The sequence below is a fragment of the Artemia franciscana genome, unplaced genomic scaffold, assembly GCF_032884065.1.
Source record: "Artemia franciscana unplaced genomic scaffold, ASM3288406v1 Scaffold_1353, whole genome shotgun sequence".
In the NCBI taxonomy this organism is placed as follows: domain Eukaryota; kingdom Metazoa; phylum Arthropoda; class Branchiopoda; order Anostraca; family Artemiidae; genus Artemia; species Artemia franciscana.
Window position 1 is genome coordinate 1 of NW_027062800.1, and position 105,579 is coordinate 105,579.

At 35.7% G+C, this 105,579-nt stretch overlaps 2 protein-coding genes across 13 annotated transcripts; both read right to left on the reverse strand.

Annotated features, from left to right (window-relative positions):
- Positions 1-2,774: 2,774 nt before the first annotated feature.
- On the reverse strand, positions 2,775-69,433 carry LOC136042483 (monocarboxylate transporter 14-like). 12 transcript variants are annotated; one of them, XM_065727450.1, is made up of 6 exons: positions 31,997-32,050; positions 24,012-24,213; positions 16,814-16,957; positions 13,363-13,568; positions 9,715-9,982; positions 2,775-2,907 (listed from the first exon to the last, which is right to left on the reverse strand). In XM_065727450.1, the coding sequence occupies exons 1-5, from the start codon at positions 32,033-32,035 to the stop codon at positions 9,980-9,982; spliced, it is 594 nt and encodes a 197-aa protein (XP_065583522.1). In that variant the 5' UTR covers positions 32,036-32,050; the 3' UTR covers positions 2,775-2,907; positions 9,715-9,979. The 12 variants fall into 12 exon arrangements, with proteins under 12 accessions (XP_065583522.1, XP_065583523.1, XP_065583524.1 ...); XM_065727451.1 differs by lacking the exons at positions 2,775-2,907; positions 31,997-32,050 and adding exons at positions 5,497-5,561; positions 48,152-48,275; XM_065727452.1 differs by lacking the exons at positions 2,775-2,907; positions 31,997-32,050 and adding exons at positions 5,497-5,561; positions 39,137-39,272.
- Positions 69,434-75,585: 6,152 nt separating this feature from the next.
- LOC136042481 (ankyrin repeat domain-containing protein 50-like) lies at positions 75,586-77,232 on the reverse strand. The gene has a single exon (XM_065727440.1). The coding sequence runs from the start codon at positions 77,230-77,232 to the stop codon at positions 75,586-75,588; it is 1,647 nt and encodes a 548-aa protein (XP_065583512.1).
- Positions 77,233-105,579: the final 28,347 nt, after the last annotated feature.

Below are 105,579 nucleotides of genomic sequence, written 5' to 3' on the forward strand. Positions count from 1 at the left end.
GTAGACTTGGACACAAAGCAAAAGGAATTTCAACTATAATTGATCAGGCTACAGATATTCGAATTCAAAGGGTAACTTCACTCCGGTATCTTGGTATAACTATTGATGAAAATCTATCTTATAAAGAACATTGTAATAGATCACGCGTTAAAATCGCCCAAGGAGTTGGTGTAATGAGGAGGCTTCAGCATTTTTTCCCCTATGAAGTTCTACGACTCATTTATTTTGCCTTGGTGCATTCCCATCTTACGTATTGTCCCCTAATTTATTTAGCAACTTTCAAATATCATATAAAACCGCTACAGACTCTTCAAAACCGGGCTCTTCGAATTTTGCAAAGATATTTACCGTCACCTTCTTCCTATCCAAATAAATCTAAAACTGAAACTATATATTTATTAACTAATATTTTGCCTGTTTCAGAATTATTCACTCTTCATTCTTTTTTATTCAAGGTAAAATATAACCGCTCAGAACTGCCTCCGTACTTTCGTACGAGAAATTTTTTCCATGAGGAACCTGACCATGTTTATGAAACCCGTAATAAATGGAGAATGCAGCACCTGAAATTAACCACTGAGAGATCACGGTTCTCGCCATATTTTTCGATCATGGGTTCATGGCATTTTTATCTACCATATATTGACTGCAGTAAATCTCTCCCACATATTAAAAAGCAACTTCATTCTATCCTTATAAATAAATTCAAGAATTAGTAATAAAAAAAATCTTAAAGTGAATAGTTGTTTGTTTGATATTGATAAGGTGGGCTCATTTTATTTTTTTTATTATTTTTTTTTTTTCAAATAAGTTGCCAGTCATCGGTCACCCTCGCTTGCACACTGTTTTGTTTTGTTTTTCGGATTTATATTTGCCGAGTGTCAGTTGTTTTGTGGGTGGGTTCCCGTCTAGTGGCGAGTCGTGGATTTATTGATATTTATTTTATGCATTTGTTTTTGTTTCTTTTTTCTGTCAAATAGGTGTGCTATATTGTTATACCGGGTCTTTGTCAATCGACCTTGTGTCTCCAGCTTGACCCTTTTTTTTATATATTGTGTGTGTTGTACAGAAGTTTAAATAAAATCTTGAATCTTGAAATCTTGACAGCGTAGAGTCCGTAGTAATGTCCTGATTAGTTTAAAAGAACAAGGTGCAAAGCTAGGACAAAGGTACAAAGACAAATTATTTTATCGTATATAATTTTACCCACAATGTTATACGTGATAGACCTGTTGAAACCATAGAATAAGATAAGAATCAGAGAAAGGCCGAAACCTAGAGTTCAAACATATGGAGAGAGTTCAATTCACTAGTGAATATTTAATTTCAAAATTAAATTTCTTTTATTTTACTATAATTAAATTACTGTATCTTAGCTTAATTCTTAATTAATTTTCGGCTGAATTGTCAAGCCGACAAATTTCTAATCAATCTGACATTAACATAATAATAAAAGAAATTCTTCAGTTTAACCTTTAAAATAAAGAATTTGAACCAAATTTGTCCGTAAAATTTCGCATTCCTTGTCTTTGTTATTGGTAGGTTATTTTGTCACGTGGAATTTCTTACGATGATTTTTATTCATCAATCCTTCAATTTTAATATTTAGTCCTAAAATGAAAATTCTGCTTTTGTCGATAGCAAGATTTAGCTTTATTCTTCTACCAAATTACATTTTTGAAATTAGTATTTTTAGAAAGAACACCATTTCGAGAATTGGTCGAAAATAGCTATACAAATTTCCTAATTTTTAAGTAAGTTTAGAACATTAAAAAAAAGTATAAGAAATATGATTATTCTGGCGTTTTAATAGAATAGACCTGAAACTGATGGATTCATTTATACAAGTATCTTGACCTTTTGAAGCAAATTACTGCTGTAGATATGTAACAAAATTGTAGAGGGAGCACAAGTTTTAAGATGTGAGTTTTTCTGTTATTTTGTTTTTTATTGTGTTTCCTATTCCCCAATTTTTATTTTGTTTAATTTCGATTAGTTTGTTTTGTTTTTTTTTCTTTTTTTTTTGATAAAGGCTTCCGTTGGAAGAAGCGCCAAAATATTTGCAGTCTTAATCCTACTAATTAAAAAGCAGAAATTTATTATTCTCTTTCCTTCTTATTTTAATTGCTACTATTATTTCATTTATTTTTATTATCTTATTTATCTTTTATTTTGCTATTTATTTTTATTTTACTAATTAGTTTATTATTCTTGTCTTATTGGTTAATTAGCAAAACCAGAATATTTATTCTCGAATTAACAAAACGTTCATTAACAAAACTATTCTCGAATTAACAAAACGAATTAAGAAAACAAAATATTTATTAACGAATTAACATAATAATTAACAAAACTAGAATTAGCAAGGATTGGTCAGTGTATCATGTACTATTGTCACTTTTCCAAACTGCCTGTTTCATAAACTTAACCATTTCAGCAAATTAGAGGCTTATTTATGAATGACATCCTTTTTTAAATAAAGGTAGGACCCCTGACCAAAGCCGTATCCAGGGGGGGGGAAGTTTATCAGATTTGAACACCACCATCCCCCTCACCCGAAATTTATGTGTGACTCGTGAAAAAGTAACAAAAATACATATAAAATTTTTAATACATTCTGAATAGTGTTTTTTCGTAAATCCCTCCCCCCTCTGCAAAAATTCCTAGATACACTCTTGCTCCAAACAATAAAATTCAGAAAACTATAGCTTACGTTCTTCCTCAATTGCCTCTTCTTCGATAACCTCAGTGAATCTCCTTGTTGAGCGAGGAATTGACATCATGCTTTGACGGAATTGGGATAAATTTTGTGACTGATTAAATTCAGGGATATTTTTGATTGAACCAGAATAAAATATATCTTTTCGGGTCAAAGGACGCGTAAAACTCCTTAAAGACGCAGATGATCTAGAAAAAAAAGAATCAAACAAAATATTTTTAGAGATATTTTTGATAGAGGATAAACTACAATCGAACCTAAGGCTCAATACAAGTTCCTCAACATATGTAGCAGACATATGTGTATGCATAAACCATCTTTGTATAGTCTTCCACTTTGCGAATCTGAAGAAGGATAATGACAGTTCTAGCAATGCAAAAAAAACGAAAAAAGAAGGAAAAATGCCTATGTTGAGCTATGCGTTATACTACTACTGCTACTACTAACAACTTACTACGGAACCAATCCACCTAAGGCCATCACAGCTACTCACGCTCCTCCTCCATCCAAAACTTTTCAAGGCCCCCCTCTTTAACCCTTCCAGGAAGTTACTATTTTCCTTAAATCTTTTCTTACATCCTCCCACAGCTTAGATACCAATACGTTATGAAAACTGGATTTATTTTTGAGACACAGTGCGCGGTAGCAATGCTAGCGGCTGAAGACAGCAAACTGGCACGTATTCAACAAAACTATTCACCCCGATTGCAAAATTAATGCAACAAAACAAAATTACGTTTTCGCCTATGGTGTTGTAGTACGATCTACGCGTCGGAGCGCGGGCTTGGAGGAGGCGCCAAGTTCAGAGCTCTGTACCAAAAGCTTCTCATGGGCAAGATACGAGTTTTCATGACTGTATATTGGCATCTAAGCTGTGCATCCTCCCACCTATTTCGGGAGCGACAAACTTTTCGTTCAGCCATAGACGGTTGCCCGATAAGGATGACCTTGGGCAATCTATCATCCTTCGTCCGCAAAAAGTGTCCTATCCGTCTCACCCTTTCTCTCATTATAGCCCTAAAAAGTGGCTATGATGTTTTTCCAATATAGCCTATGAGTTATGAATTTTCAAATTTAAAATAAATTGAGTTACGAAAGCAGTATGTGTCGAGTATATATCGAAATAGTGATGAGATACTTGAGTTTGTGGAGCCCTCATCTGATTCGTCTGTAAGACTCTATCCTTAGAAAAACGGAAGCAATTTTGCGTAGCTGAACGTTATTATTGAACGTTGCTGAACGCGGGCCTAGGTCTACAAAAAACCAAAAAGCGCATTGAAATGTTTTATATGGATCTTAGTTTAGTTTTTACGACCTGGACAAAAATCTAGGAGGGGGGGGGGCGTGACCCCCCGGATACAGCCTTAGCAACTGGTAACCAATTTCAGGTTGGTAAAATACAGGCCTTGTTTGATAGGTAAAGTTTCAAGGAAGACCAGAAAATTTTGGGTTCATAACCATACCAAACCTAATTCACATAATGACGTTATTTGGTTATTTACGGTCCCCAAAATTAATCGTCTTCTGTTAGACCTTAGCTTAAAGCTCTGATCAAACCAAAAGGAATTTCCTTCAGAAAACCCGAAGAGAAACACAAGAGACTTTTAAGACACGAATGTTTCGTGTTAGATAATTTTTAGGCTAATCTTGCAACATCAATGAAAAAAAAACTACAATAAAATGCAATATCTAGACAAAATAAAATGGTTTTGACCTTAAATAAGGTAGTTCTTGTTGTTTTGCTTAGAATCAACAACATATCCCTGTGCTTAACAACATAAGAACCTTTCTTCATTAAGGAAAAGAAATCCAAAGAATATTGGCCCGCCTCAAAGGATTTAAAAAAAAAAATCCTTTTTGCGCCAGAACTATCCTTAAATTGGCCATTGGCCTGACCAGCGTCATACCCTAGTTCTTTATTGTACAGCTTTGATACCATGGATATAGGATCTCAGGGATTTCCTGGAAGGGAAATGGGCAAAGTTAAAAAAAAACTTTTTTTCGAAGTGTCCTTTTTTATAATTTCACTCGTTCTGTCACTTTGATATATTTTTGTTTTTCAAGGAAAAGAAGCGAAATGGCGCATGCGCAATTATTTTACTTATTTTTACTTATCTTTACTAATTTTTTACTTATATAAGTAAAAAAAAAACCTTAAATACCAGTAACTGAGGTGAAAGTGAGGTTAGTAAGAAAATCCCCATAACAAGAGACTGAAATGTACACGGTCATAAGGCCTTCGGGAATTGTCTAGGAGGAGGTGGTAAGTTTTTTGAGAAAGAACGTTTGTCTTACTGAAGTCCTTCCTTTTTTTTACAATTTTACTAACTTTTGCCATATTTAAATAGTTTTTTTGCGCCTGAACTGCGATTAAAAGGGCCACTGGCATGGCTAGCGACATGTCCTAGTTCTTTATGGTAATTTTTTTTTTAAGAAAAAAAAAAGAAAATACTGATTTTTTTTACCAACCAATAGAATGTAGACAATATTCATAGATGTTTATTCTATTTAAGAATCCTTAAGTTTTGTTGTATATCAGCTGTGTCAAAAAAAAAGAAGAAAGAAATAAAATAAAATAAAATTCGAATCATTTCGATCTCCTATGCTGGATGATTTTTTCTTATTGTCTCTCCAATGTAGTTCATTTCAATAGAAATATATTTCGTCTACTAGCTGTTAGTTTCCCTTTCTTCATAACAAATTCTCTAAATTTTCTCTCTTAATAAAACTTTAACTCTCCTAATTAGCAAAATACTCTTAATAAAATAGAGACTTACGCAATACTGGGTGTTGCTCTTGCAGTGAACATAAAACTGTATTCACTGTGATTATCGCCAATGCTCTGAAAACAAAACGTATAAATAAACAATTAAATAAATTTCATAAATTAATTAAAGTTAATTAGTTGATTATATTAAAGAAATAAATAAAAATAATTGACAAGGTAATATGCTCACAATACAAACACCTTTTTGCAACACAAAGACACCCGACGTCACAACAACAGCGTAGACTGCTCCTCCACCCCACTCTTTTCGGAGCTTCATTTTTGCTACCGTGAAATTCCCGCATCCATAAATCTTTGATTGTAAAACGGATGTTAAAAACATAATTGGATTTTAATGCATGAAAGATTCTATATGAAAAAACAGCTTATGCTATAAGTGGACTGTGCAACAATCTAACAGTTTATAAAAACTTTAAAGCTCATTTACTCGTTCCAATTTCGACATGCTGGTCACAAAATAAACTCTAGCTGTCGATGATCACCCGAAGTTGCTCGGGATCGCTCAGGTCATATCTGGCCAACACTCGTGTATGATGAGGTCAGCCAAAAGCATTGGCCAGGTCTAAGGCTTAGCGTTGCTATGGAAGCGAAGGGATGAGTGCTGATGAGAAATTTCAGAGGAAAAATACTTTTAATTTCAATGTTCAAGAAACACTAGATAGTTAGAAAAAAATGGAAGTCCAAATTTTCAGGGCCAATAGCAAACCAGAAATCCTCGGTGGTGATGACAGGAGAATTTAAGCAAAATTTCAAAAATAAAGAGTCTTAAAAGTTCAAACTTCCGAGTACCAGTTCATGAGCTAAAAACCCTGAGTGCCAACAGATTACGGTCGACAGTACAAGCAGATCCCCCCCCCCAAAAAAAAAACCGTGTACAGAGATGCACCAGCGGTTGCATCCAGTCAAGGTTTAACTGCTGCTTTTAAGACAGACCAGAGGGTGACATGACAGCCTGATAAGTAGCTATGCAATTTTTTAACTGTTATTCTGGAAGGTCAAATTTTCCTCAATAGAGCGATCCTGGGATCAAAGGCTAAAAGGTGGACAGTGCTTGTGGCACGCAATAGTCGCGCGCAGACGGCGTGGCTTCGCTGCTTAGGCAGAGATTTTGTTGAGTTTTCGTCTTAAGATATACTTTGATGCTCAAAGGTCAGCATTACATCCACAGTGAGAAGATTCAAAAAAAAAATAGTTTTCCATTCAGCGCAAATCTTTCTAACAGTAACAACCAGTTTGGGACTTCCACGAAAACCCAAAATCAAAATAATGTCTTCATTTTTAGTCACGTCTTATTCATATACTGCACAATCAATCAATCCTTATAAATATATTATACAATACGATTCGGTCCATTGTTTTGTTTTTTTTTTAGTTATCAACATTGAGAATTTTTGTCCTCGGCCATAGGGAAACCTGACCACATTTAGAAACCTCATGAAGAGGAAACTATACTAGACCTAGACAAAAGCGTGCATTCAGATTACCTATTCACATCATAACACATGATTATCAATATGGATATTAATTGTGAGTTCTTATGATATTTCTAATATTTATATTAAGATCAAAACTATATATAAAGTTTCAAGTGTTGAAATCAGAAAAGAAGTTGAGCTGATAAACAAAAAATTTTGATTTTGAATTACAATCACCTTGGTGAACTGTGATTAAAAACTTCAGTGATGGCTAATTGGATTAATAACAAGACAGATAGTCTGAGTGAGAGGCAAAGCTGGCATAAGCCCTTTTTCAGAATTGTATAAAAACGATGTCATTTCACTTGTTGATAGATAGTCTATAATCCATCCAAGAGCAGAGCTGAAGTAGAACTAACGTCCACCCTATGGCAGAACCACAATACTCTCAGGGCAACTGAGATTTTCAGTTGCCCTGAGAGTAGAACCTGTGGATTCCACCTTAAATTTTACCTGTATGTCCTTGTGGACCTGGTTGGTCATACATTTTTTGAACAGTTTTTAGATCTCCAATCGCCTTCAAATGTCTAAAAGAACTAATAAACCAGTTTAATTACTGTTAACATAAGCCTATCTACCTTAATTCTGCCCTAGGATGGATGATAGACATGATCATCAAGAAGTAAAAAGAATCATTTTTATACAAGCTTTAGAATAATTTTCAAAAAAGCATTTTTATGCCAGCTTTACTTCTAACAGAAACTTTATGTCTTGGCTTTACTCTAATTAGCCATGGGTCTCAAAGTTTTCATTACTTTAATCTGGTTGATAATTTCAAATTTATATCTACTTATTTTTACTTGCTAGGAAATTATTTACCAGGTCTTTTATAACCTGGATAAAGTGAAAAATATAAAGATTATAAGGTAAAATACGTAAAGCAAAAAAATATATAAAGTAAAGAAATATAAAGTAGAGTAAAAACATATGCAAAAAATATATAAAGTATAACCTGGATAAAGTAAAACTTAAAACTAAACATGAAAGCACATAGTGATCACGATAGACAGTGCAGTCCTTGGTTAGTTACAAAATATGACATGACTATTCACTATCTTCACAAATTTTAGCTTTCTGGGGAACAGGAAATGAAATTTTTTTCACTTTCTAACAAATTTAGAGACAGTATTTTCTTTTTAATTATTTTATGTTGGTATTTTACTCTTTTTGGTAAATCCTCTAAGACAGAAAAGTATATATTTTTACATTTCATCTTGTCAATTGTCGTACGTTCAATGAAGCTAAATAGTCCCAAGAGGCTAAGGCAAAAAGAAACAAAATACTAATTTACAACATTTAGCAACCCTGGACGATTCATGGATCTGCGAAAAAACCCTTAATCCTCTTGTTCGGTAATGGATTGCCAATTAGATTTCTTTCGTTCTTGGAATTTTTTTTCTTCGCATATTATGCTAGAGCTATTCTAGAGAGGAATTAGACCTCTTCTAGAGGTACAAGTCAAAAGGAGTTGTAGTTTCTAGTATTAGATTCTAGAGTTAAACACACTATCAAAACAGCGGAGAGTATTGCTTCTATATGGCTTTTTTCATACAAACATTGCTTTGGGCAAAATTCGAAATAGGTTTCCAAGAAACTTAATAAAGGATTTCAAATTAAAATTAATTGCTAACCGACCCTGATTGTACAATGTAGAAATAGTCGAATCATCGTTTAATCGTCGAATCATTTACCCATTGCTTAACGGATATTCTAAAATCTTGATACTCGTTTTCGCTTACCTGTTGACAAGTCCTTTAGAAGCTGCCAGAACTATCTTCTTGGAGCTTTTTTCAATTATGCAATAATAATTGAATAATTATGTTTTTATATATTCAATTATAAAAATATATATTTTTTTCAATTATTTTTTGAGGATTTTTTTTTCAATTGTCAATTATAGATGATAACGATAATTATTTTCAAATGTCGTTCTTCCTACGAGAATTTAGTGAATAAAGGGTGCCCGTTCAGATAATAACGGGTGTCCTTTAAGATAATAACGTGTACCAGTTAAGATACCCGTTACTTAATGGGTATTTGAACATACAAATAGAGCTCAATTTTCTTAAGCAGTGAATCATTCCTTTAATGGAATCTAGTGAATACCGGGTACCTGTTGATAAAAATAACGGGTATTTGAACGGATATATAAAAATACAGATATATTTCATTTATCGACATTGTTTAAACTATGATTATTATACTTTATTTTAAAAGATAGTCATTGCCTAACCTGCTTCCGTGTTAGATTATAGAGACGGAAATTAAGTCAGTTTCTCTCAACGTCCGGGTATCCATTTCCTAAAAAACCAAGGTCTTTACTGACATTTGAAAGTCACGTCCTTTGGAGTTTAAGTGAATTTTAATGACAAGTTTCCATCTGTGTAATTAGTTCAAGTTTTGTCCTAGTCATGTGATCATTTATCCTCCAAACTCTGTTATGTGTAAAAAGAAAAATTATACATCGTACAAACTTTATGAAAGTTAGAGACGCTAGAAATCCTCAGTCAGTCGAGCCTCATATTGTCTGCTAACGCTACCACAAGCTGTGAAAGAAGACACGCATATTATTAGGGAAGTAAAAGAATATACTAAAGAAATAAATGAGAAAAGGAGAACTTGTACTACTATGGGGCATACTGAATAACAGGTACCGTTTAGAAAAATAACGGGTACCCGTTGGATAGCGGGTATTTAAAAACGTAGATACCTTTATAGTTAATTTCGCTTACCTGTTGACGAGTCCTTGAAAAACTGGCACGAGAGATGGACCTTGCTGGAGCAAGGAATTTATTCTCAATAATGGGCATTGAATCGTTCTGTCTAATGGAATCCCTTTGGATAGCAACAACTGGCTGGGTCATATTTCTGGGTAGTCCATTGGGCGGCTGAGTGCCATTTGTGGTGACTCTATTTTCGCTGTTTTTCTTCACAATTTCAATTCCATTCCCAATTGGATCTTTCTTCAATGAATCAGGTTCATTAACAACTTTTGTTTCACTAAAATAATATTTTAGTAAATAAATAATAAATCAAATACAATGAAAGGAAAAAAAATATATATACAGTTAAATTACAGGAATATAAATGCTTTTCAAACACTATAATAATATAGATGAAAAAAAAGTGCGGGGTTTTCTCCCAACCATTGAACTCTTCTCTTTGCCGGGAAAGCATTAAGTTTTTCTAAATATTTGAACTTTTCTGCTTCATTAGTCTGCTTTAATTATGAATATCTGCTTTTTCGATTCTATCTTTAATTGTATTTTAAGTATAATGTTCTTCAATTAATTGTCTTTATTAGGAAGCCAGTAGGTAGCAAAAACTGGTCATGATGACATCAGTACTTATCGTAATTTCCGCAGAGTTTCTTTTATGCTGATTTTTATTAGTTTTTTTTATGAGGCACCAAATGCCCCCATCCCTCCCCCCTAAAAAAAACAACCGAGATTAGTTTAGATACATCGCCAAAAAGAACAACTCGCCCTATATTAAAATCTATGAAATAATTATAGGTGTCACATGACCCCTTACAAGTCAGAAACTTTTCTTTTAGTCTTAAATTGATGTATATCAAAGAATTTTTTGTAGCGCCCTTTCACTCACTATATTCGTTGCACTCGGCAGCTCTGGTCGTCAGCACACATGAATGGCACTCGCTTCGCTTCGGTGATGCTTGGGTCTTAGGACCTTGAATGAGGTCATTCCAAGTCCATTTTTTTTATAGAATTTCTATTGTTTAAAATTTTTCTCAAGCTTCCAGTATATCTTGAAAAATTTAATGTGAGGCTTGAATTGCTTAGTTATTTACAGAGAGCATAAATAAATACTTTCCTTAGCGACTCTCTGCTTACAATAAGCAGAATTCTTGCACGTCATTAGCAGCCCTTACATCCTTTTTATCAGTTTCCTTTTCTCAGCTTTGAAATTTTTAAGTCCCAAAACCAATTTTCTGTTAAAAGTGTAAGTCTCTGCTAGAAGCTGACAATAATGAGTAAAACAGAGTCCCATAATTTTGGTTCATATTCACTACTAAAGAAAATCCAATATTTTTAAGTTCTCCAACAAACGGCGAAAGAATAAAATATCCAAAGTGGACCTGGAGCTCAAAAATAATCAAATCCTTCAGGAGATGTGAATTATTTTGAAAATTTTCATTGTTTTGAAATTCCTACTACCTATTGGAGAACTCAAGAGTAAACAGCAACGATTAGTGGCATCAATGCACGATAATTTACAAAGGAGATGGGGCAAATGTAATTCTCTAAAATCAATAGGGGGGGGGAACCTATCATTTTTTCGACAAGAAAATGCCCAAAAATGAATTTTTAGTGTAATTATCCCCCCCCCAAACAATGTGATTCCAAGATTCAAGGGGGGGGGGGGCAAAAGAGCAAACGGTGACAATCAGAGGTGTCAATTCGAAAAGCTTAGAGGGGAGCCAAAGGTATTTTTTTCAGAATCTAGGTGGAGCTTATGTGTCATTTTTTCAATATCTCCAAAAAAATACTCAAAAAAGGCATTTCAATGAAAATACCAAACAAAAAGGTATTTTTCTAAATCAAAGTGGTCAAAAAATCTAGGCAGAACATATCCTACCCCCCCCCCCCAAACCTCTTAACACCCAAAACACTACCCCTACCCCATTTTGTCTGAACAGCTCAAAATGTTTTCTAAATAAGTGTTTGGCAATTCGGTGGATAAAGCTTGCACATGTATAACAACGGTATATTATAATATTTACTCGCCAAAAACTCTTTGCGCGCTATAAGCCATACTTGTCAGTCGAGAGGTTACAAATTTCTCCAGGATGACTGAGATTTCTCATCGTTGCAAGGGATCAAGCTTCGTTAATCGAACAAGGCAAAATATAAAGGTGCATAATTTACTATAAGGCATTTCAAACTCTACCCGTTCTTCACAAATACTAACGTCATTGTTTGAAATGTCAAAAATCGTAATTAAAACAATGAGACTAAAAAAAAACGCGAAGAAGTAAAAAATTATAATTATGTTACCCTGAAAGACCAAAATTTGGCGAATGTTGACATTCACCGGTGAAAGTCCGAAATAAGGATATTTAACAAATATTTCGGACGTACACCAAGCGACTAGGACCAGTCAGCTTTGTCAATCTTATGCAAGGTTTGATGGTGACAGGTTTGTTAATGCTCACTGTTTGATGGTGAAATGTTCCGTTATGCGTCAAGGTTTGATGGTGATAGGTTAGGTCATACTCAAGGTTTGATGGTGAAAGGTTAGCTTATGCTCAAGATTTGATCGTGACAGGTTTGTTTATGCTCAAGGTTTGATGGTGAAATGTTCCATTATGCGTCAAGGTTTGATGGTGATAGGTTAGGTCATACTCAAGGTTTGATGGTGAAAGGTTAGGTTATACTCAACGTTTGATGGTGACAGGTTAGGTTATGCTCAAGGTTTGGTTGTGACAGGTTAGGTTACACTCAAGGTTAGATGGTGAAATGTTAGGTTATGCTCAAGGTTTGATGGTGACAGGTTAGGCTCAAGGTTTGATGGTGAAAGGTTTGGTTTAGTTTCAAGTTTTGATGGTAACAGGCTATGTAATACTCAAGGTTTGATGGTGACAGGTTAGTTTAAGCTCAAGGTTTGATGGTGACAGGTTAGGTCACGAAATATTATAAATGTCGGAATTGCTCGACATTCACCATTAGTGCATGGTGAATGTCAACAGACACCAAGTCACCTGGTGTATGTCCGGAATATTTGTTAAATGTCCTTATTTCGGACTCTTAACCAGCGAATATTGACGTTCATCATATTTTGGCCTTTCACCATAATAAGTACATATTTACTGATTTTCTGGATTATCATTCACAATACTATGTCGAGATTGAATTAGTTTATTTCATTCCTTATCCATTTCAGATTAGGAAAACAAATGTTCATGCTTCGCGACAGTAATTTAATTACATTGTTAACAAACAATTTAGTTTAACTTTTTTAGTAAATTTTTAAAGAGGATGTCATAAACCTGGCAGTTGCGCCATCCTCTTCATCATCATTTGGCTTTTGTACTTCGAGAACAACATCTTTTAGCTGCGATTGAGAGGTAACAGTCAAATAATTAGTTTCTTCTATAATCGGTTGCAACGCATAGCTACTTCCTCTATCTCCAACCTAAAATCTATCTCCAAACATTCAACTTAATGCTAAAAAAATACCTATGGCCGCGAATTCACAAAATAGCTTTCTTTACAAAGCAAGAGAACCATGTCAGGCCATTCGAAAACCGACTGGCAATTTCAAGGCAAAGCTGTCGCACGAGTGGTCGTCTTTATTACGGCAGTAGTCTCGATATAGTGTTTTAAGTATTTGTTCAGTACTATTACTTCCATACTTACACAACAATTGAGTACAAGGCCACCGATAATCAAATGAGCTCCACGCCAGCCATAAGAATCTTGGAGCCAAGCGGCGAAAGGGGCACACAAAAAAGTTCCAAAGCCTGAGCCACATACGGCAATGCCAGTGGCCATGGCACGTTTTTTCTCAAAATAAAAATTGACTAGCATCAGGGAAGGCAAGTAAATCAAGCCAAGTCCAATTCCTGAAAACAGAAAATATACTTAAAAACAGATCCAAAAAATAATGAGTCTAGCTTATTACGACGGGCGTAGAGTGAACGATCAAAATATAAGGAAGCATTTTTTTTTATATTTGCGTCCCATGTCCATAAGAAAACGTCTTTTTTGTTGATTTAAATTAATTTGTTTCCAAAATATAAAATCTGTATATACAAATTTTGAAATCATTCATCTTCAAAAAAAAATCAATATATTTTTATCTCTTCTCTGAAAAAAATCTATAGTTTGAGAAAATATTATTGAACTAGTTAAAATTAGTCTACAAGTATATCTATTTTTTAAATATATCAAATTCAAACTGAAAAATTTGAAATCATACGGTTCTTTTTTTATAGCCTGTTACCTTATCTTTATCTTTTTATCCCTACAATAGAAACATAAATCTATCAAGGTGATTACACGGTAATTGTAGCAAAATTAGAAGAGAACGTTTAAGGCAATAGTTTTAGAATAAATCGTTGCCATCACTGAGGACCGGATACAAAAACATGTTGCCCCCTTTCCCCAAGCACAAAATTCTAAGTTTCCTTAACCCCTTCAAAAACCTTTATAGTATATTTCAACTTGATCCCACAGCCATGAGACAAGAACAGGATATCCTGTAAGGAAATTTAAAATCGTCTTCTTTATGAAACCAGGTTATATGCAACTTGCAAAATAAGAAACTTTGGCGTGGCTTCAGACATACAACAAATAATAATAAAAAATAATATATAATGAAAATTCCCCTATGAGTATCGGAAACATACTGAAGCTTCTGTTGTATATTCGGTTGGCATACGTTAACTGCTGTTTAGGATTGTGGTAATTGACTGCTTGGGAGTTAACAACATTTCCAATTATGTATGCTAAGGTTTTTTTCCTGGGGGGTCCTTTGGGCTGCTCTTAGGGGAGGGGTGACCTCCCCTTCTACCAGAGCGTAGATTTGGAGATATTTTCCCTCTCTCTTTCTCAATCAATTTATGGACATACGAAGGAAGAAAATATTTTTTCCTTATTATTAGAAAATCCCAACTAGGAGGAATAGTAAAAATGAAAAATAAAACGCCACAAAGTTGATAATTAAAGTTTAAAATCTTACCCACCAGAATTAAGAATAAAATCTGGATAGCCCTTAGAAAATTTAGCAGTTTGAATTCACCTCATGTTCTTTTGAATGCAAAGATTTAAAAACAAAATGGTAGAATTCTAAGAATTAGAAAAAAGGAAAACACAAAGAATAAGAAAAGAAATAACGAAATATATGATATACAAAAGGAGGCTAAAACGATGCGATACCTTAAAGAATTACCCTCTCTCGTCCATCGCAACATTTTTTTGGGTCTGTGCCAACTGATTAGAAATGATAGGGTGATATGCCACAACTTGTAGAGTTTGGATAAGAGATCCGAATAAACGACAGAAAACTAAAAGCCGACGCCTGCATTCCAGAAAAACTCTTGACTCCAATCAAACAAAATTTATTTACTTCCATCAGTTTTGTGCCAGTGATAGTGAGATCTAATAAACCAAACATCATTCTCTAAGTTTCTAATCATGTAATTTTCTTAATGATGTGAACTTTCATCATTATGTAAGTTTTGAAATATCCCTGTTAGGTCAGGCGTTCGCCAATGGGAAGATTTATCCCCATATTTATTCAAGACGTGCATTAATCATATGTTGACTAATATCGAATCTACCTGTTTTCTGGGCTACACTGATATATACTATGTTGCTTGCCCAGACAATCTCTTGTTGATTAGTAGAACGCATAGGATTAGGTCTGAATGTTGATAAATGTGGTTACCTAGCATTTAATGTAAAATCGCCATCTACAGTTTTAGCACTGCCATGTGGATCTTCTTCAATCCAATGTGCTAATGTATTAATGGGCTTGGGATCCATATTTGCAGTAGGCCTTCTTGGCTCTCTGAAAAGGCTCTTGTCGACATGAAACAAAGCATTCAAATAGGCCATGGGAAAATCGTCTCTAATCGTGGTCGTTACTCACGTCGAGCGCTTGCACGTCCTTATAGTACTTTTTGTGATCACTCCGTTTTATGTCTGGTATGTACCCTCTGCCCGAGAAAAAGCAATTAAAATCAATTCAAGTGATGCATTTTCGGTATCTGAAATACCTACTTTATTTGCATCGATTTCACACCTCTGTTAGTAAATACGGTGCTACGGATATTTCTGTGTCCATCGAAAGATTAAATACTGTTTTAGCTGATAATGCTTTTTATTTCGCAGGGTTGTTCCCACCCGCTAATCCAAATGTTTTGCCGCTAATGGTTGTCATATTTGTGCAGATTGAAGTTTTTTGTTTCTTTTTCCTAGTACCCTGCTTGTGTTTCTTTGTTTCGTAGCTGGTTGGAAATTATTACAAAGTTCGAATTTTGGTTTCTCAATTGACAGGAGTAGAATTTTCTTCTCCAAATTAAGGAAAGCTCAGTTCCTAAAAATATTCTACCAGACCTGTTTGGAAAAAGTGAAAAATCCACTCAAAGGAAGTATCTTTAGATTAACAGTTTTGGGAGTTTCCTGTTGCGCACCCCACCTTAACTGAAAACCTTGCCAGAAAACCTGACATACTATTTATGCTGTATGTAAATTGAATAGACAACACTTTTTTTAACAATGAGTAAGAGATTATAAGTTTTCTTTACTTTAAACTAGCCTGTCGTTAGCATTTCGAACTGTTGTGACATTCAATATCCCTTATCAACCTTTACCAAAACTGTTTTGGGAATTCCCTGTGGTGCTCAGAAAATTTGCTAAAGGGCCGTTTGTCTAACAGACAGTCATTCGACGCTGAAACTCGCAAAATAATTTTTAAGATATCAAATGGTCATAATTTACTTTTACTTAGTTCATCCTTCTTACCATCAAAAATAAGACAAATAATTCTGTTTTTCTTTTTCACCCTTTGGAAATATTAAGAATAGTTTTTTTCCGTCCTATAAATGAAAGCTTTTTTAATTTTAAATTCACCATTTCTTTGAACATGCTAGAAATTGGCTAACAGCTAACTTAGCTCCCATTGTACCGTAGGTTAAAAAAAAGTATTCTGTAATTTTTTATTGCCACCTTCTAAAATTTAATAATTTAATAAAAAAATAATAATTTTATAATACTAAAATCATTCCTATACACGAAAGGTTTGATTTTAGATTAAATGCAATTCTTTTCAAACATGCTAGAAGTTATCAAACACCTTACTTACCTCCCATAACACCATAGGTTAAAAAGAGTACATAGATGTTTGTTGCCTGGGACGCCAAAACAAATGATAAACATCCAATAATAGCTCCAATTATCAAAGTCAGCCTACAACCAATAACGTCCGACAGTGCACCAACGAACGGACCTTAAAAGAAAACAAAAAGAAAACCTTAATTTTACATCATTGAGCATTTAACTATTGTAAACTAAATGAAGTAAAATTTGTAATTGTGAAGTTTATTAATAGCAATAAACATGAATAAATAATACGAGCATAATAATAATAATGACAATAAATAATAATAATATTATTAAATATAATATAATACAACTAACTAATAGTAATAAACACAATAATAAAAACAAAATTAATAATATAAATACTGAAAACACAATTTATACTAGAAGGTAAGTAGAAATAGGACTAATCTCAGGAATTTCACCAGCTTGTAGAATTTCAACAGAATCCTGCTTTCTCATTATTCTTGTCTAATTGGATTCATCAATAAGACTTCCTCTTCAAAAAATCCCATCCTCAAATCTACCGATTCTTCACGTTCCTCAACAAAATACAAAATCTTTCCCTTCTTTTATATTCTTTTCCCCAATATTTTATTTTTGAGCGTATACATCAATTTAAGGGGGAAAAAACACAAAAATGTGATGCCTAAGATGGATTTTTGTTCAAAAGTCCTAAGCAATAACTAATTAACAACAAGAAATAATAAACAACAAGAAAAACACGAAAACTAGTAAAACTGGAAAAAGAAACATAAATAAAAGTAAAAGTATTTATGACAATAGCAATGCAGAAAAGAAGAAGAAAAGGTGCGTTTATCGAAGCTGACAAAAAAACAATAAAAGTCAGAATTCAATAACGGTTAAAGAGACCCTTGGCCTCAACAATATAGCCTACTAACCAGGTTTCGTGAGATTTTACTAAATAGTTTAAAGCCGTTGACAGCTTAAATTTTAAGCCTAAAGAAAGAAGAAAAAAGTGATAGACAAAAATAAACAAGGGCCACAACATGAAGAACAAAAAGGAGACCCACAGGTGAAAGAAATCAATATCGATCATCATAAATCAACGCAAATCTTTAACCAAAGTTATTGTAAACGTAAATGCAATCATCATATAACCACTACTACCACTAACAACTCACTGCAGCACCAAGCCTCCTGAGACGAACACAGCTACTCATGCTTCTTCTCCATCCCGATCTATTCAAAGCCTCTCATGCAATTATCATACAATCACTACTACTACTAACAACTCACTGCAGCACCAAGCCTCCTGAGACGAACACAGCTACTCATGCTTCTTCTCCATCCCGATCTATTCAAAGCCTCCCTTGCAATTATCATGCAATCACTACTACTATTAACAACTCACTGCAGCACCAAGCCTCCTGAGACGAACACAGCTACTCAAGCGTCTTCTCCATCCCGATCTATTCAAAGCCTCTCATGCAATTATCATACAATCACTACTACTACTAACAACTCACTGCAGCACCAAGCCTCCTGAGACGAACACAGCTACTCAAGCGTCTTCTCCATCCCAATCTATTCAAAGCCTCTCATGCAATCATCATATAATCACTACTACTATTAACAACTCACTGCAGCACCAAGCCTCCTAAGACGAACAGAGCTACTCATGCTTCTTCTCCATCCCGATCTATTCAAAGCCTCCCTTGCAATTATCATGCAATCACTACTACTATTAACAACTCACTGCAGCACCAAGCCTCCTGAGACGAACACAGCTACTCAAGCGTCTTCTCCATCCCGATCTATTCAAAGCCTCTCATGCAATCATCATACAATCACTACTACTATTAACAACTCACTGCAGCACCAAGCCTCCTGAGACGAACACAGCTACTCAAGCGTCTTCTCCATCCCGATCTATTCAAAGCCTCCCTTGCAATTATCATGCAATCACTACTACTATTAACAACTCACTGCAGCACCAAGCCTCCTGAGACGAACACAGCTACTCAAGCGTCTTCTCCATCCCGATCTATTCAAAGCCTCCCTTGCAATTATCATGCAATCACTACTACTATTAACAACTCACTGCAGCACCAAGCCTCCTGAGACGAACACAGCTACTCAAGCGTCTTCTCCATCCCGATCTATTCAAAGCCTCCCTTGCAATTATCATGCAATCACTACTACTATTAACAACTCACTGCAGCACCAAGCCTCCTGAGACGAACACAGCTACTCAAGCGTCTTCTCCATCCCGATCTATTCAAAGCCTCTCATGCAATTATCATACAATCACTACTACTACTAACAACTCACTGCAGCACCAAGCCTCCTGAGACGAACACAGCTACTCAAGCGTCTTCTCCATCCCAATCTATTCAAAGCCTCTCATGCAATCATCATATAATCACTACTACTATTAACAACTCACTGCAGCACCAAGCCTCCTAAGACGAACAGAGCTACTCATGCTTCTTCTCCATCCCGATCTATTCAAAGCCTCCCTTGCAATTATCATGCAATCACTACTACTATTAACAACTCACTGCAGCACCAAGCCTCTGAGACGAACACAGCTACTCAAGCGTCTTCCCCATCCCGATCTATTCAAAGCCTCCCTTGCAATTATCATGCAATCACTGCTACTATTAACAACTCACTGCAGCACCAAGCCTCCTGAGACGAACACAGCTACTCAAGCGTCTTCTCCATCCCGATCTATTCAAAGCCTCCCTTGCAATTATCATGCAATCACTACTACTATTAACAACTCACTGCAGCACCAAGCCTCCTGAGACGAACACAGCTACTCAAGCGTCTTCTCCATCCCGATCTATTCAAAGCCTCCCTTGCAATTATCATGCAATCACTACTACTATTAACAACTCACTGCAGCACCAAGCCTCCTGAGACGAACACAGCTACTCAAGCGTCTTCTCCATCCCAATCTATTCAAAGCCTCTCATGCAATCATCATATAATCACTACTACTATTAACAACTCACTGCAGCACCAAGCCTCCTAAGACGAACAAAGCTACTCATGCTTCTTCTCCATCCCGATCTATTCAAAGCCTCCCTTGCAATTATCATGCAATCACTACTACTATTAACAACTCACTGCAGCACCAAGCCTCCTGAGACGAACACAGCTACTCAAGCGTCTTCTCCATCCCGATCTGTTAAAAACCTCTCATGCAATTATCATACAATCACTACTACTACTAACAACTCACTGCAGCACCAAGCCTCCTGAGACGAACACAGCTACTCAAGCGTCTTCTCCATCCAATCTATTCAAATCCTCTCATGCAATCATCATATAATCACTACTACTATTAACAACTCACTGCAGCACCAAGCCTCCTAAGACGAACAGAGCTACTCATGCTTCTTCTCTATCCCAATCTATTCAAAGCTTCTATTTACACCCTCCCAAGAAGTTCCATTTTCCTTAAATCTTTCCTTCTGACATCCTGCCATCCCATTCGGGAACGACCTGCTTTTAGTGTAGCCGTAGATGGTTGGCCGACAAGGACAAGCTTTGGCAATTTGTCATCCCACACCCAGAGAATATTTCCTTGCAAAATCAACCTCTCTCTTATTATAGCCCTAGAAAGCGGGATTGAACTACATTTTTTGTATAACTTACTATTAGAAATACGGTTAGTCAGACCGGTGTTCAAAGAATTCCGTAAATAATCTCTCTGGAAAACATCTAACAAATCCTCCTCCATCTTTCGGAGCGCCAACACTTCAGAAACATATTTGCTTGACACGTCAGAAACATATATTTATGTCATCATTATTGCGTCCAGTATTCTAATCTTGGTTCACACATTTATTCTCAAAATCTTCCCAACTTTTTTCAAATGTAAAAAAACAAAACAACAAAGGGCCTTGGCTATTCTACTTTAAACACCTTCACTCTGCCCAGGGTCTGTACTAATAATACTACCTAAGTAAATGAAGCTATTCACTTGATCCATCTTCTCGTTACCCTGCACAACCTCTTCAACTTTACTTATTCCTATTCTCCTACCTTCAAGAAAAGACATCTAAGGTTCAGCCCTAATCCTAATAATATTTCCAACTTCAGAAAGTTTCCCAAAATCTTTCTTTCGCTTTATTTCTATCAATATAACTTTCCCCCAAAAAATCTTTCCTTAAATTTGTAAATTATTTTTATTTCTCTATAAACTACAAAAGATTTTCCCCAATATAAAGAAAATTTAAAATTCCATATTTGTCCCCTGTCATCACTGTGGCTTCCGATATTCTAATCTTGGTTCACATATTTATCCTCAAAATGTTACAAACTTTTATCAACTGTGAAAAAAACAAAAACAAAGGGCTTTGGCTATTCTACTTTAAACATCTTCACTCTACCCAGTGTCTTTATTAATAATACTACCTGGGTTAAGTGAATCTAATCACTTGATTTATATTCTAGTTACCCAAAATCTCCTCTTCAACTTTACTTATTCTCACTCTTAAACCTTTAGAAAAAAGCTCTAAGGTTCAGCCCTAATTTCAGTAATTTCCCCGGATTTAGTTAAATTCCCAAATCCTTCTTTTGCATTATTTCTATTGATAGAACTTTCCCCGAAAACTTATTCCCTTAAATTTGTCAATTCTTTATATCTCCCTATAGACTGTAACTAGATTCTCCCAATATAATGAAAGAATAAACAACATGAAACTTAGAATTAGTTAATTAAGAATTAATTAAAAATTAACTTACTAGGATTAGTCAATAGATTAATGAAATTAATTAAGAATATAACTGCCAATTCAAACCGTAAATGGCGAAGGATACGTTGAAAATTAAAAATTAAAATAAAAAAATCAGACTTTGTACAATACAGAGATAAAAGGAGTCTTCATATTGATTTATCTACGAAAATGTTTTCAAAACTTAAGCCTATAAATAAACTAACTATTTCCACAATAAAAAAAACGTGGGAAATCAATTAAAAAGCTGCAACTGCTTCCAGGCAGCAACGACACTACCAGAGGATAAAATAACCAAAATTTTATATTCCTAAACTGACAGACATTTTTTTTTTTTTTTTTTTTTTTTATATATATAAAAGTGAAAAACAAAGACGAAGAAGGGTGTTTCGACAAATTTCCTAGCTCTTCAATAGGGACTGTAGCACACTTCGAATAGAATACTAAAAGAATCCTTGAAAACTTTAGAAGCTCTTTTAGAACTTTTCTCTATTTATTCAAATGAAATCCCAATAAGAAGAAAATACTCCCAATTCCAGGAAAAATATATACATATACATTATATGTTCGTTTATAAATAGCTATACATCTTTAATGATTTATCTAAAACATTTTTCTGGTAAAAAGAAATGGCTTCAGGGAAAACAAAATAATAGCCAGACAAGATATCAAAACAAGGGAATCATATCTGAAAGTCAATATTCTGCAATTTTCCTATGGCTGGGTTCTTATGAACAATGTAAGAAAATGGGAATTCTCCACTATCCCCTCTCGTTTGCATATATGCTTTGACGTTTAACCATAGCCTGCAGACATCACTAGAAAATCCATCAATCACTTGGTCTATAAAATCACCTTTCAACAGCAAACAATCATCAGACATAACCTACTTAACCCTGAATCACACCTGATTGACGGCAACCATGCCTACCTTAAAATCATTTTGCAATCCTCAGCGTCGACTGACCGTCTCAAAGACAAGGGGCTCTTTAGTGAATTTCCCCAGCAGAACAGAAACATACAAAAGCTGGGCTAAACTCTAATCTTATCCAGTCCTTCCACGAGCATTTGAATATCATGGTTGCAGCAATGGCGGCAACCTAGTAAAGAGCGAACCAAGGCCCAAAGTAATCAAAAGTTTAAAAATACGTTTAAATAAAAACTGACAAGCGAGAGTTTTTCAGAATTCTAAAAATTTAGGGAAATATCAAGACCTAGTTTGTTTGGAAAAGTTTCTCAAAAATCGATTGTAAAGACCACGCTCTTTATTTTCATTAAAAAACTGTTTTTGAATTAATAAATTAAAAACCTGCTTGATATTCAGCTGATTAATTAGAAAATATTAATAGAGTTACGCATATTCTGCTACGGGCATATTTGTCTACGGGCAGCGTAATCGTCAACTATATGCGATGAATATATATTTAGAACAAATAAAATAAAAATTAGCATATCCTGGATTTGCAGCAAGTTTTGTATAATTTGGCTGATTACACTTGTCGTAGCAGTAAGCAACAATTGTAACAAATTAATAAAAAAATAACGAATTAATAAAAATTAACAAAAAAAAACGTTTGATGAAAGACGAACAAAACATAAAAGATAATGAAGAAAACCAAGAGAACCAGGGTAATTTTCTGCCAGCTAAAAATAGAAGCGAAAAAACAGGGAAGTTTTTTTTTAGGTTTCACTTGAAAAAGCTATATTTTTTTTTGTATGTGTCTGTATGTGTGTGTGTTTCAGCACCGAGTAAGGCTTTGCGGAAATCCTTGCCGAAAAATTTGTTTCTGTCTTTTAGATTATTTTTTCAACTGGCTCAAAATCATCCTGGTTCTCTTCACTTTCTTAATTATTTTGTGTATTTTCGTCATTTCTTATCAAACGTCATTTATAGCCAGCGAGGTTTTAGAGTGTATTCAAAAAAAAATTAGCCACGTTTTGCTTCGTTTTTTTTTTCAGCCAGCTGAAAAAAAAAACAAAGCAAAACGATAGACTATGTTAGGATTCACTTCAAAAGGCTAGTTTTTTCTGTGTACGTTTGAGCACTGAAAAGGGCTTGGCGGAGATCCTTGACTTTTCTTTCCCCATTTCGTTTTTTCTTTTCAATTCGTGTTTCCAACTGGCTGAAAATCATCCTTAGTCTCTTGTATTTCCTTTTTTTATCTTTCCTTTTATTAAACGTCATGTATAGCCTTTAAGGTCTTAGAACACATAGAAAAAGTACTGTCAGAGCATAAATGAAGAAAATACTGAGCGATTAAGCGAGTAACAAAAGCAAGTAACTTCCTCACCCTCCTTACTAAACATTATTTTTCAACTTTCCTTATAATTTTGAATTGTTCTTATATGATTCACCCATTTCTATTTTCAAATCCGTATCCCCCCTAAAATAATTTTTTTTATGTACGAGCCTGATTAAGAAACATTTAGAGAGTAAATCAATCAGAAATCAGCAATATGGGTTCTTACCAACAGTCATGTAGACTCCAGCTAATAGAGAACCAGCCCAAGCAACGACTCCTTTTCCAACTGCAAATTCATTTACAAAATCACCTATGAAAACGCCAAAAGTATAGCAAGTTCCATCAACGATTAGATTACACATGAACGAACAGAAGACGATGACCCACGCATATCCTCCGTTCACCGGTCCAAGAATATATTCGTCCATCTAAAAATAAGAGCAAACATTAAAAAAATTGATCAAAGACAATAAATAATTATTCAACTGAATAATGTATTATAAATAAAAAAAGGTAAAGGTAAAGGATACGGCATTAGACTTTACAGTCCGTACCGGTGGTGCTGATCTCCGTTTCTAAGCCCTTCAGCCAGGAAGTGCAATGGGGGGTTGGGGGCCAGCCATCCTGTGCTTTCGCACACCCTTCCTGTTTACCTTCCCCAGATTTCTCCAGGTACCCATTTAGAGTTGGGTCGACTCTGGCTAAGCTTACAGAGTCACGCCACTGACCCCCGTCCCAAACTGAAGAATTGGGTACACTGGGATTCGAACCCGCGTCCTCTCAGACAAGGGATCACGAATCCAGCGCACCAACTCATGGACAGGAAAATTAGAACTTGATTTGCTTAGCTTGGTTACGAGGAGACTTGCGCCACAGATTATGTATTAGATTTCACCAGATACCTAACCCTTGACAAAATGCATGAGCCGCTGTGTTCCTCAATTATATTGGCTATCCAACTATATCCCAATTATATAGCCAAATTATATTGGCTATCCAACAAAACTAGCCAACCCGCATTATGTCACTGGATTTGAATGGATAACCCTCCACCCCCGCTTGGAATTTAATAACGCTCCCCTTGCTCAATGTCATTAGATGTCGTTAACTTTGATAAAGTCATATATATATATATATATATATATATATATATATATATATATATATATATATATATATATATATATATATATATATATATATATATATATATATATGTTTTTAACTACGTAAAACTTGCGAATATACAACATTCTTTGCTGTCCCATCGTCTGTGCATATAAATAGATTGTCAGGTTTACCGACTCTTGAACATGCAACGCATAATGGTCTATGGGAAAACAATCCGTATTCAGATCTATACCTCATGATTCTATTGATTGCCCTTGAGCTTTGTTGATGGTGATTGCTAATCGACCATTTCCTTTGTTGCCGTCGTCATTTATATATCCCCCTGTGCCCCCCGGCGTTCCCGTTGTAGTTGTGTCCCTGTGTCCGGGTCGTCATTTATATACCTTGTGTCCCCGTCGTCATTTGTGTCCCGGTGTCCCAGTCTGTGATTTCTATTTGAGTGTCCCGGGCGTCATTTATATTCGTCAGGATATTGTAGGGCATCGTAGCATCGATGAGTTTAAGCAATTCTTGTCAACTGATTGTTTCGCCTATAAAGAATATTATCTCGAGGTAAGAACTGATCACCGACCACAACGATTGCCACTTTGTTGATAGTTGCGTATCAGGAGGCATCAATTCGATTGCTGTTTTTAAGCAGAAGCACTAAATTATTATTTTTGTGGAAAAGATGATATATATAAATATATATATATATTTTCTTTTTAGTTTTTTTGTAGTTTTTACCATTTTTAGTTTTTTTCTTTTTTTGTATTAATGCTAAAGCCAAGGTTCAAACCTGGAGCCTCTCGGACCTAGAACCTGAAACATAACGCTTTACCAACTCAGCTACTTCGGCGTGAATACATTCGGTTTGAGCAGCTTCCTCGGGTGTTGCCATTGTAGGTTCTTCAGTCATTTTACAATTAGAAATTTCTCTTTCAACGGTCTTCTTACAATTAAAACTTTGTCTTTGAACGATATTCTTAAATACCTGTGTCCTGGTCGTCATTTATATTGCCTGTGTCCCGGTCGTCATTTGTGTCCCGGTATCCCAGTCTGTAATTTCTCCTTGAGTGTCCCGGTTGTTATTTATATTCCCTCTGTCCCGGTCGTCATTTGTGTCCCGGTCTGTAATTTCTCTTTGAGTGTTTTTTCTTTTTAGTATTTTTTAGTTTTTTACATTTTTTCTTTTTTCAGTTTTCTTTTTCTTCTTTATTTTTCAGCTTCACTATGAAATACATATCGCCGAACCTTTGTTTTTTTAACTAAAATCTGGTAGGCATTGATGACCTTATCCAAGTCAAGATCCCAAACCCAATCATCATCGCTATCATTTTCAGTTTTGATATGTTTTGACTCTCGCTGTCCAGGTGGATCTTCATCTAACTGCGCGGTTTTGCGTTCTTTAGCCTCAAGCCTGTTTCCTTGCTGTTCTTTTGATTCCTCGGCACGCTTTCTTTTCTGACTTTCTCTATCAGCAGCAAGTTTTTTGGCATAGACTCTTTGAGCATCTTCATCGGCTTTTGCCATTGTAAGTTCATCAGTCATTTTAAACTTAAACATTAATAGATTTCTACGTGAACATATATGTCTTAAATATCTTTAATGACGTCACCGTCATAGCAAAAATGACGACAACTAACTTCATGACGCCAGTCGACACAGAAACATGACGTCACCTGATCCACAGACAGACAACTTATTTTTATATATATAGATAGATATAATTCTAAAATTGTCAGGTAATTTTCTATTTTGAAATAAAAACTAAAAATTATTGCTCAGGCAACATAAATATTTTTGATATTTAAATAATAGCTTTAGTGGTTTTGGACTGAAAACTAAATATGCTAATCAAATTGGGAATTGCAATCTTTTAGGTTGAAAAGGCAGATCCATTGGAATCATGAGAATGCGTGGAATAAGAAAAGCCTCACCCTCAAAAGGCCCTGTCAAGATTGTTGCCTCTATTACGTTATACCAGACATAACACGTCATTTGTGTCCCGGTGTCCCGGTCTGTAGTTTCGTTAGTCGACAAACATGACGTAAGACGACAAACAACTTCATGACGACATACAGCTCAATCCTTATAATGACGTCAGTCGACACACAAACATGACGTCAGTCGTCAGACAGACAAACAACTTATTTTTATATCTATATCATATATATATATATAAAAATAAGTTGTCTGTCTGTCTGTCTGTGGATCAGGTGACGTCATGTTTCTGTGTCGGCTGACGTCATGAAATTAACAGCCGAGGAAGCTGCTCAAAGAGTTTATGCCAAAAAACTTGCTGCTGATAGAGAAAGTAAGAAAAGAAAGCGTTCCGAGGAATCACAAGAACAGCAAGAAAACAGGCTTGCAGCTAAAGAACGCAAAACCGCGCAGTTTGATGAAAATTCACCTGGACAGCGAGAGTCAAAACATATCAAAACTGAAAATGATAGCGATGATGATTGCGTTTGGGATTTTGACTTGGATAAGGTCATCAATGCCTACCAGATTTAAGTTAAAAAAAACAAAGGTTCGTCGATATGTACTTCATAGTGACGCTGAAAAATAAAGAAGAAAAAGAAAACTGAAAAAAGAAAAAAGGTAAAAAACTAAAAAAAAACTAAAAAGAAAAAACACTCAAAGAGAAATTACAGACCGGGACACAAATGACTACCGAGACAGAGGGAATATAAGTGACGACCGGGAACCTCAAAGAGAAATTACAGACTGGGATATCCGGACACAAATCACGACCGGGACACAGGGAATATAAATGACGACCGGGACACAGGGACACAACTACAACGGGGACGCCGGGGGCACAGGCGGGATATATAAATGACGACCGGGACACAGGGATTGTTCGAATAGAAATTACAGACCGGGAGACCGGGACACAAATGACGACCGGGACACAGGGAATATAAATGACGACCGGGACACTCAAAGAGAAATTACAAACTGGGACACCGGGACACAAATGACGACCGGGACACAGGGAATATAAATGACGACCGGGACACAGGGACACATCATTAGAATAATGAGGTATAGATCTGAATACGGATTGTTTTTCCCATGGACAATTATATGTTGCATGTTCAAGAGTCAGTAAACCTGACAATCTATTTATATGCACAGACAATGGGACAGCGAAGAATGTTGTATATTCGCATGTTTTACGTAGTTAAAAACATATATTTATATCTATCTCTATTCACAGGTGGGACACAGGGACACAACTACAATGGCGCGTAACTAATATGGCGCGTAACGAGTTACGCGCACTGGAACGAGTACGCGGAATCGTACTAGATTTGCTCTCTTTGGGGGAGTTAGGGGGAGGGGTTCAGTGATTTGGCGAGTTTGGTGCTTCTGGACGTGCTAGGACGATGAAAATTGGTAGGCGTGTCAGGGAGCTGCACAATTTGACTTGACAAGTCGTTTTCCCAGATTCGACCATCTGGGGGGGGTAAAGGGAGAGGAAAAATTAGAAAAAATTGGGTATTTATAACTTACGAGTGGGTGATCGGATCTGAATGAATTTTGATATTTAGAAGGACATCGTGACTCAGAGCTCTTATTTTAAATCCTGACCGGCATTAAGCCTCTTATTTTCCTTTTTAAAGCAATCTATTGATTCATAAAATTTTGTTAGAGCTCATACCATATGTTCTCTTGGCTCTTAGCTCTTCTCGCCTCGTCACAAGTGCCATATGAGCTCTTAGGTCTTGTTCAATTTTGTGTCTAGAGATATATTACTGTATATAAAATTATATATAGTCAAGTGTGAGCTTCTGGAGTCAACAGGGTGGAGTCAAACGGTACTATCGTTTACTGTATAATTTATTGGTTTAGAATTTCCAGGGCTTCCAAATTTCAGGTGAATCTCAGCACTTTAAATTACACTCCTGACTTCAAGTTACACTGCGCTTCAGCCGAGGTTATTGATAAATTTCAAGTTTGTATGATTGTAGAACCGAAATGGGCCTGTGGCCCCTATAACTAAAAATACAACCAGGCTTCCATTTTTACAGACATGCTTATAAAAAGATTATTGTGTTCAAGGTATTAAGTAGCGAACCTTACTCGGGATCTGTAAAATGATTATTTTTGAAAATTTATTCTAATTACCCGTTGTAGATGTTCGGCTGCGAGCCCAAGAAAATTCTAAAGCGTATTTTATATTCAGTACCTAAAAGATGCTAAGAACGGAACGGTACGGAACAAATAGAGAGACAGGGTTTGTAAAAAGGGAATTCAATTAAGGTATTACCAACATAAAGTTTAAAAATTTTATACCTAGAGCGTTACATCAAGTTTTAACATGAATTTACAGTTTTACAGTTAGGATCTACGAAGTCGGAACTTCTCACATTGTAGTGTTTTTCTGGTTCAATTACCCACCATTGTCAAATATTTCTAGAATAAGACGTTTGTTAGATTTTATGCTTTGGGATAATAATTGTCAGCTTTAACGATGAAGGGCCTCCAATAAGAGTTTCCACTGAAAGATATAGAAGAACGGTCATCCCTCACATAGTTGAAATTTTAAATCAATAACCCCCCTCCTCCTTCTATTTCATTTTTGACCTTGTCTTCGGCACAATCCTTTCATTAATTGTAAAGTAGAAAAAATACGAATCAAGAATAAAATGGTCAAGAAAATTTTTTACACAAATGAAAAATAAAAAAGGTCCAACTACAAGAAATAAAATAAACTTTATGCTATTAATGGCAAAAACAAAAACAGAAAGGGTGGGGAATAAAGAAATCACAGGCTACAAGAAAAATATTGCCGAATTTGCATTCTAAGTCAAATACTGTAAAAATAACAAAAAAAAACGCTTAAAATCAAGTCAAATTGGCTGTTAAAATAGAAATATTTACGCTGTATTAGTTGTTTCTTTGTTTTGCGTCTTCTTTTTGGACATGTGAAGAGAATTTGGCTCTATTATAGCTCGTGATAGGCTTTTTGAAAATAAGTATTATCTTAACTTAAATCAGCTTTGGTAATATTGGACATGCAGGTTGCGTTGGTGGTATGCTTTTGAGGCATTCCTTCCCCTGCTCCCTATTTTAGGGGAATTTTCCCCAGAGAAAATCGCTCTTCCCGAAGATCAAACACGTTCATGAAATATCATTGAAACTTATTCGGCTGGTTGCGGAAATTATGTCTTTTGGACAAATTTCTTGGTTAACATTTGACAACAATGGCTTATCCGTGCTCGTTTGGCAGTTGTTTCTTCATTTTTAGAATTACACTGAAAATCATTCGCAAAGCAGCTGGTAGAAGTCCTAACATCAAAGTTCGATAGGGTCAGTGGATCCAAAATATGATCAACTAGGGTCAGGGGAATCAAAATATGATCCTATTGGGTCAGTCGATTTCTAAGTATGATCTAATAGGGTCAATGGGTCCAAAATATGGTCCAATAGAGTCAGTGGATTCAAAATGGGATCCAATAGTGTCAGTGGATTTAAAATATGATCCAATGGGTCAGTGGATCCAAAATATGATTCAATAGGGTCAGTGGATCCAAAATATGATCCAATAGGGTTTGTGGATCCAAAATATAGAAGAAGACTTTAAGTTTTATTCCTCTTGGTTCAGAGATGACTTCTTTTCTTCATTCGAAAACCAGCACGGGCTCCAGACAGATTTTTTTCAGCTTTGACAGATTGTTTGGGGGAATCTTTAGCTTTTCTTCTTCTTGCCAGGCACAAAGTTCCTTGCCAAAGTTAGTTTTCACATGTATTGCAAATTCATTCATCTACGTACCTCGTATGCTAGTAATACGATGACGAACACTCTAGAGGACTTGCACTGGTATTGAAAAATCGCAGAAGTAGTTGACTTTATATCCCTGTGATTTTTACATCGACATTCCTCTTTTGCTAAAATCCCGAAATATTTACTGAATGTATTAGAAAATTTTGATTGTTTAAGACATAAACCGCCTTTTTGTGGGTTTGCGAGAAAAAGAATTTTTGCTGAGGGTTTGCAAATCTTTCCTCCCTGCGTGCAGGCATGTCGTATTAACATTTTATAGTTCATAAATAATTGGTAAATCTTCTTAGTAACCGCATGGCATGTTAGGTTTGCATTATTCCCTCCTATTAGAAAGCACTTCCAACGCTCATGGCTAAGAATATAGGTCCATAGATACCGAGACTTTCTTTAAAATGATCATCTCCCCAAATGTCAGGAGTAATGCTATCAGTTAATTTTTAAATATACAAGGACTTTTTGTGGTTAAATTTGCAATTTAAGCAAATGTTGTGAAATAGGAAATATACAATATTTTTGTAATTTTTCGATTAACTAGGTCTATTACCCTGATGATAACGCTCTGAGGTCTATATCTTGATAAGGACATATGGTGAAAAATTGCGAGTTTCGACGGCGTTATATTTGCATAAATGCTCCTCCCAAGCATCACACTTGCATTATCAGATGCAAAACCAATACACTTTTCAAGTGATATTTTCTTTTCGCTTAAAGTCTTGTAGATCAGGTTTTTCAGGCCTAGTGCTGTTGTATCCTCGACTTCTGGGAAAGCCAGGAAATCTTCCTTGACTTCGCAAGTTGTGCCATTGTAATATCGTACAATTATTACAAGGTACTTGGTACCACACCTGTCAGTACTTTCGTCAGCCATTAGGGAATATACTGACTCTTGCAATCTTGAGCTAAGCTGGCTGATAGCATACGGGGCAATCACGTTTTTAATTAGCCCCGTTGTTTTTGTCCTTCCGCATGCAAGACGTTTCACTACTGACGAATCAGGTATGAACTTCTGCAGTAGTGCTGGTAAGCTATCCATCATGCTCATCTCTTTTGAGTTCGAGGCTACCCAGGCTGACATAGCCAACTCTAAAGCTGTCACCTGTCGGCTTATTATCTCTCTTTCTTTCGCTGCTCTGGACAAAACAAGGTCTTTGCCTTGTCCGTCAACGATAATCACTTGATTCTTCATCGAATCAACTTTAGACATGTGACTTGCAGTCACTGCATGTCTACGTAAATGAGATAGCCCCCCAGTAATTGTCCTTTCACAGAACCTGCACCAAGGTTTTGTTTTGTCTCTTGCATACCTTTGGAGCCAGCCCTGCAGGTCTTTTTCTTCCATCCATTTTGCACTGAATTTCAGTATTTTCCCAGACTTAGATGGTTTCTTTGTAGAGATTCTCCGTTTGGTTATGGTTACCAGTTCACAATTATCATCTTCACTTTCGTCTGTCATTTCTTCATGATCACTGGCTTCATCCCCAGTGTCATTACTTTCAGTATCTGATTCAGCAGAGTCACAATCTTCACTAACTGATTCACTGGTTCTATTCTGAGAGCTGTTAACCTCTCTAACTGGTTCACCTTCATTTCCTTGTATTGTACTGTCATTTTCTTGGGACTGGTCTGTTTTCTGACTAGAATTTCCTGGCACAACCTTCATATACTTTCTAATGTCCATTGTTCTGTAATGTATAAATTTCAATAAACACACTGGGAAAAGTGAATTTCTTTTGTAAAGTACATAGTATTAAGCAAAATCACAGACAGCAATAGGCTACGGCTTTGCTGGACAACCTGGACCCATTTAGGTCTAACGTCAATAACTGTCTTCACTTGTATTATTCTTAACTATAACTTATGAATCCTAAATAATCCTAAATTAAGAATGTTTTTGCTTCTTTGTGCATTCCCTTAAAATTGCAAACTTGTTGAGCAGTATAATCAAGTGGTGGTATTATGACATGCTGAAACACACTTATTTTCCTTTTGACACACAGTTGGCTTACTTTGCTTCTCTTGTAGTCTTTTAGTTATGTAAGCCACAAAATGAAATGTAACACATAAGAAACAACCAAGGTATACCTGGGGACTATATAATTACCCAGATTTCAGCTAGTTTGATGTAATACTTGTAAACACCGGTGGGCGATAATAGGTTCCAGTGCACAATAACTGCCAAATATAACAGGATGTAAGATTTTATTGCTCCTGAATCTGCACAAAAGAGAATGTACATATGAACTAATGAACCAGAATGTACATATGAACTAAGAGTACCCCATCAGGGGACAACAAGTATTCATAATAAAATAAAATTCATTGCTACTTTAACAATAAAAGTAGAACTGCCGGACTAGTTGGACTAGTTATTTGTCACCAGAACGGACTAGTTATTTGGACTAGTTATTTGTCATCAGAATGTACATATGAACTAAGAGTCCCCCATCAGGGGACAACAAGTATTCATAATAAAACAAAATTCATTGCTACTTAAACAAGAAAACTAGAACTGCCGGACTAGTCATGTATATTAACTATTTTTTTGGTTAGGACTAACCCCTTGGGTTCATTAAAAAATAATTTGGAACTAGCCCCATTGGGTGAGTCTACTCTCCCTACTGGATGGCACTAATTCACAGGTGGATTAGTTTACAGACTTTCTCCTTTCAAAACTAAAAGCCACTCTTCTTGAACTGATTTTCCTTCAGTGAAGTGAAGGCTTCACTTCACAGATTATAGAACTGGCTCTTGTCTTGCCTTTCTTTTAAAATGATATTTGTTGAGTTCAAGATCAGTTTTCAGCATTTTAACCCATGGCAAGATGTTGTATCCAGTGGGGCAAATTGAGTCTTCTGTCAGTTGAAATCTGGAATTCCTGGGGCAAATTTCTGACAGAGCTTCAATATCTATCTGACTTAGTTTGAGCCGTGTTACCAGTTCTGGCATCTTGTTGGTGATAACATCAATGTTTGCTGTCACAATGTTTACAAGTTTTTGGGTGTGTCTGGGCAACTTTTGGTTATAAACACTATTATTCTCACTTACAGTTGAAGTGGCTGGATTACAGCTGAGGTACGCAGAGCAGCTATTGAGGGACAATGTAGAGGGGCATGGGGACATAACTGTTAATTCACTATTTTTTACTTTCACAGAAGTTTGCTGTTACATTGTTATTATTACTCACATATAAACTATTTACAGGGGGGGCTGAAATGGTAGGAGGTAGTGGCTATTTTTCCATGCTCAAGCAGCTTGCTATCAGAATTGCTTGTGTTTGCCCATTTTTGTGATTTTTCTTTTTTAATCACTAGGTCTGTTTCTCTGCATGCCAGTCTCTTCTTCATCTTTTCCAGCAGGGTTTTTCTGGTGTTGCAACCTTCGTTGAAACTGTTGCTCTAGAGTCGATTTGTGCTGGTAGGATGCATCCAGGATAAGCTGCTTTTCAGTAGAGCCGGCTACTACGAATAAGACTGGTGGGTGTTGCAGTGGTTGCCCAGCCGTGAGGGCTTAGGCTGGTAATCTCTTCACAGTGAAAATTTTGGTTGCTATTTTGTAGGTATCCTGGAAATATTTGGCAAGGAAGTCTTTGTCACTTGCTTGGATTGGAATTCTGTATCTGCTGATGTTGAGTTTTTATTGCTGCCTGTCTTGCTTGCTTCTGACTGTGTGGTGTAGGTGTTCATCTAGTCCATCTGGTACAAGCTCTGTCACTTGTGAAGTCATTGCCAAGTCAACAATCGCTTTTACCTTGCTAACATTGCATTTTGTGGCAAGTTCCTTGTGAATCTCTTGGAGGCCCTTGTTGTCAGTTGACATTATGCTAGCAGTATGTCAATATTTGGCAAGGAAGTCTTTGTCACTTGCTTGGATTGAAATCCTGTATCTGCTGATGTTGAGTTTTTATTACTGCCTGTCTTGCTTGCTTCTGACTGTGTGGTGTAGGTGTTCATCTAGTCCATCTGGTACAAGCTCTGTCACTTGTGCAGTCATTGCCAAGTCAACAATTGCTTCTACCTTGCTAACATTGCATTTTATGGCAAGTTCCTTGTGAATCTCTTTGAGGCCCTTGTTGTCAGTTGACATTATGCTAGCAATGTCGTCATGTACTTCTTTTTTGAAAGATTCATGAGAGAATATAATTTGAGTTTATGCTATCAAGTATTTCTAGTATACCCTAGTGTTACCAACAGAACTTGAACAAAATTAATGGTTTTACTGCTACTGCTACTAACAACTCACCACAACACCAAGGCACCTGAGGCCAGCACAGCTGCACACTCTCCTCAATCCCAATCTATTCAAAGCCTTCCTCTTTTCCTCTTTATACCCTCCATTGAACTTCCAATCTCCCTTAAATCTTCTTTATAACATCCTCATATCCCAACTACAGACAACCTGCTTTCCATTTAGCCCTGGATGGTTGGCCAACAAGAACTATCTATGGCAATCTTTCATTACCAGAATGTGTCCTGGACAAGTCAACCTTTATCTCATTACAGCTCTTGAAAGTGGGATTGAACTATATTTTTTAATGTTGATTGTTTGAAACATGGTTAGTCAGCTGGCTACCCAGAACAATCCATTGGCAATATCTGTGGAAAACATATTGCAAATTTTCATCTAGTTTTTGGAGTGCTTGTGCTTCAGAACCATATTTGATTACTGTCATCTCTTTAGCTTCCAAAATTCTAATATTGGTTAACAAATTTATCTTCCTAACTTTTCAAACTTTTTTCAACTTAAAAAAACACCCTGAGCCAGGGGTAGTTTACTTTTAACGTAGTTAGTGCTCCCACTGTTTTTTCTAATAATACTGGCAAGGGAAGTGAGGCTGTTCACCTAATTAATCTTTTTACTACCCATTTTCACCTTTTCATCTTGTCATATTTCTAGCCTTAGTGACCTTGTCTTATTAACATTAATTTTTAAACCTATTCTAGCACACCAAACTTGCAAAACCTATTAAAGCTCATTCATTTTGCTCAAACATTCATTTAGAACGGATGTTTTTCCTTCCCAGTTGATTCCATGTTCTGAAATTGCCTTTCTTGTGCTCCTTAAGGCAAAGTCTATAAAATTGATCCATATTAAGGGGGATAAAACACAACCTTGCTTAACTCCCAATTTGATATTAAACAAGCTGCTAACCTCATTTCCTACCTTAACCACAGAAGTGTTATTCTTGTACATAGCACTAATCACTTTAATATGTTTGTCTGGTATACTATACAAAGATAATACCTTCACTAAAGCTCTTCCATCAACAGAGTTGAACGCATGATCATAATCTATAAAACTGAAGACCAAAAAAGATAACTTTGAAGACCACAACTGAGGACCAAATGTGTTTGATAACTCAGGCTCTCCTCAATTATTAACCTAAGGTTGGAAGTTTGGTTGGTACATCCTCTACCTTTTCTAAAACTGCACTGTTCTTCTCTTATTACTTGGTATATAAAAAATCTTAGTCTAAAAAGTATCATATTACTAAGTATTTGTTACCTACAGAGACCAGACTAATGTCTTGATAATTACCAAACTTACTCTTATCACTTTTCTTATGCAGTAGTTTATTTAGGATTTCTTAAAATTGCTAGGTACTTCCCCTTTTTCAAAAATCATTATTTAGTAAAAGTATTTTGTATAAACTTTGTATTTTGTATAAAAGAATTGATTGTACAAATTTTGTAGGGGGTTTATTGGATTCCTAGTTGGAAGTTGTAGTGCCATCTTAACCTCATATCATCCTGCAATGCATTGGATAGAAATTTGGAGATGGCCATTTGTTGTTGTAGAAACTTTGAAAACAAATCATTTTATTGGAAATCAAAAGGGTTAGTACCCTTTTTAATACTCAAAAGTGATTGGAGGGAAATTAACCACCCTCTCTTGTCATCCATTTCTCTAAACACATCCAAATTTTGAGATAATCATTTTGTTGAATGCAACTGAAAGGACTGGAATTTAAGTCTTTGAGGATGACCCCCCACAGTCCCCAGGACAAGGTAAGTTATGTTCTGGGGGCATAAAGGCTGATTGCATAAACTTTGGAGAAGGAAGGGGGGGGGGTTGATTAGTAATCAAAAGTTGCACTGCCATTTTTAAGATTAAAACATAAAATCACAAAGAAAGGATAAAACAAGGACAATAAACAGCTATTTTTTTAAATGTTTTTCACTGGGTTTATTCTGTCCTTCTCCCCAATCAAAAATCCATTTCCCCTCCAATCCAAATACGCCTTCAAATCCTCTCTACTTAACCCAACCTTCCAAAATACCTCCTCCCCCCAACTCCTCTTTATCTGTTTATAAAATTTTAACGACCCTGAACGATCCAGACTTGCCCACCATATCTGTATTTCTTGATTCTTCAATCTCTCTTGTATCTCCCTTATTACTATTTCCTCCATACCCATAATCCCCTTTCCTTCATTCCACCATTCCCCTAATCCACACTTATCTAAGATGTCCTTTATCTCCGCCGGCCACCCTGTTTTACTATTCTGTCTCAACGCCTCTAAGTATGCTGCCTTTGCTACCGTAAATCTCTGCATACCCAGTATCCTAACCCAATATCTCACCATGGTCACTAGCCTCATAGATCGCAGCGATACTAGCCCTAAATCCCCCTGGATTACCAAATTACTAAACGAATCCCATTGTCCTAACATACTCTTATAATATCTCATCATAACCACCTCAAGTTTTGGACCTTTCCGATAGCCCCAGATCTCTGCTCCATAATGCATCGCCGGTACTATCTTACTTGTCCAAATCCTCTTATGTACTCTAATATCTCTCACCCGTCTAAGACTACTCCTCGCTATTTCACCGCTAATATACCTCCCCCTTGCATTCGCTAGATCCAGATGCCCACTGAATTTCCCATTACTAGTAAACTTTACCCCAAGATAAACAAATTCATTATTCACTGGTATAGTTTCACCTTTAAAGAAAAAATGCTGTTTTCTGCTGTTTTCTCGATCTGGTTCTCAGAAAACTAAACAGTTTTCTCTTTATCTAAATGATAGGGTACTAAAACGTGTGGATAAATTTAAATATCTTGGAATTATTTTGGATGAAAATCGGTCTTTCCATGAACACGTGAAAGCAATGTCTCTAAAAATCTCGCGAAATCTCGGGATTCTTTCTCGTTTACGCCATTTTTCCCCAAGGAATATTTTAAAGACAATATACTTTTCTTTTGTTAATCCATATTTTCTTTATTGTGTTTCTGTTTGGGCATCTACTTTTCCTTCAACGTTTAAACCTCTTCAAGCTCTACAAAATAAAGCCCTTAGATTAATGTTTAATGTTAATAATAGATCCTCAGTAAGCCATCTTTATAGATCTTCTGGTTTCTTCTCTGTTCATCAACATCATTTTATTGCCATTTCTAATATTTGCCACAATTACGTTTTTGGACAACTTTCACTAAATTTCCCAAGATTATTCCCGTCAAATTCACAATTCCACAATTACCCAACATCTCATAGTTCTGATTTCTCTTTTGAAAATAGGCCAACGGTGCGATCGGGATTTAGTTTGCGTCATATTGGTCCAAAAGTTTGGAATTTAATCCCAATAGCTGTGAGAAATTGTAATGATAGAATTAAATTTCTGAAGTTATTAAGAAATCATGTTTCTAGTCTCCCATACTATTTTCCGTTCTAAGTGTTAATGTTTGATTTCCGAAAGAAGTGCAAATTAGTTTAAGCCGAATAATGACGGTTTTTTCTTTTGTTTGTTTATTTATTTTTTTTGGTGATATACCACGCGCTTAAGTATGCCATTAGGCATTTGCGCTGTTTGTTTAAATTGTTTAATTCTTGTTGTAAATAAACATGTATCTATCTATCTATCTAAATAACAAAAGCGTAATTTTTCGGGGCATTGTTGTCTTTGCAGTAAATTATGTGCAGAGTTCCCCCTCCCCAAATTGGAAAGGTATCTACAGACATCCTTGCTGTGATGATTTCTTTGTAAGCTTTTTTCTATTTAATTTTCTAGAAATTTTATTTTCATTTTTCCATTTACATTTTTTTATATTAACGTTGAAAAGAATTGCAGAAATTTTTCCTAGTTTTTTAAAAGTTATTTCATGTTTGTACTGAAAGACACTTTATTTGTATGGCATTTACACACTTTACTGACTTTTGCACTGTTTTCTAACCCTTTAAATTATAATTTTTTTTCTGAATGTTTAACTATACCAAAATCTTAACGGGTAATCTAAAAACACCCCCCCCCCCCAAAAAAAAAAAACAGAAAGAAAAAAGCAAATAATATAGCCCTCTTTTTTCAAGCTTAATGAAACTAATTGGCATACAAGCAACAAAACTCAACAAACGAAGAAGGGCAAAATATAAAAACATAGAAATCATGGGAAAAATAGTTTAAATAAATTCTTCTCCCCCTAGGAACCCCTAATATATAAACAATTACCCTCTCTTGTGTTCGCGCTTAATTAAACTAATCGTCCTCCGCGCGACGATATCGTAAACTCGAACGCTGACGGCAGTAGCCCATGCTAAGAATCTTCCCCGCCACTGAATGTTGTTAACAATTCCTTCCCCTTCGTGCAACGTGCTTGACCTATATCGCGAAAATAAATTCTTTTCGTGGAGAGTTAGACGGTCATCCCCTAAAACGGAAACGAGTTCGCAACTAAATTAAATTTAAATTAAATACTATAAACTATAAATTTCAATAAACTAAATATGTTTTTGCAACTAATGAACTAACCAACTATTATGCTACTGCAGTATTCCACACTATTTATTATTTTATCGTATTATTTATTCTTGCATTGTTAAAATCGCGAAAAGAAATTCTTTTCATGGAGAGTTAGACGGTCATCCCCTAAAATTGAAGCGAGTTCGCAATTAAATTAAATTATAAATTAAATACTATAAACTATAAATTTCAATAAACTAAAGACATTTTTGCAACTAATGAAATAACCAACTATTATGCTACTGTAGTATTCCACACTATTTATTATTTTATTGTATTATTTATTCTTGCATTGTTAATATCGCGAAAACAAATTCTTTTCGTGGAGAGTTAGACGGTCATCCCCTAAAATGGAAACGAGTTCGAAATTAAATTAAATTATAAATTAAATACTATAAACTATAAATTACTATAAACTAAAGACATGTTTGCAACTAATAAAATAACCAACTATTATGCTACTGTAGTATTCCACACTATTTATTATTTTATTGTAATATTTATCCTTGCATTGTTAATATCGCGTAAAGAAATTCTTTTCGTGGAGAGTTAGACGGTCATCCCCTAAAATGGAAACGAGTTCGAAATTAAATTAAATTATAAATTAAACACTATAAACTATAAATTACTATAAATTAAAGACATGTTTGCAACTAATAAAATAACCAACTGTTATGCTACTGTAGTATTCCACACTATTTATAATTTTATTGTCTTATTTATTCTTGCATTGTTAATCATATTATTCTTACTTCATAATACGCAGAATATCTGTACCCAGCACATTTTGCGGGGAGACCCGCTATACTTTACCCCGAGCCCAGCCCTAATCTGCAAATACAAAGCCCAATTATACATTTCCCATCTGTTCTTTCACTTTCGGTATTAACGGTATCATATGCTTCCAGTATTAACGAAAATTTGAAGTGGAAAACCTAAATCAGAAACACGTAATTTTCTTTTCCTTCATTCCAATCCATCCTGGGGAATCCAACCTCTTTACCACCCACAGAGGCTCATCAGCAAGTTTTTAACCAGGAATTTTGGTTCAAATTTCATTCACCCCTCCCAAACAGGCTCCTTATTAGGCACGTACCAAGGAATGCTTTTAGGGAGGAGGGGGATGATAAAAGAATATTGGAGGGGCGATAATTAAAAAAAAGTTTAATAAAAGAATTTGCTTACTGTAAGAAATATTAGGAGTAATGGATTTTCTATCCATTACTGTTATAGCAGTAACAGTAACAACATATAACATATACTGATTACTGTTATAGCACAGAAATTAGTCATCCTGAACAAAACTGGAAGTTGGAATCCCTTGAGGAGCTTTCTTTTCTTCTAATACAGAATTGACGTATTTCCAAATTGGTCATCGACTAAATTTGTACAATATAGTGAATGAATTTTCAAATTCGACACCTATTAGAAACGATTCATAGATGTCCGTATTTTTAATTCTTTCTCTAAGCATATATGACTGCATTAATTTTTACGTAGCCCATCTAAAAAAGCGTATTTCCTTTTTGCTGTCCTTTGTACCTTAAACTCAATAAATGAATCAGTAATTCAATAAAAAATCCAATATATAATTAATGAGTAAATAATTGATCAAATTCAGTAGTATTCAGAACCTTCATTTTTCTTTCTAGATGTTATATTTTAGATGCGTGATTTGAACTGGAAGGGGAATCCTCCCCTTTCGCCTGGAGACTTGAGAGGCATTCTTTTCTTCTAATATAGTTTGACTTATTTCTCAATAGGTTATACTAATTTAGATGAATAAAAAATGAGGTGGCAAAACTCGCGAACTATAGTGTTAGACACTAATCCGGTTAGTGTCCTTAATAAAATCGAATACTAATTTGAGTCCTTCACTAAAATCCTTCGAGGTTGCTTTCCCTGCTTAGTGACTTGTCTGGTTCTACTAGTTCTACTTTCATAAGGTTCCCTATTTTTTTCTCTCTATTCTTGGGTACTGAAACACTGGTGGTTCACATATGTTAAGTGTGCCACGTATGTGGCACAAGGAGTCTTTCCATAACAGAACAGTTGCTTGAACTGGAGATTCCTCAATTTATTTTTGTGGTTGAACAAATTGTTTTTAAATACTTACTTATAGCGTGAACAAGACATTTTCACTTCCCCCAGCAAAAAGATTATTTGGGACTTTCTTGGTCCAGGTTCATCAACATGTTCCCAGCTGGTCCGCGAAAAGGATCCACTGGGCAGACGATCTTTGACAAAGTATGCTCTAGTTCTGATTTTACCGGGTTCTACATTTTCTCTTTCGTCATCACTGACATCTCTTCCAGGAGCTGACAGGCTGGGTTAGAATGATTCGGTGAGGCAAGCACTTGAGTGGCTTCCGCAAGACAACCTCAACCATGCTCAACCATATTGGTCATCATTTTTGACCGTCAGACTGACGTCTCTCAACGGTTTTCATTTGATGTATTTCCTTACACCTTTCAAACACCTTCCTAACATCTTTGTTACATCAATCAACACCCCAACACCTCAAACACCTTGTATCCTCGTGATACTGCTATATAGACAATTTTCCCACTCGCAAAACAGAAGGGTGTAGACCAATGCCATATAAACTTAAACTTTCATACAAACAGTGATTTCGCGCCAGTTCCATAGCGGTTTGAAGATCCGTTATTAGAGAGCTGGGAATCAAGGTACTTAACAAGATGAAGCTATTTCAGTTCCAATAGGCTAAGGCAAGCAAGAAGAGCTGAAATGATGGCGTCTGGAGGTGGAGGTGAAGTAGGAGAACCAAGCGGGACGTAGTCTCTTTTTCTTTGTTTTACATTTAAATACAATTTTTACTTCTACAAATCCATTGCAACAATCGATTGTTTTTTATTATTATTATTTTTTAATATCACATGTAGCTTAATTTGTTCAAACAATTATTTTTATTGAAACTATCAAATTAGAGCTATATTAAAAGTAGAAAAAATTATAAACTCGGTTTATAATATTGACTGATTTCTAAGAAAAATATGGACCACTTTCCTCCTCAGTCAATTTTGATAAGTTATCAATTGGATATCAAACACAATTAATCTCAAATAAATACAGATTGATTGAAAAAATCACAAGCAACTCAGTTGGAAATAACCAGGATAATTTAAAAATGAAAATATTATATGGAATTTAATAAGCTTCGAAGATAGAGTATAAGCCCTTTATATAGTCCTTTTTTTAGCAAATGTCGGGGCTACCTCAATTGGACTTCTTCCTTGGCACTTTTTTTCTTTTTCTTTTTTTTTTAGTTCTAGCCTTTCGTGTTCTAATTTAGTAGTCTTTTTTTATGTATTCATTCAATTTTTATCATGTTGACGAGTTAAATCCTCATGTTGACGAGTTAAATCCTCATATTGACGAGTTAAGTCCTTATGGTAGTTACCCCCAATAATTTGGGGGTAGTTACTCCCAAAGGAGACTTCTGCTCTTCTTTGGAGTGTGTTTATTAAGCTTTACTGAGTAAAGTCAATAAATTCATTCATTTCCTTCCTATTTTTATGGCACTTGGTATTAACCAAGTGACAAATAGCAGTCGCCAATTCTGTCGGTCTGTCTGTCAGTCTGTCGGTCTGTCTGTCGGTCCCGGTTTTGCGACTTTAGGCACTTCCAGGTAAGCTAGGACGATAAAATTTGGCAAGCGTATCAGGGACCGGACCAGATTAAATTAGAAATAGTCGTTTTCCCGATTTGACCATGTGCGGGGGAGTGGGGGCCCGGTTAATTCGCAAAAAATAGAAAAAATGACGTATTTTTAACTTATCAGCGGGTGATTGGATCTTAATGAAATTTGATGTTTCGAATGATATTGTGTCTCAGAGCTCTTATTTTAAATCCCGACTGGATCTGATGACATTGGGGGGAGTTGGAGGGGGAAAACCTAAAGTTCCGGTTTTGCTACTTTAGGCACTTCCAGGTAAGCTAGGACGATGAAATTTGGCAAGCGTATCAGGGACCGGACCAGATTAAATTAGAAATAGTCGTTTTCCCGATTTGACCATCTGGGGGGTGGAGTGGGGGCCGGTTAATTCGGAAAAAATAGGAAAAATGAAGTATTTTTAACTTATGAGTGGGTGATTGGATCTTAATGAAACTTGATGTTTGGAATGATATTGTGTCTCAGAGCTCTTATTTTAAATCCCGACTGGGTCTGATGACATTGGGGGGAGTTGGAGGGGGGGGAACCTAAAATCTTGGAAAACACTTAGAGTGGAGGGATCGGGATGAAACTTGATGGGAAAAATAAACGCAAGTCCCAGATACATGATTGAAATAATCGGAACTGATTTGCTCTCTTTGGGGTAGTTGGGGGGGGGGGAGTAATTCTTAAAAATTAGAAAAATGAGGTATTTTCAACTTACGAACGGGTGATCGGATATCAATGAAATTTGATGTTTAGAAGGATATCGTGTCTTAGAGCTCTTATTTTAAATCCCGACCGGATGTGGTGATGGGGGCGGGGAGTTGGGAGGGGGAAACCTAAAACTTGGAAAACACTTAGAGAGGAGGGATCGGGATGAAACATGGTGGGAAAAATAAACATAAGTCCTAGATAGATGATTGACATAAACGGAACGGATACGCTCTCTTTTGGGTAGTTGGGGGGGGGGGGGTATTTCTGAAAAATAAAAAAATGAGGTATTTTTAACTTACGAACGGGTGATCGGATCTCAATGAAATTTGATATTTAGAAGAATATCGTGGCTCAGAGCTCTTATTTTAAACCCGACCGGATCTGGTGACATTGGGGGGGGAGTTGGGAGGGAGAAACCTAAAAATTGGAAAACACTTAGAGTGGAGGGATCGGGATGAAATTTGGTGGAAAAACAAACGAGTCCTAGATACATGATTGACATAACCAGAACGGATCCACTCTCTTTGGGGTAGTTGGGGGGGGGGGGTTAATTCTGAAAAATTAGAAAAAATGAGGTATTTTTAACTTACGAACGGGTGATTGGATCTCCATGAAATTTGAGTTTTAGAAGGATATCGTGTCTCAAAGCTCTTAGTTTAAATCCTGACCGGATCTGGTGACATTGGGGGAAGTTTGGGGTGGGGGAACCTAAAATGATGGGAAACGCTTAGATTGGAGGGATTGGGATGAAACTTGGTTGGAAAAATAAGCAGAAGTCTTGCATACGTGATTTACATAATTGGAACGGATCCGCTCAGTTGCGGGGGGGGGGGGTAATTCTGAAAAATAAGAAAAATGACGTATTTTTAACTTACGAAGGAGTGATCGGATCTTCATGAAACTCCATATTTAGAAGGACCTCGCAACTCCGATATCTTTTTTTAAATCTCAACCGGATCAAGCGTAATTGGGGGGGGGCAGTTGGGGGGACCGGAAATCATAGAAAATACTTAAAGCGGTGAGATCAGGATGAAACTGGATGGGAAGAATAGAAACCTGTCTAAGATACGTGACTGACATAACTGGACCGGATCTGCTCTCTTTGGTGGAATTGGGGGGGGGGGGGGGTAATATTGAAAATTGAGGTATTTGCAACTTACGAAAGGGTGACCAGATCTTAATGAAATTTGATATTTAGAAGGATCTTGTGCTTTAAAGTTCTAATTTCAAATTCCGACCAGATCCTGTGACATTCGGGGGAGTTGGAGGGAGGAACCGGAATTCTTGGAAAACATGAAAATTGGAGTATTTATATCTTACGAATAGATGATCGGATCGTAATGAAATTTGATTTTTAGAAGGAATTCATGTCTCAGAGCTTCTTTTTCAAATCCCGACCAGATCTTTTGACATTGTGGGGATTTGGAGGGGGAAATATTGGAAAAACACTTGGAGTGTAGGAATCGGGATGAAGCTTGGTGGATAGAATAAACAAATGTCCTTGATACGTGATTGACAGAATCGTACTGGATTCGCTCTCTTTGGGGGAGTTGAGGGGAGGGGTTCAGTGATTTGGCGAGTTCGGTGCTTCTGGACGTGCTAGGGCGATGAAAATTGGTAGGCGTGTCAGGGAGCTGCACAATTTGACTTGATAAAGTCGTTTTCCCAGATTCGACCATCTGGGGGGCAAAAGGGAGAGGAAAAATTAGAAATATTAGGAATTTATAACTTACGAGTGGGTGATCGGATCTTAATGAATTTTGATATTTAGAAGGACTTTGTGACTCAGAGCTCTTATTCTAAATCTTGACCGGCATTAAGCCTCTTATTTTCCTTTTTAAATCAATCTATTGATTCATAGAATTTTGTTAGAGCTCATACCATATGATCTCTTGGCTCTTAGCTCTTCTCGCCTCGTCACAAGTGCAATATGAGCTCTTAGCTCTTGTTATATTTAGGTAAACCTACTTATTATTATACCCCATTACACAGATACGATTATAATTTCAAATATTCAATCATTATAGTGCAAAGACCACACTGCTTTCAATGTCAATTTTTACAGACAAAAAGGGCATTTGAACAGTATCTTTGAAATTACCTTAAAAATTAATATTAAATATACATAACAAAAACATTAAATATATATAATAGTGAACAAGCGAATCTATAAGAATCCTGTGACATGAAACATATTTATAATAATTCGGGTTAATGGCAATTGACTTGACCAGACGATCAATCACAAAAACAACGGAAAAAATTATAGAATAGTATAGAGTATGTATAGAAAAGTATAGAATAGAATAGTATAGAATAATATAGGATAGAATAGTTTTGTTTATGCTAGCTATCATAGTTTAAAATAAAATCCCAACTAAATGACGCTAGTACTTACAACGAAAACAAGAAAAAACACGAGACTATAACTCATTAAACAATGACATGTAAAAAGGAACGAAAGAATTGGCGAAACGGTTTGTTCTTGAAGTAGGCAATTCTAGTCTGCCTTCGTTAGCTGACCTTGTGTCTATTTTATTCCTCCTAACAAGTGGTATAATCTCTCTATGTTTTTCACTGCTAAGAAGAAATGGGCCAAATTTGCAGATCAAGCTCAAACGACGCTAGTGAAGGGATAGTAGTTGTAGGACAGATAATGCCGATACATACCTTACATATGTGTCTGAAAGAATAAATTTAAAGACTATTTTTTTAGTGACTCAAGTTGATCAGTTAGGTAACTTGTGTTGTTGACTTGAGGGCCCCATACACAACAAGCATGCTCGAGAATTGGTCGGATGTACCTAAGATAAGCCGTCTGAAGTAGGGACACAGAAAAACCGAAGCGACGTAGTAAGATATGGGTACGCATCGCCCCATTTGCCTTTGCATTAATTGTATCGCATTAACGCAATTGTATTGCACCATTAACCATTAACGCAATTGTATCGTACCATTAACGCATCGTACCATTTGCCTTTATAGTGATTGCATCAACATGAGTACTGAACAAGCAGTTAACGTTAAATGTGAATTACAGCCAAAGATAGGCTAGAATACAGCGAAGGAGGACTGACAAAGTCCCTCTTAAGAGGATTAAAGCGAGGGATTTTGGTTTTTCCTTCGTTGATTTGAGGGCTGTTGATAGTGCATTGGTTTTAAAGTTGCTCATTATTACATCACTGAATTGGGGAACTGCCTCGGAGTTTTCAATGAGATATTTCAGAAGAACTGACAAATCGTCTACGTACTTCAACCTGTCCTCAAACTCAGAAAGGACAAAGTTTATAACTGCTATAAACAACAGCGCTGCAAGTTTCGTGCCTTGTGGAGCACCACACATGAGCTCAGCCAATTCAGAGTTGGCGTCTCAAGGGAAAAGGCTGAAGACGCACTGGAAACAGTCATGTAAAATTCGGTCATTAAAAGGAGAATATGCTTGCGTACACCCACAGCGCATAAACTTGTCACAGCTATGAAATGGCGAATAAGTTAAAAAGCTTTTTCGGTAATCCACTATGAGAAGATCAACAATCGCACATCCTTAGACAAGCCACTCGTCAATAAGGTGATACATTCTCACTATGTAAACAGATGTGCTGCTTCCTAATCCGTATTGATATGGGTCAAGAGAAGGAGAAACCTGTGACATTAGCTCACAGGGCAACCGCGGTGACATTAGCTCGTGCTGAAATATGTGGCATATAAAACAGTGGATAAGCAAACTTGTAAAATAAGTCTTACTTATCTTTTTTTATGTGAAGTTGTTTGAGTGACGTTAGTGCCACCAAGTGCTGTCAACCGACCAATCTTTACGAGCCTCAATAAGATGGTTTTATTTTAAACATTGCGTTTTATTAAATGCAGAAGCGAGTAAATATAGTAATTTCCATTAACTGGAGCCCTTAGCATTAAGCGGAGGAAAAAAAGAGGACACGTAGGCGCTTCCCATGCAAGAAAAGTGATTTTCCTTGTTGTTCAAGCCAGTGGACCGAAAATTTCATATATAGGATTTCAGCTTAGGCGAGTCCAATTGTGTACTTTTACTTCGATCCAATTTGGTTTAAAAATAATTAATGTCCAGTCACCATTGGCCAAGGTTCGTCTTTTACTAAGTTGCAGCTACCATAACAGCCGCGATTAGTTCAGAACCACACTATCCGGGTACACTCTGATAGGCTACCTACTTCAACCTCGATGTCACACGGCAAACTTCGCAGCTCAACAATCCGTCAAGCTGAGCCCTGATCAATCAAAGTTTGAGTCAATAGAAATAAACTTGACAGGAAGAGAAAAAATTCTGTGAAAGATATACAATACAAAAATAAGCTAACCTGTAACAATTCTTCGACCTGAGCCGGGCCTATAATAACTTGGGTCAATAGCAATCGACCTGACAGGGCGGTCCATGATTATGACAAGAGAATTATCTACCGCAACAAGACCAGTCACAACAACCTAAAATATAAACTTTTTTGTTAGATACACTTTTGGCATTGCTGCAACGGAACTACAAGAGGGTTTGGTTACACAAAGAATAAAAATCTCCTTTTCTTATACTTAATTCCTTAAAGGTTGGCTTAGCTTTAGAAAAAAACAAAAATTGTATATAAAAAACGTATGCCTTATGAATTTATAACCAACATTTTTTGATCACTCGGTTGTTTTTTGTTCTTTGCCCTATTCTAAAAGTTATAATTTAAGTTCTTCTTGATTTTTTGTCATGTTGAGTAATTGTTATGTTTACCACCTTAAAAAAAAAGTTGAATCTGGTTTACAATATGGTCTTCCGAAATTGACTTCTAAAATGAACAAACGTGCCAAGAAGCAAAATATGGTACTAATAATACACATCCTGCATTTAATGGCAATTCTAAACAAATATAGTTACTGTACCTATTTTTATAACTACGAAAGGGATAGAAGATCCCCCCCCTCACAGGAAATTTGAAAAGAGTGGCCTAAAATATTCTTTTTGTGCTTCAATGTCCCCCGACGTTCGCCCTCCTCCCCTCCATGCGTTTTAAACATGTTTGCACGCATAACTTAAATTAGAGTCCAAGGTTTTAATGGGTATGAAATAAATTACTTTTGAAAAGATTATATTCATGGTATTGGTCTTAAACTGATGTTTCAAAGAAAAAACCTACCTTTTCAGTTTTATCAAAACTGAGAACTTAACATATAATCAATCAATCAATCAATCAATTAATTTATAACCCATCTACAAAAAAGAGGGCGGAACGCCATTAAGATGGAGTAATAAGAGAGAAAAAAAAGCTATAAATAAATACAAATCAACACAAACAAACAATTAAATAACTAATACTGACCATGGGTGAGACACTATCGACATAGAAGAACGAAAATCATGAAGCCTTTTATCAATAATAGATGTAGGAGAAACTAGGCGGAATTTGTTCATTAAGTGACTATTTCTAGTCCAAGGAGGGTAACTGAGAAGAAATTTAGCATAACGAAAATATACTCTACGAACAGATAGTTTCTGAGGTTCACTAAAAAACTGCCAAACCGGACAAAGAGAAAGGAGATGAGGTACAACTAGGCTATTATAAATTTTCGCAAGATTTAATTTATCAATGTGTTTAATATTAGATACAATTGAAGAATAAGCAATTCTCAGTTTTTTCTTCAAATTTTCAAGGGATAATTTCACAGTTTCTTTGATAGCTTTTCCAATAGGCATTCCAAGGTAAACTAATTTTCTAGAAAGGGGTACTTGAACATTAGCTAAAGATAAAAAAAATAGGGCCATTTTTCTTTTTAAAATTGAAAGCTACAACAGCAGTTTTTTTTCAAAATTGAAAGAAAGCCCAATATTTTTATATTCATTGTAAAGCTGATTAAACGCATTTTCACATCCACTAAAAGTACGGCTTAGATTCAAAATGTCATCTGCAAAAGTCATTAAAGACAAGTTAAATCCACGGTGAATACAACTAAAATTAACAGAATTTTGGGCATTTAAAACAGAGTTATTAAATAGGAAAGGTGAGGTAAGGCCACCTTGACGGACTCCTTTCAAAATATCAAAAAGGGAAGATCCCCCCCCCTTTAACTTCGCCTTAAGGTGATGGTACATATACAGAAGGCACTTTACTATACAAAAATTTACCCCTCTTTTATACGCTTCAAATAAAACTTGGGAAAAAATGCAAGAGTCAAAAGCACGAGCAACATCTAAAGCACAAAGGATAATATGGGATCTACTTCTTTCTGCATCAGCAAGAACATTCATTAAAGCAAAAAGGGCATGCTCCCGGCTAATACCTTTTTGGTAACCAAACTGGTGGGGTGGGACATAGCATTTAGAAACAATTTCATCCAAAATAACTGACTCAAACAATTTAAAAATAGTACAAGAAACTGTTATAGGTCGGAACAAATTACACGCAGTAAAATCCTTTTTGCCTTTTTTCGGGATAGGGGTTATTTGACCAACTGTAAATTGATAAAAAACAACTCCGTTTTCAATAGACATTTGAAAAAGTAGAGATAAATGATTAAAAAGAAGAGCACTTGCATAATCAAAATGTCTGGCAGTAATTGCATCTACTCCCGCGGAATTTCTTTTCTTTAATTTTTTACAATAAAACGATCCACCACTTCGCTTAATATAAATGTCGAAGGTTCGTGTTTTTTCAGACAAGCACTTAATTCTTTTTCAAATTTTAACTCAAGAGCAGGATCAGGAGAAGAAAACTCATGCTTATAATAATTTATCCACTCAGGCTCAGGAATATTATTTGCACTAATGTGTTCACAAGGGCGTTCAAATTTTTTCCAGAGCCTCGAAGGGTTCTCTGTAATTTTATGAGCGTTTTCCTCAATAAGATCAACCTTATAAAAATCAAGCACAAAAGAAGACTACAAAAAACCAGCAATAAACAATAATTAAGATCAAAACATTTTGATAAAAAAAATATTCGGCAATAAAATTACAGAAATATTGCTGCATAAATACGTCTCATATCTGTTCACAGAGTAAGTGGAGTGTTCAGCAGGAGTTAGCAATTAGCACTGTTTGATTTCTTTTTACTCCAACACAGAGTTCAAAAAGGGGAATCAAATTTTATCAAGTCTAAAAATTTAGATTCGTAAAATATTCAGTTTAAAACAGTCTAAATAGCAAAATTATGATATTTTCTCAATAGGATTTTTCCTTGGAATTAAATTAAGTTATATCTTAAAAGATAAATTAGTCGGAATTTCAGTTCAAATTAAATAATCTAGTTTAGTTTTAGTTTGATCAGCCTAGTTTAAAAATGCCCTAATCTGAGATCTAATGTCTATAAGAAAAATGCACTTATCTAAAATTTGAAAAAGTGGCTTGGATCGTTTTCCACTAATGGGACTAGAATTGTTCTCTTTCTGCAAATTAAAAATGGAACTGTTCCTATTTTTACAAATTTTAATAAGCAAAATGTGGTTCATCATGAATTTTGGCAAAAACACTCCAAAGTCATGGTCATATTCGAGATTCCCCTTTAAACCCCCAGTACTTCACCCCTTGTGCTCTAAAGAATACTAGTATTAGAAGGATCAGAGCGTGTATTTAACTTAATTACTAAATAATGAATTGTGAAAAAATACCTTTCCATCATCAGAACAAGTAGCCACATGTTCTCCTTTTTCATCAATTGATATTTGGTTGATAGGCCCTGCATGAACAGGGATAGAAGCAAGTGAATTGATGTTGCCAAGATGGTCAAACACCAGTGTTTTGCCTGACTTGAAACCAACACAAAGAAACTAGAAAGGTAAAGAAACAGCTAATACTAAGGTAAATATACAAGAATAAATATAGTATATATAAAATAATATATAATATTACGTATAATATTATATATATATATATATATATATATATATATATATATATATATATATATATATATATATATATATATATATACATTATCCATAATAGAACATATAAATAATAGTAGTTTGTAAAATATATTATATAAATACTTGTGGTAGTATAAAAATATACTACATCTTTTACAGAAAATTGTGTTTGAACAAACACAGAGAATCTTCTATGGAGACTACCAATACTACCACAGGACTGTCAAACCATTAAGCCACTAGAGATCATGGCACTGCTTCAAAATTGTCATGGCTTTTAGCTACCAGGGCCCAGTACACTGGCAAACACTTTTCCTTCATGCCACTTTATATATTCTTGCTTCATTTCCCCCTACAAGAACTCAGCATTGTAGTCGACCACCATCTATCCCATCCTGTTTACAGCTTCCATTTTGCTGCCTTTCTTATAATAAATCACCAGTTTTTTAGTCTTTTTTTTTCAGCTTCATACCAGTCCATTCTAGGACTTTAGCCTTTTTCTTGCCCCTAGAAAGCTGTTTAATACAACTGTTTGAGGAATACATAAAAAAGTAAACCTCATGAAATTTCCTCAGATTGACAAAGAATGAAAAATTATAAATAGAGTACAAGTACGCCTAGAATGGTCTATGAAGGAGGAGGTAGGGCACCAGGGCCGGATTTAAAGCTTTGACGCTGCTAGGTCAATGCGTTTTTGCGGCTCCATTTTTGCGAGATTCACGAGGGTTTTCCCGAACTCGTGAAAACGTAGCAACAATGAATATAAACAAATTTTTTATGCGTTTTTAGGAGTTTAATAAGTACCCCCCCCCCCCCCAAAAAAAAAAAGAGAGCTAATCAAGATTTCCCAGAGCTAACCCAGAGCAAGGGAGACTAGAACCGCCATTAAATTAACTAGTTAAGATAGACAACTTTTACCATAAGTGTGAAAATATATTCTCTGTGCATCCTTTTTTTTCCCAAAATTTGAAAGTGTTTGTTCTGTTATGTTTCTAATCCTTAGAAATCATTGCTTTCTTCTTTTTGCTGAATTACTTTTGCAATTTCATTTGTGTGTTTTGTATACTCATTGATTTTGAGAAAAATATAGCACAATTAAAATATGTTTTCTGTGAGTTCCTGGAAACATCTTTATGTGGAAGAAAATGAATGATAGAGTAACAGAGTTGATAGTTCATCTAGCAACTTAATTTTTCTAGCTATTCAACAATCTATTTCATATATGTTAAAATACCATGGAGTTGTTTAGCCATCTAAAAAATATTCTTACATAATACTGAATACGATACCAAATATGGTGTGGCATAATTGCTGCTAAATAACATTAAGTTTCTCAGCCATTTACAAAATAACAAACATCCAAGGATGTATCCAGGAGAGGGGAGAGGGTGTTTACTGGTTTTGGAACAACCAAAAATTTTGTCCAACTCATAGAAAAGTAATAAAAATACATATAAACGAATTTTTGATAAGTTTGTGTGTTCATTCCTGAATTCAGCCTTGACTAGCCAAATTTGATGTGGTCCTTTTTTCTATGCACTAACTTATTATTCTATAAAAATTTTTACCTTTGAGTGAACAGCCATACAAGTAGCTTGATCATTTTGTAGACAACTTCCTGTATCATTTGCTATTTTCTTACACTTTAACAATGGTTGAACATCACTTTACCTTCTTACTCTATACCTTTCTAATTCTTATTCTACCTTCTTATTCTATAAAAATGTTTACCTTTGAATGAACAGCCATACAAGTAGCTTGATCATTTTGTAGACAGCTTCCTACATCATTTGCTATTTTCTCATACTTTAATAATGGTTCAACATCACTTTGTTTCTCGTATTGAATTTCTTTCTCATCAAACGCGTCTGTTTCTCCTTTTTCCAATGAGCTCATATCTAACTCCTACAACTAAAAAATTTTTGGTCAGACTTCCATTTAAATAAAAAATGCTACTAATTATGCTACTTACGAAATAAAAGACAAGCTACCACATATCAGAATTATAAGTGAATGGTCGAAAAGGATCACTTTACAAGCCTTTTGACTAGCAAAAAGCTAGTATTGCAAACTTTGATTCACTCCTCCCCTAGCTTCCCCCCCAATAGCTAGGGCCTTTAACCCTTACAGGCACCACCACACGAATTCAAAGTCCCTAGAGTGCATAACTTTTTTGTGAGTATCAGAGAGAGTCCCCCCATGCCTTCCAAACAAAAGTTCCCTGGTATTTTTAACTTGATGGCCCAGTTTTGAGACAAAACAGAGTAGAACTACCAAGACTATGAATAAAAGTTGACATAATCTGAATAAGAACTACGGTAAGAGATCAACAAAGCCTCATTTTTGATGTTTTGAATCTTTCGGTCATGTTGATTTATGCTTCTGTTGTTTTTTTTTTTCAAGTATCCTCATTGTATTTGTTGTTATTTTTTGTAGTATTCGTTTTAGTTTTGGCTCTGAAGTGCAAATTTGGCTAATTAGAATTGTGATAGCCAGTTTTAGGAAATAAAACTGATATTATTGTATCCTATTGCTTGTCAGTAAAAAGTGTTAGTTCTTCTGTATATTATGTCATATGATAATTAAGCAAATAAGAATGTTTATTTTTATTCATCAGATAAACTTGGTCAACTGTCCAATTAGTTCTCCATACTATTTGGTGGCCCCTTTACACCCACTCAAGTTAAGGAAATACTTCTTCTCAAGGTTTATAAGTAACACGGCTAGAGTGACAGAAGGAATTTGTTGAGACATTAGAATCAATAAAGCCACAATTCAAACTGAAGAATGCATTACTAACATTGGCATAAGTTTGTCAAAATCCTGAGAGGGGGGAGGGCAAAGCTGCTACCAGTTTTCCCAGATCAATTATAAATGACAGTGAAAACTGAAAATGAGCCATATAGTAACAAAAAAGGTAAAGGTATACTAAAGAAAACTGACCCGTTACTGTGGATGCTTGAACTATGCAGACTTATCATAGTATTGACAAGATGTTTGGAAAAACTTGGTTCCAGTTGGCAGGGAGAGCAAACTGGGATTGGGGGGGGGGGCAAACTGAGATCTGGAAGAGACAGTTGCCCCCCTGGTCCATAGAAAACTACATCCCTGATTACTAAGACACGCAAAGACCAATAAACAGCTAATTCATCCAAAACCCCAGACAATGTTACAAGTGCCATAAACATGGCCAGCTTGTAATCAATTACTAGGATTAAGAAAGCTGTTCATATTTTCAGATAATAGTAATTCAAAACAGTGCGATCAAAATAAATAGAATCATTTAACAAAATGTGTTAACTGTTTGATTGAGCTGTGTAGCCTCCCATATGCTTTGGGGCTGAATGGCAGAAAATGTAATAGAGGGCATGTCAGTCCTCAAGCCACATCCTAGTTCAAGACCCTATAATAAAAAGCTTTGGGAATAAAGATTGTTAGGTTTGGGAAAAAGCTGTCCACAAAAGGTTATCTCCACCTATAGTTGCATTTAAGAAAACATTAGACAATCTCCAACTGTTTGCCTTCACCAATTATCAACCCATTAGCCTGCCAAACCTTGCAAATTCAACTGATACAATCCCTCAAATGTGAAGTTTGACAAAAAAAGCAAGAAAATGTAAAAATATATTGCAAAAAAAAAACACAATATAACAAGAGTGACTTTCAGCCAGCAGAAAAAGGAACCAAAAAGAAAAAAAGGTATTTCAGCGACGACATCGCCAAGCCGTCCTTGGAGGTTAAATCAACAAAGAAAAAAAGACTTATCTTTTGAAGTTAATATTAACAAAGCAGAAAAATATTTTCTTCTGTTTTCTTAATGCTCACTTTAAAAGGTTAGTTTTTTTGGTTTCCTTTTGTTGTTTGTTTTGTTTTGAACACTGAAGACAGCTTCACCGAGGTCCTTGATGAAATATATGTTTCCATTTTTTCCACTATAGTCCAGGAATTCAAGTTCGAGCTTGTATTCAGTCATCACGTATGAAACCAAGAAAGGAAAGGGTACAGTAAATGAAAAATAAAATCATATGGGTGAGAAAACGAGGATTTTTTCAGTCAGTAGCAAAATATGAAGACAAAAATCAAGCAAATATTTTGACAAGAATCTCTGCCAAGTTGCCTTCAGTACTAAAAAAAAGGAAAAAAAATTACAACAGCAAAATCTAACCTTTGAAGTGAGTTGGACAAGAGGAGAAAACAGTCTTTTCGTTCATATTAGAATGTATTTATGCAGTCATCAATATAGAGTGAATCTACAGGATAGTAAAATCCTTAATAACTCCAAGTCACAATTTAAGGAATAACCATAAATCAAATAATAATGAGTACCAAGCATACAAAGATCTGGACGCTGAAATTGAAATATTAAAGCTAGGAAACATAAAGATAACGCTATGCCCTCAGCCTACTATTCTTTGATTTCAATCAGGCCTTCTTTCAAGTGTGGCAAGATGGACTGTGGTATTTACTTTTTTTCAAAACGAGAATTTTTCTGCCCTTTTAAACTGAATACAACTTTTTGAATGCTGCAATTTGTTTTCAGTATTTCAGCTTACTCAAAACTATTTTTTAACTGATAAAATTGGAAACTTGAGACATAAAAGAAAAAAAGTGCAGTCTAAAACGGTCTATTTCAAATTTATATCCATTTTTAATTTATTATGTACCATTTTTTCCTTTGATTGTGAGTTGAAAGTATCTTAGTAGTCGCAGTAGTAGTAGTTATGTGTCTTGCTTCTTCTTTTAGCCATTTTTTGGCTTCTGAAATTCGTTTATGGCTTACTATTTGTTGATTCTGTCAAGTTTTTTTTTCTATTCAAATATTCAATTCAATTCAAATATTAAAGCTAAGAAACTTAAAAATACAGCTATGCCCTCAGCCTACTATTCTTTGATTTTAATCACGCCTTCTTTCAAGTATGGCGAGATGGACTGTGGTATATACTAGCGCACTACAATGTTCCTGAAAGTATTCAACATAATCAAAAACATATATACAACTACCATAGCTACGTTCAGACCCTAGAAGGCCAAACAGAAGAGTTTGCAACAATTATGGGTGTGCTGTAAGGTTATAATAATGATTTATAATAATACTAATAATAATAATTTATTCCAGAAAAAGCCCATGGGTCATAGGAAATTTATATAACAAAAAAATAACAACAAAATAACTAAAATGAATTAATACTATTTAAAGAAAACGCTCGTGATGTGCTGCTGCAATCCTGACAAACCTATTCTTTCTCTGCAGCTTCTGAAGCTCATTTTGCATCCCATACAGTCTCTACTGGTAAACAATCTAGTAGTAGCTTTAACATGAGCCCTTGTGTTGGGTTGTTGCCTCTGAATTATTTGTTGTTTTTTTTACTGTTTTTAATATTTGGTAAATGACAACTTCTACTTACTTAAGACACAACTGCCAGTCCATGGATTATTTTTTATGGTTGATTGTGTATGGCTATGCTGTTTGATCTATGTAATTGTATGGATGAGTAGGGTTAAGGCCTCATTCAAGTACTGATCTATATTAATTACTAATATAGGAAAACAGTCTTCCTTTTCTCCTTCTGTCTTTTTTTATGTTTTTGTGCTGTTGCATTGGTGATTCATTTTTTCATTGTTAACATTAACACCCTAGCTTATTCCAACAACCTGACCAAGCTAGCAGAAACCAAGTCCAGTCTACAGGGCCAATCCTTTAAACTTGAATATGCAAACAGCTTTAGCTGGAGAATAAATCCAAAGAAGATAAAAGTTACAAGCACCACAAAAGACCCAAACCTATCCCTCATTCATATTTTAGTAAGTGTTGAAGAAGTCAAACAGGTAACCATGTTCATATACCTAGATAGCCAATTATCATCAGACCATCAGAAAATACTTACCTTACCAAGGTAAGATAAGACTCATTTACAAGAAATGGCTATCTCAAGTCCATATGAGCTAAATTCACACTTCAGAGCCAAACTTAAAAAGAAACACAGCAAAAAAAAGAAGTACAAACTTGAACTTGAATATACATCAAACAGCTTTAGCATGAGAATAAATCCAAAGAAGATAAAAGTTACAAGCACCACAAAAGACCCAAACCTATCCCTCATTCATATTTTAGTAAGTGTTGAAGAAGTCAAACAGGTAACCATGTTCATATACCTAGATAGCCTATTATCATCAGACCATCAGAAAATACTTATCTTACCAAGGTAAGATAAGACTCATTTACAAGAAATGGCTATCTCAAGTCCATATGAGCTAAATTCACACTTCAGAGCCAAACTTAAAAAGAAACACAGCAAAAAAAAAGAAGTATAAGTGGTCGTAAAAAAAGATAAATACATTGGTCAACTCATCAAAAAGATTATTTGATTGCTTGTAAGGATTCTTTGACTCCTTATCTAGATAAGTAGGAAATCCAGTTTTTATTACTATTCAAACTTGACTTCTATTGATGTTTTCCCATGCCACATTTCTATTGATAAAGGTAACTGGATGGTTTCTCTTCCAAAGAACAGGTCTGTTTTAATGAAGTAAGATTATTTGAAATATTTGGTTGTAAGGTACATCTATATGCATAAGATGATATTGTTACCTCCAGTAATGGTGCATCACCATTAATGGTGCAAAAAACATTTATCCAAAAAGGATTTGATTTACATAGCCCTTAGTATGATACCCTATCACATCTATTAGAATGACACAATTTTAACATGAAACACTTTAACAAATTACTAAATTCAGAAACAGTTTACAATAGCATAGTGTCTGCTTAAACCTACTAAATAAACTGATTAAAATAACAGGGTGCACAAACCCATAACTGTCTAAGCCTGGAGTGTTCACGCACTCATTACAAGGAGTGTGTGTATAAACATCTACATTATGAGTAGTCCCCAAAGCCATGCCAAAAATAGCAGCCAAATAAGTGCACAAACCCATAACTGTCTAAGTCTGGAGTGTTCACACACTCATTACAAGGAGTGTGTGTATAAACATCTACATTATGAGTAGTCCCCAAAGTCATGCCAAAAATAGCAGCCAAATATACCATGCTAAAAATAGCAGCCCAAAGCCATGCCAAAAAATATTTCAGCAACCTGGTGCTGCAAAGGCTTCAGCATGCAACTATCATGGCCAGCAATGGTGGCCTGCCAGCAATTTTTAGTGCCAAATTACTTTCTGAGATTATTTTTTTTCAACTGAGAGGCAAATATAAGCAAAATTGACTATTTAGTGGTACAGACAAATTTTGGATTCCCTTTAAGATGTTTTTAAATTTACTTGTCTACTGTAGACTTTACATTATATTTAATTTAACTGCAATATATTTTCAAGTTAAAATAAATGTTGACTATTTCTGATATTCCTTGAAGTATATTACCTTATTTACAAATGCTTTCTTCTTTTGTTGAACACATATATTTGCTTTTTATACACATAAATGACTTCCCCACCTTTCCTAACACTTGCAACCAATAATGTAATAGCATATAATCATCCCTACATTTTGAACAAACTGTGCAACTTTATGTGTTGGCAATGTGGCTTCTGAAACTAGGACAATATTCATTTGGCTTTTCAGAAGTTCCAAGTCAAATAGCTATCTTCTAATTTTCTTGCAAAGTTGGGTAAAAATGGATATTGATCTAATTTTTATTACTGTAAAAAGGAGATTTTCTTGAAATAATTATTATCATCACAAGGACTCTTTAGCTTTTATATTGTCTGATTGTAAAATGTGACAGCAAGTTTTTATTGCAATGCCATTGAAGGAAAAACAGTAGTAAAAAATGAAAAAAAAAACAATGCTAAAAGGAAAAACAATGGTAGAAAAAAGTGGTCGTAACATGTTTTTTTCTGAGTATTGGAATAAAGGGAAGATGCCTCAAGGAACTGCCACATAGATACAGGGTAGTCAAAGATGTGGAGTGCAGGTTGCAAGACCAGGAAATCCTGACATAGAGTAAGACATACATATCAGATTCTCCCAAGGTTTTATAAATTAGCTATGGAGATATGGTACAAGAGAATCTACTTTAAATTTAATTTTAGAGTTTAAATAAAATGTAAAACTTTAAATTCCCAATTTTGCCACACAGTTTTTGTCAACTTAATTCTAAGTCTATTTAAGATTTCATTGTTGATCATTTGGATTAAAAGAATGTTTAGGAGAATTTAAGCTTGATATCTTGTCCTTATTTTGTCTACAGTTCAGTCATAATAATAAAGCTGAAAAGGAATTGCAAATCCCACAAAGTCTTTCTTAGAAGGAAGAAGGAATTATAATGGGAACTGATACCAATTCAAAATTCTCAAAAAGTAAGCAAACAAATGCTAAAAATCAAAAAAATGCTAATCAATCAAAGGCATACTGCTGATCAGCTTTCAGCAGCAGCAGGCCAAAGTGCAGCTACTCAGCATAATTGTATCCACTGCTGTAGATTTTAACTTAGGAAGGTTTGGTAAATAATAATGAGGATGATATTCCTGCTGAGCCTTAATAAGTGTCATAAACACCTGTTAACAGGTTTGTAGTGAGTAAGAAACAAAACAGTTAATTTTCTATGAAGCTTCATGTAATTTTTTTTTGCAGCAAAACTTTTCAAGGAGAATTATAGTGAAGCTTTAACCACTTTTAACCTTTTTAACTCTCTGATATCCAATAAACATATTTAGCTGTTATTAATTGGCTACAATTTTATCAACACTTTTTTATTGGTACTTCATCATTAGTTACTTATAAATTATTATTACCTTCTTAGAGTTGTTGGCAGTTTACTGAGACTTGGCAAAATTTAAATTCAGCTTGTAACAGTTTATTTGGATATTATAATCTTAAAATTTTGAGCATTTACACTAAGCAATGGTACATTCTTTTTTAAATACCCTTAAAATACATACTTAAAGACAAAACCTTGCTTTTAGGAGCATGTAACAGGTATGGGGCCTCAAAACAGGGAGTGTTGTATGACTCTGGAGCAAAGAACTCTGCACTTTTTTTTGAGTCAGTCAGTATTTTTAAGTTCCATAATCAGTAATATTAGGAAAAGTCTCCTAAATAGTCTCTTTGCTTATTCTGGTCATCTGTCAAACTGGAATAGTAATGCTAGCTTTCATTTCAAAATTTGCTTTTCTTTTGAGCCTTTCCTGTATTATCTGAAATGTGTTTGCACCCCTATCCAAAAATAATCTTGCCATTTTACTACTGCTTTGGTAAAACCAATGTCTGTAGTCCAAGACAACTGTATCTAGGATAAGATTGTATCAAAGAAGTGATACAATATAAGACCTTGCTAAGATTCAGAAAAATCATTTTGAATATTAGAGAGGAAAGGCTTCAAAAATTAAAACAACAGGTAGTTCAGACCAGTAATATAGTAAATAATTTACCACTGGCAAAAAAATTTCAATAACTTCTGGCAAACAAAATTTTCTAGTTTAGATCCACTTCTGGACTGCATGTCTTATAACAAAAATTTCTAGTATAGATCCACTTCTGGACTGCATGTCTTATGACAAAAAATTTCAACAGCTTCTGGCAAACAAAAATTTCTAGTTTAGATCAACTTCTGGACTGCATGTCTTATAACAAAATTATCACTTCATTACATTCTGAAATTTCTATTCATTAGATTATCAAGGCTGTTTCTAGTTTAAATGAAAAAATAATCAAATACCTAGGCAAAGCTGCTAGCTGAACACTAAAATTTGGTTGACTCTGCTGCTTGGATATTGACCTGTCACTGGTTTGTCTAAGGACTATATCATGCATCAGAAACCTTCTGAAATAACAGTCAAAACTGTTTGCTAGGCTGTTTTCAAAGGGAAAACCAGCAGAGCTATGTAAAGCAAGTATAGCCTATACATAGCAAGGGCTATGTATAACCAGCAGGGCTATGATCAAGGGATGAGTAGACTAGATTGCCCCATTAATCATCTCCATGAGAACAGCATAGGCTAGCTGACAGTTTTGACAATTATTTCAGATGTTAGAAAAAGTCAAATATAAACTTAAAATAGCATAGCAATTAAATTGTATTATCTTCTAACTGTTTATGGAAAATAAGTAGGCTACATAAAAGAATACAAACCAAACAAACCAGTAGGCTCTACGTATCATATCCAGCCTAGGGCTGTATTCAGGCATTATTAAGAGGGGATTAACTAGGTGTTGGGGTGGAAGCCACCCCAACAGCTAGTATATATATATATATATATATATATATATATATATATATATATATATATATATATATATATATATATGTATTCACAGGTGGGACATAAGGACACAACTACAATGGCGCATAACTAATATGGCACTTAACGACTTACGCGCGCGGGGGGGCCAGGGGGGCGCAAAGCGCCCCCACCAACTAGGTGTTGGGGTGGCGTGAAGCGCCATCCAGTATATATATATATATATATATATATATATATATATATATATATATATATATATATATATATATATATATATATATATATATATATATATATATATATATATATATATATATATATATATATATATATATATATATATATATATATATATATATATATATATATATATATATATATATATATATATATATATATATATATATATATATATATATATATATATATATATATATATATATATATATATATATATCATGAAAAGAGAAATCACCAATGCGACAGCACAAACATAAAAAAAGAAAAAAGAAAAAGGAGACACAGAAGGAGAAAAGGAAGACTGTTTTCCTAAATTAGTGATTAATATAGACCAGCACTTGAATGAGGCCTTAACCTACTATATATATATATATATATATATATATATATATATATATATATATATATATATATATATATATATATATATATATATATATATATATATATATATATATATATCGTAAAACTTTCGAATATACAACATTCTTGGCTTTCCCATTGTCTGTGCATATACGTACTTATGTACTTGTAATGACGTCATATTCAAACGCTCTTTTTACAAACAAACAAACATACATACACACAACTCGTTTTTATATAGATAGATAGATAGATAGATACAATAAAAATTAACTGCGTAAAACTTGCGAATATAGAACATTCTTTGCTGTCCAATTGTCGCTGCATATAAATAGATTGTCAGGTTTACAGACCCTCGAACATGCAACGTACAATTGTCCACGGGAAAAACAATCAGTATTAAGATCTATACCACATTTTTCTAATGATTGACCTTGAGCTTTGTTGATGGTGATTGCAAATGCTAATCGAATAGGGAATTGCAATCTTTTAAATTGAAAAGGCAGATCAGTTGGAATCATGGGAATGCGAGGAATAAGAACAGCCTCACCCTCAAAATTGTGCACTCATCCCAAATAATAAGTTTGCATTGCTGCAATACTTTACCCATCCCAGATGATTTGGAAATATTGCACCTGGGAGTTTCTGTAGAATGCAAATTCAGAGGCAATTTCAAAGCGGAATGAGTAGTTCTTCCACCAGGCAGCAATGTTGAGGCTATTCCGGACGACGCAATTGCCAACGCTATATCATTTTTTGATCGAATTGATGCCAGAATCAGTTTTATCACAAACGTTTTACCAGTACCTCCTGGCGCATCCAAAAAGAAAATTTCTCCAACGTTGTTATCGACACAATGCATTATCGTATCATAAATGTCTTTTTGTTCCGACGTTAACTTGGAAATGTTATTTTGTACATACGACAATAGATCACTCGTACTGTAACTTTGTTCACGATCCAATTCTACACATGTCGAAACAGCAGCGATACGGTTAGGTGTAGGCATTCCCAAATCCTGAAGAGGTTTGTTTGCCATACAAACGCACAAATCTTCTATAATAACTAAAGTGTAGTTATAAATTTCTGATGTAAAATCAAAAGTCATATCTGACGTCTCTAACCGTTTTCGATGGAGTATATCTTCGGACATTTTCGATTTATATGTTTCCCATAACTCTGTAGGAGCAGAAGGCGAGCAAGTTGTTAGTATGATTCCAAACAATGCACGAATTTGACTTGGAGTTGACGTTTCGCACGCGTCATTGAGGGAGTTATCCCAGTGTTGGTCATTTTCCAATAAATTCAGAGCTTGGCATGCACTACGGTAAGTGTCATGTATAGTACCGTTTGCAGTTCTCAAATACTCAAATGACGTCGGACCGAGTACATTCACCAAAAGCAGGCATAGAAAGCATTCATGTTGATTAGGGTGAACGGTGTAGAGTCTTTCTATCGTGGTATCTTTGAAGATGGTAGGTTGGCCGTCGAGTGACTTGCCCTGTTTTCGACGTTCAAATACTTTATTTTTAGTATTCCACGTGTAATACGAAGGCACTTCAGTATACAGCAGTTTTTTTGCAACAAAATCATTTTTGCCTAGCGAAAAGAAAGCAGTTAACTTTGTACCCGGTGGATTCAGGGCTCTTTGTCGCACATTGGATTCCGAAAAATAAACACGTTGACCATTCTGTAAATGTACCGCTAAGTGAACTACAGCTGGACTACGTTCATGTATCGGAAATAAAAGAATTCGCCAAACAGCTTCATTACTGCTTATGTATCTTCCAGCCTGATATTTACGATTTCGTCGAAATCTTTGATTTCGGACTGCAAGCCAAAAACTGCCATGTCACTGCCTTTGTTGATGTATTTACATATGTATTTGATTGCCTTTACGGAGTTACAGTATTCAACGTTTATATGTGCATTAAATGTTTTTGGTAATAATGGGGAATATGGAACAACCCACTGGTTATCTACTTCGATGGTGGTACCGTTACGCTTCTTTATTATTGCTGTTTTAACGCCGTCTTCAGTAGATCTTCTTCTATATTGTGGGTAACCATCATTGCCAGTAATTGTGTTAGGTACTAAAAGTCGAGGATATTGCTTTGTGCACCTTCCTTTGGCCATGCATTTGCGTTGCTCTGGTTGTTCCTCGACACGCCTTCGTAGACGGAAATTGCAAATTCCTAATAGGCATTATCTCTTGAAGCCGCAAGCCTGTTTTCACGTTGCTCTTGTGAATTCTCTGCACGTTTTCTGTTCTTACTTTCTCTATCAGCTGCAAGCCTGTTTACTTGCTGTTCTTGTGATTCCTCGGCACTATTTCTTTTCTTACTTTCTCTATCAGCAGCAAGTTTTTTGGCATACACTCTTTGAGCAGCTTCCTCGGCTGTTGCCATTGTAGGTTCTTCAGTCATTTTACATTTAAAAATTTTTCCGAGAACGAATGTCTTAAATACCTTTAATGACGTCATCGTCATAAAAAACATGACGACAGCTTACTTCATGACGATATGACGACATGATGACATGACGTCACTCGACAGACATAAAAGACAAACAAATTATTTTTATATCTATAGATAGATTTTATATATATAGATAAGTTGTTTGTCTGTTGACTGACGTCATGTTTGTGTGTCGACCAACGTCATGTTTGTTGACTGACGTCATTATAAGGATTAAGCTGTATGTCGTCAAGAAGTTGTTTGTCGACTGACGTCATTCTTGTCGACTGACTAAATTAACGACCGGGACACCGGGACACAAATGACGACCGGGACACTCAAAGAGAAATTAAAGACTTGGACACCGGGACACAAATAACGACCGGGACACAGGGAATATAAATGACGACCGGGACAGAGGGACACAATTACAACGGGGAAGCCGGGGGGCACAGGGGGGATATATAAATGACAACTGGGACACAGGGAATGTTCGATTAGCAATCACCATCAACAAAGCTCAAGGGCAATACCGGGACATAGGGACACAACTACAAGGGGGAAGCCGGGGGGCACAGGGGTATATATAAATGACGACGGGGACACAGGGAATGTTCGATTAGCAAAGCGATCACCATCAACAAAGCTCAAGGGCACTCATTAGAATAATGAGGTATAGATCAGAATTAGGATTGTTTTTCCCATGGACAATTATATATTGCATGTTCAAGAGTCGGTAAACCTGACAATCTATTTATATGGACAGACAATGGGACAGCGAAGAATGTTGTATATTCGCAAGTTTTACGTAGTTAAAAAATATATATATATATATATATATATATATATATATATATATATATATATATATATATATATATATATATATATATATATATATATATATATATATATATACATATATATATACTAGCTGTTGGGGTGGCGCTTCGCGCCACTCCAAAATATAGTTGGTGGGGCGCTTCGCACCCCCCCAAGCCCCCCCGCGCGCGTAAGTCGTTACGCGCCATATTAGTAACGCGCCATTGTAGTTGTGTCCCTGTGTCCCATCTGTGAATATAGATAGATTTATATATGTGTTTCAAACTACGTAAAAATTGCGAATATACAACATTCTTGGCTTTCCCATTGTCTGTGCATATACAAAGCCGTTTGTACTAATAATGACGTCATATGCAAACGGTCTTTTTAAAAACAAACAAACATGCATACACACAACTCGTTTTTATATAGATAGATAGATAGATAGATACAATACAAATTAACTGCGTAAAACTGGCGAATATACAACATTCTTCGCTGTCCAATTGTCGCTGCATATAAATAGATTGTCAGGTTTACTGACCGTTTAACATGCAACGTACAATTGTCCATGGGAAAAACAATCAGTATTAAGATCTATACCACATTTTTCTAATGATTGACCTAGAGCTTTGTTAATGGTGATTGCAAATGCTAATCGAATTGGGAATTACAATCTTTTAAATTCAAAATGCAGATCCGTTAGAATCATGGGAATGCAAGGAATAAGAACAGCCTCACCCTCAAAAGGCCCTGTCAAGATTGTGGCCTCTATTAGGTTTTCCATTTTTTTTTTTTACGGCAAGTCGCGTGCCATGGCAAAGCTTTGGTGGGTTGATATTTCTTAAAAGTATTATTGGTACGCCTATTTTTAGTTGTAGCACGTGTGGTGGAAACCGTGAAAGATCTATGGAATTTAAAAATTCAGATGGATAATTAACCGCTTCATTTGGTTCCAAAACTGTGTCGACTGACTTGTAAAGGACTGCCTGGTCTCGAATCTTGGTCAAAACAATATTGTTGATTTCGTGGACGTCTATATTTTTGGGTGCGAGAATCGCTCTTTCACTTAGCCATTTATTATTTTTACAATTTTTTAGAATATTCGGAAATACATTTTCAATCAATTCATTTTTGGACGTCACTAAATTACAGAAATCAGCAGGTAGTTGTATACGTCCTGAAATTGAGTCTACTGGGAGCTTTCCGTTTCCAATTGCCAGCAATTGATCTGAAAATGTTTGACCAGAGTCATCGTTTTGCAATCGGACACGCATATTTGTAGTTAATTTTAATATTTTTACGTGTGCCCATAAATTAGAATTTTTCAGGCAACCATTCATTTCGTCTGCAGGAGTTGATCTAGGTATTATAGGTAATGTTTGCCTGAAATCTCCCGCAAGCAATATTAATGTGCTGCCAAAGGGTTTCGAATTCCCTCTCAAATCTTTCAAGCGTTGATCCAGAGCCTCGAGCGATTTTTTGTGTGCCATTGTGCACTCATCCCAAATAATAAGTTTGCATTGCTGCACTACTTTACCCATCCCAGATGATTTGGAAATATTGCACGTGGGAGTTTCTGTAGAATGCGAATTCAGAGGCAATTTCAAAGCGGAATGAGCAGTTCTTCCACCAGGCAGCAATGTTACGGCTATTCCGGACAACGCAATTGCCAACGCTGTATCATTTTTTGATCGAGTTGATGCCAGAATCAGTTTTATCACAAACGTTTTACCAGTACCTCCTGGCGCATCCAAAAAGAAAATTTCTCCAACGTTGTTATTGACACAATGCATTATTGTGTCATAAATGTCTTTTTGTTTTTGACGTTAACTTGGAAATGTTATTTTGTACATACGACAATAGATCACTCGTACTGTAACTTTGTTCACGATCCAATTCTACACATGTCAAAACAGCAGCGATACGGTTAGGTGAAGGCATTCCCAAATCCTGAAGAGGTTTGTTTGCCATATGCACGCACAAATCTTCTATAATAACTAAAGTGTAGTTATAAATTTCTGATGTAAAATCAAAAGTCATATCTGACGTCTCTAACTGTTTTCGATGGAGTATATCTTCGGACATTTTTTACTTATATTTTTCCCATAACTCTGTAGGAGCTGATGGAGAGCAAGTTGTTAAAATGATGCCAAACAATGGGATTTCATGCTTTTTTTTAATTATCCTAAATTTCTTTTCAAAATAAGATTTTATTGTTAAGACTAATCGATATATTAGTCTTTATTAATGAATTAATTAGAAATGGGAATCTTTTCTCAATTGCCAATTTTTTAAAGCGTGTTTTTTTACTTTTTGGTTACAATGGGCCATGATTTGTTCTTTGCTAGGTTTTATATCTTTGCGAGGCCTGTATTCTATATTTATTTAACAAACCTTGTATGAGTTTTTTTTCTTCTTCTTTTTTTGAGTTTTATCACTCTTTGTTGAGTAAATATATAATACAGACCTCACCCTGCTGCCTACAGGGCTCACAGACTTTGCTACATACACTTTGTAGTATGTATACATACATACTACATATACATACATACACTTTTTTGCAACATACACTTTGCTCTATAGGTAAAGAATCCACTAAAGGTGCACTAAACTAGAATTTTACCAAAGTGACCTGTAAGCAAGTGCACTTTATGCATTTTTAGTCCTGTTGGAGAAGGATTTTAGACAGGTAAAAATGGATGTGCTTCTCTAATCACAAAGAAACAATATGAAATCATTAGAATCTTACTATATGCATTAATATGCACTTTATACAGCTTGTGACAAAACTAAACATTTACCAAGTATTTTGGAGGGTCAATGTTCCTATTACCTGAACAATTGTTTAGGGTAATGAAACTATTGTTAATAGAATGCATTTTGACTTTTGGAACATCTTTCCTCTCTTGCAAATTTACCGCAAACTCACTGTTATGGAGTTATTCCGGCCCAAATATCCTGTATTTATGCATATAGAATTGTAATCATTTCTGTTTTTGTTGATTGGATATTTCAAATCACAAATCTGTAATAGTTTAGAAACAAATTTGGGCTATGTATTTGCACTTCAGGGGGGTGGGGGTAAAGCATAGCATATATTAAATATGTAAACTAACCATTGCTGTAGGCTATTGAATATATGCCCCCTAATGTGCAACTATATAATAACTCCATAATGGTGAGTTAGTGGTAGTTTTGCAGTCAAAATGCATCTATTAACAATAGTTTCATGACCCTAAGCGATTGTTCAGGTAGTAGGAACATTGACTTTTTGGAGTACCTACCTCTACTCCTTCTCTCTCTCTACAGGGCAGTGATCTTTTAAAATTGAAAGTTTATGATGAAAGTTGTATTTATTCCTAAGCTATCCACTTTCAATTACTGAAAAAAGACCCTATAGAATTTTCCCTGGACTTTTGTCAAATGATGTATTACTGCATAGGAAGAATGGGATCAGGGTGCCTAATCTCAAGCTAGTTGTGCCACAATACAATTAGATTAGGCTATCTAGATTTCTTCAAACCTTCTATAATGTCACGTTTTTTCCCAGAGGACTCAACTATTCCTGGTATAAAATATCTTAGGGATAATTTCAATTACTATGACGATCTGCAAAATACGTTGCTAGTATTTAAAATTTCTTGCGTTTGGCTCATGTTCAAAATATGTGTTGTGGCTGTGCGCGTCAGAAAGCTCATAAAAAGAAAGAGTTTTTGTTGCAAAGGAGATCTACTACTACTTCAACCAATAAGCCTACTAATGCTACTACTACTCACAACTCTCACAACGTCAAGTCGAAGGTGGTCAACATAGTTGCACACCCACGTTCTCCGCTCCAATCTTTTTAGTTAATCGAGTTTAATTATTATAGGTTACAGATAATGCAAAAAGTCTACGGGTCTATGTGAAAAAGAAGTTTGTATTTTATTGAGCATAAGTTTCAACCGTTCACGTAAAAATATAATACTCCGGAAGTTGAGGGTTGTATTTAATAATCAGCACAAAGGGCAATTTTTCATTTTTTTTTGTTTTTTAGAGTCGTAGATTTACTTTGTAAACTGGTCCAATTTGGAATTTCTCGTTATCGTCTTTAGATACGGACTCACTGGAAAAAGTATAAACAAAGGATAAGGAAATTCATCAATCAAGAGACAAAGAGCCACTATCGAAAGAGCCCAGAGAACTATAATGATATGAACAGGGAAGTGGTGTTCAAAATTATCAGGCTACTTGTTTATTACGGTTGCAGTGGAAGCTAAAACCTAGTAAAGAACAAATCACGGCCCATTGTAACCAAAAAGTAAAAAAACACGCTTTAAAAAATTGGCAATAGAGAAAAGATTCCCATTTCTAATTAATTCATTAATAGAGACTAATATATCGATTAGTCTTAACAATAAAATCTTATTTTGAAAAGAAATTTAGGATAATTAAAAAAAAAGCATGAAATCCCAAAAATTGCAGTCAAATCGAAACAAAATGTATATCACAGAAATCCCTACTCCAAAAACCTTATACAAGGAAACTCACAGGTTTTTCTAGTTCGAAAACCCTCTCGTCATTCTCTAAAAGTTTCAATTTCAGCTCTTAGCCGTTCCCTAGATACTGCAGATTTGATCTTTTGATAACCTGAATGCAAAAAGTGTCTTTGGTTCTTTTCAACACCCCCCCCCCCTCAACGATCTGAGAGTATTTCAATCTAATACCCTTAGTTATGCCTTATATATGGCAGTTCCGCCTTTTTGATAACCTGGATGGACATAATGTCTTTTGATTTTTCTATTCAAAGACTATTAGAAAATTCTAAAGAAAAAGCTTTGCACGCGATTTAGCTATTTTGTGTTGAATCCTTTTCAAATTAAATTAAAAAAAAAGAAGCTTTTTTTAACTGAAAGAAAAGAGCGACATTAAAACTTAAAACGAACGAAAATTTACCCCGTATATGAAAGGGACTTTTCCCTCTTCAACGCCCTGCTCTTCGCGCTAAAGTTTGACTCTTTCTCTCAACTCTACTTTTTAAAATAGTAAAACTTTAGCGTAAAGAGCAGGGCGTTGAAGAGGGAAAAAAAAACAATTTTGATCCGATGACTTTGGGAAAAAAAATGAGCGTGGGAGAGGGCCTAGGTGCCCTCCAATTTTTTCGGTCACTTAAAAAGGGCACTAGAACTTTTCATTTCCGTTCAAATGAGCCCTCTCTCAAAATTCTAGGACCACTGGGTCGATAGGAAAAAGAAAAAAAAAAAACAAACAAATAAACACGCATCCGTGATTTGTCTTCTGGCAAAAAATACAAAATTCAACCTTTCTGTAGATAGCAGCTTGGAACTTGTACTGTAGGTTTCTCTGATATGATGAATCTTATGGTGTGATTTTCGTTAGGATTCTATGACTTTTAGGGGGTGCATCTCCCTTTTTTCTAAAGTAGGGCAAATTTTCTCCGGCTCGTAACATTTGATGGGTAACGCTAAACTTGATGAAACTTATATATTTAAAATCAGCATTAAAATGCGATTCTTTTGATGTAACTATGAGTATCAAAATTTAGTTTTTTAGAGTCTTGGTTGCTATTGAGCCGGGTCGCTCCTTACTACGGTTCGTTACCACGAACTGTTTGATTATGACAATTCCATACTACAATAAAACAAGCTAACTTAGAGGTTGCATATTTGTTTCAAGGAAAAACCATTTTAAATTCGCAATTTCAATCTATACCTCCTAAAAACGTTATATATTTTGAATAAACATCAAAAAAGATTCTATATTTGACTTATATAGTTATAATAAAAGGTAGTTAGGCCTTTAAAGGCAGGGGGCAATGATTAAGTCCCGTTTTTCGTTTTTTCTTTGTTTAAAACGGCTAGTAAGTCGTTTTTCCAAATGACTTCCCAATGGAACGAAAATTGATTACCTTCTTTGGGGTAAAGCCAATTTAAGGGGCCAAATTCAAGGAACCATTGAAGCCAAAAAGAGCCAAAAGTTCAAGCTCGAGGAGCCACTGGCAATGATTATATGTAAAAATTTGTATGCGATAAATGAACTAATTATAGATTTTGTGTAACTGGCAGTAACAGTAAAAAACGATAGTAATAACTTTTTGCACACGACATGACTCACTAAGAGAAGCTTGAGGAAAATAAAACAAAACGTTGGTTTAACTAACGGTATATTTATTCTGCATGGATTATACTAGTTAATGAGTTTTATTTTATGTTTACACTTTTTTTTTTTTTTTTCTTATTTTTTTTTTCTTTAGACTCTAATCCTCTATTCTTTGAAGTAATTTAAAAAAATTGTTTTCCAAAAGAGGAGTTTTTCAGAAGACAAAGACCTATATTAAGACTTAGGACAAACAGAAATAAAGTCACATAATATCTCAAACTTGAATGAATAAAAATTACTATTAATAAATTTATTAAGTTCAAAACAAAGAGAAAATATAATCTATAATCAAGTTGAATTTGAAAAGAATATACATTACCGCAAACAAGAGTAGGCAAACCAACATTTTAAACCCTCCAAACCATTGTAATAACTTTTCCTAACTTTTCACACATTAAAGTAAATAATTGCTCTGACTGATCGTTGGAGTAATCAGTGGATAAATACACACTAATATAAAAACAGGAGTTCACTTTTACGCACATTTTGCGGGCAGACCCGCTATTCTTTACCCCGAGCCCAGCCCTAATCTGCAAATACATAGCCCAATTATACATTTCCCATCTGTTCTTTCACTTTCGGTATTAACGGTATCATATGCTTCCGGTATTAACGAAAATTTGAAATTGAAAACCTAAATCAGAAACACGTAATTTTCTTTTCTTTCATTCCAATCCATCCTGGGGAATCCAACCTCTTTACCACCCACAGAGGCCCATCAGCAAGTTTTTAACCAGGAATTTTTGTTCAAATTTCGTTCACCCCTCCCACACATGCTCCTTATTAGGCACGTACCAAGGAATGCTTTTAGGGAGGAGGAGGATAATAAAAGAATATCGGAGGGGCGATAATTAAAAAAAGTTTAATAAAAGAATTTGCTTACTGTAAGAAATATTAGGAGTAATGGTTTTTCTATCCATTACTGTTATAGCAGTAACAGTAACAATATATAACATATACTGATTACTGTTATAGCACAGAAATGAGTCATCCTGAACAAAACTGGAAGTTGGAATCCCTTGAGGAGCTTTCTTCTCTTCTAATACAGAATTGACGTATTTCCCAATTGGTCATCGACTAAATTTGTGCAAAATAGTGAATGAATTTTCAAATTCGACACCTATTAGAAACGATTCATAGATGTCCGTATTTTTAATTCTATCGCATCTAAAATATAAGGAGAAACCTGTGACATTAGCTCGCAGGGCAACCGCGTTGACATCAGCTCGTACTGAAATGTGACGCATATAAAACAGTGGATAAGCAAACTTGTAAAACTACGGCTTATTTATCTTTTTTTAGGTGAAGTTCGTTGAGCGCCGTTAGTGCCGCCAAGTTTTGTCAAACGACCAATTATTACTACTATTACTACTACTAATAGCTCACTTCAGCACCAAGCCGCCTGAGGCAAACACAGCTACGCACGCTCCTCCTCCAACCTAATCTATAAAGGCCTTCCTCTTTACACCCTCCCAAGAAGTTCCCATTTCCTTTAAATCTTTATTTATGACATCCTTCCAACCCAGACGAGGACGACCTGCTGTCCGTGCAGCCCCAGATGGTTGGCCAAAAAGGACAATTCTCGGCAATCTGTCAGCCTTCATCCGCAGAACGTAGCCTAGCCATGTCAACCTTTCTTTCATCATAGCCCCAGGAAGCAGGATTGAACCAGATTTTTCGTACAACCTACTGTTTGAAATACGGTCAGTCAGCCGGGTACCCAGAACAATCCGTAGGCAATTTCTCTGGAAAACATCTAGTAAATTTTCATCTGCTTTTCGGAGCGCCCATGCTTCGGAGCCATATCTGACCACTGTCAAGCCTTAATAAGATGGTTTTATTTTAAACACTGCGTTTCTTAAATACAGAAGCGGGTAGATATAGTAATTTCCATTAACTGGAGCCCTTAAACAGTTCGCTATGATTTTTCAGTGCCCTGCTACCAGCGGAGGAAAAAAAGAGGACACGTTGGTGCTTCCCATGCAAGAAAAGTGATCTTCCTTGTTGTTCAAGCCAGTGGACTGAAAACTTCATATATAGGATTTCAGCTTAGGCGATTCCAATGGTGTACTTTTACTTCGATCCAACTTGGTTTCAAAATAATTAATTTCCAGTTACCATTGGTCAAGCTCAGTCTTTTACTAGGTTGCAGCTACCATAACAGCCACGATTAGTTCAGAACCACACTATCCAGGTACACTCTGATAGGCTACCTACTTCAACCTGGACGTCGAAGAGAAAAAAATCTGTGAAAGATATACAATAAAAAAATAAGCTAACCTGTAACAATCCTTCGACCTGAGCCGGACCTATAATAACTTGGGTCAATAGCAATCGACTTGACAGGGCGGTCCATGATTATGACAACAGAATTATCTACCGCAACTAGACCAGTCACAGCAACCTAAAATATAAACTTTTTTGTTAGATACACTTTTGGCAATGCTGCAACGGAACTACAAGAGGGTTTGGTTACACAAAGAATAAAAATCTCCTTTTCTTCTGCAGAGAATTAGATTTAAATAGAGATTTAACGAACTGTTTGAGATTTAGAGACAAGTTACTCTTTTCAAATAAATATTTCCTTTTAATTATACACGAAAAAATTTCTGTTACTTGTAATCTATGATTAATTCATAAATAATATAAATACTCAAATGTATAAATAAAAATTTATTGGACTTGAGCCTTAGCTAATGTCTCTGGCTTCATTAGTGTCTTTGGAGTAACCAGCAGGTTATTATTTATTTTAAATCCTGACCGGCATTAAACCTCTTATTTTCCTTTTTGAATCAATCTATTGATTCATAGAATTTTGTTAGAGCTCATACCATATGATCTCTTGGCTCTTAGCCCTTCTCGCCTCGTCACAAGTGCCATATGAGCTCTTAGCTCTTGTTTTATTTAATTGCAGAAAAAGCCAAGACAGATAGTCCAATCGAGTGAGAAGCAAACATGGCATTAATTCCCCCCTTATTAGGATTGTATAAAAAGGAGGTTAGTTCATTTGTTAATAGATATTTCTAACTATTATCCGTCCATACTTCATTGCTAGGGCAGTAGAACCAAAGTAGATAGTCATAGAGCTAAGAGAGTGATAGAACCTAAGTTTTCCAAGCGTTTGATTAATTTGGCTTGGGTAAACGGCGATAGTATGCGGGTGCCTCTCTCATTGGACCAACATTTGTTTGTTATCTTTTAGCAAGACACGCCTGCCTAGAGTCTCAGACAGGTTAACCCAGAATTTAAAATTGACATGGGACCATTAGATTGCCTGGAATGAGAGGTAAACAAGGGACACTTACTATGGTCTAAGGCAGGCTGAACCAAGAATTTAGAATTGAAACATGAGACTGTTAATTTCGCCTAGAATCAGAGGCAAACAAGCGTCTAAAGTCAAAATGGGGCCAGTCTGCAATGAGCGTCAGGCAAGGCAATTGGTCCAATTTAAAAACTTAGGCATTTTCTAGACTAATAAACAAATTTAATTCAATGTTAGTTGAACAACAAGTTTACTGAAACTGCAAAGGGGAATAAGAGTCCAAAGGCAACGAGGGCCTCCTATCTGCCTTTAAATGTTATTATAAGCTAAGACAGTTGGGATTGATTCACTGCGTAAAATAAGGCTCTTTAATTGTCCGAATCTAAGACATCTATATGGCACCCTTTGAAACTAGTAGTTGACAAATCTCCAAATAGCCTTCCGAAGCAGCAATTTGTAAGGCTGTCCTATTTTCCCAGTCTAAGGCATCTACAGTGGCACCTTTTGAAACTAGTAGTTGACAAATCTCCAAATTGGCATTGAAAGCAGCAAAATGTAAGGCTGTCCTATTTTCCAAGTCTAAGGCATCTACAGTGGCACCTTTTGAAACTAGTAGTTGGCAAATCTCCAAATTGCCATTGATAGCAGCAAAATGTAAGGCTGTCCTATTTGCCGAGTTTAAGGCATCTACAGTGGCCCCTTTTGAAACTAGTAGTTGACAAATCTTCAAATTGTCTTCCGAAGCAGCAATATGTAAGGCTGTCCAGTTTTCCAAGGTTAAGGCATCTACAGTGGCACCTTTTGAAAGTAGTAGTTGGCAAATCTCCAAACTGCCATTGGAAGCAGCAAAATGTAAGGCTGTCCTATTTTCCGAGTCTAAGGCATCTACAGTGGCACCTTTTGAAACTAGTACTTGACAAATCTCCAAATAGCCTCCCGAACCAGCAAGTTGTAAGGCTGTCCAGTTTTCCAAGTCTAAGGCATCTACAGTGGCACCTTTTGAAAGTAGTAGTTGACAAATCTCCAAATTGCCTTTGAAAGCAGCAAAATGCAAGGCTGTCCTATTTTCTGAGTCTAAGGCATCTACAGTGGCACCTTTTGAAACTAGTAGTTGACAAATCTCCAAATAGCCTTGTCTAGCAGCAACATGCAAGGCGGTCCCATATTTCGAGTGTAAGGCATCTACAGTGGCACCTTTTGAAACTAGTAGTTGGCAAATCTCCAAATTGCCTTCCAAAGCAGCAACATGTAAGACTGTCCTATTTTCTGAGTCTAAGGCATCTACAATGGCACCTTTTGAAACTAGTAGTTGACAAATCTCCAAATTGCCTTCTATAGCAGCAACATGTAAGATGGAGTTTAAGGCATCTACAGTGGTCCCTTTTGAGACTAGTAGTTGACAAATCTTCAAATTTCCTCCCAAAGCAGCAGCATGTAAGGCCGTCCAGTTTTTTAAGTCTAAGGCATCTACAGTGGCACCTTTTGAAAGTAGTAGTTGACAAATCTCCAAATTGCCTTTGAAAGCAGCAACATATAAGGCTGTCCAGTTTCCCAAGTCTAAGACATCTACAGTGGCACCTTTTGAAAGTAGTAGTTTACAAATCTCCAAATTGCCTTTGAAAGCAGCAAAATGTAAGGCTGTCCTATTTTCTGAGTCTGAGGCATCTACAGTGGCACCACTTGAAACTAGTACTTGACCAATCTCCAAATTGCCTTGTCTAGCAGCAACATGCAAGGCGGTACATTTTGCTGGTTTTCCAGAGGGGAAGCGCAGGTTCCAAACTCTATTGGGGTGAAAATAAATTCCGTTGCATTCTAAGAGATTTTCAATAATTGGTGATGTTGGTCTCTCGTCACTATATGAATATGTAGGCGACAAATCCTTGATAAATACAGCATTTCGATCCATTGGACATGAGGTGTTTACTTGTAGCCATTTCTTAATGCAATAGCCACAAAATATATGCTTACATTTTAAAGTCCAAAGAGGATCCTTCAGTTCATTTAAACAAATCGGACAAAAGAGACTTCTTTCCATACTCTTCGATACTACTTATGAAATTAGCTTTTGATACTGAGGTGACTTGTTTTAAAGCGTATTTTTATATTAGCTCATGAATTTCTTTTTCTTTTTTTTTAGTTTTTTTCTTTTTTTAGTTTTTTAGCTTTTTAGTTTTTTTTTTTTTTTTTCTTTTTTGTTTTTTAGTTTTTTCCCTTTTTTAATTTTTTTTCTTTTTTTAGTTTTCTTTTTCTCCTTTTTTTTCAGACGTCATATGCGGACAAACAAACACACATATGTGGACAAACAACTTATTTTTATATATATAGATAGATTGCTTAAAATGTAGAAAACTGGTGATTGCACAAATATTTCTATATATTTTGACAATGGAATTAGCTTTATTAGTTGTTTTTTTTTCTTCTTTTTTTTTTAGCTAATCAGTTCAAATTTGAAAAACATTGGAAACATTCTGTTGTCATAATCATGGACCGCCCTGTCATGTCGATTGCTATTGACCCAAGTTATTATAGGTCCGGCTCAGGTCGAAGGATTGTTACAGGTTAGCTTATTTTTTTATTGTATATCTTTCACAGATTTTTTTCTCTTCGACATCGAGGTTGAAGTAGGTAGCCTATCCGAGTGTACCCGGATAGTGTGGTTCTGAACTAATCGTGGCTGTTATGGTAGCTGCAACCTAGTAAAAGACTGAGCTTGGCCAATGGTAACTGGAAATTAATTATTTTGAAACCAAGTTGGATCGAAGTAAAAGTACACCATTGGAATCGCCTAAGCTGAAATCCTATATATGAAGTTTTCAGTCCACTGGCTTGAACAACAAGGAAGATCACTTTTCTTGCATGGGAAGCACCTACGTGTCCTCTTTTTTTCCTCCGCTGGTAGCAGGGCACTGAAAAATCATAGCGAATTAAGGCTTGACAGTGGTCAGATATGGCTCCGAAGCATGGGCGCTCCGAAAAGCAGATGAAAATTTACTAGATGTTTTCCAGAGAAATTGCCTACGGATTGTTCTGGGTACCCGGCTGACTGACCGTATTTCAAACAGTAGGTTGTACGAAAAATCTGGTTCAATCCCGCTTCCTGGGGCTATGATGAAAGAAAGGTTGACATGGCTAGGCTACGTTCTGCGGATGAAGGCTGACAGATTGCCGAAAATTGTCCTTTTCGGCCAACCGTCTGGGGCTACACGGACAGCAGGTCGTCCTCGTCTGGGTTGGAAGGGTGTCATAAATAAAGATTTAAAGGAAATGGGAACTTCTTGGGAGGGTGTAAAGAGGAAGGCCTTTTTTAGATTAGGTCGGAGGAGGAGCGTGCGTAGCTGTGTTTGCCTCAGGCGGCTTGGTGCTGAAGTGAGTAGTAGTAATAGTAGCAGTAATAGTAGTAATAATTGGTCGTTTGACAAAACTTGGCGGCACTAACGGCGCTCAACGAACTTCACCTAAAAAAAGATAAATAAGCCGTAGTTTTACACGTTTGCTTATCCACTGTTTTATATGCATCACATTTCAGTACGAGCTGATGTCAACGCGGTTGCCCTACGAGCTAATGTCACAGGTTTCTCCTTATATTTTAGATGCGATAGAATTAAAAATACGGACATCTATGAATCGTTTCTAATAGGTGTCGAATTTGAAAATTCATTCACTATATTGTACAAATTTAGTCGATGACCAATTTGGAAATACGTCAATTCTGTATTAAAAGAAAAGAAAGCTCCTAAAGGGATTCCAACTTCCAGTTTTGTTCAGGGTGACTAATTTCTGTGCTATAACAGTAATCAGTATATGTTATATATTGTTACTGTTACTGCTATAACAGTAATCCTAATATTTCTTACAGTAAGCAAATTCTTTTATGAAACTTTTTTTAATTATCGCCCCTCCGATATTCTTTTATTATCCTCCTCCTCCCTAAAAGCATTCCTTGGTACGTGCCTAATAAGGAGCCTGTTTGGGAGGGGTGAACGAAATTTGAACAAAAATTCCTGGTTAAAAACTTGCTGATGAGCCTCTGTGGGTGGTAAAGAGGTTGGATTCCCCAGGATGGATTGGAATGAAAGAAAAGAAAATTACCTGTTTCTGATTTAGGTTTTCAACTTCAAATTTTCGTTACCGGAAGCATATGATACCGTTAATACCTAAAGTGAAAGAACAGATGGGAAATGTATAATTGGGCTATGTATTTGCAGATTAGGGCTGGGCTCGGGGTAAAGAATAGCGGGTCTGCCCGCAAAATGTGCGTAAGAGTGAACTCCTGTGTTTATATTAGTGTGTATTTATCCACGGATTACTCCAATGATCAGTCATAGCAATTATTTACTTTAATGTGTGAAAAGTTAGGAAAAGTTATTACAATGGTTTGGAGGGTTTAAAATGTTGGTTTGCCTACTCTTGTTTGCGGTAATGTATATTCTTTTCAAATTCAACTTGATTATAGATTATATTTTCTCTTTGTTTTGAACTTAATAAATTTATTAATAGTAATTTTTATTCATTCAAGTTTGAGATATTATGTGACTTTATTTCTGTTTGTCCTAAGTCTTAATATAGGTCTTTGTCTTCTGAAAAACTCCTCTTTTGGAAAACAATTTCTTTAAATTGCTTCAAAGAATAGAGAATTAGAGTCTAAAGAAAAAAAAAAGAAAAAAATAAATAAATAAAGTGTAAATATAAAATAAAACTCATTAACTAGTATAATCCATGCAGAATAAATATATTGTTAGTTAAACCAACGTTTTGTTTTATTTTCCTCAAGCTTCTCTTAGTGAGTCATGTCGTGTGCAAAAAGTTATTACGATCGTTTTTTACTGTTACTGCCAGTTACACAAAATCTACAATTAGTTCATTTATCGCATACAAATTTTTACATATAATCATTTTCAGTGGCTCCTCGAGCTTGAGCTTTTGGCTCTTTTTGGCTTCAATGGCTCCTTGAATTTGGCCCCTTAAATTGTCTTTACCCCAAAGAAGGTAATCAATTGTCGTTCCATTGGGAAGTCATTTGGAAAAACGACTTACTAGCCGTTTTAAACAAAGAAAAAACGAAAAACGAGACTTAATCTTTGCCCCCTGCCTTTAAAGGCCTAACTACCTTTTATTATAACTATATAAGTCAAATATAGAATCTTTTTTGATGTTTATTCAAAATATATAACGTTTTTAGGAGGTATAGATTGAAATTGCGAATTTAAAATGGTTTATCCTTGAAACAAATATGCAACCTCTAAGTTAGGTTGTTTATTGTAGTATGGAATTGTCATAATCAAACAGTTCGTGGTAACGAACCGTAGTCATGAGCGACCCGGCTCAATAGCAACCAAGACTCTAAAAAACAAAATTTTGATACTAATAGTTACATCAAAAGAATCGCATTTTAATGCTGATTTTAAATATATAAGTTTCATCAAGTTTAGCGTTACCCATCAAATGTTACGAGCCGGAGAAAATTTGCCCTACTTTAGAAAAAAGGGAGAAACACCCCCTAAAAGTCATAGAATCTTAACGAAAATCACACCATCAGACTCATCATATCAGGGAAACCTACTGTACAAGTTCCAAGCTCCTATCTACAGAAAGGTGGAATTTTGTATTTTTTGCCAGAAGACAAATCACGGATGCGTGTTTATTTGTTTGTTTGTTTGTTTTTTTTCTTTTTCCCAGGGTTGATCGTATCGACCCATTGGTCCTAGAATTTTGAGAGAAGGCTCATTTGAACGAAAATGAAAAGTTCTAATGCTCTTTTTAAGTGACCAAAAAATTGGAGGGCACCTAGGCCCTCTCCCACGCTCATTTTTTCCAAATGTCATCGGATCAAAATTGTTTTTTTCCCTCTTCAACGCCCTGCTCTTTACGCTAAAGTTTTACTGTTTTAAAAAGTAGAGTTGAGAGAAAGAGTCAAACTTTAGCGCAAAGAGCAGGGCGATGAAGAGGGAAAAGCCCCTTTCATATACGGGGTAAATTTTCGTTCGTTTTATGTTTTAATGTCGCTCTTTTCTTTCAGTTAAAAAACTTTTCTTTTTAATTTAATTTGAAAAGGATTCAACACAAAATAGCTAAATCGCGTGCAAAGCTTTTTATTTAGAATTTTCTAATAGTCTTTGAATAGAAAAATCAAAAGACATTTTGTCCATCCAGGTTATCAAAAAGGCGGAACTGCCATATATAAGGCATAACTAAGGGTATTAGATTGAAATACTCTCAGATCGTTGAGGGAGGGGGTGTTGAAAAGAACCAAAGACACTTTTTGCATTCAGGTTATCAAAAGATCAAATCTGCAGTATCTAGGGAACGGCTAAGAGCTGAAATTGAAACTTTTAGAGAATAACGAGAGGGTTTTCGAACTAGAAAAACCTGTGAGTTTCCTTGTATAAGGTTTTTGGAGTAGGGATTTCTATGGTATACATTTTGTTTCGATTTGACTTCAATTTCTGGGATTTCATGCTTTTTTTTTAATTATCCTAAATTTCTTTTCAAAATAAGATTTTATTGTTAAGACTAATCGATATATTAGTCTTTATTAATGAATTAATTAGAAATGGGAATCTTTTCTCAATTGCCAATTTTTTAAAGCGTGTTTTTTTACTTTTTGGTTACTATGGGCCATGATTTGTTCTTTGCTAGGTTTTATCTTCCACTGCAACCGTAATAAACAAGTAGCCTGATAATTTTGAACACCACTTCCCTGTTCATATCATTATAGTTCTCTGGGCTCTTTCGATAGTGGCTCTTTGTCTCTTGATTGATGAATTTCCTTATCCTTTGTTTATACTTTTTCCAGTGAGTCCGTATCTAAAGACGATAACGAGAAATTCCAAATTGGACCAGTTTACAAAGTATATCTACTACTCTAAAAAACAAAAAAAAAATGAAAAATTGCTCTTTGTGCTGATTATTAAATACAACCCTCAACTTCCGGAGTATTATATTTTAACGTGAACGGTTGAAACTTATGCTCAATAAAATATAAACTTCTTTTTCACATAGACCCGTAGACTTTTTGCATTATCTGTAACCTATAATAATTAAACTCGATTAACTAAAAAGATTGGAGCGGAGAACGTGGGTGTGCAACTATGTTGACCACCTTCGACTTGACGTTGTGAGAGTTGTGAGTAGTAGTAGCATTAGTAGGCTTATTGGTTGAAGTAGTAGTAGATCTCCTTTGCAACAAAAACTCTTTCTTTTTATGAGCTTTCTGACGCGCACAGCCACAACACCTATTTTGAACATGAGCCAAACGCAAAAAATTTTAAATACTAGCAACGTATTTTGCAGATCAAAAGGGAGACTCGTCATAGTAATTGAAATTATCCCTAAGATATTTTATACCAGGAATAGTTGAGTCCTCTGGGAAAAAATGTGACATTATAGAAGGTTTGAAGAAATCTAGATAGCCTAGCCTAATTGTATTGTGGCACAATTAGCTTGAGATTAGGCACCCTGATCCAATTCTTCCTATGCAGTAATACATCATTTGACACAAGTCCAGGGAAAATTCTATAGGGTCTTTTTTCAGTAATTGAAAGTGGATAGCTTAGGAATAAATACAACTTTCATCATAAACTTTCAATTTTGAAAGATCACTGCCCTGTAGAGAGAGAGAAGGAGTAGAGGTAGGTACTGCAAAAGGTCAATGTTCCTACTACCTGAACAATCGCTTAGGGTCATGAAACCATTGTTAATAGATGCATTTTGACTGCAAAACTACCACTAACTCACCATTATGGAGTTATTATGTAGTTGCACATTAGGGGGCATATAGGCTATTCAATACAGCAATGGTTAGTTTACATATTTAATATATGCTATGCTTTACCCCCACCCCCCTGATGTGCAAATACATAGCCCAAATTTGTTTCTAATCTATTACAGATTTGTGATTTGAAATATCCAATCAACAAAAACAGAAATGATTACAATTCTATATGCGTAAATACAGGATATTTGGGCCAGAATAACTCCATAATGGTGAGTTTGTGGTAAATTTGCAAGAGAGGAAAGATGTTCCAAAAGTCAAAATGCATCTATTAACAATAGTTTCAGGTAATAGAAACATTGACCCTCCAAAATACTTGGTAAATGTTTAGTTTTGTCACAAGCTGTATAAAGTGCATATTAATGCATATAGTAAGATTCTAATGATTTCATATTTTTTTTTGTCATTAGAGAAGCACATCCATTTTTACCTGTCTAAAATCCTTCTCCAACAGGACTAAAAATGCATAAAGTGCACTTGCTTACAGGTCACTTTGGTAAAATTCTAGTTTAGTGCACCTTTAGTGGATTCTTTACCTATAGAGCAAAGTCTATGTCGCAAAAAAGTGTATGTATGTATATGTAGTATATGTAGTATGTATGTATACATACTACAAAGTGTATGTAGCAAAGTCCGTGAGCCCTGTAGGCAGCAGGGTGAGGTCTGTATTATATATTTACTCAACAAAGAGTGATAAAACTCAAAAAAAGAAGAAGAAAAAAAACTCATACAAGGTTTGTTAAATAAATATAGAATACAGGCCTCGCAAAGATATAAAACCTAGCAAAGAACAAATCATGGCCCATTGTAACCAAAAAGTAAAAAAACACGCTTTAAAAAATTGGCAATTGAGAAAAGATTCCCATTTCTAATTAATTCATTAATAAAGACTAATATATCGATTAGTCTTAACAATAAAATCTTATTTTGAAAAGAAATTTAGGATAATTAAAAAAAGCATGAAATCCCATTGTTTGGCATCATTTTAACAACTTGCTCTCCATCAGCTCCTACAGAGTTATGGGAAAAATATAAGTAAAAAATGTCCGAAGATATACTCCATCGAAAACAGTTAGAGACGTCAGATATGACTTTTGATTTTACATCAGAAATTTATAACTACACTTTAGTTATTATAGAAGATTTGTGCGTGCGTATGGCAAACAAACCTCTTCAGGATTTGGGAATGCCTTCACCTAACCGTATCGCTGCTGTTTTGACATGTGTAGAATTGGATCGTGAACAAAGTTACAGTACGAGTGATCTATTGTCGTATGTACAAAATAACATTTCCAAGTTAACGTCAAAAACAAAAAGACATTTATGACACAATAATGCATTGTGTCGATAACAACGTTGGAGAAATTTTCTTTTTGGATGCGCCAGGAGGTACTGGTAAAACGTTTGTGATAAAACTGATTCTGGCATCAACTCGATCAAAAAATGATACAGCGTTGGCAATTGCGTTGTCCGGAATAGCCGTAACATTGCTGCCTGGTGGAAGAACTGCTCATTCCGCTTTGAAATTGCCTCTGAATTCGCATTCTACAGAAACTCCCACGTGCAATATTTCCAAATCATCTGGGATGGGTAAAGTAGTGCAGCAATGCAAACTTATTATTTGGGATGAGTGCACAATGGCACACAAAAAATCGCTCGAGGCTCTGGATCAACGCTTGAAAGATTTGAGAGGGAATTCGAAACCCTTTGGCAGCACATTAATATTGCTTGCGGGAGATTTCAGGCAAACATTACCTATAATACCTAGATCAACTCCTGCAGACGAAATGAATGGTTGCCTGAAAAATTCTAATTTATGGGCACACGTAAAAATATTAAAATTAACTACAAATATGCGTGTCCGATTGCAAAACGATGACTCTGGTCAAACATTTTCAGATCAATTGCTGGCAATTGGAAACGGAAAGCTCCCAGTAGACTCAATTTCAGGACGTATACAACTACCTGCTGATTTCTGTAATTTAGTGACGTCCAAAAATGAATTGATTGAAAATGTATTTCCGAATATTCTAAAAAATTGTAAAAATAATAAATGGCTAAGTGAAAGAGCGATTCTCGCACCCAAAAATATAGACGTCCACGAAATCAACAATATTGTTTTGACCAAGATTCGAGACCAGGCAGTCCTTTACAAGTCAGTCGACACAGTTTTGGAACCAAATGAAGCGGTTAATTATCCATCTGAATTTTTAAATTCCATAGATCTTTCACGGTTTCCACCACACGTGCTACAACTAAAAATAGGCGTACCAATAATACTTTTAAGAAATATCAACCCACCAAAGCTTTGCCATGGCACGCGACTTGCCGTAAAAAAAAAATGGAAAACCTAATAGAGGCCACAATCTTGACAGGGCCTTTTGAGGGTGAGGCTGTTCTTATTCCTCGCATTCCCATGATTCTAACGGATCTGCATTTTCAATTTAAAAGATTGTAATTCCCAATTCGATTAGCATTTGCAATCACCATTAACAAAGCTCAAGGTCAATCATTAGAAAAATGTGGTATAGATCTTAATACTGATTGTTTTTCCCATGGACAATTGTACGTTGCATGTTAAACGGTCGGTAAACCTGACAATCTATTTATATGCAGCGACAATTGGACAGCGAAGAATGTTGTATATTCGCCAGTTTTACGCAGTTAATTTGTATTGTATCTATCTATCTATCTATCTATATAAAAACGAGTTGTGTGTATGCATGTTTGTTTGTTTGTAAAAAGACCGTTTGCATATGACGTCATTATTAGTACAAACGGCTTTGTATATGCACAGACAATGGGAAAGCCAAGAATGTTGTATATTCGCAATTTTTACGTAGTTTGAAACACATATATAAATCTATCTATATTCACAGATGGGACACAGGGACACAACTACAATGGCGCGTTACTAATATGGCGCGTAACAACTTACGCGCGCGGGGGGGCTTGGGGGGGTGCGAAGCGCCCCACCAACTATATTTTGGAGTGGCGCGAAGCGCCACCCCAACAGCTAGTATATATATATGTATATATATATATATATATATATATATATATATATATATATATATATATATATATATATATATATATATATATATATATATATATATATATATATATACTACGTAAAACTTGCGAATATACAACATTCTTCGCTGTCCCATTGTCTGTCCATATAAATAGATTGTCAGGTTTACCGACTCTTGAACATGCAATATATAATTGTCCATGGGAAAAACAATCCTAATTCTGATCTATACCTCATTATTCTAATGAGTGCCCTTGAGCTTTGTTGATGGTGATCGCTTTGCTAATCGAACATTCCCTGTGTCCCCGTCGTCATTTATATATACCCCTGTGCCCCCGGCTTCCCCCTTGTAGTTGTGTCCCTATGTCCCGGTATTGCCCTTGAGCTTTGTTGATGGTGATTGCTAATCGAACATTCCCTGTGTCCCAGTTGTCATTTATATATCCCCCCTGTGCCCCCCGGCTTCCCCGTTGTAATTGTGTCCCTCTGTCCCGGTCGTCATTTATATTCCCTGTGTCCCGGTCGTTATTTGTGTCCCGGTGTCCAAGTCTTTAATTTCTCTTTGAGTGTCCCGGTCGTCATTTGTGTCCCGGTGTCCCGGTCGTTAATTTAGTCAGTCGACAAGAATGACGCTAGTCGACAAACAACTTCTTGACGACATACAGCTTAATCCTTATAATGACGTCAGTCAACAAACATGACGTTGGTCGACACACAAACATGACGTCAGTCAACAGACAAACAACTTATCTATATATATAAAATCTATCTATAGATATAAAAATAATTTGTTTGTCTTTTATGTCTGTCGAGTGACGTCATGTCATCATGTCGTCATATCGTCATGAAGTAAGTTGTCGTCATGTTTTTTATGACGATGACGTCATTAAAGGTATTTAAGACATTCGTTCTCGGAAAAATGTTTAAATGCAAAATGACTGAAGAACCTACAATGGCAACAGCCGAGGAAGCTGCTCAAAGAGTGTATGCCAAAAAACTTGCTGCTGATAGAGAAAGTAAGAAAAGAAATAGTGCCGAGGAATCACAAGAACAGCAAGTAAACAGGCTTGCAGCTGATAGAGAAAGTAAGAACAGAAAGCGTGCAGAGAATTCACAAGAGCAACGTGAAAACAGGCTTGCGGCTTCAAGAGATAATGCCTATTAGGAATGTGCAATTTCCGTCAACGAAGGCGTGTCGAGGAACAACCAGAGCAACGCAAATGCATGGCCAAAGGAAGGTGCACAAAGCAATATCCTCGACTTTTAGTACCTAACACAATTACTGGCAATGATGGTTACCCACAATATAGAAGAAGATCTACTGAAGACGGCGTTAAAACAGCAATAATAAAGAAGCGTAACGGTACCACCATCGAAGTAGATAACCAGTGGGTTGTTCCATATTCCCCATTATTACCAAAAACATTTAATGCACATATAAACGTTGAATACTGTAACTCCGTAAAGGCAATCAAATACATATGTAAATACATCAACAAAAGCAGTGACATGGCAGTTTTTGGCTTGCAGTCCGAAATCAAAGATTTCGACGAAATCGTAAATATCAGGCTGGAAGATACATAAGCAGTAATGAAGCTGTTTGGCGAATTCTTTTATTTCCGATACATGAACGTAGTCCAGCTGTAGTTCACTTAGCGGTACATTTACAGAATGGTCAACGTGTTTATTTTTCGGAATCCAATGTGCGACAAAGAGCCCTGAATCCACCGGGTACAAAGTTAACTGCTTTCTTTTCGCTAGGCAAAAATGATTTTGTTGCAAAAAAACTGCTGTATACTGAAGTGCCTTCGTATTACACGTGGAATACTAAAAATAAAGTATTTGAACGTCGAAAACAGGGCAAGTCACTCGACGGCCAGCCTACCATCTTCAAAGATACCACGATAGAAAGACTCTACACCGTTCACCCTAATCAACATGAATGCTTTCTATGCCTGCTTTTGGTGAATGTACTCGGTCCGACGTCATTTGAGTATTTGAGAACTGCAAACGGTACTATACATGACACTTACCGTAGTGGCTGCCAAGCTCGGAATTTATTGGAAAATGACCAACACTGGGATAACTCCCTCAATGACGCGTGCGAAACGTCAACTCCAAGTCAAATTCGTGCATTGTTTGGAATCATACTAACAACTTGCTCGCCTTCTGCTCCTACAGAGTTATGGGAGACATATAAATCGAAAATGTCCGAAGATATACTCCATCGAAAACGGTTAGAGACGTCAGATATGACTTTTGATTTTACATCAGAAATTTATAACTACACTTTAGTTATTATAGAAGATTTGTGCGTTTGTATGGAAACAAACCTCTTCAGGATTTGGGAATGCCTACACCTAACCGTATCGCTGCTGTTTCGACATGTGTAGAATTGGATCGTGAACAAAGTTACAGTACGAGTGATCTATTGTCGTATGTACAAAATAACATTTCCAAGTTAACGTCGGAACAAAAAGACATTTATGATACGATAATGCATTGTGTCGATAACAACGTTGGAGAAATTTTCTTTTTGGATGCGCCAGGAGGTACTGGTAAAACGTTTGTGATAAAACTGATTCTGGCATCAATTAATCAAAAATTGATATAGCGTTGGCAATTGCGTCGTCCGGAATAGCCTCAACATTGCTGCCTGGTGGAAGAACTACTCATTCCGCTTTGAAATTGCCTCTGAATTTGCATTCTACAGAAACTCCCAGGTGCAATATTTCCAAATCATCTGGGATGGGTAAAGTATTGCAGCAATGCAAACTTATTATTTGGGATGAGTGCACAATTTTGAGGGTGAGGCTGTTCTTATTCCTCGCATTCCCATGATTCCAACTGATCTGCCTTTTCAATTTAAAAGATTGCAATTCCCTATTCGATTAGCATTTGCAATCACCATCAACAAAGCTCAAGGTCAATCATTAGAAAAATGTGGTATAGATCTTAATACTGATTGTTTTTCCCGTGGACAATTGTACGTTGCATGTTCGAGGGTCTGTAAACCTGACAATCTATTTATATGCAGCGACAATTGGACAGCAAAGAATGTTCTATATTCGCAAGTTTTACGCAGTTAATTTTTATTGTATCTATCTATCTATCTATCTATATAAAAACGAGTTGTGTGTATGTATGTTTGTTTGTTTGTAAAAAGAGCGTTTGAATATGACGTCATTACAAGTACATAAGTACGTATAAGCACAGACAATGGGAAAGCCAAGAATGTTGTATATTCGAAAGTTTTACGATATATATATATATATATATATATATATATATATATATATATATATATATATATATATATATATATATATATATATATATATATATATATATATATATATATATATAGTAGGTTAAGGCCTCATTCAAGTGCTGGTCTATATTAATCACTAATTTAGGAAAACAGTCTTCCTTTTCTCCTTCTGGGTCTACTTTTTCTTTTTTCTTTTTTTATGTTTGTGCTGTCGCATTGGTGATTTCTCTTTTCATGATATATATATAAATATATATATATATATATATATATATATATATATATATATATATATATATATATATATATATATATATATATATATATATATATATATATATATATATATATATATATATATATATATATATATATATATATATATATATATATATATATATATATATATATATATATATATATATATATATATATATATATATATATATATATATATACTGGATGGCGCTTCACGCCACCCCAACACCTAGTTGGTGGGGGCGCTTTGCGCCCCCCTGGCCCCCCCGCGCGCGTAAGTCGTTAAGTGCCATATTAGTTATGCGCCATTGTATTTGTGTCCTTATGTCCCACCTGTGAATACATATATATATATATATATATATATATATATATATATATATATATATATATATATATATATATATATATATATATATATATATATATACTAGCTGTTGGGGTGGCTTCCACCCCAACACCTAGTTGATGGGGGCGCTTCGCGCCCCCCAAGCCCCCCCGCACGCGTAAGTCGTTACGTGCCATATTAGTTACGCGCCATTGTAGTTGTGTCCCTATGTCCCACCTGTGAATATATATATATATATATATATATATATATATATATATATATATATATATATATATATATATATATATATATATATATATATATATATATATATATATATATATATATATATATATATATATATATATATATATATATATATACATATATATATGTTTTTAACTATGTAAAACTTGCGAATATACAACATTCTTTGCTGTCCCATCGTCTGTACATATAAATAGATTGTCAGGTTTACCGACTCTTGAACATGCAACGCATAATGGTCCATGGGAAAACAATCCGTATTCAGATCTATACCTCATGATTCTATTGATTGCCCTTGAGCTTTGTTGATGGTGATTGCTAATCGACCATTTCCTTTGTTGCCGTCGTCATTTATATATCCCCCTGTGCCCCCCGGCGTCCCCGTTGTAGTTGTGTCCCTGTGTCCGGGTCGTCATTTATATTCCCTGTGTCCCCGTCGTCATTTGTGTCCCGGTGTCCCAGTCTGTGATTTCTATTTGAGTGTCCCGGGCGTCATTTATATTCGTCAGGATATTGTAGGGCATCGTAGCATCGATTAGTTTAAGCAATTCTTGTCAACTGATTGTTTCGCCTATAAAGAATATTATCTCGAGGTAAGAACTGATCACCGACCACAACGATTGCCACTTTGTTGATAGTTGCGTATCAGGAGGCATCAATTCGATTGCTGTTTTTAAGCAGAAGCACTAAATTATTATTTTTGTGGAAAAGATGATATATATAGATATATATATATATATTTTCTTTTTAGTTTTTTTGTAGTTTTTACCTTTTTTAGTTTTTTTCTTCTTTTGTATTAATGCTAAAGCCAAGGTTCAAACCTGGAGCCTCTCGGACCTAGAACCTGAAACATAACACTTTACCAACTCAGCTACTTCGGCGTGAATACATTCGTTTTGAGCAGCTTCCTCGGGTGTTGCCATTGTAGGTTCTTCAGTCATTTTACAATTAGAAATTTCTCTTTCAACGGTCTTCTTACAATTAATAATTTGTCTTTGAACGATATTCTTAAATACCTGTGTCCTGGTTGCCATTTATATTGCCTGTCTCCCGGTCGTCATTTGTGTCCCGGTATCCCAGTCTGTAATTTCTCCTTGAGTGTCCCGGTCGTTATTTATATTCCCTCTGTCCCGGTCGTCATTTGTGTCCCGGTCTGTAATTTCAATTTGAGTGTTTTTTCTTTTTAGTATTTTTTAGTTTTTTACATTTTTTCTTTTTTCAGTTTTCTTTTTCTTCTTTATTTTTCAGCTTCACTATGAAATATATATCGCCGAACCTTTGTTTTTTTAACTAAAATCTGGTAGGCATTGATGACCTTATCCAAGTCAAGATCCCAAACCCAATCATCATCGCTATCATTTTCAGTTTTGATATGTTTTGACTCTCGCTGTCCAGGTGGATCTTCATCTAACTGCGCGGTTTTGCGTTCTTTAGCCTCAAGCCTGTTTCCTTGCTGTTCTTTCGATTCCTCGGCACGCTTTCTTTTCTGACTTTCTCTATCAGCAGCAAGTTTTTTGGCATACACTCTTTGAGCATCTTCATCGGCTTTTGCCATTGTAAGCTCATCAGTCATTTTAAACTTAAACATTAATAGATTTCTACGTGAACATATATGTCTTAAATATCTTTAATGACTTCACCGTCATAGTAAAAATGACGACAACTAACTTCATGACGTCAGCCGACACAGAAACCTGACGTCACCTGATGCACAGACAGACAACTTTTTTTTATATATATAGATAGATATAATTCTAAAATTGTCAGGTAATTTTCGATTTTGAAATAAAAACTAAAAATTATTGCTCAGACAACATAAATATTTTTGATATTTACATAATAGCTTTAGTGGTTCTGGACTGAAAACTAAATATGCTAATCAAATTGGGAATTGCAATCTTTTAGGTTGAAAAGGCAGATCCATTGGAATCATGAGAATGCGTGGAATAAGAAAAGCCTCACCCTCAAAAGGCCCTGTCAAGATTGTTGCCTCTATTACGTTATAACAGACATAACGCGTCATTTGTGTCCCGGTGTCCCGGTCTGTAGTTTCGTTAGTCGACAAACATGACGTCAGACGACAAACAACTTCATGACGACATACAGCTCAATCCTTATAATGACGTCAGTCGACAAACATGACGTCAGTCGACACACAAACATGACGTCAGTCGACAGACAGACAAACAACTTATTTTTATATAGATAGATATATCTGTTTTATAAATAGATTGTCAGGTTTACCGACTCTTGAACATGCAACATATAATGTTCCATGGGAAAACAATCCGTATTCAGATCTATACCTCATGATTCTATTGATTGCCTTTGAGCTTTGTTGATGGTGATTGCTAATCAACCATTCCTTGTGTTGCCGTCGTCATTTATATATCCCCCTGTGCCCCCCAAGTTCCCGTTGTAGTTGTGTCCCTATGTCTGTCGTCATTTATATTCCCTGTGTCCCGGTCGTCATTTGTGTCCCGGTGTCCCGGTCTGTATATACATTCGTTTTTGAATTGGTCTTTTTTTAGTTTTTAGTTTTTTACCTTTTTTTAGTTTTTTTTAGATATAGCTCATGATTCTAATGATTGCCCTTGAGCTTTGTTGATGGTGATTGCTAATCGAACATTCCCTGTGTCCCTGTCGTCATTTATATATCCCCCTGTGCTCCCCGGCGTCCCCGTTGTAGTTGTGTCCCTGTGTCCCGGTCGTCATTTATATTCCCTGTGTCCCGGTCGTCATTTATATCCCACTGTCCCGGTCTGTATATACATTCGTTTTTGAAAGGGTATATGATGAAATAAATTTTTGTATTTTTCCCCTTTTTTCTTTTTAGTTTTTTTTTGGTTTTTATTTTTTTAGTTTTTTCTTTCTTCTTTTCATTTTTTTTTATTTTATTTTTTTTTAGTTTGTTTTTTCTCCTTTAATTTTCATTTTTTTCCCTTTTTTCTTTTTTCTTTGTTTTTTTTTTCTTTTTTAGTTTTTTTATTTTTTTTTAGCTTTTTTAGTTTTTTAATTAGTTTTTAGTTTTTTTTCTTTTTAGTTTTTTTTTAGTTTTTACCTTTTTTTAGTTTTTTTAGTTTTTACTTATGTCCTGGTCGTCATTTATACTCCCTGTGTCCCGGTCGTCATTTTTGTCCCGCTGCTTTGTTGATGGTGATTGCTAATCGAACATTCCTTGTTCCCGGTCGCTTTCTCTTTGAGTGTCCCGGTCGTCATTTATATTCCCTGTGTCCCGCTCGTCATTTGTGTTTTTTACCTTTTTTTTTAGTTTTTTTAGTTATACCACATGATTCTAATGATTGCCCTTGAGCTTTGTTGATGGTGATTGCTAATCGAACATTCCCTGTGTCCCTGTCGTCATTTATATATCCCCCTGTGCCCCCCGGCGTCCCCGTTGCAGTTGTGTCTTTGTGTCCCGGTCGTCATTTATATTCCCTGTGTCCCGGTCGTCATTTGCATCCCGGTGTCCCGATCTGTATATACATTCGTTTTTGAAATGATATATGATGAAATAAATTTTTGTATTTTCCCCTTTTTTCTTTTTAATTTTTTTTATTTTTTTAGTTTTTTTCTTTTTTCTTTTTATTTTTTTTTATTTTTTTTTTAATTTGTTTTTTCTCCTTTATTTTTCATTTTTTTTCTTTTTTTCTCTTTTTTTTTCTTTTTCAGTTTTTTCTTTTTTTTCTTTTTAATTTTTTTTATTTTTTTAGCTTTTTTAGTTTTTTTTATTAGTTTTTAGTTTTTTTTTTTAATTTTTACCTTTTTTTTTGTTTTTTTAGTTTTTTTTTTACTTATGTCCTGGTCGTCATTTATACTCCCTGTGTCCCGGTCGTCATTTGTGTCCCGGTGCTTTGTTGATGGTGATTGCTAATCGAACATTCCTTGTGTCCCGGTCGCTTTCTCTTTGAGTGTCCCGGTCGTCATTTATATTCCCTATGTGCCGATGTCCCGGTCGTCATTTGTATCCCGATGTCCGGGTCAATAAAAAAACACAGTGTTTGAAATTAAATCATCTTTTTGACAGAAAAAACTGCAGCTTCATACACAAGATGATGATTGACGTCATGATGATAGGTTAAAACCATAAATGCTGTTGTGATAACAAGGAGACGTCTGCTGTAATATAGTGACGTCTGTTGCAAATAAGGTTCGCTCTCTGCTATATCAAGCTAAGACAAAGTTGATGGCTTTTTTCTGTGTATGTGCTTAAAAAATGGTTGTTTCAGCTTGCTTTAAGTTTGACTCATTATAAGACATTAATTCTGTTTGTTTTCGGTTTTTGATGCCGCTCTACTTTCTTTCAAAAAGCAATTCTAAAGAGCTAGTGCCTTACCGATTATCGGAGCCTTTTTGATAACCAATAAGGTTACGTGAAAATTCTTGCTGACCACTTATGTTCAATTTAGTGTCGTAGAGGATGATACTTTGGTTTTTTACTATCTGTTAGGGATGTAACTGAATTGTGTTTCATTGGAATAAACGAAGTGGTACTGTAATTTTCAACTTTTGTTAATCTTACACTTGGGACTTTTGATCTAGCCCAATCTAATTACAGGTGAAATTTCAAATACTGACGACACTATATTACAAAAATAAGAGTTAAATTGCATAATTCATAATCATTGAACTGGAAATGAAAAATCATAAAACTTACCTTTTTTATTTTTTTTTTTATCTTTTTTCGTTTTTTCTTTTTAGGTTTTTGTTATTTAGTTTGTTATATTTTTTTTTCTTTTCTTTTAGTTTTTTAGCTTTTTTATTTTTATATATATGTTTTATCTTCTTTTTTAATTTTTTTATTTTTTACTTTTTTCTTATTTTTAGTTTTTTAGCTTTTTTAGTTTTTTTTAGCTTTTTTTCTTTTAGTTTTTTACCTTTTTTTCATACTTTTTAGGTTTTTTCTTTTTTTATTTTTTTTCTTCTTTTTGTTTTTTAGTTTTTTTTTCTTTTTTTTAGTTTTTTATATCTTATTATATCTATCTATAAAAAAATAAGTTGTTTTTGTGTCAACTGACGTCATGTTTGTGGGTCGACTTACGTCATGTGTGTCGACTGACGTCATTATACGGATTGAGCATTATGCCGTCATGAAGTTGTTTGTCGACTGACGTCATGTTTGTTATGACGTCAAATGCTTTGTATATGACGTCATTATAAGTATATAAGAAGGTCTTTCAATGAGAAATATTTAATATAGATCTTAAAATGACAGAAGAACCTACAATGGCAGAAGAAACAGCCGAGGAAGCTGCTCAAAGAGCTAATGCCAAAAGGCTTGCGGCTAATAGAGAAAGTAAGAAAAGAAAGGGTGCCGAGTAATCACAATAACAGCGTGTAAACAGGCTTGCGTCTCAAAGAGAAATCACCAAAGAGAAAAGGTGCCGAGGAATCACAAGAGCAACCTGGCCAGCAAGAGTCAAAACGTATCAAAAGTGAAAATGATAACGATGATGATTGAGTTTAGGATTTTGACTTGGATAAGGTCATCAATGCCTACGAGATTTTAGTTAAAAAAACAAAGGTTCGTCGATATGTATTTCATAGTGACGAAAGACAAGTCAAGGTAAAACAAACCAAACAACTTGAAAGTGATACCGATGATAGAAACCCCCCCCCCAAAAAAAAAATGGGAAAAAAAGTTTCCCAGTTGCAACATCTTTTCCACATAAATAATAATTTAGTGCTTCTGTTCAAAACAGCAATCGAATTGATGCCTACTGATACGCATCTATCAACGAAGTGGCAATCGTTATGGTCGATGATTTGTATATGACGTCAAAGGCTTTGTATATGACGTCATCATAAGTATATAAGAAGGCGTGTCAAAGAGAAGTTTTTATTAAAATAATCTAAGCTGCGATGCCCTACAATATCCTATCATTTTTTGGGATGGAGCCGACGGCTATCACTTTAATATTAAATTGATAAATCCAACCACTAACAAAGAAATGGATAAGAAATGCAGTGCAATGAAATATTATGCCTATAGATTAATGATTCGTCATTTATTACATTTACATATAATCCATCTTGGAATTAGATACAACAGCTGTTACATCCTGGACAATCGCCGGTTCATAGACATGTCATTACCGCCCGTGTCTCCCGGCAAAAGTTGCTCTCCTTCATCTCCTACAGAGTTATGGGAGAAATACAAATCGCAAACGGCCGAGAATATACTCAACCGAATACGGCTAGAGAGGTCAGATATGACCTTGGACTTTACAACAGAAATTTATAACTGCACTTTAGTTATGATTGAAGATTTGTGCTTATCTATTGCAAACAATCGTGAACAAAGTTACAACACAATTGATCTATCGACGTATGTTACGGACTGGGACACAGGGACACAATGAATATAAATGACTACCGGGACACTCAAAGAGAAATTACAGACCGGGACACAAATGAAAAGCGGGACAGAGGAAATATAAATGACGACCGGGACACTCAAAGAGAAATTAAATGTAATATTTCTAGACATGGATTCAGCATTTGATAAAGTTGATATGGGGCAACTAATCAGAAAGCTATCCGTAATGGGTTTACCAAATCTACTGGTAAATTGGATCCACCAATTCTTGATGGGCAGGGAGGTTCAGGCTTCCTTGGGTGGCTCCTACTCAGAGTTTAAGAGAAAAGCTTATAACATTGGACTCCCTCAAGGATCGGTTCTAAGCCCCCTTCTCTTCTCGGTGTATTGTCATGATATAAGCCTGGAAAATGTCCTTGGAGCAGAGCTGTTTCTGTATGCTGACGATATTTCTGTTGCAGTTGTGGGGAGAGACCCTTTATGCTTATAGTCAGCCTCCCAAAAAGCTGTAGATACACTATCAATTTGGGCAAATAGTAATAATATGGTTTTCTCAACCCATAAGTCAGTTAGTGTGTTGTTCCACAAAATGCATAACCTGGCTGCTTTCAAACCACAGGTGAAACTGAATGGACAAGAGATTGTAGTTGTAGAACATGCACGCTTTCTGGGAGTTATATTTGACCATAAAATGACATGGAAACCCCATCTGGATGAGCTGATTGGTAGTCTCAAACAAAGACAAAATTTCATTAATGTTCTCTGCCTTGCCCCCACAGCCTTTGCCTCAACTATTGTCGAGTCAGTGGTGATATCCAAGATAGACTATGGATCATTTATATACGGATCAGCTAAGAAATGTCTCCTGAAGAAACTTGACACTACACTTCATGCAATCTTAAAAAGGGCCCTTGGTGGCCTAAAATCTATTCCTATTGTAGCTATGTATTGTGAAGCAGGGATCCAGTCCCTTCACTCCAGAAGAAAATACCTCCTTGCAAGATATTTTGCTAAGAAAATAAGACTCAGGAACCATATTATCTACAAAGAAATTATTAGCCACCACAACCCTGACATCCGCTTTAAACCAACAGAGATGTTTTCTTTCCAGAGATTCCTTTGCCTTCCGGGCATGGAAGAGTTCATAGAGAATGGCAGGCTTACTGTCAATTTGGACGATGATTAGTCTAGTGCCTCCAAAGGAATTAAGGAATTGATTATTCCTAAGATCACCATAAAAAAAAGGAGGACCTCCCCCAAGCACTGTTGAAAATCATATTCCTGGTAAAGCTGGCAGAATATGAGGAATACATTCAAGTTTATACAGATGGCTCAAAGACAGTAACAAAATGCAGTTGTGCAGTAGTTATACCCTCCCAAAGCCTGTCTCTTTCATACCGTTTACCCCCTAACCTGACAATTATCTCTGCAGAGCTTGTGGCAATTAAGTTTTCACTTCAAGCCATATCAAGCCAAACAGAGAGCAAACATCAGAAGTATATTGTCTGCTCCGATTCACTTTCAGCTCTGGATTACCTCTCACACCAGCAACACCAAGCAAGAAATGTTGCCATTGAGATTGAAAATTTGGTTACTCAACTTGCAAAAAAGGGTATATCTGTTCTGTTCATATGGGCTCCAGCACACTGTGGTATAACAGGAAACGAACTAGCAGATCAGGCTGCAAAACAAGCCTCCCAACTAGGCCTGATCACCCAAACCCCTATCACTGGTCCTGAACTTCTTTCTTCAATTAGCTCAAAAATTTTTGAAGAAGAAGAGGCCTGGCTCCATTCTTCTCACGCTCAGCTCCTCGATCTCCATGATTATAAGCAGCCTTCAAAAGAAATGTACCTCACTTCTCGCATCCTTTCTACCTGCCTATTTCGTCTTAGATGTGGCCATGCAAAGACAAAATCAACACTATTCGAGTGGAAAATGGCTCCATTCCCCAACTGTGACGCTTGTGAAGTGTATGAAGATATACGTCACATCATCTTTAACTGTAGAAAATACGAAAACGAGAGAGAAGTACTAAGAAATTGCTGTGAGAAGGCATTTAGTGCATTCACAATGCGTTCTGTTCTGGGACATCACACATCTCCTCCTTGGGCTATAAAACTAAGCACAAACCTATTAGGTAGATTTTTTAAGACTACTGGTTTGATTCATTCCCTATAAATTTTTTTATTATTATTACCTTTTCAATAGGATTTTTAGAATTTCCCTATTTATCAGTTTAGATATATTTTATCGACATTTGGTTGTATTGATATTGGTTATAATGTGTAAAAATTGTATAACTTTTTATTATTGTGTTGTACATGTATTGACAATTTGACAATGCATAGTTGCAGTACTGTGATTCCCGTTGTTCAACGCAGGCAGTTGCTGCAGGCAAATAACCCCCCTCCATTAGCAAGTCAAGCGATACTGTTCTGGCTCAGTGATTACTGAATGAAGTCACACCCAAGCAAGCTAGTGATTATAGAAGGCACAGAACAACTGAGTGATATGAACGCATATGACCTATTGGTCAAACGCGTCAAACCCCAAACAACAACAACAACAACAAACTCTTCAGCTCTTGGCTTCATGCCAAATTAAATGCTGTTAAATCTATCAATATTTATACTGACATAAAATCAAAGAAGTTTTACTTACCGGAAACAGCAAATGCGTTTGGTTTGATAGTTTCGACACAATCACTTCCACAGGGAATAAATCAATATTATCAGTAAGTAACATCACGGTTTGACTGGGATACCTTGAAAAGAGCCGCCTTGAATAGTCTGTGCTTTTGTATCAAGTAAAACACATCGCTTCTCTGTAATCTAAAAAGAAATTGAGGTAAATGTTAAAAAATATATATATATATATATATATATATATATATATATATATATATATATATATATATATATATATATATATATATATATATATATATATATATATATATATTGGGTCAGGGTTGATTGGTGGATTTCAGTGTTAGATTAAATAAAAAAAAAATCTAGTTTTTTTAACTGAAAGTAAGGAGCGACATTAAAATTTAAAACGAACAGAAATTACTCCGTATATGAAATGGGTTGTCCACTCCGCAATCCCTCGCTCTTCACGCTAAAGCTTTTAATTGTTTTAAAAAGTAGAATTGTGGCAAAGAGTCAAACTTGGTTTTGACCCTTGGTTTGGTGCCAGTACTGGATTCAACCAAGTTGATTCGGTTTATTTTTCATGAAATTAGGCTACGTTTGGTGATCTGTAATTGCGTATCTGCTATAATGAGGGGGACTGAGTAATTTTTTAGGTAAGGGTAGGGTAGATTCCTAAAAAAAGTACATTTTAATGGACAAACTGCTTACTCTTCATGAGGCTTCAGATAAATTTTGAAAGAGGTAGGGGGAGTAGGAATAAATTAAAAATTTTCTCTGCACAGCTAAAATGTTACATTCCCATATCTACCAGCACAGAGGTTGAAAAGGCCAGGTAGGCCATCATCAACCCCGCGAGGAAATTCCTTTTGAGTGGCAAATACTACTAGGAACTTAGTTTTCAGCAATTTTAAATGGTACTTTATCTATTTATATGAAATACTTCAATGTATTTTTAACAAATGTATGTAATGTATCTATCTATAAAAATATCCTATTGTAGAGGTTGTGATGGTTTCAGTTATGCAGAAGATCAAAAGTCTCATAAAATTTCCATCCATACAAACAATAGTACTCCTTTTCATCCAACCGAAATGCTTTAGTAAACATATTAACAAGGACTTTTTACCGATATAGCTATTCATCGCCAACTTCTTAAGTATATTCAAATTTTTATCCAAAACTTAAATTGCGAATTTAAACGTAGGACGGTACTAATCAACTTACAACTATTGACTTACACATTTTAAAAGCGATTAACCAGGGAACGGTACCTCAAATTATATTTTGGTTAAGCCTAGGTATGATTTGTAAAACAATCAGAAAAAAGGAGCTTTTCAACTGAAACTAGGGAACAGATTTGAAACCTAATTTAAAAGAATATTCGTAATATGAAGGGGGTTGCCTCCTCCTTAACTCTTTATTCTTTACTGTGAAGTTATGCTTTTTTCCAATTTATTTAAGAGAATTTGCAATTGGAAAAAAAACAAGATTTTTCAAAGCACTAAAAAAAATTTTGTTTTATGAGCAAGGTGTTGAGAAGGGGGAAGTCCTCTTATAGATAGAGTATTTCAATTTGTTTTAAGCTTTAAAGTTGTTCCTTACATTAGTTCAACAAGAGCTAAGAGCTCATATGGCACTTGTGACGAGGTCGGAAGAGCCGAGAGCTCATATGGTACGAGGTCGGAAGAGCCAAGAGCTCATTTGTACGAGGTCGGAAGAGCCAAGAGCCAAGAGCTCATTTGGCACTTGTGAGAAGGTCAGAACCTAAAGTTAAACTTTATAGCACAAGATCCTTCTAAATATCAAATTTCATTAAGATCTGGTCACCCTTTCGTAAGTTACAAATACCTCAATTTTCAAAATTACCTCCCCCCTCCCAATTCCACCAAAGAGAGCAGATCCGGTCCAGTTATGTCAGTCACGTATCTTAGACAGGTTTCTATTCTTCCCATCCAGTTTCATCCTGATCTCACCGCTTTAAGTATTTTCTAAGATTTCCGGTCCCCCCAACTGCCCCCCCCCCAATTACGTTTGATCCGGTTGAGATTTAAAATAAGATATCAGAGTTACGAGGTCCTTCTAAATATGAAGTTTCATGAAGATCCGATCACTCCTTCGTAAGTTAAAAATACGTTATTTTTCTTATTTTTCAGAATTACCCCCCCCCCCCCGTAATTGAGCGGATCCGTTCCAATTATGTAAATTACGTATGCAAGACTTTTGCTTATTTTTCCAACCAAGTTTCATCCCAATCCCTCCGATCTAAGCGTTTCCCATCATTTTAGGTCTCCCCACCCCAAACTTCCCCCAATGTCACCAGATCCGGTCAGGATTTAAAATAAGAGCTTTGAGCCACGATATCCTTCTAAAAATCAAATTTCATGGAGATCCAATCACCCGTTCGTAAGTTAAAAATACCTCATTTTTTCTAATTTTTCAGAATTAACCCCCCCCCCCAACTACCCAAAAGAGAGCGGATCCGTTCCGTTTATGTCAATCATCTATCTAGGACTTGTGTTTATTTTTCCCACCATGTTTCATCCCGATCCCTCCACTCTAAGTGTTTTCCAAGTTTTAGGTTCCCCCTCCCAACTCCCCGCCCCCATCACAAGATCTGGTCGGGATTTAAAATAAGAGCTCTAAGACACGATATCCTTCTAAACATCAAATTTCATTGAGATCCGATCACCCGTTCGCAAGTTGAAAATACCTCATTTTTCTAATTTTTAAGACTTACTCCCCCCCCCCAACTACCCCAAAGAGAACAAATAAGTTCCGATTATGTCAATCATGTATCTAGGATTTGCGCTTATTTTTCCCATCAAGTTTCATCCCGATCCCTCTACTCTAAGTGTTTTCCAAGATTTTAGGTTTCCCCCCTCCAACTCCCCCCAATGTCATCAGACCCAGTCGGGATTTAAAATAAGAGCTCTGAGACACAATATCATTCCAAACATCAAATTTCATTAAGATCCAATCACCCGCTCATAAGTTAAAAATACTTCATTTTTTCTATTTTTCCGAATTAACCGGCCCCTACCCCCCCCCAGATGGTCAAATCGGGAAAACGACTATTTCTAATTTAATCTGGTCCGGTCCCTGATACGCTTGCCAAATTTCATCGTCCTAGCTTACCTGGAAGTGCCTAAAGTAGCAAAACCGGGACTTTAGGTTTTCCCCCTCCGACTCCCCCCAATGTCATCAGATCCGGTCTGGATTTAAAATAAGAGCTCTAAGACACAATATCATTCCAAACATGAAATTTCATTAAGATCCAAATACCCGCTGATAAGTTAAAAATACTTCATTTTTTCTATTTTTTGCGAATTAACCGGGCCCCCACTCCCCTCCAGATGGTCAAATCGGGAAAACGACTATTTCTAATTTAATCTGGTGCGGTTCCTGATACGCTTGCCAAATTTCATCGTCCTAGCTTACCTGGAAGTGCCTAAAGTAGCAAAACCGGGACAGACAGACCGACAGAATTGTCGGTCTTTAATCGTTAATATCGGATATTCATTAATATCCGATCACCCACTCGTAAGTTATAAATACCTATTTTTTTCTAATTTTTCCTCTCCCTTTAGCCCCTGAGATGGTCGAATCGGGGAAACGACTTTATCAAGTCAAATTGTGCACCTCCCTGACACGCCTACCAATTTTCAGCGTCCGAGCACATCCAGAAGCACCAAACTCGCCAAATCACCGAACCCCTCCCCCCCCCAACTCCTCCAAAGAGAGCGGATCCACTACGATTCTGTCAATCACGTATCAAGGACATTTGTTTATTCTATCCACCAAGCTTCATCCCGATTCCTCCACTCCAAGTATTTTTCGAAGATATTCCCCTCCAACTCCCCCCAATGTCAAAAGATCTGGTCGGGATTTGAAACAAGAGCTCTGAGACATGAATTCCTTCTAAAAATCAAATTTCATTAAGATCCAATCATCTATTCGTAAGATAAAAATACCCCAATTTTCACATTTTCCAAGAATTCTGGTTTCCCCCTCCAACTCCCCCCAATGTCACAGGATCTGATCGGAATTTAAAATTAGAACTTTAAAGCACAAGATCCTTCTAAATATCAAATTTCATTAAGATCTGGTCACCTTTTCGTAAGTTACAAATACCTCAATTTTCAAAATTAACCTTCCCCCCAATTCCACCAAAGAGAGCAGATCCGGTCCGGTTATGTCAGTCAAGTATCTTAGACAGGTTTCTATTCTTCCCATGCAGTTTCATCCAGATCTCATCACTTTAAGTATTTTCTAAGATTTCATGTCTCCCCAACTGCCCCCCCCCCCCCAATTACGCTTGATCCGGTTGAGATTTATATTAAAAGATCTGAGTTACAAGGTCCTTCTAAATATGAAGTTTCATGAAGATCCGATCACTCCTTCGCAAGTTAAAAATACGTATTTTTTCTTATTTTTCAGAATTTAACCCCCCCCCCCCCAATAGAGCGGATCCGTTCCAATTATTTAAATCACGCATGTAAGACTTCTGCTTATTTTTCCCACCAAATTTCATCCCGATCCCTCCAATCTAAGCGTTTTCCATGATTTTATGTTCCCCCACCCCAAACTTCCCCCTATGTCACCAGATCCGGTCAGATTTTAAAATAAGAGCTATGAGACACGATATACTTCTAAATGTCAAATTTCATTGAGATCCGATCACCCGTTCGTAAGTTAAAAATACCTCATTTTTTCTGATTTTTCAGAATGAACCCCTCCCCCAACTACCCCAAAGAGAGCGGATCCGTCCCGGTTATGTCAATCATGTATCTAGGACTTGTGCTCATTTTTCCCACCAAGTTTCATCCCGATCCTTCCACTCTATGTGTTTTCCAAGTTTTAGGTTTCCCCCTCCCAAATCCCCCCCAATGTCACCAGATCCGGTCAGGATTTAAAATAAGAGCTCTAAGACACGATATCCTTCTAAAAATCAAATTTCATTGAGATCCAATCACCCGTTCGTAAGTTAAAAATACCACATTTTTTCTAATTTTTATGAATTACTCCCCCCCAACAACCCCAAAGCGAGCGAATCAGTTTCGATTATGTCAATCATGTATCTGGGACTTGCGCTTATTTTTCCCATCAAGTTTCATCCCGATCCCTCCACTCTAAGTGTTTTCCAAGATTTTAGGTTTCCCTCCCTCCAACTCCCCTCAATGTCATCAGATCCGGTCGGAATTTGAAATAAGAGCTCTGACACACAATATCATTCTAAACATCAAATTTCATTAAGATCCAATCACCCGCTCATAAGTTAAAAATAATTCATTATTTCTATTTTTTCCGAATTAACCGGCCCCCCCCCCAGATTGTCAAATCGGGAAAACGACTATTTCTAATTTAATCTGGTCCGGTCCCTGATATGCTTGCCATATTTCATCGTCCTAGCTTACCCGGAAGTGCCTAAAGTAGCAAAACCGGGATTTTAGGTTTCCCCCCTCCAACTCCCCCAATGTCATCAGATCCGGTCGGGATTTAAAATAAAAGCTCTAAGACACAATATCATTCCAAACATCAAATTTCATTAAGATCCAATTACCCAGTCATAAGTTAAAAATACTCCATTTTTTCTATTTTTTGCGTATTAACCGGCCTCCCACTCCCTCCTCCCCAGATGGTCAAATCGGGAAAACGACTATTTCTAATTTAATCTGGTCTAGTCCCTGATGTGCTTGCCAAATTTCATCGTCCTAGCTTACCTGGAAGTGCCTAAAGTAGCAAAACCGGGACCGACAGACCGACAGACAGACAGACAGACCGACAGAATTGGCGTTTGCTATATGTCACTTGGTTAATACAAAGTGCCATAAAAACAAGTTTTTTGAAATGAAAATGATATTTTAACCCATCTAAGGGCTAGAACTATCTCATATGTGGAGTAGTAATACAGAATCCACATATATGGGTTAGTACAGTACCCAGTTTTGAACCAACTCAATAATAGGGGTTAGTTATAAACAAACAGTTAGCAACTTAGCTAATGTACATAACTGCGTTGGGCTGGGACGTTGCACAGCAGTTGGCCCTCACATTACAAATTTGTTTGGAGAATTTTACCTTAGTTGGTCACATTTGAAAATGCATTCGAAATTCTTGCCTGTCAATCTGATAACTTGCAGTCGCGGATTTTAAAAATCCCTAGAAGGCTAGAAACAACGAAGTCGGCACGACTTTGAAAATCCCTAGCAGCGAAACGAAACGATTTCGACTTGACTCGAAAAATTACCGAAAAAGTGCCATTTTATGGACAAAAAAGTACTACTTTCACAAAAAAGTATTAAAAAAGTACTACTTTCACGTAAAGTATCCAAAAAGTACTACTTTGATCAAAAAGTACTAAAAGTAGTACTTTCGTACTACCCGTGGCAACCCTGGAGCAGATATCTAGTGTCTAAATTTATATGGAGCGACAGCCGCGCGATAGAGTAACAATTTGTGGGGAAAGCCTTC

Excerpts from the sequence above, each read along its gene's own strand:
- LOC136042483 (XM_065727441.1), bottom strand. The coding sequence starts at position 53,585 with ATGAGCTCATTGGAAAAAGGAGAAACAGACGCGTTTGATGAGAAAGAA. Across the intron at positions 51,591-53,420 it reads GTATGGCTGTTCATTCAAAG|TTTCTTTGTGTTGGTTTCAA; the intron begins GTAAACATTTTT and ends TTACCTTTCTAG. Across the intron at positions 48,276-51,431 it reads CTTGTTCTGATGATGGAAAG|GTTGTTGTGACTGGTCTTGT; the intron begins GTATTTTTTCAC and ends TTTATATTTTAG.
- LOC136042481 (XM_065727440.1), bottom strand. The coding sequence starts at position 77,232 with ATGGAAAGAAGTCTCTTTTGTCCGATTTGTTTAAATGAACTGAAGGAT.